This window comes from Sinohyriopsis cumingii, chromosome 13 (genome assembly GCF_028554795.1).
Source record: "Sinohyriopsis cumingii isolate HCF-2022 chromosome 13, ASM2855479v2, whole genome shotgun sequence".
Lineage (NCBI taxonomy): Eukaryota > Metazoa > Mollusca > Bivalvia > Unionida > Unionidae > Sinohyriopsis > Sinohyriopsis cumingii.
In genome coordinates, this window is record NC_142973.1 from 68,133,256 (window position 1) to 68,277,434 (window position 144,179).

At 35.6% G+C, this 144,179-nt stretch overlaps 2 protein-coding genes across 5 annotated transcripts; one reads left to right on the forward strand and one right to left on the reverse strand.

Annotated features, from left to right (window-relative positions):
• The first annotated feature begins 1,342 nt into the window (after positions 1-1,342).
• On the forward strand, positions 1,343-14,915 carry LOC149785782 (uncharacterized). The gene is made up of 4 exons (XM_089979698.1): positions 1,343-1,499; positions 3,432-3,683; positions 4,131-4,223; positions 13,725-14,915. The coding sequence occupies exons 2-4, from the start codon at positions 3,602-3,604 to the stop codon at positions 13,871-13,873; spliced, it is 324 nt and encodes a 107-aa protein (XP_089835824.1). The 5' UTR covers positions 1,343-1,499; positions 3,432-3,601; the 3' UTR covers positions 13,874-14,915.
• A 2,175-nt stretch (positions 14,916-17,090) lies between these two features.
• LOC149785783 (ETS-related transcription factor Elf-3-like) lies at positions 17,091-75,729 on the reverse strand. Of its 4 annotated transcripts, XM_089979700.1 has the most exons (11): positions 75,577-75,709; positions 60,788-60,820; positions 36,112-36,326; positions 29,877-29,998; positions 25,956-26,355; positions 25,267-25,521; positions 24,172-24,351; positions 23,208-23,390; positions 22,067-22,258; positions 19,777-19,969; positions 17,091-19,262 (listed from the first exon to the last, which is right to left on the reverse strand). In XM_089979700.1, exons 3-11 carry the CDS (start codon positions 36,164-36,166, stop codon positions 19,148-19,150), a joined length of 1,695 nt encoding a protein of 564 aa, XP_089835826.1. In that variant the 5' UTR covers positions 36,167-36,326; positions 60,788-60,820; positions 75,577-75,709; the 3' UTR covers positions 17,091-19,147. The 4 variants fall into 4 exon arrangements, with proteins under 4 accessions (XP_089835826.1, XP_089835827.1, XP_089835828.1 ...); XM_089979701.1 differs by lacking the exon at positions 36,112-36,326 and having other exon boundaries at positions 75,577-75,717; XM_089979702.1 differs by lacking the exons at positions 36,112-36,326; positions 60,788-60,820 and having other exon boundaries at positions 75,577-75,729.
• Between the last annotated feature and the right edge of the window lie 68,450 nt (positions 75,730-144,179).

A 144,179-nucleotide genomic window follows, 5' to 3' on the forward strand; every position in this document is an offset into this window, starting at 1 on the left:
TTGGGATGAAGGTCCTTGGTGTCACTTCAGTAACATATTTTGGATGGTGTCCCTCTTCAACGGTTTTCGAAGGAGTTCCTTAATTCAATAATGATAAATGTTTGGGCTGTGATTTAAAATCTAAAATGACCAAGGTTTCCGATTATTTTTTCGTAAGTCATCGCAACATGATGAACGTTTTTAACACACTAAAATAAATAGGGAAATGCATGTCATATTAGTTTGAAAAACTTAAATCCTTAATTGTGATTGCATTATTAACAATGTATAACGAGCACCCAACTGCGACCAGAATAGATCCTGCTCTGACGTTAAGTATTCTGCCCGGGGATCTGGGTCGACGCTGGTCGTTTACTTCTGATTTCAAGCGACCAGCGTAGACCTTGATCTGCCGGCGCACTATTCGACAGCTGATCTGGGTATAAGCTTTTCGTGTTACTCACATACGGGTATATCTGGGTATAGCCTTTTCGCACTACTCATGGTTATAAGTAGGTATACGCTGTTTGTGTTACTCACATTCGGGTATATCTGGGTATAAGCTTTCCGTGTTACTCACATACGGGTATACATGGGTATAAGCTTTACGTGCATCTCACATACGGGTATATCTGGGTATAAGCTATCCGTGTTACTCACATACCGGTATATATAGGTATAAGCTTTTCGTGTTACTCACATACGGGTATATCTGGGTATGAGCTATCCGTGTTACTCACATACCGGTATATATGGGTATTAGCTTTCCGTGTTACTCACATACCGGTATATATGGGTATAAGCTTTCCGTGTTACTCACATACCGGTATATATGGGTAAATATAGCAAGACTAAAACATTGCCATCGTGGCCGCCAGATGAAAAGAAGAGAAACCATATCTGCTACAGGAGACTATATAAATAGTAGTATTAGTAGATGTTGTTGGTAGTGGTGATGATGGTGGTGATATTATTATTATTATTATTATTATTATTATTAAATATATAGACAGGGGAATTTTTGTGTAATGTATGCCTAAGTAGCAACCGCTAAAGCTACAACAACCTCTGCTGCTGCTGCTGCTGCTGCTGCTGCTACTTCTACTATTACTACTACTAATATTACTACTACTACTAGGAAGACGACGACGACAGCAACAATTACAGTTTCTCTAATGACGATTACTACATCTATTAATGGTACTGTTATTACTACTGCAAAACCATATCAGCAAAGTGACGTAACATTCTATAAAACTTTAAAATAAAAAAAACAAAACATCCGGGAATGGTTTTGCCTATTATTAGAGACTTGGATTGGCTTATTCTATGTGCGCGTCACTATTCACATGGTGCTGCGGAATCTCCAGTGCTTCCTGGTAGATGGGTTTTATCAATTGATAATCAAAGTTTTGCTTCATAGCAAATTCAATTCTGGTCAAGCATAGGTACTCATATATCCTTCTGAATATTAATCGCCCAAACCCCTGTTAAGGTAAATCGTTCAAAACTGGATACAGGTATGTCTGTCTTTCTGTATCAATCCGTCGCTGTCTGTCTGTCTGTCTCTCTCTCTCAGAATATTTGTCGTAGGAGTTAGGTTAAGCAAGCATAGCACAAACTGGCACAAACTTGAGAACAGATTTTTTATAGTCAGTACATGAAAGCCAAATATTCCTGAATGATTTGGGAGATTCAAACTGGATGTCGGGTTTATGGGAAATAGATAGGGAGGGTTGTTTTTGGTTGGCTTGTTTTTCTTTACCTTTTTTTAGTGTATTGTTTTCATCGCGACTATAAATATTTCTTATACAATTATTATAGTCCTGAATGTTAAATTATTATTATTATTATTATTATTATTATTATTATTATTACTATTATTACTAATTTTAATTACTAACATCATCGTCATTGTCGTCGTCTTCATCGTCATCAGCAGCAACATATATCTTGTTCTGAAACGTGCGCTGCATATCCGTCATTGAATTTATGTGTTGCTTGTAGGTGTTTATTGTTGTGAGTTTTTTCTCCTCTTCCTGGTATGTTTAAGCACGGTATTTCAATGTGGTCCTGATATTCCAAGTAACTTTTTATTATTATTTTTTAATTATAGTAAACTGAAAACCTAGAAATGACCATTGGATGTCGTCAGTCATTATAGCAAACGACGATTTACCAAATTATGCCTGTCACAACCATAATTAAAAGACTGACAGGTGATTGACAGACGTCCATATAGTTTACAAACGATATTATCTGTTTGGAAATTTAATTAGAGCACTAATGAGTCAGCATTAAAACAGAAATTTACCGAGCCTTTTAAAGATATTGCATGAAAAGTATGGTCACCATTTTTTAAATGAAGAATATTCGGATAAATTGGCTATAAAATAATCGCTCTGAATTATTTATAATAATAATAATAATAATAATAATAATAATAATGACAATAATAATGCGTTTATTTTAAGAGGATACACTTTAGCATGCAAGCTAATCTCCCATATGGTCCTTAAGAATAATGGCCTCTTAAATTTCCCGGAATGCATCACTTATGAGGTGTCGATATAATTATTTATTGCATATTTATTCTTACTGGACACAAGAAGACGAATTTCGATATGCAACCGATATTAGCCATTAGGTCTAACCATACACTCTTAGGGGGTAAAAAAAGTATGTGTGTCATTTGTATTTTTAACGTAGCTTTAACAATTTTTCAGCCATATCGCTACGATGTCTGCATTGTGACAGTTTATAGTGATGTCTAGCACCGGGCATCATGCCGCAGACATGTAGCATGATGTCCCTCCCAGTCACATTATCCTGACACCAGGACGACCAGTCCTAACACTGACCTCTTAATGCTGAGCGCCAAGCGAGGCAGCTGTTAGTACAATTTTTGTAAGTCTTTGGTATGACTCGGCCGGGGATCGAACCCACGACCTCCCGCATCCGAGGCGGACGCACTAACCACTAGACCACCGGAGCGGTCTGAGTATTGGCGGGGGTGTTTTGTAATTTTATAATGTTATGGCCCTGTTGAGCTGGGAGCTGCGGTGGGTGAGTGGTAAGCATGAAAGACTCACGACCAAAGGGGTGCGGGTTCAAATCATACTGCCCGGTTCAGTTACAGTGGTGTGTTAGTGGGCAAGGCACTTGCTCTAAATGCCTCAACACTAAATAACCTACTTAAGTTGCTGTGTTACCAAAGTAAACCATGTAAGCTAACATCGAAAACGTGGCATTGTTTGTACATTTAGACCCACACTTGTACATTTGATTCTCGATTGTGAGTTACGTTGTTCCATAGAGTATGATAAAATCTCTACGTTATGGATATGTGGAACATAGATTTAAAGTAAATTATTTAAAGTAAACTCATGGTGGAACAGTACACTTTCAAACCAAAGTGTTGATAGTCTTTTTTTTTTTTTTTTTTTTTTTAGTAGGTGCAAGTTTCTCAAAACGCTGGGCATCCATCCATCCAGAGCACTGGACAGTGACGGAAGTTTATTGTTGGTTGAACTACGTAGGAAATGAATATGGGTTTTCCAGACCGGAAGTAGAGCGGCTTTTTACTGCCTTTCAGAATGTTTTTGGGCAAGACTTGTTGAGAATGACGAAAACTGAATTTGTCTCGCGAGATTCGATTCTAGGCGAGATCTTGTATGATGTATTTAGAAGAATGTACGAGTCAGGTACAAATAAGTCAAATATTTATGATAACCAAATGACAGAGTACATAGTTAGTCAGATATGTTCATATCACTATCCTGGTTTGCAGAAACAAATCTTTAGTTTGGAAAATAAATAAATCAAAAATTAATTAATCAATGATAAATGATATGTGTCAATCCAACTAAACAATAAGAAACATTAAAAGTTAAATGCCGGGAAAAGAACGATTGCAAGTCAACTCTGATAGATAGATAGATAGATAGATAAAAAGATAGATAGATAGATAGATAGATAGATAGATAGATAGAGATAGAGAGAGAGAGAGAGAGAGATTAAGCAAACCTAGATACTTTGCAAATGAATAAGTTACTTGTTGTGAGATATATACACACGTATTTGGTTATACAGGAACAATATGATTTGTCTATTGTTTTTTATGTAACTTTTTTAAAATCTTTTCTTTAAAGCAAGCATGTCTTGCTCACCGACATCTCTATCATGTTCAACTGCATCACCCGGAAGTACGTCATTGCCATCACTACCGGAAGTTGAGAGTAATGGTTAGTACATTTTTTATTTACCGTTAAATTTATAGCTTTAAAAATATTCATACCCAGCTTTAAGAATCTTGTAGCTCAGGCTGCAATTGCATCACTTCTATATATAGCAACACAAGGACGAAAGATTTATTCTAGCTCGATACATCTATAACAATTGAAATGTCAGCAGATAACATTATTCTTTAATACATCATAAAAAGGATGCGTTTCCCCATTTATTTAACATATTACTTCACAAAAATGGAAAAATAGGTAGTTTATCTGAATAAATATTTTAGATCGCTTAAATGAAGTTGTTGACAAGAAAAATTGTTAAAAAAGTTAGTTAAAAATATATATAACATTTTGCATTCCAAAGTTCCCGATATATAGATCCTTTATCCTTATAGCAATCTCATCCATATGGACATTCGGACATTTTCTTGGCCTCTTCCTGCAACCAGACTATCCGCAACATTTTTCTTTAAAATGGCTGAGTAAATTTTTAAAAGACAAAAAGGGGAAAACGCACGTTGCACGACCGGCCGAAACCCCCATTGGTCAGCTCAAAACGGGCGTTTTTAATTAATGAAAAGGAATAATCAGGGAGGGATGATGGCAAGTGCAAGTGTGCGTGGCTTAAACTAAGGAGTAAAGTGGTCTGTGTGGAAAACTGCCTGAATGAGTATTGTGGAATATATATATATATATATATATATATATATATATATATATATATATATATATATATATATATATATATTAAAAAAGCGATAGAGTCTATCCAATCATAGAAGAGCGGTTCTGGAGCATGGACCGATTGCAACATTTGTTCGAGGTGTGGTGGAGCACATGTGGTAAGAGACAGGGCGAGACAAGATTTTAATCAAGTTCTTTGTAAACAACAAGCAAAACTCATGATAAGTACGGTAGGTTAAATATAACCACCGCTTTAGCTCCAGATCCTGTGCAGTCAGTAGAGTAGACGCCTCAAAGTGCCTCAAATTTAAGGACCACGCCGTCTCTCGCCTTTTCGTTTTAGTAGTGACAGCAGCAGCTACCAAGTGACATGCAACCTAGTATTGATCCCACGGTTACCATCCAGCGGCCAGATCGACACTATAGAGCTTGAGAGTAATCTTGAGGACAGGAAAATGGCTAGGATGAGTATTGGGGTCAGACTTTGCGAATACGTGACATGGTTCTTACACAAAAGGAAGTGAAACACTTTTATAATCTCCCCTTACGTAGAAAGTTCACAACCGATCTAAGATAGACCCTTTTGCAAATAATACCTAATTAATTCTTTTTTGTTTCTTCCCCAGGACAAAAGACCATTGAAAATTGTAACGGTAACTCAGACCTGACATACCAGGATCTGTGGAGGCTTACCCGCCCCAGTCAGATTCTCCCTGGGAAACATGCAGGGCTAATGCAGAGGTTTGGCTGTGCAAGTTGCACCTACGTGGTTTTGCTATTAACATTCACGTCAACGTGGTTTGCCGGTTTGAGCCTGACTGGCGCAGCACAAAATTGAAGATCCATTTGCATTTCTCCTTTGTAACTGTCATGCTTAGTTTGTAAACAAGGACGTCAGGGCTTTCGAATAGCTTTACACCAACAAGCTAGATCGAGTGGGACCTCTCCACCAAAGACCATCGACGAGCTCAGAGACAAGTGGTTCCGATCTAGCATATCCAAAGAATCAGTTTTCCCTTAGATTCTGCCAGCGATATTGTGGAAGCTCTCCGGTTAGCAGAAGCCCTCAGTCTTCGATTGCTGCTGCTGGATAGCGAGAGCAAGATTGCTTAAAGCAGCAAGAAGAAACAAAAGTGGACTGCATTAAAGGTGAAGAGTCTGACGATCTTCCTCTCCAGCTGCACCATGCCCACAATATCGAGCCCGGCGGTTTGGTGTGGCACAAAAACGTAGTCGACGGCTTCTCCCTAAAATGTAGGACAAACATTTGTCTCAGTTTTGCATCAAATGACTGCAAGACCTGAAATGAGATCCTCTACCAATAGATTATGGGATGGGTTTTAAAGCTCTCCAATGAAGTGACACCGTCCCCCTTCCCAGCTTCGCTTTCATACTACAGCCAAGACGCGCTTAACCTTTTTGGCCGGCACCACCGAGTTTTATTACATCACCGCCGTTTGGTTATTGAAACATTATAATGTTTCAACACCATAAACTCCAAAAACCCACAAGACTTTTGCCTAAGAGATCGGCAAGAGTGAAACAGCGGCGCGCTGTATCTGAAAAATACAAGCCCGCAAAAATACATAGTCATTGTTGTGAACAACAGACTCAGAGCTGTGTCTCTTAGCAGATGTGTGGCGGGAAAGGAAATATTGTCAAAAATCATTAATGTTCCCATCCCAATTGCACTTTGAGATCACAGCTTTAAGAAATGTCTGATTTCTGAAGCTGGGAATTTTATCACCCTGCGGATATCCATGAAAACTTAAAAAGCATGATCAAATTCATATCTGGGCCGAATCAAAGCTCCACACAACACAATCGTAGACAACACATCTAAGGTTTGATGCAAAAGCGCCGTCGCTGAAGATGAGTCCAGTGTTATTCTAGATGAAGTTGATAAATATGGAGCTATGAAAATGAAATAGGTGCTGTATAGCACAAATCATACACTTCAGTTGTAATTGAAAAAGTAGTAAAACGATTTAATAGCCTGCGGAACAGACCAAGCTCGCACGAAGATCATGAAAATTTTCACTGGGAGTTCATCATGAACTGTGAGTTGTATGCCAGAATAACAAAAACGGGAACCGTCAGACCGATGGGGTTTAGACTCATGGCCTATACCAAGCACACATCAGCATACGATGCGGTTTTTAGTAACCACTGTCATAATTTCTTGCTATTCAAATAGACATTTTTATTACTAATGGCACTCCATACAGGCCTCTCTCCGCACACGCTCGTAACATTCAGTGTTTCACAACCCGGATCTTACTATATTTCACAATGTTTACACAGATACACGAAGGAAAACAATATTGCTGACGAATGTCCAAATAACTTCCGTGAAGCTCGATATTTAAGGAAAATGTGACCGAGGGTTGATCACTTAATGTCGTGACCGTTTTGTGTTCGTGTGAAAGGCATTGTTTCCTGTTAGGACTAAACAGAGTAAGTTAAGAGTTTCAGCGACAAGTTCAACAACCGTTTCAACATCGTTTAATCCAGAGGTGGGCAAACTTTCCAGTGCAAGGACCGCATACACAAATTTACACCTTGTCGCGGGCCGCATAGTCCATTAAGTAAAATAATTAATATTTCAAATAGCAAAAACAAAAGGTTTTTCTAAATAACATCATAATTAATTTTCAGTTGTTAATATGTTGTTAATATTTGAAAACTTAAACTTCAAAAGAAGCACACTTATTTGATAAACAGAGTAACATAAACAGAGTCAGTGCGAATGATGACTTGTTCCTAGGCCGCATGAAAACCCTTGGCGGGCCGCATGAAAGTCCTTGGCGGGCCGCATGGGGCCCGCGGACCGTAGTTTGCCCACACCTGGTTTAATCTGACCTCAGGGTTTGGGGTATGACTCGGTGGTCCTAATAGCATCTATTTTTCGCTAGCGTTACATTTAAATGTGGATTGTGAACAACAATATTAAAGAAATAAAATAAAAAATTGATCTGGAGCAAAGACGACCGGTGTATAGATAATTACAAATATTTTAATTAAGAAAAATATACGTAGCACTGAGTTGTAAGGGTTTGCAGCTGAAACAAGACCAAACAAAAGGCTAATCTTTTATAAAGTACTAAATCTTAGGCAAAACCTCTGGTATATGCTCACTTAAAAGTCAAGTCCAGCTGCAAACTGCGCATGTCCGGATTTGTCATCGAATATCCGAATTTGTCATCGCATATCTGGATTTGTTCAGTTTGTTAGGAATAATCAGAAGAACAAACAACAATGACCCCGATTAGCAGGCGCATTATACTACTGCAAATCATTATCTTTGGTGTTTGAATCTACAGAGTATATACGGAGAGCATAGGCTTGCAAACGGTTGCAATACATACTGCGCATACTTTCTTTGACATAAGAATCAACTTTGTGTCTTACATATTCAGAGTCCTGTTACTTTTTATGATGCACAATCTGATTTAAATCAGATCCCCACTGTCCTACGCGAAAATCGACCGCTTAGGGATCATGTTCTGGTGACCTTTGAATTAGCCAATAGAAATGTAGCATTCAAACATGTGAAAGTGAATCAAATCATTCGGAACACATTGATGCTCTTCAGCCGTACTGCTCAGTATCCCAAGCAAGAAAGTATAATACTACATCTGAGTGGCTAATAAAATTAGCGAGTATGGTAATAGCATCATCTCGTATAATAAGCACGCATATTTGTACGGCTAAAATTAGGCAAAACATAAGCAGCCTATATTTACATTTTTCTTTTTAACCTGTTTTCCTGTTTATTTCGCTTGTCTCTCTGTCACTTTTAATGTCAAACCTTCTTTCCCATTTTTGTTCCTTTTTCTCAGTGATCAGTGAGTCTCTGGCGCCTTGGTTTTCTATTGTATTATGATTCTTCCTTGTGCGTTTTCTTTTATCCTTCCTGATTGTGCTTTGTTTTATCTCCGTAAGTGTTGCACTCACTTATGATCAAAATAAACAAGTATTGGTTGATTTCATTGTACTGGTCGCTTTGCTTATTGTGTCGGTTTTGTTATGTATAGCTACATTTTATTTTTATTTTTGGTACATGATTGTGTCTATATTATTTGTAATTTTTATTTTCATTACTGTAAATTATAATAATCATCTATATTTAAGGTATTATATAGCTAATTCGTGTACAGTCATAAAATTCTATTTGAAGATATAAAGATTGTAGATTGCGTAAGATTTTTAAATAGTTGTTGACATCTGTGTTTACGATCATTATTAATAATATCAATAATAAAACCCGTTTACAATTTGGGGTAATTTTTTGTTGACTGGTGGCGTCAGGTGGGTTCTTAGAAGAATTATGTTATCTTCCATTGGATGGGTCAGGTGGTTCTTTTACGATGTAGGATATTTGCAAAAAGTGATGTAGCTAATAGTAGCAAAATGCGTATTCACCCCTCTTGCATTTAAATACATGGAGCTGGACAATTTGGTCAGTCTTATTTCTTATGTTCTTGTTGTAGCATCAGTCTTCATGCATATTTAATGCTGTATTTGGTATTATTTGTTTATATTACTCACTGGACTCTTCATATTGCTCACTGGACTGAAATATTATTCTGGGAATATTGTAAATTGTTCAAGGGAGTTCTGGACAATGCCATTGTGATACATCAGGACTGTTGGCAGACCAGTACATTCGAGGAATTTAAATTCCTTCGGAACCTTAGATTTTCTTGGACTTGAATAGAACGTTCTATGATTATTTTGGATTCAGTTCATAATACCGTAAACTCCTCTTAAATTTTCATTTATAACTTTATAACTTTGATAATTAAATTATTTGTTAACTTTTACAAAACTTGTTGGGTTTTCCTCTTTCTGTTACTAAGTTTATGAAAATAGAGTCGGAACAGTACTCTTTACCTTATTACTTACAAACGTTACGATTTCATCTGGTTTTTAATCATTGATGTATATCAAGATTACTTATAATTTTCAGCCTTGTTGTTCTTACACCAGCTAAAACCACAGTAACATTTATTTATGTAACTTTCCGCTAAACCCATCCCAACTGCAGAAGGTCCTACACCGGCTGAAGCTGTAGCGATCCCTATCTTTATCTATTTTGACCAAATCATTTTTAATCTCATTAAGTTTTTTTTTAAAGTCTAAAATATATTTCATTGTGAGTTATGCCCTGCAACGACCCAATCATTGATAATGTAAGATAGGAAAGTACTCTGTACTCGTTCATTCATTTATATATAGGCATGAGACAGCTTAGACGTTTTAGTGGTAACTGATTTGATCTACTTTATAACGTTATGCTATGCACGTGTTTTGCCATGTTATGCTGTAATGTTTTGTGTCTGCCACCATTTTAAAGGTACCGATTTAAAGATATAACTACTTTGAAATGATATCCAAGACACGGCGTTTCACTAATAATAGTTGCCGTGTTTGTAGATAATGCTGTAACAACTTATTGAATTTCCGAGTGTTGTTTCTGCTTCACGTCTTCCACCTACTCTGAGTGAATCATATGTTTGCATTTTTATTTCGGCTAAAATAAAGCAACATAGAAAATACAAATTGGTAAACTGTAAACTAGATCAGCACCGGCAGCTGTTAGGATCAACATATACATTGGAGCCTTGTTAATCCGGAAAGATTCATTCCCAGTGAATATGTCCGTATTAATGAGTTTTCCGGATAATTGAATCACGCGCATTTGTATTTTTTTTAAATCGTATTTTACAACTGTTGTAGATACTAATGAGCAAATAATTGACATTACTTTTTATTCTGAAATGAAGCCCTATACGGTCCAAAGCTTAAATCAATCAACTTCATTTGTACAGCCATTGACAAACTCATTGTTACCTACATTTGGTAAATAACAAACAGACTTCACGACACACACAATTTATTAACCATACCTTATGTCAAAAGTGTGTAAGATTTGATACCAGTGTGTTTATTTAATTATTAACACCCATGTTATAAAATCGCTGGTTACAATATGGTCACGCTACTTTAGGATTATTTTTTTTACCCACGATTACGTGATCTATTTATAACTTAAACGTACCACTAGAATTTGGCCAGTCAGATATTGATAAATTGACACCACTCCAAGTATACGTAGCTGAATCTCTATTATCCGACTACCTGTATTCTTCGAATGTTCTTATTTTTGGACAGATTATTTCAGTATCATCGAGGCACGTTTTATAGTAATTTTCTATTTTTATCCCCATATTTGATTTCCTGATTCGGGACGCGGATTTCTGTATTAACGGAGCAAATTAACTGTCAGGAAGTCCGTTCCCGTTGAAATATGTCTGGATTTCAAGGTTTCCGGATAAATGGAGTCTGGATTAACGATGCTCATTCATTCACACACACACACACACACACACACACACACACATATATATATATATATATATATATATATATATATATATATATATATATATATATATATATATATATATATATATATATATATATATATATATATATTTGAGACTTTCTCTTTATCTCGTATTTGTTAAGTGTTGTTTGAAGGTTTCAGTATCTATTAGTGCTCTACACAGACTCTAACACAGTGGTTCCCAACCTTCAGGACGCGACTCAAATCAGTGTCGCGAGGACGTTCTGAAGGGTCGCCAAGAATGTAGTTTTTTTTGAGGGGGGAGGTGGCAAAACTTTTCAAAACGTGAACACGGAGTCGAGAGGCTCAGAAAAACTGTTTTTTTTTTATGGTCGCAGCCAAAAAAGGTTGAGAAGCATCGCTATAACATTCTGACAGTGAAACTATCGTCATCAGAATCGATCTTCTCTTCATAATATCTCCTCACGTTGTCGTTATATTTTGTCCTTTTCAATTTTTGGTCGTACTGTCACGGACTGTTTCTTAGCCTTTGAAATGTCATTGTTTTCTACATTGGTATTGATGGTAGAGTTTAATCTGAGCCTAACCGTTCTTGGATTTCTGCAAATTTCGTTGCACCAGCGAAAGTAGCCATTTTCATTAAATCGTTTTATCAATCGTATCTGTGCTAAGCCTTTATTTAGAACAAGCAAAGGGCATATGTGAACTTTTGGCACAATTATAAAAATAAAAATATAAGTATATACTGAGCTTCTCTTTGCTCTTTGTCCACATACACAAGTAATTCTTGTTGATTTCTCACTCTCACCCCGTCTGTGTCTCTCTCTAATATAATGCCAGTTTAATCTCGATTCTTCTTGAACACAGTTTCGGCATACCTGTTGTTTGTATTTATTTTCATGCCAGTTCTTTATTAGTGTTATTTTCTGTTGCAATAGAGACATTTTGCAACTCACTGTATCTATGGTGGTAATTAATTTTCTGAGATCAAAGGTTTTATGGATGCATTGGAATCGTAGTTGATTGTGTAATCGGTACCACTGTACGTTGCTATACCTTGTTTTACGTAAGTTTGAGAGACCCTTAAACGTCCTCATCGTTGCCTAAACAATTCGTGCGATATTTATGTTTCTTATTTTTGTTTCAGATTTAATTGATAAGCTTTCTGTCTCTTATACTGTATCGGGGTTTCAACCTTTTTCAGATGTGGTTCGAATCAGCTTCATATTGTATACGTTGTCTCATTTCATTACTACATGTACCATAATGTAATTTATTACGCTGCTAGAAACCCCTTTAAAGTAGTCACTATATAATGTGTTCACGTGTACCATCTTGTTCATTACTGATGATGTTTTGGATGTGCTTTGTTTTTCTCCTGGTTTTTGCAGTCTCAAGCATGCTATAATGCAGTCATATTTTTTGCACCACTTGTTCCACATCTATCATTTTGTAGAAACTCTGTATCATTCAGACACTCAGTTTGCATGCTCCTTGACGCTGATATTTGTTAAGTGTTCTTCCTGTCCTTTATTTTAATGTCATAATATATTCAACTGGTCTCCAGCTGTGAAACCTTTTCCATTTCACGAATAACCGTATTTTACAATTCACCCAATTTTGTGTTGGATCGGTTCTGAAACACTAGTTAAATTTAAAATTGCAAAAACGATTTTGACATAGGCACAGTCCACTCTCATTACAGCTACATAAAAGCAAACAGCAACCCCCATCCAAACCCCCACCCACCTACACACGAGACTATCTCACTCACTAAATTTAAAGTAAAAGAACATGATGTCCCTTTCTTTACTACTGCATAAAAATACCACAAAAATACACCAAAAGACAGCTTCCTTTAGTGCTACATAAAACGTACTCAAAAACCAATAGACCATGAGTAAACAGATTTGCTTGACTGTTTTCACAGATCAGTGTGTAATACAGCACCAATGTATACGATCCATGGATCTGGGGGTATTTATTTAAATATGAGTAATCCAGGAATGTTCTCATATTGGATAAGATAGTGAAAGTTTAAAAAAATATTACCGGTCCATCATTTTAAGACTACTACGACTAGTTTAACTCTGTCAAGGTCACAGTCTGGTTCGGTTGTTAATCTTAAATACAAGTAATTTTTTTTTACAGGGCTCTTCTTTCATACGTTACGCACTCAGTCTAATTTGCTAAAATCTCTATTTTGGGAAAGATCATAAAGAATTGCAATCGACTCAACCGTTGCAGTTTGGCTGATCATTCGAAATTGTGTGATGGGAATGTCTCTAAAATTACCTTTGTGAAACTACCAAGGAGATATATAGCCTGGCATCCATGCCTTCCTAATTTAAATTTGTTTTGGAAATCTGGTGCCTACTGTTAGACCTTGGACATATAAACTGAGTTATTTATTCATTCTTTCACTCATTCTTTCTGTTTTATATTTTCAGGTGCCACTTCGCATTTAGAAGTTTCAACTTTAACCTCAGATAATGTACAATTGGAAGAGGATTCTTCAGCGTCGGCGGTAACAATGGAAACGAAGGAAAAAAATGAAAATGGGTCAGAAGAGACGGGGAATCATATTAGAAGGAAATGAATTACTTTAAACGTTGTCTTGAACGAGAGTCTGCTATTTGTATTATATATTCTGATGATAGTCTCATTTAAAATGTGTATCTGAGCCATATCATACAGACAACCAGACTGCAATGAAAGATACGCTTGAAAATATATGCAACGATTCAATTTTTAGACTACTTTTGGTTGTCGAAATAACTGCTCGGAACACCTCGGCGCTTATAGCACAATTGTTGCACACTTTTTTTCCTAGAATTTCTGAGCATAAACGTGACAGGATGATAAAAGTTCAGAGACAGAGAGAGAGAGACAATTACAAACATACACCATTCAGAACGGAAAGTGTTATCCTCGGATTCTACAGGAGAATGCTTGATAATAATTGGCAGAATGATCAGCAGGTTTTGGAACCCATCGCCATCCTTGCATGCACCAACCTCTATAATACTTCGCCCATGCTTTGACTAATTGAAGCCAATTAGGCGAAAGCACCAACCATTTTCAAGCTTTAATTCCATTAGGAAAAGTGATTTAAACGTATGTAATTTCAAAGCTTTTTATGCTTATTGTTCGCCTTGTCTTTCTTTTATGATTGCCTTTGATAAAGACTCAGTCAGCAGTCAGAGTCTAATGCGCTTAGGCAAGTTGGAAACTAGTTTTACATTGTTCCTGGACAGTTTAATGCATTTATCTTAATAAATCCATGACATATATATGCCAACAAGATTCGATGTTGAATGCCAAATAGGTTTATTTATTTATTTATTTATTTATTTACATTTGACACCACTACTCGGGATGGGCGAACAAGCGGTAAATATATGTGCCCTCTCTCAAGTATATACTATTGTGATGTAGTATTTATACCATATTTGTGTTCACGATTTCGCTGCAGGTTTTGTTTATTATTAGTGTTCAATATATAAATTCTATTTAGTAACACAGTAATCCGGTAAATCATAAATTGTCTACATCAAAAAGTATATATAATAAATGAGTCTGTGATCAGTAAAGTGTCCATTAAATTAATGAAAAAGGTAATAAACACATTCTTTCATAAATTTGTTCTGTGATTGTTTCTTTCTCACATTTTCGTCTTTTTCATTACTATTTTCTGCTTAAACCTGAAAGAAAGGGACCTGTTTTCTACTGTGGTGTACGTTCATAAGGGTAGTTGTTTTGATTCTCGCTTTACTTATCAATACGAAAGCAGTTGTGCCAGTGTGCGTGCGTGTGTGTGTGTGTGTGTGCTGATTCCTGCAACTGCAACAGCTTTAGCGTTATGTACAGCTGAAACCTTTAATATCAACTTTTCTTAAACTTTTGAATAGAGTCGTAAATATAGTACTGTATATAACATACCCTTTATAGAAAATATGTTGGAATACCAATCAAATGAAAGAGTAATTAAAAACATGACCCTTGACCTTGTTGTAAACATGTTTTAACACGTGTCATGTACGGTACTGTTTAACAAAATTTGAACTAACGTCCTGTACAGTTTTGCTTTGAACATAATGTCTTAACAAGCATCCTTTACTGTACAGTTTTGACATTCCTGTGCGGTACTTATTTAGACATTCTAACAGTGTGGCTTTTACAATACGCATTTGCAAGTTACCCATACTTTAGCGCTTCCTATCCTGAATAATCACGATACTTTCTAACATTTGAAGAGTTGGGCGAAAGCATTCAAAGTCTCTCCCGAGTGTGCCTGCAACGTTTGTACACAACTAACCTCGCATGATCGTAGTTCTCGCTGGATCAATCACTAAGTACATGTACATACATTAAAACAAGATACCTTTAAACAAGGAGTTGTTGTAACATAAAAATTTTACTCAAAGAGAACACGCATTTTCAATTTTTGGGTACCGCTCACGTCACAAATCGTACGTATCAAAGAAAGAAAAACTGTTCTAATCATGCGATAATGCGTGAACATATAGGTCATTGTAACCTTGTTTAATGTCTAAGTTTGTCACCAGCTCATGCCTTTCAAACTCATGGACTTCACTCAGCTGTCTTTGACACTAATGTAAATGTATGATAATTTGAGGTATAGTTCTAGAATTCTTTAATTCTAAACATAAATAAATGATGAATAGAAATACGTTACCAGTCTACAAGTTGATTCATGTATCCTAATTGTAATGCTTGGATTGCCTCATTGCTCTTTTTATTGGTGGGTGCTTAACAATATTCTCTTAAAATTCAATGATTTCATTTCAGTCTTTTTACTCCCTATAATCAGTAGTAAAAACTGTGTTCCAATATGTCTGACATTACAGCTGTGTTCCGATATGTCTGACATTACAGCTGTATTCTAACATGTCTGGCATTACATCTGTGTTCCAACATGTCTGACATTACAGCTGTATATCAATATATTTGACAGTACATCTGTATTCACCTCTCCCGTGGCCTAGTGGTTACAGCGTCCGCCTCGGATGCGGGAGGACGCGGGTTCGAATTGAGTCATACCAAACACTTATAAAAATGGTATTAGCAGCTGCCTTGCTTAAGAGGATAGTGCTAGGACTGGCCGACCTGGTGTCAGGATAATGTGACTGGGTGAGACATGATGCTACATGTCTGCGGCATGATGCCCCAGTATTAGACATCATTATAAACTGTCACACTGCAGACATCGGTGATATATGGCTGAACAATTGTTAAAATTACGTTAAAAATCCAAATCACACACACACACACAGAGCTGTATTCCTATATGTCTTACATTACAGCTGTGTTCCAAGCTGTCAGAAATTATACCTGTATTCCAATATGTCCACCTGACGTTTTTCTTACAAGAATCTATACCAGATAGGAAGCTAAAATCTGTCAGAATAACATTTAATAAAACAGGCTTCTACGATGTTTTTTTCTGGTTTTTTTTTTCTTCTTTAAAGCAGTTTTCAAGAAAAAGGAATAAAGGAAGATAAATATTTTGTTACAATATATTCCTACGTGTGTCTTTGATTGCATGTCAGGGAGATTTCAAGCAAATCTATGTTTTCATATTAAAGCATATAAACAAATGCACATCCACATAATCGTCCATTAACTCATACGCCCATTCATCAATACATATCTTACTCACCTACAGACAGACAGACAGACAGACAGACAGACTAACGGACAGACGGCCACATATACATACTGTCAACGTGAGAGAAGCAGACAAGGAAAAGAGTTTGTAGAATGGAGATAAAGAAATACAAGGTACATAACAATATAGATTTAATGTTTAATTTCATAACAGCTCTTAGAACATCTAAATTTTCAACAATTGCAATAATTTAGTTCTATAAATTTTATATACAGACGAAAATTTATAAATTATTTTACAACTGAACTTGAGTAGAACATGACAGAGAAATGCAGGAATGAATGTTTTGGAATGTACATGTTGTAGTTCAACTTTTAGTGAACTATCTATTTATTCCATAAATTAAGCAAATACCATTTTTTTAAAATTAAAAACAAAATAAAAAACATTTTTATTATAATACTTCTTCATATACAGGAATTTCTCTCTACACATTTTTGGCAATATTTCCAATTCCCTCTGTTATGTAAGAGTTTATAAAGTCGGTGGTGCTATCTACTACAGCCCTTTTTCAAATTTCTCCTGTATGGCGAAAGAACGACATTCATCCTCTCAACCAATAATTACAAAACGATGAACAGGCCCGGCCCTACGGCAATGCGAACGAGGCAATCAACTCCGCAATGCAGTTTTTGGTTGGGGCCAAGCGCTCATCGCTTGATGCCTTTGGCCCCGTATGCTGCCTTGGGCCCCGCACATTCTAGGGCCGGGCCTGACGATGAAATATATGTGCACCTCCCTTATTATTGAGGAAGTACATATTCTTGAAAAGCCGACGCAAATAATTTGTGAAAAAGCACAGTAAATGAATATAACATCGCGACAAACATGCCAAAACTCTAAAATTACAATACATGTATATGATATTGCAATAAAAATATCAAATATGCTGCCAGAAAATATACAACGTATGCAAAATTGATTTAAACACTGAAATAAACATCCAGTCTATGGACACCGAAAGCAAATGCACATTTTGAAAAAATAATGTTCTTAACTCCGGACAAATTATTGAATGATGGTGACCAGTACAACTTAAATTTGTCATTTTACGTCACATATTTATCATGTCGACAAACATCTGTTAGAATTCTGATCAACACGAGAGAGAGAGAGAGAGAGAGAGAGAGAGAGTATAAATATCACCCCCAAAATATGATTTCAAAACACTGTAAGGATATTCTTTCTCACAAATCAGACGCAAAGTCTTTGACATGAAAAAGCTGGTCTCAGCATGACCAAGTCAATAATCGCGAACACATTGTATTTGTTATGAGTGTTATAATCCAAGGTTTGTTCCAATGGTCAATAATAATAGGATGCACATCGTGGGACGTTACATTAACTGTTTCCCTTTCGTCTATAATAGTGCTTCAAACTTTAAATATTTGCCAAATATTTGGCTGAAATTAGGAACATGTGCCAGTCCCATGAAATAGCGATGCTCGATATTGTTGCATAACGAGCCGTCAAATCGGAGTCCGTGATGTTTGTTTCAATAATTATTCCTAATCTTCCGGGGCGTTGATGTTTAAATTTCTATAGCCTCGAACTGTTGTTTGCTTGTGTAACAATTAGTGCTGCCATGTCATCGAATCGTTGTGACGTTGTACCTTTTATAATGATGAAGGAATTTTCTGGGAATAAATTCACTAAAATATGCGGAGATATTTGCCAGTCCTGAAAGATTGATATAAAACCATGAAGCAGCCCCTATCTATGCATTCATCCTCGGCTCTCTTGACTTAGAGTTTGGCCACAATTTAGATATATGGTTGCACTCAATCCTATTTCAAGTCTCCACTCCTAGAACCGGATCAGACTTTGTTGGAAACAAGGTTGACGTCATTGCTTTTACTACACTTTTATGAAGTTCTTTTGAATTCCTTCCAGTTCTTTTTTCTTTTTTTCTTTCTTTTTTTTTGTTGTTGTTGATAATTTGAGCTCACTTTTTTGCCATCGTTGCGTATTTAAATTTTGTTTCTTTTAAATAAAATTAACGAAATCATTAAGTGGTACACCCTGTCATCTTTTGGCTGAAAACCTGATTTCTGATTCCTTTAAGTGTACAGAGAAACTATGCCTATCATAAACGGTTTCATTTGTTAAGTGGAGATTGCTTTAAGATACGAAAAATGTCAAAGGCACAATGATCAGTGACGTAATATACATGGATGAGATCTAATGGCCACTGTCTTTTCTGGGATTTTGTAGTTTTTCTAAGGCATACATTGAAAATTTATAGACAAGTCTCCTTCCTTCCACCCGTTCTAGAATTCCTCGTTTGTAATAATGTCTGTAAAAAAGACAAAAATAAAATATTAAATAATGTCATTTCAGTTACCTTTATGTATGCGTGTTTATAATACATACCAACAAAGATCACATGTATATATATATATATATATATATATATATATATATATATATATATATATATATATATATATATATATATATATATATCTGTGTGTGTGTGTGTGTGTGTGGTGTCTTTGTGTGTGGGCGTGTGTATGCGTATGCGTATGGGTAACTTTGCGAAACGCATTAACGTATTAGCATCCATATTAGCTAACAAGTTTTAATTTTAAAACATTGGTGTTCTTTAATATTAATTATCGGCATAAATAAATAAATAAACCTTGCTTTCACTTATGATCGAGGATGATTGCTATGTGCTGTCTTACGAGAACCGGAATGAACGAATATATTATTTTGTGATATCAATCATTGACACTTAAATAATGTATAAGCTAAATGGGGCAAAAATTATAAATCTAAGTTCTAATATCATCGATCAAGATGGTTACCTCATTGCACGGCTGAGTTTCTCATACGTCATATGCTCGTTACATTTCAGTGTTCCCCAGAGATGTGCTACGGCATCTGACTGAACGAAACGGAACACGCCCTCTGTATGGTTCTCCCATTTGACGACCTGAGGATTGTAGACCGGATTCATCAACATTTCATAAATAAACTGCCACAAGTGTAGAGCTTTTGCTGAAAATAAAGAGCAGTACAAGTAAATTAACCAGTCAGTTAAGCAGTACCAGAAGAAGAAAAAAGCAGTACCAGTCAATTAATATGAATCTTAGGTCACCCTGTGCATAAGCTACTCTGCTTTCTGAGGATTTTGGATATTATCCCGACCAACTGTAGCGTCACGTCCGTATGTTAAGAGTAATACATGAGTTGCCCCATTACTTTGTTAATTTGAATGACTTACTGAAGCCAATTAAATAGATTTATTGGAAGTTATTTTAAACTAAGCACAATTCTTTATTTAAAAAAGTGTTAACATGTATTTTTGCAAAGCGTAAAATCACCGATGCTTATTGGAGCACTTCCGTTGTCAAATCTTCATTTTCGGAGGGGCGTAGTTTTGCAAGCTGTAAAGCTCTTCAGTTTCGGAGGTAAGTAAATCTAGCTTGTAGTTCGCAATCCCATAATGCATAAATCGAAGTGATCGGTTTTCAGTATAAACCGGAACTTGTGAAGTTTGATCCCAGCCAAAAATTATCGAGAGTGACATGATTGTTGACTATCTTATTTTAAATGTTGACAAAGTGACTGAGTATGGAGAACAGTGAAAATATGATTGTAATCAGAGTGTACTAGAAGGCTAAAGTTTCGAATGAGGTCGGTCACAAAAAAAAAAAAAACGGTTAGTGGCATTTGTTACATTTGAATGGTCCTGAAGGTGGAATTTAGTTTCTTTTAATGATACTAAACAAGGTGCAACTATAATACCAGTCTCTGGTGTACTGAAAAGTCTGTTAATTTTATTAATTAGATATTAAACTTCACCTAGCAATCAATGTGTCAGGCAGTTTCATGAGCATAATAGCCAATCAAGATAGTGATAACGAGGTTATTCGTGTGTATCGCGAACACAAAGTGAACACCTGGTTTGACTGGCAGAAGCCAGAGTTCAGTTCTGCGTTTGTTTGTTTGTTTTTCAGAATCCCCGATACAGGAGCCCACCTTACTTGGACTGTGATATTAAGAATAGGGATTCATGATAGAGATGTTGTGCGAAGGATGAAGCAACAAGTCTGCCATATATGCTTATTCCTGAGGCACATAGATGATAGTTATGAAATGAAGCACTACTATCAAGGTTTCACACAATTTAAATTGCAATCAAGTTATACATAAATTAATTTTAAAAAATAGCGCGTTATCGAATGTAAAGTAGAGATAATGTCTATACACCATTTAAAGATTCAAAACAATATTTTCATTTTGTTCAGACATCGATTGTAATTAATGGACGCAAAACTTTCAGTGTCTCAAATAGTTTAAGACCGTGTACTAGAAAGTTCGTGCTAAAGCTGCTGATTAGATATGCAGCCATCAAACTCATCTTAATAAATTATAGCATGGCATATACATATTAACTTTCAAAATTTTTTCTCATTGAAATGACACAAGATTTCTAGTCAGGGCTGGACTGTCTCCGTAATGTGTCAACAGGGAAAGCACAATGCTCCAGATGCCTCGACACGACATAGCCTTTTATTGCTGAAATGCCCTTTGCAACGTCAAACAAACAATTCAATTCCAAAATTTAGAATGAACCACAAAAATTAACTTAGTTGCCAAGGCGATGGAAAGATTAAATCCCGGTAAATCATCATAAAATAGTAATAGAAATAAACAAGTTTTTACTGTTTTATTATCCTTTTGATCGGTTATTTTATATCATATCAATATAAACAACAGGGGTTACTGGATATTTGTCAGTATGCAAATTATGTATAAGATCTCAACAGGTCATATTAAACGTCGTGACCATGTGTCTTGATTTAGTTAAACGTTAGGTAACACGAATTGTGTAACGTTCAAAGCGTGCAATGGACTGTTCATACATGGGTCTTGTTATATTTGAGGTGGGGAAGACCGAGGAGACGACGGATCGTCACTTACCCTTGCATATTTCAGAACTGGTGAGCGAAACTATGCTCGCAGACGTGCAAAGCAAATATATTACCGATGTATTATCCGTAGACAATGCATCGACTAAATTTTATTTATAATCATAATTAGTGTAAAGTTTGCTTATTTCTCCTATTTTAATTCATGACACACACGTACCTTTCTTGTCCTTTGCCTCCATTTCCTCCTCGCTTGGAAGACTTTTGACTCGCGGTCTACCGGGGCGACGCTTAGCAAAGTTTTCACATGACCCTGACTCTGTGGGATTCGTGGACGATGTCGACGGAGAATAGGACTTATGGCGCCTGTAATCCGGCCTGTCATATGGATGGGGATAACTTAAAAGATCTTCTGAAATAACAGTGATAATTATTATAAACTTAGTTGTTCTATATAAAAGTCTATCTGTAAATATTTATTATATTTTTTCATGGAAAAATTCCAAAGATAATTAAATTTAAAAAATTCTCACGTAAAATAACAAACAATCGTAAAGCATTTCACATGTGCAAAATGCTGATTACTTACCACGGTACAAGAGTACATTTTGTATTCTTTATGAATGATCGCAATTTCCAATCTGATCAAAATCAGATTTCCACTGTTATACACGAAGATCTGACAGCGACCACCTAGAGGTCACGTTCTGGCAAACCAATGTTATTACCATAATCGCTAAATTTATCAGCAATCAGATGAAATCTAATATCTTCGCGTTTGGAGCCTGAGCAGCGTGGATGAAGAGCATGTATGTGTACCGAACGATTTGATTCACTTTCAGCTGTTTCGAAAGCCGCATTTCCACTGGTCAATTCAAAAGTCACCAGAACATGACCCTTACGTGGTCGTCGTCAATCTTCACGTAGGACAGCGGAGATCTGATTTTAATCAGACTGCGCAATTTCAAGACAAAAAACAAACAAGTTGCGTCCTGCATATCTTGGAAGAAAACACATACTACCCAGAGGGAAAAAGAAATTCGCATTTTAACTTCGATATTCAGTAGACTATCGTATACTTTTTGTTTTAATTTATGAGTCTTATCCAGCAGAAACTAAGGAAAAGGTATATACCTAACCTGTTATGAAAATTATTATTGTTATTATTATTATTATTATTAGTAGTAGTAGTAGTAGTAGCAGCAATATTAGTAGTAGTAATAGCATCATCAGCAGTGAAAAGTCGAACAAAGGTCATGATTCATATTTTGCCGTTACATGGATTCTTATACTCCATGAACACATTAATAAACGTGGATGCAAATATTCTTTCTCGAAGGTAAAAAAAATCCACTACTTGCCTTCCATGCTGGTGGCAGTACTTTCACTGAGAGCTTGTGCTTCATACTCGTACATTGGATTCAAGGGGTATTCATACTCGTTTTGCTGCCTCTGATCTTCTTGAGTATGTTGCGGGTTTTGGTAACGACGTATGCTTTGTGGATTTTGTTGATGTTGCTGGTGTGATTGACTAGACGAGGAAGCTGCAAGATCATAATAATAATAATAATAATAATAATAACGATAATGATTATTATTATTAATAACATTAATAATAATAATACTAATAATAATAATAATTATTATTATCATTATTATTGTTATTATTATTATTATTAGGTCTTTGCCTTCTTCGAATGGCTCCATTTATGTCCAATTCACGCCTATTCCCACCTACCGAGCTACTTAATACATATTTACCTATGTACATGTACCTACCCTCCCCACAATTTCATTTATTATTATATAAATTACAAACAAGTTGGTATTAAAGACTTGATATCTTTTCTAATTTCATCTATTTTTATTTAACATTTTGATTAATGTTCAATAAAACTCATCAGTCACTCAGACTTGACTCTGCGAAATAAGGAACTCTAGAGTAATTGAAACGGTATTGTTGCTGTGGGCCGTGGACCATTGAACGTAAACAGCCTTTATATCATTACCTTGTACGGTCGACTATTATAATGAAAGACCGGGGGAGGGGAGCCTATATCGAATGTTGGAATACTAACTGAATTTGAATAATACAATTATTATGAACAGAGTAAGCTAAAACTATGGAAAAATCTGTCTACCGTGGCGAGAGAAAACAAAATTAATTGGTCAGACGGAAAATTAGGACTGTCTTGCAGAATATATGGGACAGAGAGATGTGAGAAGTAAGGTCTGTTTAACATCACTTTATGGCATAAAATTACAGACACATTTTCAGGCTCAACATAATGTTGCATAACACTGATGCCAACGTTTTGTACTTACCACCGCTTTGATAGGATTGTATATACATATTTCCAAACTGAGAGGACTGCTGCTGCTGCTGCTGTTGTTGATGTTGTTGTAATGTGCCTGAACTGTTGTCATATGTAGGGCTGGTGGAGTTGAACGGGCAGAGTGACGGGTCAAGATCCATTGGATCGGCGGAGGGATGAGAAAAGTTTACTATAAAAAAGATAGTTTGCGTGTTATAAATAACAATCGGGTTTATAGTGTCAAAATATATTTTGTTTGACTGGTCATGTTACAAATGAATTGAATTCTATCACACACGAAAATATGTCGTTTGGGACAACTGGTTACATGTTTCAATATTTTTTTCTCCTGATAAATTTCTCTTTAAACTAAAAAACTAGTAATTCCATAACACTTTTATTCCGTTGTTTAACGGTTTCTTGCGTGCTAATTCACCACATTCCCCTTTAAAAACGGGGTGGTGTGTTGGTTGATTTGGTACTTTACGGCACAACAATACAAATAGATTGTTTAATGCCGTGCTAATTAGACTATCGTGCCTTTCCAGACGAGCACACCACAATAGCTGACCCAGGCAGGTCCGCATGGCAGGATTCGAACCCGTACCCTTTTGTTCGTGAGTCCGGCACGCCAACCACTGAGTCACCGCCTGTTTGGCGAAGAACCAATTAAATTTATGGAATGTTCAATGTACTGTAAAGACTCATTTCAAATGGAATACTTAATGTATGGGTGTACTATAATGACTGATTTAAAACAAATTCAGTCCATTCCCAATTTCACCACGTTTAAGACACTTGGTTGGTCCAATTTAAGATATTTGATTGGTCAGATTTAAGACATTTGATTGGTCAGATTTAAGTCAGACTTTAAGTTTAATCCAGTCAAAGCAATAATTTCACCAACACAAGCCTTACAGTATTTTCCTGACTTAAGACACTTAATTGGTAAATTTTATGCACGACCTACATTTCAGTCAGTCAGACTGCTGGATTATTGATTTAACGTTTACGTCCAGACTGAAGTTTTGTTATATGTTAGCGAATACAATTTTTATTGTTTATATTCCATTTTCGTTAGTTAGAAAACGGGTATATAACTTACACCCAGAGAGGAGCTCCCTAAACAACATATAGAACTGCGGTCCAAAACGAGGTTCCAGCTTTGCGAAGTCGGCAGGGGTCATTTTGCAAAGATCGGCACCTGTTAGTGTTCGAAAGGCTTCGCCTCGGAGTTGTCCACAGTCCAAGCCTTGCCGATCAGCAGTGTAATACACCCAATCCAGAACTTCTGCCGAATTCCAGTTTTCAGGATGTTTCGACGTCCAGCTGAGGAATTCAACATTGGCTGTATCTGAGACTGAAACAAAAATAAATGATATTGGAAACATGTTAAAAACACTTGATATAGTTTAAGTGTTTAACTGTGCAAAGACGCCACCACATTACGAAGTCAATCGAATCTACCAAAAACATCCCCTCTCAAATGAAAACTAATCCAAGCTGCAAGTAAGATCAAGGCCTAATACACCTGACACTCAACAATTGTAGAATTTTCGCTTAGTACTCAACTTGAATAATAACGTTCGATCGATATCAGTATACGAACAAATTTGTAAAGTAATCGAGAAAGAAAAAAAGTACAGTCATCGATTAGAAATTATCACGCAGCCAAGTCTGTCAGACGAAAGATTCCTTCACTTGTAATCCTACATCAACATTTGCCTTTTCCATTACAAATCAGCTGAAATTAAGAAGAAGGAAGAAAAGTAGCAAAATTAAAACAAGACTTACTGGGTGACAAACTCTCTCCTTCAAATGGATCAGCAATTTGGGGGAGCGTAGTGTAATGAGAATGGTGTTCTCTTGGTGGCGGCAAACTTCCGTGAGTCAGCATGTCGGAAAAATATGTTTGATAAATATATCCCTTGTTAGCATCTTGATAAACATAGTCATTTCCATAGTTTCTAATGTCATGTGACAACATCCCAGTCATATCTTTATGACACTCGTTTTGTTGCAGTTGAGATTCCACCACACCCTGGGCATCAGAGTACCACGTACTCGGGTAAAATGGAGCGTTATCCGTGGAATTCTCTACAACAGGAGCATACTCCTTTTTGGAAAAATCAAACGCATCCCTCCCATCATTTGGATTGAAAGGTGAATTCATTTCTTCTATGATATCTGAAATCTGCAAAGAAAATTATTCAATATATTTTGTGAAAAAATTAAAGGGCTGATATATGTAATATGTTCAGGTCAGATAAATGTACAATTGACCGTGATGAAGACTGTAGCTTAAGGCTATTTTCTTCCATCACCTCTCTTATAACCTCAAAAATAGTAAAGCATTCACAAAATTACAAAACCCCAAAGTAAATCTGTAAATGACAGCACATATTACATTTGATGAAGTTATTACATTAAAGCAATCCAGTGTGCCAATTAATCTATCAAAAAAAAAACAATCACTTCTTTTATTGGGTGCATCTCGACATGACATCATCCCTGACATTCAGCCAATCAAACACCGCTGTCTGGCTCATTCGAGTAGGTGATTGACTCAGTTTTTATCCTTTTAGACCTTTGTCTTTGATTAGCGAAGAAAATCTATCAAGCCTGCTACTTTTGTTTTGAAACTAAATATTTCAAACCAATAACATGTTGAAATGTATTCCTAAGATTTTCCAAGATTCATTTTGAGAAATCCTATGATGACGAAATTAGACATTTTAAGGCAAGATGAAAGATAAGACCTGAAAAAATCAAATGTTTTTCCCTACTGGAAAGGGACGTCAAGTCCGTTGTAGCGCGTATGTAGAAATTATAAATTTTGACCCATAATAATACCAGTTTACGCAATATTTCTGTTTACGTTTCCAGGATGTCAACAACACTAGCGCTGATATAATCTGTTTATTTTTTATCCTATATCAACCTTTAAATGGGGGGGGGGACATTACAGTGTGCCCAAATCCCTTAACAAATCAGAATGTTTAAAACAAATTTGGAAAAGTCTTCATGCTTTTAAAACAAACCAGAGAACAACTATAGAAAACCCATAATAGAATCACGCCTTCAAGCAACAGCGACAAGTTATATAGTCCTTAAACATAATTTATAACGGAGCCTGTGCTTCGGCATCTTTAGTTACATAATCACCTAATCTTAAAGGCTGGATCTGGCGTTAAGTACAGATGTTCAATCCGTATTTCTGCAACGCACTCTGATTCGAACTACTTAGGTGCTTTCTTTAACGTCCGCGCGTAGATATTTTAATGAATCGAACTTTCATACATTCACATACTTCAATTAAAATGTGCTCCTTGAGCACATAAATGCCTGGGAGATGTGGCTCCAATTCCTTCCCCGAGGAGCAATTCAATAGCCTACCATGTATGCACAAATCAGAGGTACATGCTCGGAAGAGCGCAAACCTCTATAATCCAACATATATAGATGGATAATTTCAGATTCACATTGACCGAGCTAGAGAGCACAACAGTGATGGACAGCAATACTGCGACGCAAAGCGGGCAAGGCGTGATGCCAAGATGGCTACCAGACATCGCAGTAATTCCCGCTCCAGCACTAAGGGCCATTAAGGCTCTTGGTAAACGGCAAGCTTCAAACTGGAGTTTGAGAGCAGGAGCAAAAAGAACAACATTACTACTTGTCTGTGATTCTAACACTGAGGGTGCAGACCTAACTATCGGAGGAGAGGGAGACTATTGTATAGCCAACAGGTAAAATAGCAATAGGAAACGTAACCAGAGAAGCAGACCTGCCCACACTACGGTGGCTAACCACTCCGTTACTCTGGTTAACAACTTAGGTAGTATACATGGACACCCACACCCGATTAAGGCTCCCCAAATGCTTGGAATTACAACCTCATTCACCCAGACCAGTACTCAGCAGGAAAAAAATGAAGGATGCAGAAACTCAGACGGATATAGCCACAAACAATGCTACCACTGAAACTGAGATACCACCAGAACTAGAAGACCAGAACTCAGAAGAAGTAGCAGTATCGGAAGAAGAAAACTCTAATGAGGGAAATGGAGAGGTGGACACGCTTGGACAACGCTATGAAGAGTTAGGAATACAGGAAACCCTAAGTGACCCCAAAAAGGCAAAGAACTTTATTAGTTCTATCAAGTACAAGGCGTGGATGTCATTTAGAACGAAGAAGAAACCGACCCCCCCCCCCCCCAGCAATGGCTATTTGCACAGCGTATCCTCTCGCAGTACTATCCAAAAGCCTACCAGGAATACCCGCTTACTCTCCTTGTGGACTACGCAGTCGAGTTGTCACAAATGTCCGGGTATGAGGCATTTCCCACAGAAAAATATGAGGAACAGCACACGGCGGCAGAAACATGGGGCTACGAGAACTGCTACAAAGTTGCCTCTTATAAAGGGAAGCCTCTTATAAAGGGAACCATTTTGGCTTGGTATCCCAATTCGATAAAACCTACACACTGATTTGATCCTTTCATCCACCGCTTCAAAATTAAAAAATTATTTTACCTAATAGTGACCAAAACCTTTTTTTTTTATGTCGCTTAGACATATTAGCAATTCTAAATTTGTAGGGCACTTATAATGTATACTATGTACTAAAATTTGTAGGGCACTTATAATGTATACTATGTACTAGAATTATTAGATTTGTTAAGACGTAGGAAATTTTTTAAGACTCGTTCGATTTGATCTAATTGCACAGGTGGCTTAGACATTATTTAGATTTTTATTGTCTATTAAAATAACTGGACTAAATTTGATTAAGTACGGGCTGTCGTTTGAGGGGTCTGTGTCGTTGGCGCTCTTTTTTTCCGGGTACCTCTCCTCCTTTGCCTCTACCGGACTTCTGTACCACGACGGAAATATGGTACCATTACCACCTGTCTAAACCTGGGTGTCCCGATGTGACGTCATAGTGGCGACCGATCGCTACTGGCATCACATACTGCTTTGGTTGACACCCAGCTCAGCTGATGGCAGACTGAATTAATTATTTTTTAAACATGAGTGCGTATGTTGGGTCTATTCCCATTCGTCTACAGTCTTACATTCAGGTCACCAGGGTCTATGAAGCCAGTCATATTGACCCAGATCTGCTGGCTTAATTAAATAATTCTATTTTTGCACAGTAATGCCTGGGGAATGAGTCTCAAATTCCTTCCCCCAGGAATAATTAAATAGTCCGTTTCGGATCTTAACCAGACGCGCATGCCCTATGGGCGAAAGCGTCTATAATGCAAATAGTCAGTCAGTATACATTCAGATTAATTTCAAATATCATTTGTATGGTACAGCTAAAATATTGAGAAAACGTAAATGATGGGTTATGCTAATAAATACAAAATCGCATTCATGTTTTGTTATGAGTCGGTGAAAGAACTCATTTCATACAGCTATGAATACGTTTCATCCTGACGGCCTTGAGGTATCCTTACGCCGTATCAAACTCATTCTTTCCGCTGACTCAGAACAAAACAGGAATATGTATTCATACTCCTTTTTAAAAAATGTAGTAAACATACATACATACATACATACATACATACATACATACATACATACATACGTACGTACGTACGTACGTACGTACATACATACATACATACATACATACATACATACATACATACATACATACATACAAATATACAGACAGGTAGATAGAGAGATAGAACTGTGACTTACGTTACTGTAGGCTGGGCTTGCCGATGGCATACTAAGATTGTCATGGATAAAGTCAACACTGTCGTATAATTCCTCCAGGTCAAAGTCACATCCAGACAGACTAATTTCATCTAAATCTGTGCCTGAAGAAGAAAAAAATATAAGTTGTGAAAAAATATGTCTTTAGCTAAAATGAATTCCGATCATTCATTTAGGAGCTTTGAATTTTGTATAATGGTTTCGTCAAACTCCAGATTCATTTTTTACGCGGTCTTGTACAAGTCTTTAGATCTGCCTTCCACTATGCATCTGCACTTACTAATTCATGGAGCATTATTATCTGGTGCGTAATTTTCATTTCCATTTTTGCTTGCATGATATGATGTTATTTGATTTTGGCCGTTATTACTTTATGAAGGATTGGTTGTACATAGCTTATGACATTTTGATATTTACTTCTTGTGCTTGTTAATTATATTTAATTTTTTAAAACTTATTTTACCTTCTGCTGGTTGGAAATAAGCAGAGGATGTAGGTGTGCAATGAAAGATATGATGAGCCGACGATTAGTACAAAGAAAGGAAATAATTCCCCATTAGTCTAGTTGATTGTTAAATTTTCTATTTTGGCTTTAACATCCATACTTCCAAATAGACACATAATTAGTTCGAGATCCTGTCTGTTGGATTTTTGATACATAGCCTAATAATATGATAATGTATCAAATTTTATTTGATATCGTTACTATTAGGTTCTTCAAACACAGCTTAATAATATCGTAACGTATCAGATTTAGTTCGATCTCTGACTATTATGTTCTTCATACACAGTCTAATAATGTCATAAATTATCAAATTTAGTTCGATATCGTGACTATTAGGTTCTTTTCACACATGGCCTAATAATGTCATAACGTATAAAATGTAGTTCGATATCGTGACTATTAGGCTCTTCATACACAACTAATAATGTCATAACGTATCAAATTTAGTTCGATATCGTGACTATTAGGTTCTTCATACATAGCCTAATATTATCATTATGTATCAAATTTAGTTCGATATCGTGACTATTGGGTTCTTCATACACAGCCTAATAATGTCATAATGTATCAAATTTAGTTCGATATCGTGACTATTAGGTTCTTCATACACAGCCTAATAATATCATAATGTATCAAACTTAGCTTCAGATTGTGTCTTTTAGATTCTTCTTTACCCACTGGTGTACAGTTACAACGCGAGGGTTCGAAACACCTTAGAGCAATGCCTTTAAGCGGCACCCCTACTTTGATACTGTGAACTGTGCTTTGCCAGTTGCCAGTGTCTCTCCTCTACCAGACCCAACCCTCCTAAATATAAGTTGTGTGAAAGATTGCCCCTGTTAACCTAAGGTGAAGGTAAAATACCATATAAAATAAACCTCAAATAACAAAGAAGCTTCCGACAACATCCCTTTCATCTGCAACCCGGGGGCAGCTGCACCCTCATAGCCCCACCCTCCTTCGCGCGGCCACTGACTAATACTCATAACGTATACAATTTTGTTCGAAATTGTGTCTGCTAGATTCTTTAAACACCGCTCTAATAATCATAATATATCAAATCATTTATGGTAAAAAAAATCTTCGAAAATTTATGAACAATATCTTAGTTGACTCTCCCCATCGACCGCTCCGGTGGCCTAAGTAGTTAAAGAGCCCGCCTCAGATGCAGGAGGTCGAGGTTTCGAATCCGGCTGAGACAAGCAGCTGCCTTACTTGACGATCAGCAGTAAGAGATTAGCGTTAGGACTAGTCAGCCTTTTGCCAGGATTATGTGACTTGGTGGGACATAATGATAAATGTCTGCAGTATGATGTCCCAGCGCTAGACATCACTATAAACTGCCATACTGCAGACATCGTAGCGATATGATTAACATTGTTAAAGCTACGTTCATTTTTTTTTTAAAAAAAACATACACACCCTCCTCATTCTTCGAATGTGCTAGATATATTCGTTCCAGTTGTTTGACTAACGCCTATCACGAGCACCGCCTCACTTTCGGAAAGTATGGGGACTAAGCAGCTCAATAAATAGGTGCGGCCGTGCACACGAAAATGTGTTTCATACTGTGCGAAATGGCTTGAATAAGCGTATAAATCTCTAATTATAGCCCTCAAACCTTGGATGTGCACAATGAATATTTGATTGGAGAAGGAGAGTTCAGTAGCCAAGACAAGTGTTAGGACGGTGTAAATACGATTGAAGGGGGAGAATTTAGTAGCCGGGACAAGACTTGGGATAATATAGATAGGATTGAAGGGGAGAGTTCCATAGTTGGGACAAGCGTTGAAACAACGTATATAGTACTGAATTGAGAGAGCCTAGTAGCCGGGACAAGTGTTGGGATAATGGAGATAGGATTGAAGGGGAGAGTTCCATAGTTGGGACAAGCGTTGAAACAACGTATATATTACTGAATGGAGAGAACCTAGTAGCCAGAACAAGTGTTAGGACAAAGTAGATAGGTTTGAAGAGCCAGAGTACAGCAGCAGAACAATTGTTTTGTTATATAAACCTTTGTGACTGTTTTCACGCTTCTGTCATAGAAGAGAGCATTACTATCCATCTGTATTGATATATCTAGGGATATGCCTGTGTTGTGTGTGTGTGTGTGTGTGTGTGTGTATATATATATATATATATATATATATATATATATATATATATATATATATACATGCATACATACATACATATATGGATGTGTGTGTGTGTGTGTGTGCGTGTGCGTGTGGATATACCTGTGTTTATATATCAAAGGATATGTCTATGTTTATATATCTAGGGCTATGTCCGTTTTTATATACATTACTAATAATGAGATGCTGTCCATTTACATATTTATTTATCTAGTGCAAATAATCAAGCAATCACTCTCTCAGTCAGTTCGATAGTCCGTCCGCCAGTATTTCAAGCAATCAATACAAAGACATACTTGTTGACCTGAATGAGAATAATTTTGTCCGTAAAATCTCAATTTTGTACCACCTTTGTGCTTTGGTGTACTTGGTGATGTACATGTACTTCTTAATTTAGATTTCATTTGAATTATTTCTTCCTAATTTATTAGCGTTAGTAACGTGGGTTTAATATAACTATAGATTCAAGAAAGCGCACACTATGTTACTCGGATGCTGTCTATTAGTAAACACGTTATTAATTATTTAAGTGCGTGCATTTTTTTCATGCGCCAGATCTCATTTTATTACCAAAGTTTATAATCGACAACCTGATGTGTTTTAGAAGTAATTTAGTTCAAGAGCAATGATAATAGCGTGTTAAACAAACCGTGCAGATTCGTATGCAGTGTAATGCAAAAGTTTAAACATCTGTAAAATATAGAAACATTGAAACATATCTCTATCTGATATTTATACACGTGAACATATGTCACTCAACTAATATTATTAGTACACGCTGACATTATTCACGTAACAATATATCACTCAGCTATTATCTTTAATACTTGCCGATAATTATACACGCAACAATGTATATGTCGGCTATTACCACGACTTCATGCTGAAACTAATACACGTGACAGGATGTAACGCAGCTAATATTGTTAATACATGATCATATTTATTTCACGATTGGCGAAGGTACGAGTGGAAATACTTAGACTGTTTTTCACCCACGAGATGAAATATATCCATTATTCGCTCGTAGCAAGCAAAATTTCTTTTTATGTTATTGCTCAAACGTATTGGCTAGCAAGATGTACTGAGTAGTCTTTATAACAGATTGAAGAAGCAGTACTGAATTCCACGCAATGTCCACGGTTTACCGTTTATGTTCTGCTATATTTTGTGATTATTCACACATAAAATGTAAACAGGTACAGAATTCTCCTTAAGAATTAGAAGTAAAGTAACATATTAATACGAAATTAATTATTAGAACCTTGTTGGATTTTGAACTGAAGTCGGTTTAACGCAATGCAGCCATTTTTACCACACAGCTATGTAAGCATCTCAGAATAATTTCGAACTTCTTGCTTATCTTGTAATCGACGCGGCAGTGAAATTATTTCACGTAATTCAATTCAATGAATGTATCACTTCTGTTTTACTTGTAAAATCTAGTAATTTTCGGCCTAACAGAAAATAAGTGCTATTTTTACACGTGACAGTGTCACTAACGTAATAACATTATTACATGCTGAAATTTATACACGTGACAAATGTCAGTCAGCTAATATCATTAATACATGCTGAAATTTATACACATGGCAAGATATCACTCAGATACAATCATTAATGCACGCATTAACCCTTTTGCCTATGTTATTATATACAAGGTTGCAGAAACTGTTTACAATCTTCGTTTATTCCACATGCAAAATATTGTCTATTGTGCTAATGGTATTGACCCCCAAAAGAATAAATTTAACTGAATTTAAATAACTATATCAAATATATGTAGTTAGCTGAAAATTTTATAAATCTGAAAGAATAAATATAAAGAAAACTTTGTGTTTATAAAGACTGAGAGAAGCAAACAAGAATATCAGTTTTCCATATTTTTCTTCAAAACTATCCTTCGATTCCATGCGTGATTTGTCCCCAAAAGACAAATTAAACGATCTGATGTTTTAGATATTACACTATATTATTACGATTCAATATTACACTGTATTTATATGATCCATTATTACACTATATTAATACGATTCAATATTATACTGTATTAATACGATTCAATATTACACTGTATTAATACGATTCAATATTACACTGTATTTATATGATTCAAATTTACACTATATTAATACGATTCAATATTATACAATATCAATAGGACTCAATATACAATATCAATACGACTCAATATTATACAATATCAATACGATTAAATATTACACTGTATTAATACGATTCAATATTACACTATATTAATACGATTCAATATTACACTATATTGATGCGATTCAGTTTTACACTGTATTAATACGATTCAATGTTATACTATATTGATGCGATTCAGTATTACTACGACACATCATCTCGTCCTTATTTTTCTTCTGTAAAACTTCTTGCGTTATTTCATGTTTTTGCGGACGGAAACACAACTAATAAAAAAAAACTTTACAGGTTTCGTTTTAGATACAATTTGAGGATTAATATTGTTGAAATCTAGCGGTATTTACATGTAATGTCAATTTCATAGTAATATTGACGTTTCATGTCACTTTCATCATACATGCCACATTTTAAATTATTTACTTTCGTATGTCAGGACTATCGCGTGCAGTTCGTCAGGTGTTCTTTAACTAGGTTAGTGGTTTTGCATCTTTTTTTTTTTTTTCTTTTCGCGACGGAGGAGGAATTTCGACGTTGGCCATTTATAGTCGTGTGTGTTTTTTAACATTTAAAGTCCATAATAAAGCATACAGTTACTGAAAAATCACAATGGGGAGGGAAAGGGATTGAATATGATAACACATTCAATTGCTAATAATAACTAATAAAAAAATCGTACAAAATAAAGAAGTAACACTTTTTTAAAAAAAAATCCAATAAAGAGTATTCTGTCTAATATATCACATTGTTACAGAACTGTTTTTTTTTTCGATAATGGGAATGAAATATTGGTATAAACTATGAGATGGCGTACCTGCAAAGCAATTATCAATATCTGAAATGACCAGACCTGGCAAGTTTAGTATTACCAAAATGTTCTTACAAACTTTGCAAGGGAATTGCTATTCTCTGTCACTTAATTTTGAAATTGTTCGATACCTGTACTTGGAACGTTTTTCCGAATCCGAGATACAATTGTTCAAATGATTTTGGCAATTAGTTTCAACCATCCAAGAAGTCTATATGATCTTTCTAGACCCAGTTTGTACTGTGTGCTAGTAAGCGAGCACATGACACGAAAATTAACAGTCCCGAAGAATATTGCAGTTATAGCAGACATATTTACAAAATTAAGATCGTCTACTATTTTTAATTTGAAAAAATAAAATGTTACTGGGGATTAAGATACGTGATACTTATGACACTAGAAAGTACGTCAAAGACCAAAGATCTGCAATCTAATTAAATCAACTAAAGGCGTTACTAAAGTCTAATCGAAACTATATGCAAAGGGACAACTTTTCTTCTATATGTGTATAAGTACTGACAGTATTTACTAACTATGTTAAAACTATGAATAACGATATTGCAACAATCAGGTAAAGTTAGATTTAAAATATTCACATACCAGGAACTATTCCGTCTGATGGATAAATTTCCGTTTCCTCTGCCGTATGAACCATCGGGTCAGACTTTTAAGGAAATACACAAGGGCAATGACTTTTACCGCTGACCCTCAAACACACTCGCTTCCGTCTTCGGTAAGAACGACTTTAAAATGTACTATTCAGCAGTAAGGCGCAATATATGCATGACGTTTATGTCGCAGGCCTTTGCTAAAAGCTACGAAAGTAAATTTCAACCATTAAAATTAATTCATATGAGAAAGACCATAAATTTGGACGTTTAATACATCAAGATTGACAACTCGTGTCAAAAGATTCATGTAGACGGACCCTTGGGGTAAAGCTAAACGACGGACCCTTTCACCTGCCTTTCGGCCATGGTCGCTCCCCCCAATTTCGTCAGGTAGTACATGCATAGCTGTCAAACTAATCAATACTAGTGCAATAAAATTCAATGGACCATAACGGTAATTTTAAATCTGTGAGAGAAAATGTACTTAACTGTTGGATGATTATTCAAAATAGACAAATTATTCCCCGTTATTGGTAGTTTAAAGACCTGTTCTCATGATATCGTTTAATGCCTCAGGTACCAAAGGACAGTTACAAGACGAAACTAGCGAAACAACTTTAAACTCGTGGACATATTAATTTTGATGCTATAATAAAGTAATTTATTTGTAAAGATACGGTCAACTAATAAATTATTGAAAGCCAAAATCATATTAAACAAAATATAAAGTAATTTATTTGTAAAGATACGGTCAACTAATAAATTATTGAAAGCCAAAATCATATTAAACAAAATATAAAGATCTAAGCCCATTACATCATTTAATTTGAAAACAAAAGAAAACTGACAGAAATTTGTTCATTGATTAATTTTTATTCATGCCGAATTTACAATATCGTCAGGTGTGTAGCAAGGTGAAAATATATGATCGTATATGTTTATAGTGTTTTAATATTTATAAAATCTTGTAAATTACGAGCAAGGTTGATATCTCATAATTCTTGGGGTACTTTTTAATTTATGAACAAAAGTATCATATGAAAGTTTTGGAACATAAGAATTTTATTTCAGTTTCCAACTTTGACTTGTTATCAGCCGCCTCAGTGATTCAATCATTGTAATGTTTTAGTGCGTTTTCTGAAGATGCTTCACATAAACTGTATACATTATGATGAATGTATAGGTAAAACATATTTAAAAAAAAAAAAAACAAATGTCCAAGGTGAACATGAAAGATATTGGTTTTAATTTCACAGAATTTAAATTTTATGATTTTCTTTTATTAGTACGTAAAAAACTAAATGAAAATTAAAAATTATGATGACATGTAAATATAAGGTATATGGACAACGTTATAGTGTGTAAAACACGCGAAAATATCTTCCAAAAGTTTTGGTTTATTACGTTGTATATAACAAGAATGATTAACAACAAGTTTTCGGAAAATAAAATGTAATGTGCAATGTATTTTTCTTATAAAGCAAAACGTTATAAAGTGACATTCAACATTTTCAAACTATTTGTTTTTGAAAGGTTTTGTATAGAGTGGCTTGTTTTATTTTTTATCTTTTTTTTGGAGGGGGTGGGTGGGTTTGTTATTTGCTTTTGTGTGTGCACATTTATCAATATATACATATAGAAATGATACTAATTTCTCTCTCAATATGACATTTATTTGGGGAACCTAATACGCTACGAAATCAATGTTCAACGAATTTATACCAAACTGTGTGAAAAATGTTAAACGGATCTTTCTCAGTTATGAAGAACCATGATTCAACAGAAAACGAAAAGTACAGATTTAACTATGTTGTTTGCAAACAAACTTGCGAAATAGCCAACGAATTAAATACAGGCAAACACACACACACACACACACACACACGATAAATGATGACGCAAAGAAAGAAAAAAATATGCAAAATCAATTTAAGTGTTGAATCTAAAGAGAAAAGAAAAAACTGAGATACATATTTGTTCAAAACGATATTCTTTCTCCATATGTAAAATTCACTTTATATTATCACACATCCTCTTTCAAGATCCAAGAATAGCGCTTTCCGCTATAATATATAATATTTCTCTATAATAACCTCTAGATGCCTTGATTTTTATTGTAGGAATTCAAAGTGAGTGTGAACTCGGATTAGAATTAGGTATAGTGGATCGATATGCGAGTGTTTGTGCTGCGCGCGAATGCTTTCATCGGGGACTTTTTTTGATCCCGATTAGGGGATATGTGCTCGGTCGGGGGGAAATTGGTGTTGATGTATGCGATTGGTGCGTTTGTTTAATCGCTCTTAATCTGTATTTAGATATGAATATTTTAGTAAGCAATTGATGCAAGTACAGAGAATCTGCTCTTGTGAGATGTCAAAGTATTCATTTAACGATTAACATAATTTTAATCTCGGGTGAGACAGAAACAGTTTTCCCGCGTTTTTGTTTTCTCTGTCATTGAGTTATGTAAAAAAAAATATTCGTGTGCAAAATTTAAAAGTTCTTAAAATGTTGCACATCATAGTTAAAGAGTAACATGGCGAAATTCAAGGAGAGTAGAAACTCATTCTGTTTAAACGCACATATAATGTTGTCGAATCAGTTATCTTTAACTCCACTGTGATGAAGTACTTCTTTCTGTCATTAATAATACTAATAATAATACTAATAATAATAATTATAACGTGGGACAGCTGAAATTCATAAACTAACAGAATATATCTTGGCCACATATATAAATTCTTAATATCACAACCCACCAAACAATGACCTTAAATGGGCATTTTACATCCGTAGCACGTGAGGGCCTAAAGTGACTACTGATTTTAAATGATCGACGATAAGTTTATGTGTGTGCCTCAGGCTATTGCTTGTACATAAACCTATACACCAACCCACGGTTAATCGGTTAATTTTAATTGCCCTTTGACAGGAAATATAATCTCTCTCCCTCCCTCTTAGTTTAAGAACTTAAAATATTAACCTTTATCTTTATTTACTATTCCTGTCACAAAATTTCGACTCTATTAGATTTTAACTTTTATTTTGAAGGGTTGCACGTACCATTTAGCAGTTTTTACCCTTGCATTTATACACATAATCTTTACTCCGAAATCTATCTCTGAATTTGTGATGATGTGCTGTTAAACCCTAGTCAAATATACGTACATTCATACATAAATATACATAAATATATACTCTGTGTGTCTGTCTGTCTGCCTGTCTGTCTGTTTCTGTGCAAGTACATGACCGGAATAACAGCCAATCCCGCACGAAGGACAGTCTCTCCTAAAAGAACACTTATCTTAAGAGATCACAATATCTGATTCCATATTTGATACAGCATATGTTGGAGAAATCTGCATTTAAGGGCCACTTGTCTTCAGAGGACACATTTATATGTTCCTCTTGGTGATATGTTAAGACAGTTCCTGCGTATCCCATCAATGTTTTATTGGCACAACATGTAGTTTCCAAACGAGCTTCTTAACTTGACCACTTCAAGTTGATCACCTCTGCTAGAATACGTGAACTTACAATAAATACTGCATCTAGGAGAGCCATTACAAAGAATCGATACAGGATACTTTGAATATCATTGAACTGATACAGAATACTATTGGAATATCATTGAATTGATGCAGAATACTATTAGAATATCATTGAACTGATACAGAATACTATTAGAATATCATTGAATTGATGCAGATTGCTATTGGAATATCATTAAATTGATACATAATACTATTGGAATCTCATTTAATTGATACGGAATACTATTGGAATATTGTTGAATACAGAATGCTATTAGAGTATCATTGAATTGATACAAAATGCTATTGGAATGTAACTGAGTTGATATAGAATACTACTGGAATATAACTGAGCTGATACAGAATGCTATTGGACTATAATTGATTTGATACAGAATGCTATTGGACTATAATTGAGCTGATGCAGAATGCTATTGTAATATAATTGATTTGATACAGAATGCTGTTGGAATATAATTGAGTTGATATAGAATACTACTGGAATATAACTGAGCTGATGCAGAATGCTGTTGGACTATAATTGAGCTGGTGCAGAATGCTGTTGGAGTACAATTGATTTTATACAGAATGCTGTTGGAGTACAATTGATTTTATACAGAATGCTATTGGAATATAATTGATTTTATACAGAATGCTATTGGAATATAATTGAGTTGATACATAATGCTATTGGAATATTACTTCTGATACGATTTCTTTATCAGTAATTTTGAGAAGATAAAAGCTTGTAACAACAAAAACTTTATTTCCTCCAATAAATTATTATAACTGACGCAGTCACGTAGAGCACTAACAAAATATGTTAAAAGTGATTTTAGATCTATATTTGGATTTCAGAAAAAGAATTTATTATGCAGATTTCATATTATGAATGTTTTTTTCTTTCTAAATTAAATCTTTTTAAGAAAGATCACATCTTCCAAATGGAATGTAGATTGATATAAAAAAATATATAAAAATTAAAGCGTGTAGGCTGTGAAAAGTAACAATGGTTATTTACTAGTACATGTATATGAATGTGAATTTATTTAAGCAAACACTTGGTATCTATGATTTTAATATAAATTTGATTAAAATTTTATGTTCATTCCTTCAAGGCTTACGAGCATATGAGAGGAAGTAGCGTCAGTACAATCACTGCGTATATAGAAAGATAAAATACATTTCCCGTTAGAATGTCCGGCTGATTGGAGAGGTAAATAATTTTCTAAAAGCACGAGAAAGCGTGTAATTTACTCGCACAAGTGAAGACTAAGGTATGGTTGTTCTTGTCAATATCGTGAGTAACCTGAAATCGAAATGCGAGGAATAAAATCCATTGATCATTATGCAAATCATCTTGATATTAATCTTGACATTATCTTGATATTAGTCTTGATATTTATCTTGATATTAATTTTGATATTATCTTGTTATTAATCTTGGTATTAATCTTGATATTATCTTGATATTAATCTTCATATTAATCTGGACATTATCTTGAGATAGATTCATCTTGATGTTATCTTGGTATTAATCTTGATATTAATCGTTATATTATCTTGATATTAATCTTGATATTAAACTTGACATTATCTTTGTAATAATCTTGCTATTAATCTTCATGTTAATCTTGATTTCATCTTGATATTAATCTTGATATTATCTTGATATTAATTTTGATATTAATATTGATATTATCTTGATATAAATCTTGATATTAATCTTGATATTATCTTGATATTAATCTTGATATTATCTTTGTATTAATCTTGATATTAATTTTGAAATTATCTTTATATTATCTTGATATTAATTTTGATATTAATATTGATATGATATTTATATTAATCTTAATATTATCTTGATATTAATCTTGATATCAATCTTGATATAATTTTTGTATTAATCTTGATATTAATATTGATATTATCTTTATATTAATCTTCATATTAATCGTGATATTAATCTTCATAATAATCTTGACATTATCTTGATATCAATCTTGATATTATCTTTATATTAATATTGACATTATCTTTGTATTAATCTTGATATTAATCTTGATATTACCTTGACATTGTCTTGATACTAATCTAGATATTAATCTTGACATTATCTTGATATTATCTTGGTATTAATCTTGATATTAATCTTGACATAATTTTTGTATTAATCTTGATATTAATATTGATATTATCTTTATATTAATCTTCATATTAATCGTGATATTAATCTTCATATTAATATTGATATTATCTTGATATTAATCTTGACATTATCTTTGTATTAATCTTGATATTAATCTTGATATTACCTTGACATTATCTTGATATTAATCTAGATATTAATATTGATATTATCTTGATATTAATCTTGACATTATCTTTGTATTAATCTTGATATTAATCTTGATATTACCTTGACATTATCTTGATATTAATCTAGATATTAATATTGATATTATCTTGATATTAATTTTGATATTATCTTGATATTAATCTTGACATTATCTTTGTATTAATCTTGATATTAATCTTGATATTACCTTGACATTATCTTGATATTATTCTAGACATTAATATTGATATTATCTTGATATCAATCTTGATATTATCTTGATATTAATCTTGACATTATCTTTGTATTAATCTTGATATTAATCTTGATATTACCTTGACATTATCTTGATATTAATCTAGATATTAATATTGATATTATCTTGATATTAATCTTGATATTACCTTGATATTAATATTAATATATATATTTTTTCATCTTGATATGATCTTGATATTAATGATGATATTCATCTTGGTTCATGAAAGAAATTTCGACAATTGAAAACGAAGTAAAAAGCCGTGCAACGTTCTGAGATCACGTGGGATTTGTACTGAAATACTGAGAATTTAACTTAGCAGTAGAATGGGAAGCAGCCGTAAATGAGGCTAACAATTAACAGGGCTGTGCACAAAATAGTAAGGAAATGGGGTAAAAGCATCACTGCTGCTACTTCATATCACGCCAATGAATTCCTAGCTGTTATGATAATTATGATCGCTTCAGTGGCAGAGAGTGGCAATGTTCTTTAGTAGCACCCATACCGATGCGCCCGAGCAATGTTCTTCAATGGCGACCCTTTTTTGTCACAGAGAACAGATTTTGTTAGCTGACAACCACATTCCGTCCCCCTTCTAATTATACGTTTTGTCACGAATTGTCCCCCTTACACGAAGGTGAGGTGAAAAACTATAAAAATTTCAGTTTTTTAAAAAAAATCCCTACAGCGCGCCCCTTCGCCAAGCACGAATGGAGGGAAATTTTTACACACCTTACGATCCACTCCCGTCTCCTCCCCCACGCTCTCATGAAAGAAAAAAAGAAGATAGACTGCCCCACTTTATGTGAGAAGGGGAAAGAAGAGGTGAAGAGGTAGAGGGTTGGACTCAACAAGGGCAACAACCTTTAATACTGGAACTGAGTGGAAGTTGATGGATGATACACGGTACTAATGATTTGTAAAAATAGGAACCAGCCTGGAAATTGGTGAACATAAAAGAGAGTATATATGGGTTTGGCATACCAGGATTGGTTAATAATGTAAGTTATGTTTTAGGAAAAAGAATCTTTTGAGAGCTTATCCTAGTTGTAAGTGAACAAAAATAGAGACATTGTTTTATTGATGTAATTTCAGTCCTTTAACAGTCTTGAGTAACATCAAAACGCTAGATCAGGCCATAACGAATCACTCCAAAACTATAGATCAGACCATAACGAATCATTTCAAAACGATAGACCAGACCATAACGAATCACTTCAAAACGATAGATCAGACCATAACGAATCACTCCAAAACGATAGATCAGACCATAACGAATCATTTCAAAACGCTAAATCAGACCGTAACGAATCACTTCAAAACGAAAGATCAGACCATAACGAATCACTTCAAAACGATAGATCAGACCATAACGAATCACTTCAAAACGATAGATCAGACCATAACGAATCATTTCAAAACGATAGATCAGACCATAACGAATCACTCCAAAACGATAGATCAGACCATAACGAATCACTCCAAAACGATAGATCAGACCATAACGAATCACTCCAAAACGATAGATCAGACCATAACGAATCACTCCAAAACGATAGATCAGACCATAACGAATCACTCCAAAACGATAGATCAGACCATAACGAATCACTTCAAAACGATAGATCAGACCATAACGAATCACTTCAAAACGATAGATTAGACCATAACGAATCACTTCAAAACGCTAAATCAGACCACAACGAATCACTTCAAAACGCTAAATCAGACCATAACGGATCACTCCAAAACGATAGATCAGACCATAACGAATCACTTCAAAACGATAGATCAGACCATAACGAATCACTTCAAAACGATAGATCAGACGATAACGAATCACTTCAAAACTATAGATCAGACCATAACGAATCATTTCAAAACGCTAAATCAGACCATAACGAATCATTTCAAAACGCTAAATCAGACCATAACGAATCACTCCAAAACGATAGATCAGACCATAACGAATCACTTCAAAACGATAGATCAGACCATAACGAAACACTTCAAAACGATAGATCAGACCATAACGAATCACTTCAAAACGCTAAATCAGACCACAAAGAATCACTTCAAAACGCTAAATCAGACCATAACGAATCACTCCAAAACGATAGATCAGACCATAACGAATCACTTCAAAACGATAGATCAGACAATAACAAATCACTTCAAAACTATAGATCAGACCATAACGAATCATTTCAAAACGCTAAATCAGACCACAACGAATCACTTCAAAACGCTAAATCAGACCATAACGAATCACTCCAAAACGATAGATCAGACCATAACGAATCATTTCAAACCGATAGATCAGACCATAACGAATCACTTCAAAACGATAGATCAGACCATAACGAATCACTCCAAAACGATAGATCAGACCATAACGAATCACTTCAAAACGATAGATCAGACCATAACGAATCACTTCAAAACGATAGATGAGACCATAACGAATCACTTCAAAACGCTAAATCAGACCACAACGAATCACTTCAAAACGCTAAATCAGACCATAACGAATCACTCCAAAACGATAGATCAGACCATAACGAATCACTATAAAACGATAGATCAGACCATAACGAATCACTTCAAAACGATAGATCAGACAATAACGAATCACTTCAAAACTATAGATCAGACCATAACGAATCATTTCAAAACGCTAAATCAGACCATAACGAATCACTTCAAAACGATAGATCAGACCATAACGAATCACTCCAAAACGATAGATCAGACCATAACGAATCATTTCAAAACGATAGATCAGACCATAACGAATCACTCCAAAGCGATAGATCAGACCATAACGAATCACTTCAAAACGATAGATCAGACCATAACGAATCACTTCAAAACGATAGATCAGACCATAACGAATCACTTCAAAACGCTAAATCAGACCACAACGAATCACTTCAAAACGCTAAATCAGACCATAACGAATCACTCCAAAACGATAGATCAGACCATAACGAATCACTTCAAAACGATAGATCAGACCATAACGAATCACTTCAAAACGCTAAATCAGACCACAACGAATCACTTCAAAACGCTAAATCAGACCATAACGAATCACTCCAAAACGATAGATCAGACCATAACGAATCACTTCAAAACGATAGATCAGACCATAACGAATCACTCCAAAACGATAGATCAGACCATAACGAATCACTTCAAAACGATAGATCAGACCATAACGAATCATTTCAAAACGATAGATCAGACCATAACGAATCACTCCAAAACGATAGATCAGACCATAACGAATCACTTCAAAACGATAGATCAGACCATAACGAATCATTTCAAAACGATAGATCAGACCATAACGAATCACTCCAAAACGATAGATCAGACCATAACGAATCACTTCAAAACGATAGATCAGACCATAACGAATCACTCCAAAACGATAGATCAGACCATAACGAATCACTTCAAAACGATAGATCAGACCATAACGAATCACTTCAAAACGCTAAATCAGACCACAACGAATCACTCCAAAACGATAGATCAGACCATAACGAATCACTTCAAAACGCTAAGTCAGACCACAACGAATCACTCCAAAACGATAGATCAGACCATAACAAATCACTCCAAAACGATAGATCAGACCATAACGAATCACTCCAAAACGATAGATCAGACCATAACGAATCACTTCAAAACGCTAAATCAGACCATAACGAATCACTCCAAAACGATAGATCAGACCATAACGAATCACTCCAAAACGATAGATCAGACCATAACGAATCACTTTAAAACGATAGATCAGACCATAACGAATCACTTCAAAACGATAGATCAGACCATAACGAATCACTTCAAAACGCTAAATCAGACCATAACGAATCACTCCAAAACGATAGATCAGACCATAACGAATCACTTCAAAACGCTAAATCAGACCATAACGAATCACTCCAAAACGATAGATCAGACCATAACGAATCACTCCAAAACGATAGATCAGACCATAACGAATCACTTCAAAACGATAGATCAGACCACAACGAATCACTCCAAAACGATAGATCAGACCATAACAAATCACTCCAAAACGATAGATCAGACCATAACGAATCACTCCAAAACGATAGATCAGACCATAACGAATCACTTCAAAACGCTAAATCAGACCATAACGAATCACTCCAAAACGATAGATCAGACCATAACGAATCACTCCAAAACGATAGATCAGACCATAACGAATCACTTCAAAACGATAGATCAGACCATAACGAATCACTTCAAAACGCTAAATCAGACCATAACGAATCACTCCAAAACGATAGATCAGACCATAACGAATCACTTCAAAACGCTAAATCAGACCATAACGAATCACTCCAAAACGATAGATCAGACCATAACGAATCACTCCAAAACGATAGATCAGACCATAACGAATCACTTCAAAACGATAGATCAGACCATAACGAATCACTTCAAAACGATAGATCAGACCATAACGAATCACTTCAAAACGATAGATCAGACCATAACGAATCACTTCAAAACGCTAAATCAGACCATAACAAATCACTCCAAAACGATAGATCAGACCATAACGAATCACTTCAAAACGCTAAATCAGACCATAACGAATCACTCCAAAACGATAGATCAGACCATAACGAATCACTCCAAAACGATAGATCAGACCATAACGAATCACTTCAAAACGATAGATCAGACCACAACGAATCACTCCAAAACGATAGATCAGACCATAACGAATCACTCCAAAACGATAGATCAGACCATAACAAATCACTTCAAAACGATAGTTCAGACCATAAGGAATCATTTCAAAACGCTAAATCAGACAAAACGAATCACTTCAAAACGATAGATCAGACAATAACGAATCGCTTCAAAACGCTAAATCAGACCATAACGAATCACTTCAAAACGATAGATCAGACCATAATTTGTGATGGAAGCATGGGTGATATGAAAGTCTAGAGTCTGCAAAGTCCCTTCGGGGGTGGGGGATGGGGGGTCAGTTCAAATATACAAACATGGGAAAATTCGTAGAATTAGACAATGACCTTATTTTCCCAAAATGAGAGTATCAAAAAAGTGGAAGCATCAACAGCAGTGGGGCATGACAGGAAACGAGAGTATATTGTGAATTAAATGAATGTTGATCTTCGCTCTGTTCCAGAGAGAGAGAAAATTGTTTTATTAAAACTATATAATTGATTTTCAGGAGGTTATTTCAACATGCTCTTATAATTTAGGCTCTTCTTCAATAATACAAATAAGATTTATGCAGGAAACGCTGAGCCCATTAAAGAGAGAGACAGACAGACAGACAGACAGGTAGAGAGACATACAGACAGACAGACAGAAAAGAGAGAGAGAGAGAGAGGAATGTAACTTAAAAAAATCAGGAGTATGTCAATCACAAGTTAATCAAGGAATTAATAAAAATTTTAATCCTTGGCCGCCCAAGTGTTCTTAATCTTTTTGATACAAAATTCTGTGTAAATTACTGGAAGCTGAAATATATAAACAAGAAAGATGCACATGCTTTGCTTGGAATTCGTACAACTTGTATGCTTTGGCTGCATCAAAAATTAAAACTTGTATGCTTTGGCTACATCAAAAATTAAAACTTGTATGCTTTGGCTGCATCAAAAATTAAAACTTGTATGCTTTGGCTACATCAAAAATTAAAACTTGTATGCTTTGGCTGCATCAAAAATATTTTAAATGATTTACCTGATCAGTGGATATTGGGGCAAATACAAATGGACATTTATGGTACAAAATAAACAGTTTTCGTTACCGATTGAAGATAATGCCATTTTTGATGTGTCACTTCTGAAAAGGCGTCTGCAACATTTTTAGTTACTTTAAAATGGAACATTTGTCTCGTTTATCTAGACGAGTGTATTGTGCTTATTAATACACACGAAGAATACACTGTAGTGACTTATATCCATATTGGAAAAACTTAAAGAGACAAATCCGGATATTGATTCTAGATCAAGAGTCTAAGGCATTTCATTTCATACAAAGGGATAGAAAACTAATCCATCCTAATTCGTGTGCGTAAAAAAAATTGTCCAACATTCCAAAATTTGGCAGAAGTTCAAAAAATTTCTTGGTTTTACTTCATACTGTAGAAAATTTATTAAAAGCCTTTCAAAACGCGCTGCACATGTGTTCAAATCGACACAAAAAATAAGTCCCATTTGTGTGGAGTCTGTTCAAATTTGTACAAAAATAGGTCCCATTTGTGTGGATTCTTTTCAGATTGACGCACAAAACAGGTCCCATTTGTGTTGAGTCTGTTAAAATTTACACAAAAATAAGTCCCATTTGTGTGGAGTCTGTTCAAACTGACACACAAAATAAGTACCATTTGTGAGGAGTCTGTTCACATTTACACAAAAATAGGTCCCATTTGTGAGGAGTCTGTTCAAATTTGCACAAAAATAGGTCCCATTTGTGTGAATTCTGTTCAGATTGACGCACAAAACAGGTCCCATTTGTGTTGAGTCTGTTCAAACTTACACAAAATAAGTCCCATTTGTGTGGAGTCTGTTCAAACTGACACACAAAATAAGTACCATTTGTGAGGAGTCTGTTCACATTTACACAAAAATAGGTCCTATTTGTGAGGAGTCTGTTCAAATTTGCACAAAAATAGGTCCCATTTGTGTGGATTCTGTTCAGATTGACGCACAAAACAGGTCCCATTTGTGTTGAGTCTGTTCAAACTTACACAAAAATAAGTCCCATTTGTGTGGAGTCTGTTCAAAATGACACACAAAATAAGTACCATTTGTGAGGAGTCTGTTCAAATTGACACAAAAATAGGTCCCATTTGTGTGGAGTATTCAGTGCAAGACTGCACTTTGTGAGTTAAAGCATACATTATTAACAAATTCAGTTTTAGCATATTCTCTTTCAACTTAAATATTTATTCTATATTCAGATCAGTATGACACAGGAATTGGCAGTCGTAAACTGTAAACTGACAAAAGCAGAGAAAATTTACTGCATACCAAGGAAATAACTTTTGACATTATTTTAGTTAATGAAATATTTTCGACACAATTCATACAGACAAAATGTCTGTACGGCTTAGGACAGCTAGATGAGTTGAAATTAAGTTAGATTTTTCAATTTTGGCACAGCGTCTGTCACGGCACTAGAAAGCAAGATTACCATGGTTGCCAACATTCACATTTGAATCCAGAAATAAAATATATAAAAAATCTCTTCCAAGTAAACCCACAGTCATTAACATCTTTTGTTTATAGATGTTACGATCTGAAAATCTGTCGGATGCGACATCACTATGACGTTTCTACAGTTTCTACCCCAGTCGTGTTCGTTATATCAATTCAGGCAAGAAATGTGTTAAAGAACACACAAATCTCCTTCATTTTTGGAACTGTTATTTGTAAACAGTCGAGGTCGTACAATTATAGTAAAATTTCCCAAATTCTGTTTGTCGATGTTGTAATGTAGCCTATAATTGCACTGGCACAAAATATAGGAAATACATGTAGATTTACTACATTTTTTTTGTCTTTAAAAATATTTAATAAAAAGAAAACGTACGTTTGAGTTAGATATAGGTAAATATTTACTCGCAAAGTGGAAATGCGAAGACATCCTACTTCAATAGTGAAACATTTCCTTGTATCTAATCAAAAAAGTAAACATCCTCTGGTGACCCGCGAGCTCCATTCAGGCTTCAAAAACTACCAAATGGTATAATAAGTATTAGGCAAGACCTTTACGTGGTCTGCAAAGACCCTGAGCAATGTTCAAGTGATCCACGAAATAAAGTTTGAGAACCAGTCCTCTATAAATTACATGACGGTGGTAAGATTTGTCACTATAGACACAGAAGTGGTAAAGAAATTTGCCATATAATGGGTTTTCGTTTAAAAACTTGGTATATGGGTTGTATACACCATCGACTATGTCCCAGATGAAGACAAACGGACACACAGCAAAGGATTGAAGCCCGTAAATAAAACATTTCACCTTCGTATGACACTGGAACATGACCCAGACATAAACTTGGATGAAAACCCAGCAGTGCAAGAAAACTCTACATAAGAGGACAAATTTATAGAACGCTATTGAAATAGAAGACGCTATTGAAATAGAATACGCTATTGAAATAGAAGAAGCTGACACTTTCATGATGTAGGGGCTGCATTAGACAAACTTGGACAAGTACAATCATGTTTACGATCATCAAAACCCCAAAATAAGACCACAACTTGAACTAAAGAAAGAATTACAAAACCAAGTAAAAACTAACAATAAACCAAGACAAGCTTGGAAAAACAATAATAACACTATAACAATACAGTGAGACGAAACGGCACTACCAAAACAACAGCAACAACAAATAATGCTGAGACTATAAAAAGAAAAACAGTCACAAAGACGAACCAACATTGGACGAAATAAACTCTTTCTCTTTGAACAAAGCAACTATGTTGAATAAACACTAACATTTATCAAACATCACTAAAGAATGAAAAAATACATGACATCACTAAAGAATGAAAAAATACATAACATCACTAAAGAATGAAATAATACATGACATCACTAAAGAATGAAAAAATACATAACATCACTAAAGAATGAAAAAATACATGACATCACGGGATGATACTCTGAATTAAATGAAACATTTCCACATCAGTTCAAATAAATGACTTTGATCGCCTACGACGGAGGATGAACGAAATACAGTCACTTGAAGTTAAGATGATGGGTATTCATTCCCGTTAGGAGGGTGGATGGTAGGGTCTAATCTCCACCATCACATGCTGGAAACAAAACCCCACCTCCAAAGAAGAGGCGAGCAATTCCTCTCATACAGTAACAAAATAAAAGTAACATCTAACAAAAATAGAAAACTTGCATACTAACGCAAGCCTAACCCTATCAGGCAACAAGATTGTAAACACACACACACACACACACCAGCAAACAATAGGTTATGCTCCTTAAGTAATGGGTGAAGAAGATAGGAGGCTAAGCTATCAATGCGTTATGGTGTTATGTTCCTTTAGTAAGGGGTTAGGACCATAGGAGGCCAAGTTATCACGGCTAGGTAGAACGGCTCACGTAGAAGGTGAGGGCGGTAGGAGCCTAGGTTATCACGGAGAGGTAGAAAGGCTTTAAAAAGAGGATCGGAAATTAAGGACATAACGAAATCATCTACAACCTTGAAAAATAAAATTGGAAAACATGCTAATATTAACAAATATAAGTCAAAAACACTTAGCCTATCATACAGACATTCAATACAAGAAGCAACATTCTTCCCGTACAATGCAACATGTAAATCGTTCTGTATTATGCACATATATAAGAGGGGAGGGGAGGTGGGGAAGGGGTGGGGGCTCACAATGAGCATATAGCCGGGATCATGTTCTGGCTGGCGCTCACTGCAAGGACAAACAATATATAAATAATCCAATAGCTATACAATTTTATTACATGCTTTCTTCAGTGAGCGCGTGCCGGGATTAGCCTTTTTTTTTTTTTTTGTTGTTGGCCCTAGCCAGTGCTACGTACAAGATAACAAATAACTTTTCACATCAAATTTTTAACTGGGTACATTAGACCTATTTCCTATTTATTGATAAATAAAGATACCTATAACATATTTTGATCAAAGGAAATGCCAGTCCTGACATACATATGCACGTATCAAAATCATGAAGGCACTTTTTGACAATAGCTATAGCACAAGTTTCACACAATGCAAGGACACAAAATATCGATCATTGGCAAAGATCCTATCAAACTTTCCAAATGGGTGAGGAAACCAGCCATACGGTGAAATGCCTGAAGACCGGAGTTCAAATCGGTTTCGGAACGAATGGAGACCTGACAACGGTAATCTAAACAATTACATTCCTATCAGAAAGAAAAAATGTCCTTTATTGTTAATTTTATTAAAGAACGACAAAAAGAAAAACACAGTACAAAACCGGGGGGGGGGGGGGCGGGGAGAGAAGATTCAAACACAATTTTAGCATTAGAATATTACATTCGGGTGGAAAGGAGGTCACCTCTAGGGCCTGTTCGTTTATCATAGCTGGATCTCTGGAGTTATCAAAAACAACATTAAAAATTTAAATACATTGAAACTGGAGGGTTTTATCAGTCATTTTTATATAAATCTCAAATATCCATTTTTGCCTTCAAAGCTAAATAATAATTTCTAATTTTGACAATGTATACAATACCAAATATTTCTTAATTTACTAATGTAATGAGTAATTTACTAATTTATTTACTTATTTACTAATGAGTTTTTTACCCATGTACTAAAGTATTTATCACAAGATGAATATATTTATATCCATGTTTTGAAAGTAAAGAAAAATAAAGAGTGATGTGTACTGTTATACAAAGTCTAAGTTACTCATCATCTGCTGTGTATAAAAATCAGTAAATGGTAATCAAATTGTGAGGTATAGAAATAGCACATATATGTGACCATCTCACCGTCTTTCTCTCTTTTTATTTATCTATATCTCTTTTTTCATTTTTTTACAGTTGTACAATGCTAAAAGAATATTTTCAATGAGGCGCGAGTTCTAAAGCAATTCGCCAGGTAAACACCAGAATAAAACTGATGGTCTAGTGCCATTGTAGAGCAAAGTAAGGTCCCTAAATGGCAAGGTACCATTTCAGGCTCGAGTAAGGTGTCTAAGCGACACAGTCCCATTTTATGACCAAGTAAAGTCCCTAAGCGACACTGCGCCATTTTATGACCAAGTAAGATTCTTAAATGAAATGGTGCCATTTCAGGACCAAGCAAAGGTCCCTAAACGGCATGTTGTCATTGTGTTTATGTTGACATGTCTATGACCAGTTTCATATGTTCATGTTAAATAATCATATTTAAAGATCACTTAGAATGCAGATCACAGTGACAAACTGTTTTCATACGTAAAGTGAAAACTGTTTTCACACGTAAATCACAGTGACAAACTGTTTTCATACGTAAAGTGAAAACTGTTTTCATACGTAAATCACAGTGACAAACTGTTTTCATACGTAAATCACAGTGACAAACTGTTTTCATAAATATATGAAGGTACATTTAAAACGAATGCGCTCTTCTAACAGCAAATATTGATTTAATTTTAGCTATAGGTTTCCAAATTTAGTACTGATGTTGGGCCAAATCAGTGTGTAAGAGATACAATTTATATGAATGAAAACAAAAGATTTGCTGATGATTTTGTACACGACTGAAAACCAGACAGATAGTGTAGACATCTATGGCGTAATATACACGCATATTTCTGAGTTCTGTTCTTAACCCTTCCCGAGAATATAACCGTTTTTAAATGCAGTGTTAAATATGGAGTGAGTGAATAGATCAATAACAAAGGGATGAAGGAGAATAGGACTAGGTGGAGTAATGCAAAGATAAACATCACGATAACAAAGATAACTACTATTTGAATGAAATAGTACTGATGGTAGTGACAAAAAAGGGTCGATATATCAAATAATTGACATCAGTAAATGTGTAGATGTGAAAATACTAGACTGCTGCTGCTGATTATATCAATTCATTATTAGTAAAATACAAAAATTCACAATATCACACGTTTAAATCTTGTGTGTTTTTGTGTGTCTACTTTTTGTCTGTTTTGCAGGTAGAAATTGTATATAAGTTTATTTTGCTTTGTATATGATTAATGACTTTCTTGCATGGTCACTTTAGAAGATTTAGAGTACAATGAGACAAAATACGATAAAGTTAACAAAATATTCAATAAGCGGTTAAAATAATTCAGTAAGCGGTTAAAATAATTCAGTAAGCGGTTGAAATAATTAAATTTAGGAGACTAAAGGCAGTATTTACCAGCTGAGTCTACTTATTTCTATTTACATTTTAATTTCACATTTTAAATTTAATTTCGTTAATCACTTAAATGGAACTATACTCTGCAGATAAAATGTACAGTGTTACACTGAAGACTAAACTCTTGCAAAATATATCTCTTCTTTAAATAGAAAAATAAAGAAATAAGTACACAAATAAATAAATAAATAAATAAATAAATAAATAAATAAATAAATAAATAAATAAATAAACAAATAAATTTTAAAGTTGTTAGAAGTTGCGCCAATATAACTTACCTACCACTCAAGGGCAGAAGGGCAGTATCACACATTGATCTCTCCAAATGTTTTGATGGCACTTGCAAAGTATCACATCGTTATCAAGTCATCAACCTAACCACTTAAATGTAACTTGCAGACAAAAACAAAAATATAAATCCCATCTTGTACATGCACTTTTGCAAATGAATTATTTACTGCCACATTTTAAAAACAATTTTTTTGCATAATCCCAGAATGAAAAACTTTCAAACGTGGAGATTGCCAGTAAATTTTGACCATAATTTAACATGCACACAACAACCACTTGCAGCAAAGAAGAATGCATATCCGATAATTTTGGGGATTCTTGAATATTCTTTTTTTCCTTCTTAAATTTCCAAGCTTGATCTCGGGATAACATCTCAGTTCTCGTAAGCTGGAACTAATGCCACTTTAGTCATACCTTTCCTGAATCTAGCAATTCCCAAAACTGCCACCATCAAGGTGGTATGTAGTCTGTAGATGTCCATGGCAAATTTAAGACGATTTTCAATTCCAATGCTCGTTGAAATTGGTAGCCATAAATGAGAAACAAACTACACATCATATTATCGGCTTATAAATTCAACACTGAAGCAAAACAAGCTGTTTGAATTGTCCCACCAATTGTGCAAAGAGATGACATAACGCTCAGTTTGTTTTGTGTGTTTTGTTTGTTTTATAATAAACTATACAAGTTTGTATTATCGACCATTGTCATTACATATAGACGTACATATGCATTCATCCCACATGCTCTCCATTGAATGCTAATTTACAGGCCTTACCGACAAGTATTTATTTTGAAGAAATACACGGATCAAGGAAGTTTGGCCATGTTATTTCATCGTCCAATCTGAATTTATCGCCAAGTCTTTCCTGCTTCCGAATGTTACCACTCCTAGTGGTTTATATGTACATCAAGTCGTTACACGAAGTAGGGGCATTTTACGACGGATGACAACATTAATTACTGAATATGACTTTCTTGTGTTACCCATTGTACAAGTACTTTTCAAACCAAAACATCAACAACAAAAAAAAAAGCAACAAAAAAACAAACAAACAACAAAGTGAAAGTTTTTCAGAATGACCGAACAAGATGGCCGTGAAAGTTGACAGCTTTAGATGCAAATGTCTGACACATTATTTTGTCCATGTCATTTTGGTGTCTTTTGGCGTTTTAGACTAAGATTTCGAGTCGACAATTATGTAACGCTAACTTATAAATTACTTCCAGGTTTACTCGTCAACAGTAACAAAATGGAGTTAGACATGACTCGTAGAAATTGCGCAGAATTAATGACAGTCAATCAGTTGCTACGGCAAAGGGATTATTTATACCAACTATACAGGAGATGGCTTGCAAAGTATGTCGAATATGCAAAGATTACAGTACCTACCCATTTTTGTTGACGAAACTTGAACTGTGTCACCACAGCGTACGGCCATTTTCTTTTCAAAATTACACCATCGAATCATGTACGCGATAGAAAGATAAACAAAATTGCTTTCAAATTTTAAAGAAATGCACATTGTAGCCAAAAAAATATCGTTTAGCATTGATAGTTTTCATGACACATTAAATGATCGATCAACCAGGTAAGAAACTTTCACGTTCTCTCAATAGTTGAAACTCTTGTTACTTGACAACTGTTGCTTCGTCCCAGTTCATCACACCACGAAAGGAACAATTGAAGTTATCAAAGACCAGTAACTCCAGAAGAGTCCGTGTTGGGGCAATGGACTGTCTACTGACATGCCTATACAATCCAAGTTTGCAGTTCACAATAAACAGAATGAATATTTATTTTTATTTAAAGGAGATCATGTGATAATTTATATTGTTTTATATTTGTCCACACAATCTGAATATTTAAAGTAATTTTTAATGTGGCAGAAAATTAAATGCCTTGTAAATTATTTCTATCCAAATCGTTGAGCTAATTTTCTCGCTAATATAGCCGTAATTAGCATGGCTGTATGTATGTTTCGCTTTCATGTTTCTGATTATGTATCTGTCGTGTGCTTAAAATGTTGCTTTTATGTATGTGTGTATACTGTGTATGTGTACAGTTTGTGTGTATAAGTGTGTGTGTTTTTTATACTAAAGAAATATGATTGGTCTGTATGGTCAAATGGTGCACTGAATGCATTATAATGCTTATTCATCGCTGTTATTATGCATATGCAAATAGGTTGAAGACCACATGGTAACCAACATAAATGGCTTCTATAAATATAAATTAAATAAATAGACATCAAGCAATGTAATAGATACACAGGATATGTTCGTGAAAGAAAAGCAGATGATCCGAGATATTAATATTACATACGTTCATGCCATTGCAATAATTTTCCAGATTGTGAAATATGCACATTTGTTTCTTCAAGTTAAAATTGCTTTTGAAATAAGCCGTGTTAAATACTGTTTTGAAAGTCCAAGAAAATGTCATGTAAGGGTACAGTTTCCTAAAACTAATTAAATTCATGCGCGCTATGTCCGAAATACGGGAACACTGTTGCAAAAATATGGATGTTTGTTACAAATAATTTTGACAAACTTTTTCAACGACTCATGACACGCAAATAGTGGATTGTACAAAATCCATACCGTCATGCCATACAAGTGTAATCAGAGATGTTGCAAGAGATGGTATGGACATTGTTTAAAGAGAGCTAATAAGCTTTCTTCATTTGTAATATATATATATATATATATATATATATATATATATATATATATATATATATATATATATATATATATATATATATATATATATATATATATATATATATATATATATATATATATATATATATATATATGCGTGTACTTTTAATTAGCAAACGTAATTTTATTTCTAATGAGGTTGTCTTTTCAAAGAAAATATTTCAGTGTCCTTGAGCGAGTCTCCGTCTGGTAGTGTGTCAATGGCACCAAAGTCAGTCATCGAACATCAAATTATCTAAAATGACTCCAGATTGTCTGCAAATCCGACAAAGAATGTACACTCAGGAATCATCCATTTCGTTAGTAATTTAAGCGATTTTTTTCCCCACATTTTTATAACGTAAATGCACTATCTTTTAAAGTCTAAACGTTGTATATAAGAACTCTGAAACCTTCAATATATACTAATATACCTTGAGAAATATTCTTTGTCAAAGACGTGTTTTATAATGCGTGTATATTTAGCCATTACTTTATGGTTAAGTCTGTGTCAAAGGCGTGATGTATAATTAAACTATGTTTATCAGTTGGTTCTAATATTACTTGGTGATTTAGATTGGTCTGCGAGAAAAGCGCGCACAACCATTTATATTTCAATACAGATTTGATCCCAAAATTTAAATGCAGTCATAATTTTATTACTCATTAGCGCGCGTGTGTCCGTTTGAGAGAGAGAGAGAGAGAGAGAGAGACAGAGAGACAGAGAGAAAGCACGCATATTTCAGAATTGCCCATTTAAAAATTAGCGAGGCACAAAGTTAGCATTTATCATAGGATGCAAACGTAAGAGGCAAGGTTAGTACTATAAAAATATTCTGTTTGCTTAGATACAATTTATCCAGTAATGGTATATGCAAGATGCATTTCAACAGAAGCTCGGACAAATTAAAGCATGCAACAGACCGTCTCCAAAAGTTTAAAATGACATGTATCAGATTAATGCAATACGAAGAGACATATAACCAGTCTATCTGAAATATTTTGTACTCTGTACGAACGTCAACGTAGTGACGTATTTGTATACTCTGTACTAACGTCCGTTTAGTGACGTATTTGTGTACTCTGTACGAGCGTCAGTGTAGTGGCAATTATCGCTAGAAAGTATTTCGTATTATTTTTAAAAAAAATTCGATACGAAGTACCAATTGGAACACAGTGTTTCGTGTAAAAAGTTTGCATGCCGTGTATACTCGCTTATAAGTCGAACAAACTTCAAACAACAAAAGTCCTGATCTTCCGTACCATAATGCAATGCTGTCTATTCTATATATTACTACTAACAAACAGCACAGACTCCCATTATGCGACGGTAGATCTGTGTGTGTTAAGTTCGCATTTGGACTCGTCTCATAAGCCAGTATATAATATAACTTGATACAAAAAGTTTTACTTTGAAATGCAGTTTGCTCCGAGAAATTTTTCGTGAGGCGCATGCTGTTTTATTCGTGAAATAAATACAATTAAACTTGGCAAGTACGTAACGGATACAACGAATTTACGATTAGCATGAAATTAGTTTTAGTGTTTTGTATAATAGTAATGAATATAATAAATGTCTTAATAATAACCAAGATATTGTAATTATGACTGAATATGTGCTGCAGTCATCAGATATTCCAGAGCTCTGCTGACTACTTGATTTCGATGAAACTTAATAAACAGCTGAAGTTTAACTTATGTGCATAGAATACTTCTAAAAGATTGTGTTGGAATTTATTATTGAAGGTTTGTGTTGACAAACAAATAAGTAAGTGATCAAAATTCTTACTGGATCTAACATATTTGCTGATGTTAGTGACGTACAAGCCTGACACTATGGATAATTTCTACATACGAGCTACAACAGGCTTGACACCCATATCTGGAAGGTGAAAACATTTGGTTTACTCAGATCTTATCATTCATATTGCTTTAAAAGAGTCAAATTTCGCCATCATAGAATTTCTCAAAAGGGAAAATCTTGGAAATACATTTCAACATGTTAATGGTTATTCATATATATTTTTAAAACAAAAATAGCAGACCAGAAGGATTTTCTTCGGTATCAAAGACAAAGGGTTTATAAGGTCTAAAGGGGAACAATAAGTAAATCACCTACTCGAATGATTCAGATAGCGGTGTTTGATTGGTTGAATGCCAGCAATCCCCGTACTACTACAGATCCATACGATATCGGATATTTATATAAATATAAAAAAAATCGTGTCAACAGGGGTAGGAGATGACGTTAATTAAAAATAATTTCTCATGGATAAACGTGTCAACATATACATGTTATCACACTAGCAACTGATTTTGTTTAACATATTTACAATAATACACAGAAAGGATTATTACAAGTGTGTTGTTGGGCCAACGTAAACCCCTAATTTAAAATGGACTAATCAAAAATTATCTTCGTAGATATGCCTTGAAATACAATGTGCTTATTCATGATCTCATTTCACACAGTCTAATATGTTTTAAGTAGCCACTCTGGGAGTGGTGACTAAGTGGAATATTTGGACAGGTAACCGTTTAACACATGTGTTCATTTCACACAGTTTAACATGTTTTAAGTAGCCACTCTGGGAGTGGTGACTAAGTGGAATATTTGGACAGGTAACCGTTTAACACATATATTCATTTCACACAGTTTAACATGTTTTAAGTAGCCACTCTGGGAGTGGTGACTAAGTGGAATATTTGGACAGGTAACCGTTTAACACATATGTTCATTTCACACAGTTTAACATGTTTTAAGTAGCCACTCTGGGAGTGGTGACTAAGTGGAATATTTGGACAGGTAACCGTTTAACACATATGTTCATTTCTCCTCAAGTCTTCCGGACCTTACGAGACAAGGTATTGTATTGCTCTGATTGCAATCAATGAAGTATAATGTATATATATTAGTAATAATAGGAATCATTTGATGAGATTAAAATGAAAACACCCTTTACACGAATTATATAGTTCTGAATACAATATCTTGGAACCTGCACCTATTTATTAATAATGTAATTTTAATTGTATTTTATTGGAGGGCTATTACTTGAGGGGTTGATTCTATCTTACATAAATACCCATAATCCATCAAAACCAGACTGCATATATAGAAAACTGTCTCTATTACTGGAAGGTTTGATTTTAATTGTTATTTAAAAAGATGCAACAAATAATAAGAAACACGTTATCCCTATAATTTACTAATGGGCACAAACCTATAAATAGTAACGATCCCTACGTCGTTACAATATTTTGATCGAATTTACAGATATTTGCAGCAGATGTATGTATAATTACGTGGTAAAAATACATTTTATTATTTTGAATGCTCGAACGTAATAATGGATGACAAAACTTATCTATTATTTTATTGTGAATGGTGTAATAATGTTAAAAATTTAAAATTTGTTTTCAAATTATAAATTTGTATCTTGAAATTTGGTCTCCATATCAGCTACGCATATCGGAATACAATACTGAAGGTCACCTATATTAACAATAGCATGTCTTAAACAGCCAATATGTGAAGGTCCCATGCTTTGAATAAATGAAGTAATAAACCTTCATTAAGCAAGCATTTGTCTTGCAAAGCCAGTTTACTTACTTCTCAGAGGTGAAATCAGCGTCTCCATGTTTTCTGTAAGCAAAAGTAGTCCTAAGTAACAAGGTAAAAAAGTAACACGGTTAAAACGGTAAGTGCAAAAGTTCGACTACACTAGGATCATACCTACGCTCAATATGGACACATTATTGAATTAGAAATTCAATGCAAAAACCAAAGTGGCTTTGTTTAAAGAACACCGGAATAAAGATCCATATATCTTATATATTATATTTGTTTGTATATATTAGTTCGAGAACACCATTGGTCCACCCATCGTGACCAAAACAAGTATTCAAAATTGTATCAAAAAGATACATAAAGGTTTATAAAACTTATTAATACATATTTTAATATATGAAAGTTCATTTCAGTACGGTCTAATAAGTATCAAATCCCGTATTTCGGAACAAATTATCACGACAAACTTTAACAACATAAAAACTCAATTATTTTGAGCGATTAAATGAGTGTCGGTTTCAAGCAGAAGTATAGTTTATAGCAGACGATAGTAAACGCGGAATTTCCTGTACAAATCAATCATCTTTGCAAGTCATTGTGGGTAAAACATAGAACAAAATTATAATTTTACGAGTTAACTCCTTATAGCAATGAACATTTTTGCAAAGAAAGTATCTAGTATCAGTCATATTTATAATACTTTGCATAAAATTACCACAATGACTTGCAAAAGATGACCGATTTGAAATGGAATTTCCGCATCTATCGTCGTTTTCTTTAAAAATATTCCAAAATGAAATTGTCATTCATTTACCAGCTACCGATTTGCTGAGGTCTCGTGTTATCAAGGTTTGTAGTTGCCATTTTCAACTTGGTGAAGTATAATTCTTTTCAGGAAAAGTATTTGGTACGCTTATTTGACCGTGTTATAAAGGTAAACATACCTGACAGTGTTGTAATAGACTTTAATTAAGTTTGATATCCCGTTAAGCTGGATTATTTGCGTTTTAAAGTTCGAATAACATCAAATATATCATCAGCTGTACTTTGGACATGCAGACATAAATTGTCGACGTCAGCAGTTTCAACTGTTTCAGGATTACCGTTCTCATCTCTGTCCATGTCTCGTGTGTGCTAATCTTTAAATCTCACTAACGGTAAACAAACGAAAAAACTATCCTATATTACGTATCTGAGACTATTGCAGGATTATAGTAATGGTCTAGGCAGAAACAGATGGGTTAAGAACATTCAAAACATCCAATCGGAAACTGGGTTTCAATTTTATTTGCGTTAATCAAAACATTCCCAACAAATGCAGGTTAGATACAATATATAAGGAAAAAGTTAATGATCCTATTTTTATAAATATGGGAATCATCCATTACTAACTCGACAAAAGCTAATACACAGAGAATATTTAAAACGGAAATAAAATTGGAACATTATTTGCTAAAAGATCTATAAAAAATATATGGCAAACGTATTACAATTTCGAATATATAATCACTGTTTACCGCTAGAGAAGGGAAGATGGGAAAATTTGACTATATATGAAAGACTGTGTACGCTTTGGATGCAGAACTGTGTGGGTAACGAATTTCTTTATCTCCGTGAATGTAGCTTTTTCAGAGAACAAAGAAAGCAACCATCCAAACACTTCTTTATACGAGACCAAGGTTTAAAGAATTATTGTTTTCTGATAAACTTGGTATTTTAAGAAATCTGTATAAAATGATTGATATTATTTTATAAAAATTTCGTTAATTTCAAATCATCTTTACTTGATGTTCTTTTTATTATTCTTTCATTGTGATTTTTATTTTATTTTTTTCATTTTAAAAAAAAGATGAGAAAAGCACCATATGTTCATCATTGTAAAGTAATGAGTTTGCTAGAGATTAATTAGTGTTCCATAATTAGCAATTTACATACTGTATTCCCGAATGTATCAATATCTCTGAAATTAATTTTCAGTTTGATATTTATTTATTTATTTTTTTATTCACAAATTCCTTTTTTTCTTCTTCGAGGCCCCAAATCGTTGTGCTCTACTTCAAACATAAACTGACTAGCTGCTGTCTGATGATTTTCGTTGTGACTATTAAAGCACAGACAGTTTGGTTTAATCATATTTTATTGGTAAATTAATTAAACAGAGAGAGAGACAGACAGACAGACAGAGAGACAGAGAGAGGTGGTATCAGCGATACAGACTGTGGTTATCAAATTTGTATTACGGATTTAAATTAATTCATTTTCAAAGAAATCTCCCAATTTCACTTATGTATTTTTTAACATGCTGAAGAATAATAAAACTTTCTTAAACATTTCTATTACCCTTGGGTAATAGATCTGTAGTCACGGGGTATTAGTACATCTGAATACCATATTTTACATGAACTCATTTCGCTGTGTGATATATTTTGGGCAGTACACGAAAATAAGTGTAAACTTATTTCAGGCCGCTACAAGATCAAAACTAGTTATCAGTAATTTGAACCCGATTAGTATTCCGAGTATTCACCTTATGAAGTACTTTGAACTCGAGCATTATTCCGTTTACTCACCTTATCAAGTAATTTGATATAAAGTATATATAACATTCTATTTTCAACTTTAAGCGTTATAGTGGACACTAAAAATGGGCAAAATCCGACGTTCAGGTAACATTTAGTATCGATTATTTTAGATTATAAATTGCATAATTCTCTTTCATTTCCGCGTCAAATTTATTACTATGGACTAAACTTAAACTGCCAGTTCAGAATAGTTGTTCTCTAAATGCTTTAAAATGCTTGTGTCCGAACACAGTGTCCACTATAACGCTCAAAGTTGAAAATAGAAAGTTGAAAGAATAAATAACGTTTTTTATTTAGTCTGATTTGCAAAGCATGTTTCAAAGTAAAGTGATAGCATACTAATCCGCAAACAGGCACCCATCCCAAACTACCCTTGAATTTCCTAATACGGGTGTAATAATGTCGCATGTACAAATATTATGATTTGCTTGTTTAGCTTATGTTTCTATTTTCGCACATTAGCAGTTCGAATAAATGCTGACCTTAGCAGTTCGAATAAATGCTGACCTTAGCAATTGAAGTATATGCTTACCTTATAATAGCAACAATTCAATTATTTAGTGTTTGTTAAAAATGGAAAACCATGATGATAGTAAGATTGTTCATACTGAAGGTCAGGAGTTAAAAAATACAGTTCTGACATGATTTAAAGATAATTGGTTGTAAAAGTCATAAGAACAGATTTCTCAGGCTTAAACGTTCGAAGCCATTGCTTTTATCAATTCTGCAGTTTGAGATCATTGTTTATGACTAGTTCTTTTTAGGGCAGTACATGGATACATATTGTAAGGAAGGATTTTCTTTACAAATAAAAGAACTCATGCGGTCTATAACATCGTTAACGCAGATTAGGAACAATAAAGGGACAAATTCAGAACCTTGACAAACTCCAACATTTATTATACTTTCTTATAAATAAATGCCATTTAGCAACACGTTTTGTTATAGTGTTATATAATTTCGAAGCCAAGTTAGCGGATCACCAGATATTCCATATTTCTTTTAAATATCAAACATCTATCTCAAACTCTATCAAAAGTTCGAAAAAGATCATAAATATACAATTCGAGTCACACACACATTATATATATATATATATATATATATATATATATATATATATATATATATATATATATATATATATATATATATATATATATATATATTACGATTCAATTGATGAAGCTAATAAACATTCGAATGATCACAAAGTAACCCTGACTTGTACTAGTAACAAAGTAACCCTGACTTGTACTAGTAACAAAGTAACCCTGACTTGTACTAGTAACAAAGTAACCTGACTTAACAAAGTAACCCTGAATTGTACTAGTAACAAAGTAACCCTGACTTGTACTAGTAACAAAGTAACCCTGACTTGTACTAGTAACAAAGTAACCCTGACTTGTACTAGTAACAAAGTAACCCTGACTTGTACTAGTAACAAAGTAACCCTGACTTGTACTAGTAACAAAGTAACCTGACTTGTACTAATAACAACGACAGTTTTTATAAAAACAGTTGTAAACATTTCTAAAGACGCATCTTCCAAATATCTTCTTAATGTAACTTACGAGAGATATAGGTCTTTAGTTAGAAACTTGATGTGAATTAAGTTTCTTATTCAAATGAAGAACTTGGGCAAATTTCTAACTATCTGGAAATATTTTGTCTTTGAAAACATATTAAAAACGACTTTCAGTGATACACCTGCCGACTGAGAACACCTAAGGAATTATCTGATTAAACCTATTAGGTCCATATGTATTATAAATTATTTTTCAGGAAGAATGATTTCGCTGCAATTATTCCTTTTTCGTAACCTTTCACGTCTACATTACTATCGTTAATGTAAGAAATGGATTTGAAATAATTGTTAAGTAAATTTGCCTTGTTTCTTTCTTCATAAACATACGTGGAACCATTATTATTTGCAACTCTGAGCGAAGGCATATGAATTTAAGGACTTGTACAGCGACTTTGTTTTTCCCCTCTGAATTAGAAAAATATACATCAAGATTATATTGAAAGTTGTTTAGCGTACTTTTTCATTTTCTTCGTTTGATTCACTAGTTGTTTATACCCCAGTATAACGATTTGCCCCTTCCGGGTGCAATTTTACACAATTTTATAAATCATAAATATCATAACTGGGAATCGAACCGAGTATTACCATTTGGACTGACAATATTAATATTTTTGAGAGAATATGTAAACGGGTAAATTCGAGAAATTTAGAAGCAAATATTTATAATGTTGCATTTAGACCATTTGTAGGCTGACGTTTTCAGACAGGGGATATTAACAGTATCATGGTCACTAAGTGATGGATCTATCTTTATTAGATAGCCTTGTGAAAGGTTTAGAATATGACTACACATACAAGTAGGATCGAGTCAAGTTTTTGTAGTGGTAGTCATTTGTTTTGTATGAAATATCAGTTTTCGTAACTTGATCTAGTCGAAATATCACTCAGCTTTAAAGAAATAAAAGTCTGTATTGAATTACTAACAATAAAAATGCGCTTGCATTTCTCGTTAATTGGTATGTTTCATTTCAAAGTAATTTTGGTTTCTCACTAATTAATTATTTTAAAGTAATTGGGTCTGTACCCCGATTGTCACTAATTAATCAGTTTCAAAGTAATTGTGTCCGTACCCCAATTCTCTCTTATTAGTCAATTTCAAAGTAATTTGTTCTGTACCACAATTCTCACAAATTAGTAAATATATATTTAATATGTACTGTAAGAGAAACTATATGCTTTTGAGAATGAAGTATCAAACTGGCTTGAGTATATCGAAGTAATTCGACCTCATCCACCATGAAAAGTCCCGTAAAAAACAACAGAGACGAAACTGAGATAAAGGACAATTAGATGTGTACTAATCATTTTGTCAGAAACATCTACCAGACCTCCTCCTCCACGACAATCATTTACCAGACCTCCTCCTCCACGACAATCATTTACCAGACCTCCTCCTTCACGACAATTTCTGTATGTTCTAAAATGTTTACTGAATTCGTCAAGTCCTAAGTTATACATACAACGTTAGGTTTATGGTGCATTTCGGTGTTACATAACACGGGAAAACAAAATATATTAGGTGGGTGGGTAAATACTTCGTTTTGTCTCGAATATTGAGATGTAGTCGAGAAGGATTAAATTCAATATCCCCACTTAGACCCAGTGGAAGAAAAAGGAAGAAAGTTTAATTGGATAACTGTAGTAAACAAATTGCATCTTCCGATACGTGCATAACAAACCGTATGACTCTTTTGGCGTCTCATGCAACATGCCAGTCCACAGTTATTAAAGATCACGATGCTGACTATATACTGTATCATGGAATTACCCCATCATCAAAAATACTATTCTGCATCATAGAAATCCACGATATCAAAAGGCATAGTACATGCTGCATCGTGGAATTCCTCATTTTTAAAGGGCATACTATATACTTCATCATGTAATTACCCATTATCAAAATACGTACTAAATACTGCATCATGGTATTACCCAGTTATCAAACGGCATACTATATTGTATCATGGAAATGACAGCATCTACAGGCATACTATATTGCATCATGGAAATGACAGCATCAACGGGCATACTATATTGCATCATGGAAATGACAGTATCAACGGGCATACTATATTGCATCATGGAAATGACAGTATCAACGGGCATACTATATTGGATCATAGAAATTACAGCATCAACAGGCATACTATATTGCATCATGGAAATGACAACATCAACGGGCATACTATATTGCATCATGGAAATGACAACATCAACGGGCATACTACATTGCATCATGTAATTACCCATTATCAAAACACATACTATACACTGCATCATGGTATTACACTTTATCAAATGGCATACCATACTGCATCATGGAAATGCCAGCATCAAAAGGCATACAATACTGCATCATGGAATTAAGCATTATCAAACGGCATACTATATTGCATCATGTGATTACCATCACCAAAAGGCATACTACATACTACATCATGGAATCAAACATCATCTAAACGCGTACTGTATACTTCATCATGGAATTTACCATTATCTTAAGGCATAATATATATATTGCATCATGGATCAGCATCATGGAATAAACAATCACAAAAAGGCATACTATATATTGCATAAGGGATTTGCATCATGGAATAAACCATCATAATAAGTTATACCATATTGCACCATGGAATTATCATCATGAAAATGCATACTATATTGCATCATGAAATTATAATCATGAAAATGCATACCATATTACATCGTGGAACTACCATCATTAAAATGCATACTATATTCCATCATGGAATTACCATCGTCAAATTGCATACTATATAGAGTCATGGAATTACCCGGCATCAAAATGCATACTATTTTGCATAACGGAATCACCCATCATCAAAAGGCATACTGTATAATGCATCATGGAATACCCATCCTCAAAAGGCATACTGTATAATGCATCATGGAATTACCCATCATCAAAATGCATACTATATAATGCATCATGGAATAACGCATCATCAAAAGGCATACTATATAATGCAACATGGAATAACCCATCATCAAAAGGCATACTGTATACTGCATCATGAAATTACCCATCCTCAAAAGGCATACTGTATAATGCATCATGGAATTACCCATCATCAAAATGCATACTATATAATGCATCATGGAATAATCCATCATCAAAAGGCATACTATATAATGCATCATGGAATAACCCATCATCAAAAGGCATACTATTTTTCTCTAGATCAAATTCTGCTCAGGTGATATTCATAGAGAATTCCACAGGGAAGAATGCATATTGCAAAGTAGACATACAGCTGTTTGACAGTATTGATTTTCAGGGAAGAGGAAGGGAGAATAAATGTATATCGAGAAAAAGAATCTCAAGGAAAATCAGCATATTTGCACGATATACAATATTTGTAAAAGTTAATTATGACATCTCGGACTTCTGAGTAGTTGTTTTGGCATGGTATTCGTCCCATTATATAATGGGAAAGGAGTTCAAACTGGTTTTCGTCCCATTATAAATTGGGTAACCCCAAAAACTAAAACTGGCATTCGTCCTCAATTTCTTGTTTAATGCAAATTCACTTCCTGTTAATCTCTTATTTGCCTGTAGTCTCCTGAGACCGAAGAGCTTGTCGTTAGTCTGGTACCTGATGTTGATTCCAGTGTCATAGTTACGTGAGGCGCCAGTAAGCATGGCAGAGAACACCATAATGAAGACGGTTCCGTCCAACACACATCCTTGCTCGACTCCATTGGTGACTGTGATGGTTCAGATGATTCGCCAGGACACGAGCGAGCAAGCCATGATGCAATTGTCTAATCCTCATAATGAATTTCTATGGGCAACTCAGTTTTGCCATTATCTTCCAAAGACCTCACGGCTGACTGCTTCAAAGGCTTTTTCCGGTTTATGAATATTGTATACAGGTTAGAGTTATGTTCCTGTCATTTCTCCTGTCATTGACGAGCTGCAAACACCATATCTATGGCCCCTCGTCCTTTCCTGTAGCCAAACTGATTCTCTGTCAGGAATTTGATCGACGTGATGCACAAGTCAGTTCAGCAGAATTCTAGCGAAAATTGTGTCGGTTGTTGACAGCTAGGGGCTGCCCCTATGATTATCGCAGGATTTTATGTTCCTTTCCGCCAAGGAAGTGGACAATCGATTCATCCTTCTACTCTTGGGGTATAGTTCGATCAGCCCATATTGACTGGAAGAGTTCAGTCAGTTTCTATACCGTATGCGAGCCTCCGGATGTGTATCCTTCTGTTGATCCATGTGCTTTGACATTCAATAGTGGGTCTATTGCTTTAGCGTCAGGTAGGCTGGGTATTTTTATGGGGTAATTCCAGTAACCATGACCTAGATCCTAATAAATATGTTTACTTCTGTTGATAATGATCCTAATAACAAACCTACACTCCTATAAAATACTCGCCATGTATTATTTAACAAAATAGAAATATCATCAGTGTCTCGGTCAAGAACACAGCTAACTTGATGTTGGACAAGGTCATGTACAAAACACAGTTATTACCTTTAATCATGGAGAAAAAGCCAGGAAATACAAATTAAACATCCATCCATCCATACGCACGTACGCACACACATACATACATATATACATACATACATACATACACACGCACATATACACACACACACACACACACACACACACATACATACATACATACCTGCATGCATATATAATTTGTAACATCTGTATAATTTTGTATATCTTTCAAGAGACTAGCATCAGAGAAAACAATGTAATTAATAAAATAATAAAAGTATTATCATCGAAAAACAAATATTATCTTACCTTATTTTAAATTAATTTTTAATACGTCTACTGGTGGATAGCCCTCGTCTCGTTTCCATTTATGAGTGTATTGAATACAATCTTGGGATAGAACTATGTATGTATCGTAAGGTTCAATAGCTCCACTTGGCACAATTTCTCTTAGGTACATTTCCGAGCCGCTCAAGGGCATAATTCAGAATTAAAATTTTTACACCACATGTGAAACCCAACCATACGGAAATTAATCACATTGTCGTTTTTAAAATATTTTAAATCTTACAGACATGAATGTATGAGAGAGAGAGAGAGAGAATCACGGACAGACAAACACAGAGAAATAAAAGAGACAGACAGACAGACGGACAGAAATAATTAAAGGCGATTCCCAAGACAAAGGAAAGTCAAAGTAGTTTCAAGCATTCTTAGCAAGCCTGAATTAGATCCTTCCACATTCGTTCCTTAAAAAAAATATTGCCGTCCACAATGTCATGTAGGAAAGAGATCTTCGTCATGACAATTTATTTTACATATCGCCTTTCCCTTCGTTTCTAAGGAAATTATCAGTGAGAGCTCAAAAACTAAAAGGACTGCAGGTGCCCAATTTTTTTCTTCACTCGAGTTTTCAGTCGTATCGAGACAAGATAACGCTTTACTCAGGGGCCATGTGACTCATTCGAGTAAATCAAAGTATTCAACATATGAAGTGTGTAGACAAGTATTTCTTTTTAATTAAAAAAAAAACAGTTAAAAGAGCATGATTTTCTTTAATATCCATGTCATGTTCTTTTTTTTTTAAGTCTCGAGCACTATTATTATTTATTTCAGAAAAAGATTTCCTTGTTTTTTCCTCCTCCAAGCATTATATATATATATATATATATATATATATATATATATATATATATATATATATATATATATATATATATATATATATATATATATATATATACATATATGTTGTTTAATGTTATGTATAAAGACGTCTAATTAGGTACCAATATTTATCTACAACATTGTTTGAGTAATACCTGTTACACCATCTTTCTTTCAAATCTAAATCTCACCATTGTCGACCATTCAAAGGCATTCCATGGTCATTAGTCCTACAATATATGAAAATGTTGTTTTTTCGCTCGGAAATTTGTAAATTAGTTTCAATTCGCTTTCAAAACTTAATCCTGTTAAAAAAATACCATACAGTACGTATTTAGATAACATGCCTTCATCAGAAGACCATGTTTGACAAAGGTGAATTCCATTCTAGCTTTAATTTCACTCTAAAAATGTTCAGAATTATTAAAACGTTGATAATTCCACATTTATATGTTTTTGACATGACGACAACAACTGCAAAGATCAAAGTATCGGTGAAGAAAAGCATAGGACTGTAAATATGCAGAAGGACTTCCTTCTATTCTATTTTTTAAATTTTGATGTTTAGTTAATTTACCCCCCATCAAATTCATCCCGGACAAAGGCTGACCACACTCGAGGATGTTTCCGCAATGTAAGAAAGGATTGTTTCTAATATTGGTTTGCGACGGAAATGGCATTTTACGGAGAAGTCGGAAAATGCTGACACTATTGCCCCCCCCAAAAAAAAAACCAAAAAAAAAAAACAAACGTTTTCCTGTACAAAAATATATATTATTCCATTAGAGAATATTTCATCATTAAAAAGCAACCTTTTTTTTAAAATAAAAGTAGAGAAAATTGTCAAAAAGATTCATTTTAAAGAAACTGAACCTGACAGGTCTGAAACAGTTTTTCGCACATTGAACCGGTATCCTCCTCTCCCTTATTATCTAACTGTTTGTGCTCCGAATTATGTGTTGTCATTCTACGCAAATCATATTGGTTATGATGTGGCTAGTTATAGTGTAATATCTGGTCATCTTGTGTTGTCATTCTACGCAAACCATACTGGTTATGATGTGGCTAGTTTATAGTGTTACATCTGGTCATCTTGTGGTACTTATATTGTTTATAATTTAAAAAATAGTGTGGTCTGATTTGGACTGAGCTTCCTCTATCTCGAAACTTGATTTGGATTGCTTGGTAATTACTGTGCTAAATTTAAAAACAGAGCCGTACATTTAAGTTTGTATGTATTGAAATTTCACACATGAAAACAAATCAAAAAGCGAATTTCCAGACAGGGAAAACTAGATTTAGATTCTAAATTAAAATCAGATGTTTGGAAATTTATTCAAAAACTGTTGCCTTTGTTTGCAATTATTTTGTTTGATCAGTGTCTTATCCCCCACCCCCTAAAAATTTAATGTAGACATAAACTAAAGCTTAGACTTTGTGATTTGATTGGCTAAAATTGACCCCGTCTTACTAAAAATTGACTGATCAAGTCTTAAGCCTCGTCTTAACTTAAAAACACCCATGTTGGTGAAATTAGGCCAGGTACACTTTTGAAGCATGGAGATTTTTGTTGTTGCAGATTTCATTCTTTTTCTATTTGAAAGAAATGTAATATTTTATTTTATTTTGTGAACATGTAGGTAACCAGTCGCTAATATTTGTCGAGTGACATGAACATTATTTAACCTAATAAACAGTCACTTACAACTGTTACTATTAAGGAGAGAGAAAGTGAGAGAAAACACAAAAAATAGAAATCAGATATAAAACAACCAGACTTTCCAAAACAAAAACGTTTCAATGGATCTTACACACACACACACACACACACAATCGCACACACACACACGGCCGCGCGTACAAACACACCGCGTTCGCGCGATATAGTATATAAATCTGATAATAGATATATTTAAATGGACGATGAAATCAGTATCGAAATATTAAAAGGCGGTACGTGCGTTTCACGGGACAGAACTAGAACAGAATTGCGAGACAGATAATCACAGAGTAATTTCCCTTGCATGTAGCCCTTCGTAATGTGACCGAGGTCGTGAAGTATGCCCGAGTCGGCTGTCATTCGATTGCCGACATGTTTGTTCAACGTTTCTGCGTCCATCTTCTTTCTCGTCGATGTCCTCGTCATATTTTATCAAACGTCTGTCAGTCTGTTTCATTTTTTTACTTCATCAAACTTTGTTGTTTAAATAAAATGTAATTACGAGATGCAAAATCTCTCGAACTACGCTCAGCTGAAAAACAAGTTCGTTGTCCATATAAGCTGAAAAACAAGTTGGTTGTCTATATAAGCTGACATAAGTTGGTTGTCTATTTAAGTTTACATATAAGTTGGTTGTCTATATAAGCTGACATATAAGTTGGTTGTCTATTTAAGTTTACATATAAGTTGTCTATTTAAGTACGCAAATAAATCGGCTACCTAATTAAGCTGTCTATATAAAAACGGACATACTCATAATCTTCTTAGTTAAAATAAGCAGACGAAAACTTTTTCAATGACTATTCGGCGACATTTTCTTTTTGTATGAACTTTTATAATGGGCTTTATTTTTTTAATAAATGTATTCATTCTGTCGTCCTTTGATTCGTTTGTTGGTGTAATCCAGAGGTCGGCAACCTACTGCACGCATGCCACAAGATGGCACGTCAAGATATTTTGTGTGGCACGCGAAGGGCAGCCAAAAATATCGATTTTAACAGTGTTACACTTACTGGTTGCACGCGCTCTTTCATTTTGTAATTAATCCAGAAAAAGTGACACGCTATGTAAAATAGGTTGCTGACCCCTAATCTTTGGGAATAATGATTTGATTCTTTTCTTTCTTCATTTCCTCCTTATCCATTATGCTATCACAAGAAGGGTTCTTTCCTTAACATAGTTATTGTTTTCGCGGAGATACTCTCTGTCTGTCTGTCTCTGTGTCTATCTCTCTGTATGTATATGTCTGTCTGTCTGTCTGTCTGTCTGTCTCTCTCTCTCTCTCTCTCTCTCTCTCTCTCTCTCTCACACACGCGCACGCACACATTTACTCTGGTAGAATTTAGTCTTTAGGATATGTAAAACAAACAAAACATGACAATTGGGCGAATCTCTAAAAGGGATCGTAATCAATAAGAAAAAAGGCGAGAGTTGCAATTCTAAAATTATCTACATTAAACTGCCAGTGTAGGAAAATTGCGTTTTTGTAACAACGTTTCTACACGCTTCCATTATATGAACAAAGAGTACGATTGGAACATGAAAAAAAAGAGCAGAAAACAGCGGCAATGAGAACACTTGCAAGGATGATGTACCCGCCAACACTTCGAAACACAGCTGAATCGATTTATCTATAACAATTATTTATTTATTTTTAAAACGGACTCAAAGAATGGAAATTGACATATATTGACAACTTTAACACATCTGACTGTGATGGATACATTGACCCTAATGAGGACAAATATTATCCTCTCCTACCACGTTAGCATATTAAATTTTATATTAGTGTAACATAGAAATTTAATAAAAATCTGTGGTTCAATTTTTTTTCAATAGTGACGTTCAAAGTTATTACATAATTTAACCACAGGTAGCGTCTGATGTTTCAGTGTCTAAGACGCGTGCGTTTAATTCGGCCTTATCAATAATCTCCTCTGGCATATGATTGGTCAGTTCTCAGGTGTGGCAGACATGTGGATGGAGTAACGATAGGGTCCTTAGCACATCCTACATTGATCAGGCAAACGCAAGCAAATGTGTGCCACAGACAGTTCAGAGCACGAATTGGCCGTTATCAGCCATTCAATACTCACAGAAACAAAACCGTTTAGTGCTGTCATAGTCATTTTCGAACTCGAAGGACGAACACCAAGGAACAAACAACAGGATATATGGGAGATGGGAGGGTGCGTGTGTGTATGTTGTTTCTGCTTGTGGGTTGCAATGATATGACATTCACACATGACATTATTTATATGCAAGTGTGGGAAAATCGTACTACAAGGCAGAAGAAAGAACTATTCATTCAGAATGAAAAAATACTATGTTGTTTTGTATAGACTTTAAAATATTCCATTAGATAGATGCGGAAACAGTCAGAGATTATATCAAATAGTTTAAACTGTAACTAATTTCTGCTTTCAATGTGTAATGAGTAATTATTTTAAACTACCTGTTTTATTTTTAAAGTTATTCCATGGATTAACGCTTCTATACGTATGCATGTAGATACAATAATGCCCACACACTTACGTAAATTGTTCATAATTGTTATGTTGGGGAGTGTTTAACTGATCCAGCTATTATGTCATAAAGAGGCACTGGATGTTAAAAGCTATAGCTTTTTCCCCCAACAGTAATACAAATCTTAAGGGTTGGTTGAAGACTCATTTACTCGTTGATATTAGGATAATAAATAATGTACTCTTACAGCAACAACAATAAACAACAACACAGCTACTACTACTACTCCTACCACTAATACTAGTACTACTACTATATTTACGTAGCTGACATAAATGTAAAAGTAAAGTTCGCAAAGTGCCGGATAAACTATACAGTAACAATTTTAATTTTGAATAGAACTGAAATTCAAACATACAAATATTATTATATTATGTACATTGATACAAACAAAGATTGTTTAAAAATGTTGTGACTTTCAGTCATAGTAAGATAGAGGGGTACCATACCCAATGTTTTAGCTTAGCATATATTTCCTTTAAATTTTTCATACTTCAAATTACAACTCAAATCCAGGGAAATGCAGAAAATGAAATCAAAATTCGATGAATAATAATAATAATAACAATAATAATAAACTACCCTCACCATCATATTAAAATATGAAAATATGCTATTTTACCCAAACAGTGATAAATATTGTGATGTGCAAAAACTGCAAATTTACAATTTTTCATATAAATAGCTTCTTTTTTTTATTTTAGGACTAATAAATAAAATAAGGTTTAGTAATTTAATAAGTACAAGCGGGAACTCACCGTTCGTCAATCTTGTCTCAAGGGCCTGAACTCTGCATGTGTTAATACATATCCATTGAACGACATGCACACGATGTTACTACATAACTTTATTAGCAAATTATGCCAAGATCATGAACCGCTTTTTCTTTTTGTTTGGGCACACGAATGATTTGTCGCCTGTACCAAATAAGTCAATAACTGCAACGAAATCATGACGACATACATTGTGGGTACAGCTGGCAAATTTACTTCCGGGTTTATTCATTGGACACTACGTAACACCGTATCAGCCAATCATACTGGCCTTTACGTTGCGTAAAGGTCTGTCAAGGTGTAGGTGATAAAGCACCATTATTTTAATATCATGGATATTAGAAGCAGACTGATTCGAAACGAAGCTAAATTTGTGAGAACCAAGCAAGAACAACATCAAAACAGTCATGACAGAAAACAAGGTTCAAGCAGTGACTAACTGTAGTGGCACTGACCTTGGGGAGATCAAAAAATTGAGACAGTTTCGACTTGTTATCGTATCATGTACTTGATCGGTATAAATGTACATGGTTTTGTTACAGAACATGAGTGTATGAGATTAAGGCGATCCTCCACCTTTCTGTTGTTGTTGTTGTTGTTGTAGGGTTTAACGCCATTTTCCAGCACACGATAGGCAATACATGGCGGCCAGTATTAATGGTGTAGGAAGAACCCAGAAAACCCCGGAAAGAACCACCGACCCACGAGAAACTACTGGCAAGCTTTCTCACATACCCACATTGGCTGAATCCGAGACTCGAACCCACGTAGACAGAGGTGAGATGGCAATGATCCGTAACGGAGAGCGCTTTAGACCACTCGGCCACTCGGCCCCCCCCCCCCAACCTTTCTGTATCTAATTGCCAATTACGAATATATAATTTGTTGTCAGCTCAAATTATTTCACGCACTTATCCCAAAAACTCCTCGCCCCTGGGTCCCGAAAGAATCGTAAACATTATTCCAATGCCCCTGGGAAGATGTGACGTGTGTGACTGCAACACATCACCCACTTACTACCGTCAGTCTGACCAAACCGTGATGAATAGGCCGCAGATTGTTACACTAATCATCTTGATTATATCTATTTTTTCTGCTTATGCTTCTTTATTTACATATCTTTAAAAAAATTTATATGGACGTAATTTCTTATTTGAAGGAGTCACACCCGTGAATATCAAAGTATGAGAATGAGGGCGACATTACCGCTACCCTCCCTTAACCCACTAAATAGTATATTATAGACTGAGGATCGCGCGATATATTTAATAATTCTCCCCCAGATCTCTCTCTCTCTCTCTCTCTCTCTCTCTCTCTCATTTATCTTAATTATGGACAGATCATGGATTTATTACTACTACTGAACATACCCATTTGCGCCCTAGCCCCCCCCCCCCCCGCCGTCCGCCACTGTAATTGAGCCATTTTTGCGTTCAGGTATGTATATGCAATTGAACTGCGTGGTACGAATTCGTTGCCCGAGATACACTCGTTATTTAATTGCTTCCATAGTATCTCACATTAGCACCAAATAATTAAGTATGCCAAGAGATTTTAGAATTTCCTAATTGCCTTAAAACACTTTGCTATATGGATACATGTTTGAATAAATTTAACAAATCGTAAATTCATACCACACACCTTTAGAATGTATCCTATATTAGATACAATAATATAGGATACATTCATGAGCACACGATTTCACTTCTAAACATGTTTGTCCTAAATTCGCAAAACTTAATAGCTGACCACTACCTGTTTGCCTCCCCCTACTATGAAAATAATTCAGCGGATGCCCCTGGATACATTCAAAACCATTAGATGGACTGATAAGCTACTACTTATATAAATATACAGGTGACATTTTTGTGCAAGATAAGTATATAGATAATCGGGATTATTAATATCTCAAAAATATACTCGACTTTGTCACACGTATGAAATTGTAGTTATGAAATATAATAACAATTACAATTATTAGCAAATATTTAAGATGAATGACTTTAACAGTATTTGTTCAGTGTATCCATGCTAGCTGTACGTGAATTCATTTATTAAGTCGTTTATTTCAATGACAAAGTAGTCGCAGGAAGAAACAATTATCACCAATATCCGGGACTATAAACTTTTCCATTAACTTTACGTTTATATAAACATTGCGTAAACATCCGTTTGATTTGCAGATTTATTATTAAAAAAGAATGTTAATCTCCGGGAAGTGCAGTTGTGTAATTTTTCTTTAAAATACGGACACACACACACACACACACACACACACACACACACACAGAGGGAGGGGTGTTAAGTGAATAGAGGTATGATGCAGAGCGTATGATTTAAAGAATCATCGTCTGGACAACATGGGCGGAAATAGATCAAAATACGGACACAGCGACACCTGCTGAAGCCATCATCTCACTCACTTCAATGTAGTAGCCACCTGTTTATAAGAACAATGTTAAAAAGGTACAATATGAACAGGACATTGTGCACATGTACTTGAATGAAGGTTCCCTGTTTCTAAAAGGTTGTTCTTTCAGCCTCAAGAGTGACCCTTGAAGGTTCCCTGTGTCTAAAAGGTTGTTCTGTCAGTCTCACGAGTGACACTTGAAGGTCCGCTGCTTCTAAAAGGCTGCTCTATCAGTCTCACGAGTGACACCTGAAGGTCACCGGCTTCTTCAAAGTTGTTTTGTCGGTCTCATGAGTAACCCTTGAAGGTCCCCGGCTTCTAAAAGACTGTCCTGTCAGTCTCATGAGTGACCCTTGAAAGTCATCTGCTTCCAAAAGGCTTGTCTGTCAGTCTCACGAGCAATCCTTGAAGGTCCCCGGCTTTTAAAAGGATGTTCTGTCAGCCTCACAAGTGACCCTGAAGGGTTTGCCTGCAATATACACTTGATGCTTTCACACATAAAAGCAGTATTCGAAATTTACAACTGGTGACAAAACCATGCACAACACTGGCTTTAATCGATGGAGCTTTAGAAACAGTATATGCAAACGCGTATATCAATGAATCATTTTCAAAACTGCTACAGCAATGATCGTCGGTGATGTCAGACCTCATCCATCCCCCCCAACTCCGTTGCGTGCACACCTGTGTTGCAAACTGTAACACAGGAATATAATGTCACCAATAACAACACAGGAATATAGTGTAAACAATAATAACACAGGAATACAATGTAACCAATAATAACACAGGAATACAATGACAAGGTTATTAGAAAATCAACAGTAATTGGTGTAACAAATACTAACGATTTGTTTGGCCGACATTCGTAAAAGGTGTACCGAATCGCGGCCATCTGAGAAGTCTTGGAAACGTTATCTCTCATTGTGCTGGTATTTGTTTATTTCAATCAAAATATAATAATGACAACATCCATGTAAGCGTCACTGAGCTTATTAAGGTATTATACGACAATAAAATGAAAATCTAAATATTTTTGTATCAATGCGGTTGATGAAAATGGGATTTGTTCCTATAAGCGGTGGAGATACATATTTGCGCTTAATTTACTTCATATTAAATGATGGCATTTAAACATTATAAGCCAATGGTTAGAATGAGAGATGCAAACCATTAACAAACATCATCAGATTCTTTCTCGATTATCACGTCACTATTCTATTTTTGGAGACATCATGATCGTGATGATGGAGTGTCGCTTATATTCCGCTAATTTATTATCATGTCATTCTTATTCTTTCTTCCTTTTCTCCATCTTTTTTTTAATTTATGAGGATGATGACGATGGAGGCAGTGGTTCTCATTATCAATATTATTATTATTATTATTATTATTATTATTATTATTATTATTATATGCAACAGTAATCAGCACACAAGTCAATCATCAGTCTTGCGGAAGGAAAATTCCAACAATTTGATGGGGAAGAAAGAAAATAAATTTTCTATACCTGTCAGCATACTCGCACAAAGTCACTTGTTGATACTTAAGTTGTACCCACAGAGTCAACACTTGAAGCTGTTAATATGAAGAAAGGAAACATATATGATACTAATTTCTATTTTAATCCTTTTTGTCCATATTCCGTTAGACCGGAAACAACAAAGATAACGACCTCTGCACTAAATGTTTTCCCACATATCGTAGCTTAACATCTACCTCACCTTTGACTAGTTTCTTGCGCTCTCATTGGTCAAAAATAGTCAGATGAAAACTATACTATGCTTTACTTATCTCCTCCATCTGAAGATTTCGAGTACTAAATGTTAATCCAGACTCAGGGCCGTAGAGAGCGATCACGGACCCTGGGGTAAGAAATAACATGGGCTGTCTTAGTTCTTGTTAAAACAAAAATTTCTTGTATAAAATCAAAAAAAGTGTTGTTAGGCCCGGTCCCCATTACGGGCCCGGGCCTCTGGAATATATTTGCGGCTGCCCCCGACCACTCTTGTCGACCTTGTCCAGATTCGGAAATCTTAAACTAAAGCACAAAATTTAACTCTTTAAATGGTTAGAATATTTTCTTAAGATTTAAAGTCGAACAATGTTTTATGACAGAGTACATTTGTCATAAAACTTTATTCTGCTCCAAACCTTAACTGAAAATATTGTTTATTCGAAAATGTTGAAAAAGTTTTGGATCAGAAAAATTTGCAGAAAAAATACCCAGACATGTCATAAAGTCGCCAAACTTTTTTTCAACCATGTTACCATGTGAAGATGACCAATCTCACCATCCTATATTACAAACATGCGGAATACTTTGGGATTTTTTAGGTTGGTGGGGTGGGGTGGGGGTGGCTATGACTTTGTGTCCACCAATGGCAACAATTGGGCAATCTGTTTGGAGATGTCAATCCAGTCGAGATGAATAGTTTGTACTTTAATATATTTGGTGCGTTACATTCTTATCTAGAAAAATTTAATCAGATACCACCATGTTGACAAGCACGACCGATTCAAAGTTAGTTTTTGCCTTTCATTTTGTTTTTACTCAGTGGCGTCACGGGGGGGGGGGGCGGGAGGTGCGGACCGCATTGGGTGACACCATTAGAGGGTGTGACACCAAAATGACTGTCTATAACTTTTTTTAAAGTTTTGTGCAGGAAGGAGCTCAATGGGAGTGACACCATGAGTTACTGCACATGACTGTCTATAAAAGAAATAGAATGTTTGTGCAGGAAGGAGGTCGATGAGGGTGACACAATGAGTTACTGCATATGATGTCTATAAAATGTTTGAATTTTTGTGCAGGAAGGAGGTCCACGGGGGCGACACCATGATTTACCGCACTGAGTGACACCAACCTTAGTGACGCCACTGTCTGACGTGATAATGTGTTAATAAAAATGTACAGTCTTGAAAACACTCTTGATCTGGGCAATGCCGGACCAGACGAAAGTCATACAATTTTGACAGTCTATGTCTCTTAACTTCTTCCATATCTCATTCGTAAAGATGCGTGATAGCTTACTAAAATGGAAAATTGTGACACCTAGAATACTGAAATGTTTCAATGAAAACGCTAACACCACTAAGGAACCAGGTGCTACGTGCATACTATGTTTAAGATACGCTTATATGCTTATCTTAGGAGCCATGTATTACAACCTGAAACTTTCATGAGTTTGACCTACTTTAATATTAAGATTACATCAGTTACCTGTGGTTCTTGGAAATTTATATATTTGTAACAAATACATTATTAAAACAAAATCATTCATTGGTATATATAATATATACCGATTCGTACTTGTCGCAAAATCTAATCCGTTGGTTATAAATAATAACGTTCTAAAACCAAAGAGTACACACTGATTAATGATTCTTGTCAGTAACTCTGCTTTATTTACTACACCCACCCCCCAAAAATAGTTGTAATTATAGTGCATTCTTCCTTTTGACTAGCAATATTCTGACAAAAATATATCCTAATAAGGACTGTTTTAAGGTTAATTTTTGTCAACGACAAGATTTTGGCGATGGTTGCAAAGCGTCGAAGAGACTTGAATGAAGGATGATTCATGAAAACAACGAAAGAGGGGGAAAATAATATGGCCTGAAAAATCGTCATAAAAATGTCAATCGCAAAATTGATGAAAGCGAAGTCAATCGCCTATTCCATCTACGTTGTGCCTTTCCACAACGACAAAAAATGACAGTGCATTTCAGCAGGAAAACGAGTGAATATTTCTGCCCATAATGACGATCAGACTCAAAGTTAAATTGACTAAGTAGCAAGTGGTTGTACTAACTTAACTAGTTCCAGTTATTGGATCAGTAACAGTAATTAAGTTAGATGAATTATGAACGTAAATATACCAAGCCTTTCTCGGACCTCGCCCCTACCACCATGATAGAGATGAAAATAAAATATTCTCAGATGAAAGCAATGAGAATATTTACCTCCAATTGTAAGTCAAACAAGGGCGATAGCTATTACAAAAATCATGAGAGCAATTTATTGATCAGGATGCACATATTTATATGAGGACTATGATACGTCCTTAGTATCCCTAAAATCCATCAGTAACTGTGACGATAATTGCAGTTAAAAGATAGCGTCATATATTGCACCCTTCTGTAAATATAATTGGGCAAAACTGTTACAAAGTTTTGCAAGAATAGTCATTGGTCAGTATGCAGATTTTAAGATAACCAGAGATATTAGCGGTTGTGAATCGCGAAAGGTCCAGCTCACGAAAATTTGACATGATCTTAACGAGAGAAACGTGTTGGGAAGCCATAGTTACAAAATGGAAAATTCAGGGGCCATAACTCACCTAAGTTTTGCTGTGAAATGCTGAAAATGCAACATTCGCTAGGTTTCATCAAAATAGAATCACTTGAAAAAAATCGTTCAAATCCAACAATTCCCATTTAAATAATATGGTGGAAACCAAAGTGTTGGGACCGGGAAATCAGAGGGCATACATTAAATTGTGGAACGCTGGATATCGAAACAATTCAGCGTCATCAATGTAAACTTACATACCGACTCTGACCAAAGTCATCCAAACTTTGATAAAGCAATGCTGTGGAAAATAAATCCAGACGGCTATACAGTCTGGTAGCATGACTCATGGAAATCAAATTTCTTTAAGAGTTCATCAGTATAAACGCACATATCAAATCCGGCTGAAATGCAACAAACCTTTGTAAAGTCATTGTCGGGTAATTCACAGCACTGGCCGTAGAAAACGCGGGGCCCGATATGGATCATTTTGGCCCCCACCCCCAGCCCCCTTGATTTACGCGCAGGACCCTGTGAGCACGGCATTTGGAAATACACTTTTTAACAAGTTTTATATTAAACTGAACTTAAAATTTACTTCCAATTCTTTAAAACTGCGTTCTCTTTTGAGATATATGTTTTTAAATTACTAACGCGCAGAGCCCCTGTGTGCGCGGAGCCCAATTGGGCCAAATCGGTTCAATCGGCCAAGGCCAGCCCTGGTAATACGAGAGACATAACTACTGCAAATGAAGTTGTGGAATGTTAGATATCAAAATTCGTCAAGATCTCAAAACTGCAGTCAAAATTTGGTTGAAATCCAACAATTTTCAGTAAAATTATTTTGTGGAAAACCGATGTCAGGATGCCAGAAAGTCACGAGTACACGACGACAATGAAGGCTGAAAATTTTACTTATTCGACGTGTTATCAAGATACAGCTGCATCTCAAAATTCGGTTTTAATCAAAAAATTCCCCTTAAAGTCCTCCTGAAGAAACTAAATTGTTGGCCAACGGACAGGAAGACAAGCGAATGGAGAGATGGACAACATAACTACAGCAATCTTCAAAACGCACTCAATCTTTGTACCGTCCATGTTGAGGCAATAGCTTGCAGGAAAGGGAGGTAATTTATATGCAAATGGAGATTTTGTGCAACTGGTTATCTCTTAATTTGAAATGGATGGTTAAGTGTAACATGACTTGTTCATCACATGTGTTTTTGTAATTATCAAGCTATTAAGATGATATACATGTACTTGAAATAAGGTAAAAGTCACACCAAGTTTGATTTCGGGATTTTAAGGATATCTATTGCAAGAACGGCAACTGATACAAAAAACATAATATGTATATACAAATGTAAACATAATGTAAGTTCATATATTACGGAGAGAGAGAGAGAGAGAGAGAGAGAGAGAGAGAGAGAGAGAGAGAGAGAGAGAGGGAGGGAGGGAGGGAGGGAGAGAGAGAGAGCATTATTGATTCATTGAAAGATTTTTCCCTACGAAAAAGAAAACACGACCCCTTGCAAAAAAAAGTGAAACTAAACATAAAACCGTTAACAAGGAGCCAATATCACATCAAGCGTTATGTGGGGCAACATGATCGTGTTCGTAGCATCCAGGAAGAACTTCCAAAGCTGTACTTTTTATTTTTGTTGATAGGCTTCTTATGATTGTACCGTTTGATATGTTGGTTTATGCAGAATTATCCAATATATTGTCTTTTACTCAGCGATCCTTTCGCTCGAAAGTGCCTTACAGTATTTATATCCCACAATGCTTCAGTAATTTATTACATTTACTTGTTTTCACTAGTGTCCAATCGTATTTTCAAAGATTATATAAATTCTGCAACATGAGTAGTATTGCGTCATACGTAGTGACATCAAGGCAAACACGAGAAATGGAATATTACATATAGACTGCTCCACTGATTTTGCCACGCTGTTCATCCTTCTCTTTTTTCAATCCATATCATGAACCGATTAATCGACCAGGAAGGAGTACGGGAACCAGACAATATTTGTATATAGGGAATTCAAACGAAGTACATTTTTAAATGACTGAAGTAGGACATCGACGGTCTTGTGTGTATCGTATACTGGAGTACGACTGGTTTGCTTTGGTTTAGGTATTTTACCGCACAGCAACACCAGTAGGTTATTTAGTACCCATGCATGTAGCTGACACAAACTTATCCGATCGTAGGATGTGAACACGGACCCTTTCTGTCGCGAATCCGGCATCCTTTAACTAAACCACCGCGGGTCCTTCCTTCCTTATCTCAGCTTATGACATGCTTCAGTGCGCATTGTGTCTATTCAATATCATCGAGCCCGCAAGGGCATTATGCAGAACGAGGTGTATGTAATTTCACGTCTCGAACACGCTATTGCGTGAAAACAGTGTCAGCAAAATTAAGCTACGTTGGTTTCAATCGCAGTAGCGAATAAATCGCAATAGTGAACTGAGACAACGCATTGGAAGATGTTTTGGCCAGGATAGCTTAATATAATCTTATTTATGTTAAATTTTCATATATAAATCGGCCACAGTTATTGTCTCAGGGTCTTCTCTGTGTTTACCTGTAACTCACCACCTGCTGTAACTAACATAGCATTCTCTGTTTCTGACTCTTTTTGTGGTTCAGCGTAAAATGAATTCAGGCGGTTAATTGACGTGTTTTGTAAGCAAGCACAGTTATCAATATGGTTTGGAAACTGGGACAAATTTTGTACGATATGAAACATAGAGGAACTGCATCATGTTTCAATTAACCTTGGATATACTTGATAAAATATGTGTCTCGTATCACATCCTTATGTTAACGTATAGGTCGTTCAATACACATTTTTATGCCTGTCTAAATCGAGACGGAAGCAGGAAAATTTTGATGTTTTTTGACATTTATTTGCTCGAGTGGACTGATATATCTCCAATGAAAAGTTGTTAAGACACATGTATGAAAAATATTATACCGTACGTATACACATAATATAAAGATACTTGTTCATGAGTGCTCATTTCAAATTAAATTCACGATGACGAGTTTCTCAAATTTTAAATGAGCACAGCTATAAGATTATATTTATCGCACGACGAAAATGCTGATTTGATTAGTCCAAACCGCAGAACAGACGTGTGAAAAAGCTTTAGAATACGTTCGGGGTCCTCGTTCGTTACTTCTTTCCTTAGCATAACGTTATGACACCATTTGTGACGTCATGAGGATTATTACACATGTTACGTATTTTACAATTTTTACAGGGGTATATTAACGTAAATAGCATAGCAGGCATGTGATAAATCTACGAATATAATAATTCTTTTCTATATACACTGTATACATTCACTTGCTGCCACTTGCGCGTCCTGTCCTTATTTTTCATATTTTTTAATTTTCTGAGTTTACGACCATAAAATTCTTCTAATTTATCATCTCAGTCATGCATTATCAAATGACAGCTGCTTTAAAACCCTTATCCTGTTTTTCCAACAGTACACATCATGATGTCACAAATGACGTAATTACATAATAATGGAATTATCTAATGTCTAAGGAAACCGAATGTAATTCAGGGTCATCTCTGTACATTTTTTATTGACTAAGATCAGTAGCGTCTCTATTATGATTAATAAATCTTACATTTGTGCTCCAGAGAAATTTATATGAAGTTCTTTAAACCATTTAAAGGATTTGCTCGTCAAAAGCTTACTAATGACAGAAACTATTCCACTCGTTTTTTTTTTAATTATTATTTGAGAGGAGCATTCATTTAAAGTCCTACGCTCTACCATCCGAGCTGCCGACATGTATTTAACCTTTTGTTCCGAAGGTCTAGTGGTTATTTAGGCTGTGCTTCCTGTCAGATGGGAAACGCAAAACCTTCATATGCAGATAATCTGGATCAATGTAACTCCTCTACTCTGTTTTGCCTTTTTTTTCCCAGGTCCTTTCATTTTATCTGTTTGTGTTTTATTTCCGGCTAAAACTGTTGCTGGTTTGTTTGTCTACGAATTCTAATTCTGCTTCTATCTGTGTCATACAATATATTGTGTTGTCATTAATTACAAAATAATTTATCAGAAACTGATATTGTTGATAAGCCATGATGGTGTTTTGTTTGAACCTACTCATTATTTCAACCTGAAGCTGTTTAAGGAGTTATTAAATCTTTTGTCAATAGATTATATTAAAATCTTTCAATACAGTCAAACAATGAATGGATTCATGTGTTCCTAGTCATCTCTAGTGTGTCAATAGAGTACATTCGTATTATTCAATCCTGTCAAGCAAAGAATGCTTTCATGTATTCATTGTCATCTCTAGTGTGTCAATATATTAGATTCGTATGATTAAATATTGTCTAAGCAATTAATGGATTCATAGTTATCTCTAATTTGTCAATAGATTAGATTCGTATCATTCAATATTGTCAAGCAATGAATGAATTTAAGTATTCATAGTCATATATTGTGTAGTTTTTAGCACTTGTATACTCTTCAAAAATTTTAAAAGGCTCAGCACTATCAGCCGTATTGCTAGGTCATCAGAGCAGCAAAAAATTGGCAGAGCTCAGTTAGAAAAAGAATTTTGGAATTCTTAAATACACAAATAACAATAACTCCATTGTACAAAATATGAAGACCTTAAACAGGAATTGAAAAAAAATATTGTAAATATAGCATATAAACAAATAATTGGTAAAAACGTTAATAGAAAATGACTTAGATAAAATGGACTAGAAACAAATCAAGAAGATCACCAGCATTAGTGATGCTGAACTTTCAAAGTCATTGTCAAATTTTGTAATGTGTTGTGCGACGGCATTAATTAGGAGGTGTCTTTCAATCAACTACATGGAAAATCTACAGAATGAACTGAAAGATGCCTACTTCACTCAAACCTGACCTTTCCGGTTGTCTAGTGGTTAGAGCATCCACGTCGGATGATGGAGGTGGTGGGTTCGAATCCCAGTCGAGTCATACCAAATACTTAGAAAAATGGTACTTACAGCTGCGTCGCTTGGCGCTCAGCATTAAGAGGTTAGTGTTAGGACTGGTCGGCCTGATGTCAGGATAATGAGACTGGGTGGGACATGATGCTATATGTCTGCGGCATGATGCCCCAATGCTAGACACCACTATAAACTGTCACACTGCAGACATACTAGCGATTTGACTGACAATTTCTAAAGCTACGTTAAAAAACCAAATCACACACACACACACACACACACACTTCACTCAAACCAAATAAAATATTTTACTGGACTTTTTCTCCATTGAAGTTGGAAATTGCCTTTATTTATATTAATCATCAGTCTAATAACATCCAACAAGTCGGCTTTAAAAGACCAAAAGAAATTAAAGTTTAAACAAAAAATGTTGAAACAATGCATTAGCAAAATAATACGAACACAAATAAATAAATAAATAAATAAGTAAATAAATAAATAAGTAAATAAATAAATAAATATCGTACCATCAAAGCATAATGTGTACTGGTTGCTTTGTTGATGTATTTGTATATTTGTATAATTGTCGGGATAGTTGGCATCAAAGAAGTAGTTGCTTACTGTATAATAAAGCGTCCAAGGGAATATCCATTGGACGATGGTGTTGAAATCATCAACAATGATGAAGTTTAATTATCTATCTTTAATGATTATGCTTCTTTAATTTGCTATCCACTCTATTTCCGCGATGCATCTTCACATTTTTCCACCTGTTTTCATTGGTTTTCTTGTAATTTAGTATTTGACCAGTGAAAGCATGTTCTCTGAAGTTCGGGGCCAGAATAGGCTAAAGTAAGTATGACACAATCTATGTGATATTCATCTCACTAACACCTTCCTGACATTTTTTGCCATCTACGATAAAGCCAGTTGGTGGAATTCCTTGTATACTGAACATCGTATCTGATTCAGTATTCTACTGCACATAGCATTATATTTCTTTCCAATTATGAAATATGATTGTCATCATTACGGTAGTTTAGTTTTATACCTACATTCAGCTATTTTCTTTTTCTATACGGTTTTCTTTTAGATGTTCTCCATTTTATTGTCTCGACATTTTGAGATATTATTTTTAACAAGGTATGCAATACGTACAATTTCTGTTGAAATTTTAGTTATGTTTGTCGTTTCCTCTTCACAGATAATACATGTCTTAAAATCCGTTTTGTTCGCAATGAGATTTCATGTTACTTGTTCACTACTAAATGTAACATTAATACTTGACTTGCCATTAGCTTTTGCTGCTATTTACACTTATATTAATACTTGACTTGCCATTAGCTTTTGCTGCTATTTACACTTATATTAATACTTGACTTGCCATTAGCTTTTGCTGCTATTTACACTTATATTGATCTGACCCATAAATTTCCATCTAAATTAAATGGAATATAACTAAAACAGAAAATGCAAACCAAGGTTAGCAACAAATCTTAAAAGGGAAATTCACAAAAGCTAGGGGACCCTCTTCCGGTTGAATTTAGTAGACAACTTGGAAAACATTGACATGAATTTAAAAAAACAAAATAATTCCAAACCTATTTCGAAAAGAATAACATGAGTCTACAAAACCACCACTTTAAATGAACAATACAAATTCAGTGAGCTCTAACACACAGCTGATAGTGGGGGGGGGGTACCAACTTTAGAAATCGCCTTCATTATATTGAAACAACGCAAGTTATTTCCTACCACGAGCATCAATAGCACACTAAAGAATAACATCACAAGAAACAAATAACCAAACTAAATGGGTCACACGACAGACTGCCGTGATGGCTATAATTCGTGCTTGCGGGATTACTTCGTGTTAGGTAAATAACTAAATGATAAAAAACGTTGCGATATATTAAATATATCATTGTGAGTTGTGTCAAGGTGTGACCGCTCGTTCTGCTTTAACTATCGATACAACATAATAGCGAGATGAAGTACTCGGTCAAACAATGTACATTGGTTTAACCTGAACAATAATATTACCAATTTAGCAGAAGATAATATATAAACATTTGATGCTTCTAATAATAATTTTGTATTTTAAACAAATCTATACTCAGTACGAAAGTCGTTTGAGGATAACAATTTAAAACGAGATCAAGGTACGAAGAGAACAAAATGACAATACATTAACTGCTACTGAATACAGTGGCAGATAGGAGCTTAGAAAATCTCATATTTACAAAAAAAAAAAAAAAAGATTGGTGAGAACAAAAACACAATTTTAGATGTACCAACATTTGTATGCAGAGATTCCGAGCCTTATTTTGTGCCGTACAAATAACAGTGAGATATAGGCTTTGGAAAGTGACACAGAGAAAATTGGGAGGTCTCTAAGGGACTATAGCACTTTATAACAAGTGTTTAAGCAATTACTGAGTGATTTTGAATAATAAAACCCAACATAACGACGAGCAATTAATAAATGATTTTAGTACAAAAATTACCTACTTCAACATGATCATTGGTAACATTAATGCACCGTGTTGCATGAAAAGAATAATTGAACAGAGATAAACTAAAACACAGAGGACGTCAAAATTAAAATGTGAAAATGGATGTTAATGAAGTACAATTAAAATGAAAACAACTTGCCATTTATATGTTGCAGATTTTAGTTAGAAGATTACAAGATTTTAAAAAATGTTGCATTAACTGAATTTTAGAACAAAATTATATGCTGAGGTTGAACAATAAAAATGATACGAAATAATACGTTGGCTGATTAAATCCTCCTTCCACCCTTGACCTTCGAAGCCACGGCTTGCTAGTGGTATAAAACTTTTCTAATACAATCTGTTTTGTGATGACATGAGTTTTTAAATTATTATTATTATTATTATTATTATTATTATTATTATTATTATGTATTGTTAACTTCTATCTTTATGGTCATTACGGCCATTACATACTGAAATGTAAATAGCATGTTAGCAGGAATTGACTTTTAGTTATTTTAACTGGATTATGCAGTTACTGTCTAGACCACTGTCGGGAATCTTTAAACCAATCAGTGTATGTCACTAAATGTCTACCTTCATGACCACTTGATGTAATTAAAAAAAGATCCAGGGAATAAAAGAACGACTACTGTCTTTACTTTCTAAATGTATAGAAACACTTTTATTTTTAACTCATTCAGACAAATATATGCACCATCTTCTCCTAAGCGGCCTATAGCTATCAAAGAGCAATGCTAAATCTAATATCTTTTCAAACTTAAATTTTTTACTTTCGCTTTTCCGTCCAAAAGTAATATAGCACATACATGTTTTAAAGTTTACCCCATTCAAAATGTGTTCGATTTAAAAAGTTTTGCATTGTCATGAAAGTTGCACACTTTACTCACTTTACTCAATGTCTAACTCTGAGTGTTAAGGTTTGGTGCACCTTTTCGAACCATATTGTTCCATTTTTCTACTGATGATTTGTTCAGTATGCTTCTGTTTCAGTAAATTATGTAAATCTTGATTTGTATGACTATAAAATCTATACGAAGTGAACTTTGTCATAAATTAATCTCTAAATCATTAGTGATAATTCTTTTTCATACTCTATCCATACGCCTAACTTCTTCACTATTTGGAAAACTTATTAAATAGGATTGTAATGTTTTCTAACTTCTTTTGGTATTCGTTCATCGATCACTGGTTTCTTTCTTTTTTATTTATTCAAGTTTTAGAGCCATTTTAATGTATTTAACTAGAAGTATCTCAAAACATATGATCTTTTATCGTCATCATAATATTTGCAAGATGCAATCCTCTCTATCTATCAACTTCTTCTCTCTGTTATATTTATATCTGAAACTTCTTGAAATTGCTTGAACTGAAAGGAAAGTGTAATGGAAAAATTTGAATTTAGAGATGGTAACCCCAATAATGTCAGCAGCTCAACATCTACTCATGATGCTTATGTATACGAAGTTTTATCTCTTAGTCTTAAACGGCTTGAAATGTATAGAGGTGAAGGGAAAGTGTGATGGAAAATGTACAAATCAGAGCTTTGACTTTGACCTTAAAGACACGACTTATGTTACGGTGTGTGTGCGTGTGATTTGGATTTATAACTTAAACTTTAAAAAATAATTCAGTCATATCGCTACGATGTATGCAGTGTGGAGTTTATAGTGATGACTAGCAATGGGGCATCATGCCGCTGACAGCTGCTAGTACCACTTTTATAAGTATTTGGTATGACTCGGCCAAGGTTCGAACCCACGACCTCCCGCATCCGAAGCGGACGCTCTAACCGCTAGTCCACTGGAGCGGTCATTTCTATTATGGTAAGCGACACACCTTCTAATGATGCTGTACACGTCTTCTGTGCTTAATCCAATGACCTTGAACGGCTTGAAAGTTATAAAGCGGAAACGAAAGAATGAAGGGCAGACAGAAACGCAAATATACTGTATTCCGCTCTTCTCGAAAAAAATGTACGATAACAAAAACAAATTTCATTCCAATATTCTATACTTTCAAAAGGTAACCGAATTTATTATCTCCCATGCCATGACCTTGATTTTGAGGCAGGGTGTGGCTATAGTGTGATATATAATCAAGTTGCTAAGTACAAATTTAAGTTTTTATTAAAATATCTCCATAAGCTTGAAAGCTGTACTCCGGACAAAGATACAAATCAGAGTTACATTTCCCTACCTGTAACCTCTATTTTCAGGAAAAGTGTGTGTCATTGAATTCTGACACCGTCTTAACACGATAAATGTTATCCTTTAAATATCTTCACTGATTTAAAAGGTATGCTCTGAACATGTCTCATAGTTACATCTTTCTTTTCCTGTGACCATAAACTTTGAGGTAAGTGACGTGACTACAGCATATCATACCGTCTAGTCATGATGAATACAAGGGCAAAGTTTCCATAAAATCTCTAATCAGTATAAAGTGGCTGACCGGACAAGCTAATGTTAACAATTGGATCTACGGACAGCGCCCTGACATAATACCCCCCGTTTAAGACAAGCCTATAAAATAAAAATGAGTTCGCAAAACTAAATTGAAACTCAATTATGTATGGTAAGTTTCTTTTTAAACATATTTGCTATTCAATTTAGTAAATCAAATTTTAATGAAAATCTGGTACGAATAATTTAATAATTTATAATTGTTTTCAATAATGCAAGCGTTTAATAAGGAATATCATATAATTTAAAAACAAACACAAAGCAACGACATATATTCCCTGACTTGTTTATTAATAAATCACTATATCGCCATTCTTTCCTTTTCGCAGTGTTCATGCCTTATACACAGGACATACATTTCTTAAAAGCATCGTGCTGAAAGCACTACATTGTGTCACTGTAGTGAATATATTAACATGGAGCAAATTGTATGCATCACCCACCGGGCGCACACACGTAAACACACACACACACACACACACACACACACACGTGTGTGTGTGTGTGTGTGTGTGTGTGGTTATTGTTAGGCCTTAGAAGGAACGTTGTTCGTTCTGGTAAAACTATTATGCATGTTTCTTTTTCACCATTATTTCATTATTTATTGCTAAATCAATATGTTTAAGTATTGTATCAATAATTACTTAATGCCTCTAACGACATCAAAGAGGCTATATTTTGGTTGCATATTTCTCGATCAATCGTCCCTGGTATGCAATGAATCACGAAAAGGTAAATTTTGGTCATCTGTGCGAACATTTATCCACTCCCACCTGCAAGAAAAACCATCAAGATACTATTTCCGCTAAGTATCCGCACAGTAAGAAAAAAAATCTTAATTTGCTGCTGGAAAGAAACGTGTGTACGTGGTCGGCGTAAAGCGCTATGTACATAACGTTTATAGGAAGAAAAATTACGGATCTAGATTCTCTTTTATATTACCTTGGTAGCGGAAAATGACTGTCGCTATTTAGATCCGTGCTGTGCTCATCGTCTGATATATGTTTTCATATGTTTTTTTCTCCATGATTGCGGAAGTAGGAACATTTTCAATCCTACTTCAATTACGTACATTTTTTAAAACGTTATGGGTATTTTTCAGTAGAAGTAAGGTCTCAGGCCAAAAGCCAAGGTTTATCAGCGCATGCTGAAATTATATTATCGGGTATGAAAGTTTTCTTTATCTAGCGAAGGACCAAACGTTACTCATTCCGGTGTTTACAAACCAATAACTCTCATTTAAGAATTATATGATTACGGACTACATGCAAGAACTACTTGCCTCCAAAATTGAGGAGTTTAATAACATGCCATTCGGAAGTACCTCTGCTATTTCTGCATGCCTAAAATATCCCTCGGATACAGAAAATATAATAAAAACCTTCTCTGGAAATTCCTCCGCAAAGAAAGAAACACTGATCAATTAGGACTATATAGGTTATTTCTGTCATTAGATTGACTATATAATTGACCGAGATGTTACGAAGGAAAAAATAGTGCCATCATTCGTAAATTCTCGGTCAATCCTGGTTTGGTAAATAGCCAAAGTAGTCCAAATGGGAACTATCGACATACATTTGAGCTATAATCCGTAGGATTGACTTTGAAATTAAGAATGGATGACATGCGTGTGTGTGTGTGTGTGTGTGTGTGTGTGTGTGTAGATTTTTAACGTGGCTTTAACAATCTGAGTCATATTGCTACGATGACTGCAATGTGGCAGTTTATATTGATGTCTAGAACTGGGGCATCGTGCCGCAGACATGTGGCATCATTTCGCACCCAGTCACATTATCCTGATACCAGGCCGACCAGTCCTAACACTAACTTCTTAATGCTGAGCGCCAAGCGAGGCAGCTGCTAGTACCATTATTAAAATTCTTTGGTTCGATCCCGCGACCTCCCGCATACGAGGAGGGCGCTCTAATCTTTTAGGGCACCTGAGCGGTCGGGATAGCATGCAAGAACTACTCACCTTTGAAGCTGACGACTCAAGTGCTCCAATGTGCATGGGCAATTTTATATTTTTCACCAAAAAAAACCCGTAAACCCATTTTGTTACACTGTTAATTTGCTTATTGAATTACCAGATGGCAGTAGTACTTACTTCACGGTTAAGGCTTATAGAAGCGAACGACACGAGTGATGGGTGAGTTGTGTTGTTTTAAGCATTCGATTTAATATTGTCTCGGTTTAGTTCATACCAACACACATTTTCTTTTGACATGTGTTATTCGTCTTTATAGCTGTCACTGTAAGTAAACCTTCGCGACTGGCTATGAGCTAACTAATTCTTGACGGACGCTGTACCCGATTAACTATTTGAGCCCCTTACACACGACTCGCTCCCCACTGCTTTCCAAAACACTTCTTCGTGTCTTAATAATCTTTGATCACACAAACCTACCAAAGCTAAATGTAAACTCTTGACGAGTTTGATAAATCTTTATGTGTGTGAACCTCACTATGCCCACCAAATATCACAGGGGTAACATCAGCGCTCGAACCTGGAACTTCCCTAACTCTAGACCGGCGCCCTAACATCTGGGTCATCTGAGCTGAAGAACGCACGCCATTATTGCCTTTAACATCACTATACTTACGTTGATGTATACATTAAGGTGTGGCCCCAAGACAAGTAATCAGCATTGTACCAATCAATTTATATTTGAATTATCATCAGACTTCTCATTCTCCGTGGGCCGTTTGCGTTTTCACCCCAATGTTTTCGATATTCATTACATTTGTATCATCTTATTTTTTTTACCTGGATGGACGTGTCCCTACTTTATTAATGTGTAAATATCAGGAAAATTGTATTTGGTATAACTACAACTACACCATGAAATAACGTCGCGATGAGTCATGTAAGTCACAGTCGTTATGTTAAGGAACAATGATAATGACCTTGGCCACGGATGAGAAAATTAGACCCATATGTTTTCGTAATATTATACCACAAGGTATTTTAAAAACCTATATACTTGCACATGGCGAAGAAAAAAGGATTGTTTCCTTTTATGATAATTCAAATATAAACCGGATACTTGAATGGCGAGTACCAGCCTGCTTTCATCAACAATCACTCTTCTGTCACCATCTGAAAGGAAAATAGAACAAACTTTAGCTTTCCAAAAGGCTTGAAGTTTGTTGATAGTAATCAGAAGAACAAACAACATAGACCCTGACCTGCAGGCACATTACGCTACTGTTGATCAGGATATTTGTTGTTTGCAGTTTGATTCGACTTATAAGCAAGTAAATGTGGTACTTATTTTATTGTTTTGTTCGGAATAAAATATTTATTTTTAAATTAATGCATGGCGGATAGGGGAAGGCACGAGAAGTAGATCAGGTAATATATTTTAGGTAGTAATGGTTAATTGTAAGTTGATTTAGTAAGATTACTAAAAAAGGAGACACAATTTTCAGACTCAGGTGCATACCCATGATGGGCAAGGTTGTATAATACAATAGTCAAGTTCCTTACACGTTTTTGAACATATAGATCAGACTGAAGCGAAGCCTATACATGCCTAATGACACGCGACTGACGTTATTTTCAAAAATCCCCCAGGGTAGATCATGTGACTTTATTCCTACTAAGATTGTTGCTATATTAGACTTTCTAAAATACCTAAATGCAACCTCAAATAACATCACATGGACCCGTAAATATGCATTCGGTTTTACTCGGACTGTATCCAGTTTATTGTGTAATGTTAAATTCATACATTATAATAACAAGAATATTATTGATACATTGCTAGAAAGGACGTGAGTGAAATATTGCATGAAATAAAAATTCATACTAAATGAAACCCTTTTCTCACGCTTATAATTAGATAACTGTATAGATGTGTGCTAACAACGAACCAACAGGAAATTTTGTTGAATGATTTAGAGCCTACTTCGCGTGTATATTACAAAATTTGGCATAATCAATCTAGAAAAAAACTAGGTCACTTCAAACACACTTTTTACAGGTGTTTACATAATTGATGAAACTGCACACATGTCCATACATGCAACACTTTCTATGAAACTGAGCTACAATCGATATTTTCTGACATACTTTTTCAAAGCAATAATGAAATTACGATCTCTCTGTTTATATCCTTCTACAGCACGAGAGAGAGAAAGAGAGAGAGAGAGAGAGAGAGAGAGAGAGAGAGATTTAGTGTGAACGTTCACTGGGTACTACTTAAAAGTCACCGGCCATACGCCAACATTTTCCTATTTATATCAGATTTTCATTACATGATTAAAAATAGTTATACTCGCACAAAAGTAATAAAAAATTATCAAGGGTAAGGAAGAAATAATAATTTAATTACTCGAAATATAAGTATACAACGCTGTTACTTCCCCTTAGTTACGATTTCCCACCTATAGAGGACGCAACCGGAAATGACGTACATTTATCCCTACAAGACGAAGTACATGCTTCTTGTTGTTGAAAAATAAAACACTATAAACTACGGATAGGGAATATTTTAGATGAAACTAATGAAAACTAATTTACTGTTCAGCCTTATATTGGTATGCGTGCAAGACGCACTAGACTGTGTCGCTTTCAAAACTGTTCCATGTTTCAATTTATTTCGAAAATTCCTGTTAATACAGGTAAAAAGAATCAATCCTAGCTTCCCTGTGTCGGCAGACTTTATAAAAAAAAGAAGATGAAAGAAATCGGCACACTTAAAGAATCCAAAGGAACCAAATTTGACTTCCTTTTGTTGGCCAAATTCAGAAGAAAAAATCGGTACACTAAAAGATACCAAAGTGAATTTTCCGGGGTTGGTTTGCATTGTAATAAAATTACCTATGAATTTGATATCCTGTCGGTAAGTTCAAACAATGAGTTTATTGCTCCATGCCAGCTGTGTTTATCACCCGGGCTTCTATTTGTTTGCCATATGTAATCGTAATTCATGTTTTGCAGGGCAAATATTATACACAATAATAACTTGCTTTAATAATACTTTATCATTTGCACTCACATTGAATGTATTTTAAAATAATGATTCCTTTTTGGTGGTTTGTTTGCGAGATACGGACTTACAGTTAACCTGGATAGAATACAATCTGGGTCAGTTTGCAATAAGTAACTTGTCATGCGTAAATGGCAGGTACCTTCAAACAATCGGGTGATACTTTCGTCTCATTTGCGATTTTGTTTTTTGACATAAGCGATACACACTACACTAAGGATGCATACGCAAGCCGGCACCCGCTACAAATACGGAGTTCGTGGACATATATTTTTAAAAAATAATTTTCGCATAATGAAAACAGAAGGAATATATGATAACAATGCAATATTAATTTCTTTCATTTTATTTTCAAACAAGTGTATGTTTATCAATTTATTTTGTACCGTCAGTGTGTATGTGTGTTGGGGGGGGGGGGGCAAATTAAACACAAAATTGTTTCCTTTCTAATTTGTACGGAATGATGGAGGAAATATGATTGACAATATTGACAAGTAATGACAAGCTTTCAATTTACTCGCGCAAACACTAAGACACCTTGAAAAACAAAAACAATAAAATTAACTGGTAAGAGCTTCATATTGCAGCAACTAAATACTGACAAAATGCTCAACATTATTCTTCCCCTCTCTCTCTCTCTCTCTCTCTCTCATGTATAATCTAGTATGTATTGTATGCAGCTGTGTTACAACGTGAAGCCTAAACTTAAGTATATTTGTTATAATATCTCTTGTACAATACCCTTTGCAAAATCTATACGCATTATGTAGAATATTATCTGTTACGTATTTTTGTTTTATAAATGATTATTGATAATTTGACAGGAAGACTTAAACTGAGAACGTCGTTGTGCAGATGCACCATATTTGCAGTACAAAAGCACGAGCGTACGCTATATCACATAGACATTTACGTGGGGAAATGAAGCACTTGAACGGCTAGGTTGAATAGAAGGGATAAATGTACGTCATATCCGGTTTTGGCACGCGGAAACTACCGATTGTTTACGGAGATTGCCGAATCATTTTTTATTTTATAAAACGGAGTTTTAAGTCTAATTAAACATTTTTATGATGTGCTTACATAACGAATGCGTTTTGTTTATAATTATAATAATATCACACGTTTGTACAATATAGGTGGCAGGTGACCTTTAAATGAACTCCACGATCCCATTACACAACATATCACTTAATTTATTATTTGCTTCAAAATGTCCGAAGAAAACTGCTTAGCAGCTTGAACAACACGTTAATGTACATTAAAACGAGTTCATGTCATCGACCACATCATCAAATAATCTTTAATTACTGCAGAAATTAACGTGAAAGCATGTCGAGATCCACCCTTTATTTGCGTTTCATACTTCGCATCGAGTCCTGTGACTCAATGTTCTATTTTTAGACGAGGAAACTCCGCATGACCTGTCAACGCCCAATTTTGGTCCTTATACATCACAAGAAGCTGGGGTTCGTTACCATGGATTGTAGACCGAATTTGCTCAGTCTTGGAATAGGTTTTACTATACTATTTCAATTAATAAACAATCATAAAAATAGAATTTAAAAAAAAACGAACGTATTTAGAGACAATGTCGCTCTGTATCAATCATTGCTGTTCTGCTGTGTTTGTTCCTAGCTATGCTTATCTTTGTACTGGGAATCGTGATATTTTCCTTGCAAAATACTCAAGTTTGTGAAAAGCCTTTTGAATCTTTTTTTAAAAGTCCAAATTCATTTTCAATACAGAAAATTGAGAAAATAAATGCTATAATATTATGTAAGTGTTTTATTTCTTCCCAAGGAAAAGGTAAAGTTATATTTATCCATAACTGAAATTACTACAAGTCAATCACCTTTTAAAACTAACAGATCGATTTCTGACTGATTTACTACTCAGAGACGATGTCGATGGCAGGGACGATGTCGATGTGTGTGTGTGTGTGTGTGTGTGTGTGTGTGTAGTGGTCACGATGGCGGTCCTAAAATGCGTCAGAGACGAACAACAGAAGATGAAAGAAGAGAAAAAAATGACTGAAAAATATTAGTTCATTTCAAATGAGCACTCCTGTAAACGGGAAAGTAAATTCCAAGTTACATCATCGTCTCAAGTCACAAAACTATTTGTTACGAAAGATAGCTCAGACTGAGATACTGTTCTATAACGATGGGAAATGAAATGTTTCAGGTCAATGTATGCTAGTTCAAACGAGTTCATGAACAGGCTTAAATATACCTCGAATGTCTGTCTGTCTTTATATATATATATATATATATATATATATATATATATATATATATATATATATATATATATATATATAGCTTTGGTGATACGTATTTTTTTTATTATTATCCTGCCTGGCTTCTTCTACCCCAACAACCCTTAGACGAGGATCACGTAAACTCAGGTAGATAATATGCAACTGTATCAATCTACAGGACGAACTTACCATGCTGCAAAACTTTTAAAAACTGCATTTAGTAGCTTCTATATTACATGCAACCATGCCAAACAACAACAACAACAACAACAACAACAATAATAATAATAATAATAATAATTATTATTATTATTATTATTATTATTATTATTATTATTATTATTATTATTTGGACTTAGAACAACGCCTGATCTTTAAAAGCTGTACACTTTTCAATATCGACAAGATTACAAAACAAACACCATGAAATTACAAAACACAAACATGCTGACAATTATTAAGGAGGTAGATATTATTTAAGTACCGCTCCGGTGTCCTAGTGGTTAGAGTGTCCGCCTCGGATGCGGGAGGTCGTAGGTTCGATCCCCGGCCGAGTCATACCAAAGACTTACAAAAATGGTACTAACAGCTGCCTCGCTTGGCGCTCAGCATTAAGAGGTTAGTGTTAGGACTGGTCGGCCTGGTGTCAGGATAATGTGACTGGGTGGGACATCATGCTACATGTCTGCGACATGATGCCCCAGTGCTAGACTTCACTATCAACTGCCACATTGCAGACATCGTTGTGATATGACTGAAATTTTTTTAAAGCTACGTTAAAAGTCCAAATCACATCACAACACACATTATTTAAGTCTTTAAGTCTGTTCTTGTAGTAGAAAAATGTGAGTTTTAAGAGCACTCTTGAATGAGATCAGTGTCCTTGTGTCTAAGATATATGGACACTTTGTTCCGCGTAGATGGGCCCTGATACGCAAATGATGGTTGTCGGTATGAATTGGTGTTAACAGTGGGAACAACGAAAATACTAGTGTCGGAAGAGGAACGCAAATTTCTAGATGGAGTGGACACGTGTGAGGTCGGATATTTATATTGGACTGGAGTCATTCAACGAAATGTAGCATAGTGAACACATAAAGTATTTTATTCCGGATGGAACAGTCAGCCAGTGAAGGTTCCAGGGCCGGGAAGATGTGAGCTCAGTTCTACGTGCTCATAGGATGATCAGACTAGCCATATTTTGAACTCTGAAGTAGAAACTGTGACGAACAAGATAGAAGTGAATTACAATAGCTTATTCTTGAAGGTACTAAGGAACACGTAACAAATGTGTGTGTGTGTGTGTGTGTGTGTGTGTGTGTGTGTGTGGTATCAGCCGAAAGAAATTGAAGCGTCTCAGCTCCAGATATATGGCCTTGCAAATGTTCATGACATGTTGGTATAAGGAAAGAGTACTGTTAAGAGTGACACCTAGGTTTTTTACTTTGTGAATTTGATGTTGGTATTGCTGATGGGTATTGTTTGAGGTAAAAGATGTGAATGAGAAAGTCTTTGCGTTTTGATCATAATGGCTTCAGCTTTATCATCATTCATTTGCAGCTTTATCATCATTCATATGCAGCTTGTTACGTAATTCATGACTACAGATACAGGCACGATTAATTAACTTTATTATACTTTATTATATCTAGTTATTTAATTATCTTATTTAACGATTTTAACAAGTACATTTAAAAATATTCCGGAAGAAATAATAATAATAATACAAATTTGAAGCAAAACATAATTGCCTATGGCATATATATAGAGTGCCACGATTGCTACAGGAATATTTAGACGTCACGTCACGTGCATACGACACATCACGTACATCTGCCGTTGTGACGATAGTCTCTTATGCACAGATAGAGGAAGGATGTGTGTTGTCTTATGAACTTTATATTTACCAATCAAACTGAACGTATTTGTATTCTGCGTTGTGATGTATATAATGTCCGATTTTCATGAAAGTTCTACGTATACCATCAGCTGCTATAATTTGCCCTTCTAACTGTAATAGATTATAGATTGTCTTTTACTTGCTACAAATAATTTAGATCTCGTGCCCTCAAGATTTGTCGTTTCTGCGTTTAATTTGGTGAAGCATTTTTCTTTCTTCAGACAGCTGAAAGGGTACAACTGTGTCACAATGCTGACACGGAATATGAAATATTAGTATCTATAATCATTTGGACTATTTAAATAGTTTAAAATATGTATCTGACTAAATATTCAGTGAACTGTTTTGCAGAATGGCACATAGCAGTACATGTACCTAAAAATTTCGATCTGTAGTTTGGATGGTGGTTAGTTCCAGGTCACGTGCTAATTACCCTGTCCGCGTGACGTTGATGGATGTCAATGTTGAGGTTAGAGTGTCATGGACATGAAGCAATATTGAAGCGTAAGAAAACTTGCGAACATGTTGTACGGTAATACTAGAATTTTGACAGGCAGCATTTCAGTTTTTAATTGATAACAGATGAGCGTATCAGTATGTTAATGCAGACACGCTAGAGTGTGAAATTTAAGATATCATGATGTAAATGCAGCATTCAGAAATCTGAAAGTGAATCAGATCGTTCGGTAGACATTCATGCTCTTCAGGACACACGGTACTAATTATACGGAAGAACTGTGAACCAGTCTAGAAATGGGTGAAGAAATGATAGAGTATTTACAGGTTTGGTGGTCCATAATTGGTTAATAATGAAAATTAAAATTTTAGGAAAAATATCTTTTGAGAGCTTGTCCTATATGTAATGTAAAAAAAATATTGACAAATTTCTACTGATGCAATTTTAGCATTTTTACAGGCTTGACTCAGGAGTACTCAATACTGAAAGTAGCACCTGATTCATTTGGTGCAGAATCAATAACACGTGTTTCATGCACATGTATGTAAACAAATTGCCGCGGGTCATATGGTGTTCTCCACACATAAGCTTGCACCAAGGTTAGATGTGCACGAAAAATTATAGGTGTCATTATCAGCACCCATAAATTTTAAGTTATTGAATTTTGAATATGACAGTGTTTCCATATGTTTACCATTGGAGTGGAATTAGTACCGTGAGTCCTTCATCGACACTACTCAGTCTCCAAACGCGAAGATGTAAGACTTCATCTGATTGGTTGATAAAATTACCGCTTTTGGTTAATAGCATAGGTTACCAAACATGAATACCTAAACGGTCGCTGTCAGATCTTCATGTATAACAGTGGATATCTGATTTCATTCAGTCTGATTGAATTTTCACACTAGGCTAAGTCCCAACGTAATCTGCGTGGAACACGTGAATTGTATATTTTATTTCTACAGCGATAGCGTCTGTGGTACGTGTATTGATTGGATTATATCATATGGATACAGTACAAAAAAGTACATAAGCCAAAGCTAACAGGGATGAGTTTGCAAAACGCATACAACTATTGTTTCTTAAAAGACGACATAACGAATCATATTTAACCGTTGTATTTAAACCTTGAAACATATCTACCTGAGAAAAATCAATGAAAGAAACTGACAGTCCTTTAAATTAATGCATCGAATTAATGAAATATAGACAGAGAGTGTATTAATATGTTGGATATAACAGGTGAAAAGCGAGTCAGGTGACAATCTTGATGTTGTTGTTGTAGGGTTTAACGCCACTTTTCAGCACACGGTAGGCTAAACATGGCGGCCAGTATTAATGGTGGAGGAAGAACCCGGGAAATCCTACGAATATGTGTATTCCTCAAAATTTTTCCAGTTGAGTTCAAGAGCAAAAGTTTCTCATATATACACCATTGGAAGAGAATATAAAACGTGATGCACAGTACCATTATTCGGTATTCGGGCAAATTTTAATGGGGGGGGGGGGGCGGGTCAAGACCATATATTTTTTCCAGTTACAAATAATATTGAATAAATTTCACTTTGCTTATGATGTTTATGTCAATGGTGTTACTAGGGTTGATATCGCCCAGTGCCTTAACTCATTGTGACTCATGTTGTCACCCCCATGTACACCCATCCTGCAAAAAATTTACTTTTTTATAGACAGTCATGTGTGTTAACTCATGGTATCACTCCCATGGACACTAACTTGTTAGGCCATGCTGTGTACAATTTTATGGTGCGTGGTATACTTATTGCTAACTTGCTGGGCTATACTGTGTATAGTTTTATGGCGTGTCGTATACTTATTGCTGACTTGTTGGGCTATACTGTGAATAATTGTATGGTGTACCGTATACTTATTGCTGACTTGTTGGGCTATACTGTGAATATTTGTATGGTGTGCCGTATACTTATTGCTGACTTGTTGGGCTATACTGTGAATAATTGTATGGTGTACCGTATACTTAATGCTGACTTGTTGGGCTATACTGTGAATAATTGTTTGGTGTACCGTATACTTATTGCTGACTTGTTGGGCTATACTGTGAATAACTTTATGGTGTACCGTATACTTATTGCTGACTTGTCGGGCTATACTGTAAATAATTTTATGGTGTACCGTATACTTATTGCTGACTTGTTGGGCTATACTGTGTATAATTTTATGGTGTACCGTATATTTATAGCTGACTTGTTGGGCTATACTGTGAATAATTTTATGGTGTACCGTATACTTATTGACACCTTGCTGCATGCTCTGAAGAGGGCCTTTTTGTTTTCAAAATGAGCCGTATCTTAACGTATTTCCCGTGCCGTACATACTGTATCTCTCATAAATTAAACAGTAAGAAAATATAATCTTAACGCGTAGGTATAATGACAATCGTTATAACTTTATATGTTTATTGACATAATTAGTCTAGTGGCAAGCATTGTAATTTATTGTGTATTGACGTGATTAGTGTGCTGTATAGTCATTAATGTAACCTAGGTTTTCTGTTCCTATTATGTAATAATGGAAATTGCCCAATGTAATCTCTTTTAAAGAGAAAATAAAGTCACTCAGTCATACATCCAAACCAAAGCATAGCATACCATACCATACCAAACAAGGATGCATATCAATGTAGGTAGGTAGGTAGACGAATGGATGGATAGACGTACGGACGGACGGACACACAGAGAGACATATATATAGATATGAAGCGCAATGTGAATAGGAATATCGTGGTCTGCTCGCATTCTGTGACACTTTCACTTCTTCCAAAACAAAGAACTAGGTAAGGTTTTTATAAATATGCCGCAATTATTAGATTCGTGTCAATATGAATAATTATAAAAAAACACTCCAGTAAAAAAGTTGAATTTTATTTTTTGTTTTATTTTTTGTTTTATTTTTTAAATTCTTGGCATGCGACTCGCCTTGTTTCAAAGCCACAAACAGGTAAAGCAAGCAAGGATTGTTAGGAAAAAACTAATGATAAATCCCTTGCGACCAAAATAAAAATGTAGCCGACAGATATATGCTATATGTACCGACCTATTACAATGAAAGCTATATTTTCGGTTTTGACTTGGGTCATTTACCGGGGATCCTGGTGAAAGACAGGTCTAAAAGAGCTCGTCTTTAACGACCACTGCCATCTCACCTCTATCCGCGTTGGTTCTAGTCTCGGGCTCAGACAATGTTGGTATGTGAGAATGTTTTCAATTAGCTTTCCGCGGGTCTGTGGTTCTTACTCGGGTTTTCCAGTGTCCTTCCTTCACCAGTTACTCTGGCCGCGATATACAGCCCATCATCACTGAACCAATGGTGTTAAACCCCAAAACAACAAAACAACAACAACAACAACGTGTCATTACCTGCCGTTTCTCTTTACGGTATAGGTCAGTTCTAAATATGAATGTAAACCTCAACACTGTTTGCATAAGCTATACTTTATCCGGGTCACTTTTAACATTTGTATCCATGAAGCCTGGGGAATAAACAAAAACACAACAACAAACAAACAAGCAAAGATAAACAAATGGAAAGATAATCAAAGCGCTCCAAATGTTGTGGCGCTAGAAGGCGCAGTAAGTATTGAATACAATAATTAATACAAAATGGAAAAATTTTGTCTGTATGCTAACCCATGGGCAGACCCAGTGCGTCGGTTATGTATTTATGTAGCCGTTACTCTGATCAGAAGTTTGCCTAAACGTTTTAATCTGAGACACCGCAATTTTTACAAATATGTCTTACACCGAGCACTTCCATTTAGTCATTTTACGATTGCGGACTGCATACAATATTTACTTACCTCCGAAACTGAAGAGCTGGACAGCATGCAAAGATTACGCGCATCCTGTGCTTAAGACTTAACAACGGAAGTGCTCCAAAAAGCATAGGCATTATTAGATTTTGCGAAAATATATGTTAAAACACTTTTACAAAGAATGAAACTTACTTATTTCAATCAAAACTTATATCAAACTGATTTTAGCCCGCCATTAAAACAAACAAAATAAAAAAATACAAATGGCTGGAACTACTCAGATTATTAACATACATACATTTTCGTGAAGTTGGTCGGCGTAAGGATAAATAAAAAATTGCTTAGGAAATCACGATGATGGTGTGGAGTGCGCACTTCAAAGAGATAGGGAAAAACCTAGTATTAATCAAAACCAGATAGCAACAGTGGGCGATGTTAAATTAATTTTAACACAGATAAATCACTATATCGAAGCACAATAAAATGAGGTTAAACATCCTTTCATAGTAATTTTAAAAAATCATTGACAGCAATATGTTTTTATACAAGAAAGTTGTATCTCTTTAATAAGGTTTCCAAGGGGAATAAATCTTGCTGGAATAATTTTATTTGAGAATTATTAGAAAAACAAAGCACGAAGGAAAAAAAATAAATAGAAACAAACAAACAAAAGACCCAAACAAACAAACAGTATACCTGAAGGCGCTGAATGGTCTTACTCCGTCTGCGATAATGAAATGTGTAAAGTCTAATGAAAACAAACGTGCCGAGTAACATTTACAGAGAATTAAAAGTATTGTTTATACATGAATTTAATGACATAATTAGACCGAAAAATGAGTAAACATCCAAAGTATGAGCTTAAATACAGATTGCAGGTATTTATTAGTGAGAATATATTTATTTTAGACACAATTTCATGTTATGCCAACTTCTTTATTACGACTCTCTTCATGCAAAAGAACAATGTATGACAGAGCAAATGGCAAAATATGCGATTATAATCTGACTGACCATCCACTTGACGCACAGAAGGATGCGTTGAAAATCAGAAAGCAACTGGTCTCCCTTAATGTGGCAATGGCACACTTGCCATAGAGTAATTAAAAACCCGAACTGGCAATGGACAATAATAAAGATATTAAGTTGGCATTTAGGTCCTTATATATATATAACGTCTCCCAGGACAAGCTCAAATTCGGTTCGGAAAACTTCAGATTTGTAAGTTACCAGCTCGCGGGTAAGTCCACAAAATTTTGATTCATGTCGCCGATTTTGAGGCGAGTAGGTGTTGATGGCTAAAAATACATCTGATTATATTTCTTTGACAGGTGTGCGTTTGGAAATGAAAGGCACTCGTCTCTAACGGTTAAATACCAGAATAATCTCATTCAAAGCGTGATTCAATTTAGGAAAATGTAGCACCCACAGCTGGCGCTTATGATATGTTTATTACGTAATAATTACAGGAGATTAGATATATATTACTTGGTAAAGAATTAAAGGATAAATTAAACAATTAAATAGACAAAAATATTTGCTCTCAAATTAATAACAAAAGTCGGATTCTCAAATACTTTGATGCATGCCGCCGATTTGAAGACGACCACGTGATAATTGTAAAGTAAATGGATACAGTAAGTGTTCACAACTGTATTTGTTCTGATCTCTCTCTCTCTCTTTCCCTCTCTCTCTCTCTCCGACCTTTAGCTATTTCCAAAATCTTTCTACATATTCCTGTATTTATCTACATACATGTATATGTCTGCTTTTGCTCTTCCAAATAAATGTTTATTCTAACTCATTTAGTCTATAAATCTCTCTACGTGTACTATTTACATATATATTGTTAGATAACTTTATCTAATGGCATATGCTTTTAAGGTGCCGCCAAAGATAAAAAGAACACGAAAGTATCAATAAATATAACGCGATTTCCTTAAAATATAGGCCTACCATATTTGACCTTATTGTTTTACTCATGTTGGGATATTATGTATGGGGTAATGCGCAAATTTTCAAAGTGCAAGATCAATTTTCCAGCATCAATATATACCGAACGATTTGATCCACTTTCAGATTTTGTAAAGATGCATTTCTATTGGCTAATTCAAAGGTCACCAGAACATGACCTTTAAGAGGTCGTCGTCAAATCTTCACGTAGAACAGCGGAGATCTGATTTTAATCAGATTGATTATTTATTATCGTAAAAGTTCACTTCAATTTATTAATTGCACTCTCAGATCAATAGTAAAATCATAAAGAGTTCTAGCCTCCTTTGGAGGCATCATTACTTACGATGGCTGTGTTATTTCTCATCTTTGGAGTATGTAGAGAGAGAGAGAGAGAGGGAGAGAGAGAGAGAGAGAGGCACTGGGTTCGAGCTTTAAAGAAGACGAACACTCTCGTCATGTTAGTCTGACAAAAAAACTTTACTGAAAATATAGAATACTTGAGTTATATTAAATTACATTCCGACAAAGAAATACATATACATAAAGTGTTATACTTTATATATAAAAAATTACATATAAAATGACCATTTTCGTTCAAAATTACCAAACTCATACAATTCCAGTATTTCCGACTTCTAGAATATAATGTAGATAATTCAATATCCAATGACTTAATGTTGTACAGAATTGCTTAAGAATTTCTATATTTGGACAGATACCAAAAGCTCGCTATTAGCAATTGTGAATTATTAAAAGTTTGACTTTAAATACCAAAATATTATGTTCTGTAGCTTTAAGGTAATGAAAAGTATACAAAAATGTTCCAAATCCTTCGATATAGAATTAAATTGTTTCCAAAATAAATCAAACCTGACGTCTTAAAACATTAAAATTATTCCACTGCGGCTATAAAAGAAACTTTCTAAAATCTTGTACGTAATTTCTCTGATCTGTGAGGAAGGAGAACTCTCATCGTGAATGTCTGAAAGAAACTAGTCGTGCACTGGTCGGTGCGCTGTTTATATATGATTCTGGAGGGCAGAGGATCGTAACTCGCATCCACATAAAGTCAACACCTTCGAGTAATGATCATAACTTATACTTAAGTGTTAGAAAAATTACAAGGTTTGTTTCCTGGAGTTTTTCGAAAATTTAAAAATCGTAAAATAATATCTTCGTTTTTCAAATATGCCTGTGCACTTTTTAGTTTCCGTCTGACTTCGGAGTTCGCAACCTTCCTTATACATGTTCTTCGGTTTTACAGGCGTCATTACAGAAAAACTCGCTGCAGCAGCACTTTCCATTAAGTATTTATAGGCTACTGCATGTGCATTGGAAAATACGAATTAGTTTCTTTCTGAGTAATACTTTACAACGCTTGTGAGTGCAGTATTAGTTCGAAAACACACACGCACACACACGACTTCCGGGGCAAGCTCAAATCTGGCTTGGGCAAGCTCAAGTTTCCATGCCACTTGCCTACTGGCAAGTCCCCCCAAAATGAGTTAGGGAATGTTAGCGTTCCATTTGTAATGCAACAATACATATTTCCATCTTATAGTCAATATCAAGGTCACTCGCATTTTCTCGCACATGCATGATAATGTGAATATTTACTAACTGAAGTCAGTTTTGACAAATAAAGAATACATATTGATACTTTGACTTATCAGTTACATTTGAATCATAAGATTAGTATGTATCCGGGGTTAGATGACGTTAAGGTCTCTAACCTAGCCTTGGATAGTTTGTTAGCTGGTCGAGTCTAAAGATTGTTTTGATACATGTCGCCGTCTTTAGATGAGAAAGGCGTTAATTGTTATAACTATAACTTACGAAAGTTCATTGAAAGGTGTGTATGGAAATAGAAGGTAGACGTCACTAACGATTAACTACCAATGATTTAATTCAAAGCATGATCGTTGAACCGAAACTGTAACACCCACATGCGGTGTTTATGATCTGTTGTTTCCATGTTAATTAACAGGATATATATATATATATATATATATATATATATATATATATATATATATATATATATATATATACTTCCAGGCAGATTGCATCACAATATCCCCTACGTTGAAACGTACGAATAATGTGTGTGTGTGTTCAATATTTGCATTTTCAACTTCGCTTTTATAATGTTTCAGTCATATCGCTAAGATGTCTGCAGTGTGGCAGTTTATAGTGATGTCTAGTATTGGGGCATCATGCCGCAGACGTGTAACATGATGTTCCACATAGTCACATTACCCTGACACCAGGCCGACCAGTCATAACATTAACCTCTTAATGCTGAGCGCCTAGCAAGTACCATTTTTATGTATGACTCTGCCAGAAATCGAACCCGCTACCTCCCGCATCCGAAGAGGACGCTTTAACACAGGGGTCTCAAACAAGCCGTATCATGTGTCCCGCAAAATGATTGGTTTGACAAGGTGTCATAAGGGATAGCAAATGTTGTGCGGCCCTTGAGCCATCGAAAATGCCCTCATGCGGCCCTCAGGGTGATTTGAGTTTGAGACCTCTGCTCTAACTACTTTGGCCAACTGTGCGGTCGCGGGAACCATATAAAGCCATACAAAAATAACAGAGTTACAACCATACTGGAACGCCTGATATCGCACAATTACAATATGGCTGAACTCTAATACGAAATTTATATTCATTGACGGTTTTTGAGAGCAAATATTGATTTTACCGCTCATATGGCTTGATGGGAAATTTCCGAAACTTTACGATTGTGGTTAAGGAAGTGAATGGCTTGACTTAATGTAGGAATTTTTTTTTATATATTTATCCACATTATTACATTTTAGTGGGGGGGGGGCGAGTGGTCTAAAGCGCTCACTGTTACGGATCACTGCCATCTCATCTCTGTCTGTATGGGTTTGAGTCTCGGATTCGGCCATTGTGGGTATGTGAGAAAGCTTGCCAGTAGCTTCTCGTGGGTCGGTGGTTCTTCCTGGGTTCTTCCTCTACCATTTATACTGGCCGCCATGTATAGACTATATTGTGCTGAAAAATGGCGTTAAACCCTACAACTAACAACATTTTAGTTTTTTTTTCGCCCTCCGGAAAAAAAGTATGCAGCAGTTACCGTAAGACAGATGATACTTCTGCTGTTTTGTTGAGATGTAGGTATTTTGAGTTGATATTATTTCGATATTAAGTCCCAGTAAATATATTCCTATTTTCAACCCATACTGTTGCCGAGAAAGTTGCATCGTATTATTTTGCCCTAAATTCCTACCTTGTATGCTGTTTTATTACATATTGCTGTCTTCCTGTATTTATAGTCTGACAATATATTTTGATGTTCTTTATATTAAATGTCCTAAAAGACCGGATAGAGCAATCTAATGTTCTCAAATAGAATCAAACGCTCGCCCACGAGTACTACTATGAAGTATGATTTTGTTTCGCCATCAGTCGACCAATGAAATTCGTTTAATGCATGCCTTGACTCCTCTGCATCTCTTCCTCGTTTGCTCTGGAAAGTAACTGACTGAAGCAGTCGACTTGGCAGTAACTATTACCCTAGCAACCGACAAGCGGCAATCAATAACAGTTTCCATTGAGATTGAAACCGTTTTATGACGGAGATAAATTGTGTTGTACGAACAATGTCGTTGCAATCGATTTACACAATGTGTTCCTTGTGAGATAATTTTTCCAGCATGTTTCTTCAGAAACCTGGTTTACATCCAAGATTCAGGTTCCGACTCTGACCTGAAAAAAAGCCCTTATCGTGGTACTTGCCCTTGAACTGGGAATTATATAACAACTAAATAGAACCTTAATACTGACATGGAAATCTTCCAAAAAGGATTATATATTTTGGCGAGGAAAAACAAAAAAAAAAAGAGAGAGGATGCCAGTGAAATATTCAATGAAACAGAGTTGTTGCTGTGGTTCCCGTGTATGAAATCAATCCAATCAATCGTTCTCGTCTTTCACGCCATTGGTTGATACAAACTGTAACGTGTGTACTAAGAATGAACTAACAGGATATTATATAATGCTATATCTCGCCTGCTTCGCCGGTGCATAACCCCAAACATAGCATATAAAGTTTGGAAAGAAAAGTGGGTCATTACAACCACAGTTTACATGTTAGGGATTCTACTAAAAGTGATAACGGTGAATGCACACCCAAAGTTTCATGATTACACATGCAACAGTAATTGGGAATCTGGGTTACGTGTAGATGCCCAAAAATAATAATAATCAATAGTGCATGAAAACCTCATGGATTCATCCCTACCGAAACAGAATGTACGTTCTGAATGTGGTGATCTCAAATGTGAACACGCCAGTCAGATGTCACAACTATGTACAAAGTTGTCTTTACTCACGTGACCTTCAAAAAGTGGTAAATAAGACCTACTTTGATGATTTCAGTGTCATCTAAGATGAACGTACTATTTAGCGATGACTCAATAACATCGGTCAGAGGTAACTAGGTATTTCGTACACGAAAAACAATGTATCTATGCACTTAAGAGTTTGGGCATACTTTTACAAACAATCATGGCTAATTACAATATGTTTAAAAACTCTATTAACACGTATCGTCTCATCTTCGCTAACCAAGGTTCCGCTTTGTTAATTCTATCTACACCTTGAAGGATGGATCAGATATGTATGTGCTTCGGGTCTGTACATTTCATTGGATGCGGCGGCAAGCCACCACATCCAGTCAAAATCAGGTTGTTCAAATTTTCAACACTGTTCCTACATTCTCGAGACAAGGGAGTGGGTGGGGCGTACAACTGAAATGGATTCATAAATAAGACGGTTCGTTTTTGTACAAATACACCCTTTCAATCAAATACACATGTAATGGCTTCTCTCTGGTGTGTAGTCATACTTTCGATGTTAAACTCACAAAGTATCCCACTGAAGTCAATTGCCTCCACCATTTTCGGCCGGTGTACAATTCGCATCTGTTACACGCTGTTGGTTAGCTGACAGTTCATACTAAGGGAATCAACTAGTGAAATTCAATAGAATAGGACAAGCATATCTGATCGATCCGCCAAGGTGTAGATAGGGTTAACATATCAGAACCTTGGCTAGCGATGATGATATTGCCATTAATTTTAGCTGTTAACATTAATAATGAAAATTTCACAAATCCGTTTTTTAGTCGACCCACCTTCCATACCACTCTTTCTCGGTCCCCCCTCCAGTAAAGTCGAATGTTTGATGACTATGTAGGCACTTTACAACCCATGTCTGACATAAGTAGGAAGTCCAAGAACCAGATTAGATCAGTTACTTGAAGCAAATTATTCTTATTTTCTTAGATGACGCATTTTGTTTAGAAATTTGCGTTTTGAACGATCACGTCTACCAACTTACCCACTGACTTAACAATGCATGCAAAAGAAGCGGAAATTGAACATTACATTATCAATAAAATAAGTTTTTGTCGTGAACACTGTTTTCTTTATATCGTAATTTCCGGGTTCACCATTTTTCTATTATAGTAAACCTTGCTTTAGATATGGTTAAAAAAAATCAGTCCATTATTGTCAGGTACACTTCTTTTTTCATCGTGCCTGCTGGGAACACCATTCTTCTATTACATTCATCCTTTTTTGGGTCAAGTTGTGAAAGATAAACCAACAAAGAAGTACTTTTTTTGTTTCATGAGATATAAATAGCCCAAAATATCTATACATAACAAGCTAAATCCAACAAAGAGGACACTCTGACATCCAATCTGATTAAAATTAGATCTCCGCTGTCCTAACAGTGGAGATCTGATTTTAATTAGATTACTCTGATGTCATTTAATAACCATTAGAGTATTTCTAGGAATGATGCTGTCGGGACACCCATGCATTTTTTACACTTATCTGCCCCATTCATGGTCTCACTTCATAATACGTGATACTTAATGGACATATTGTGTTAGTTGAATCTTTGATAGAGACTGAGTAGAAAATTAATGTATTGTATGAAGTAATGTGCATGATGTGAACAACGTTAAAAGTTTACTAAATTTTCTATATCAGCATATTATTATAATTTGATATTGTGAGGAATAAATTAATAATAATGCTTGTTATTTTAAATCATAGGACTAGATTTTGTGATTGTATGCTCTTTTCAAAAGAATACAATGTTTAAGAAATGTGCGGGATTTTCGGAGACAGTGTGAAATTAATTATAACACGAAACTCTCTCTGTCAGTTTGTATGTCTCTCTGGATTTTTTTACGGTGCCACATGAGTTGGTCCATCAACCCTTATAACTCTACCTTCGTGCTTTCTGGAACGTGAATGTGTAGAAAGGAAACGTGCTGGGTCAGAAAGAATAAAAGTGGGAAACCTGTGTTTTCTCCATGTTTTCCTCCAGCAATTGACACAAATTTAGAGACATAGGGAACGGACCAACATATGTATGGTACATAAGGTTGGACCAACACTCTTGTGTGCTACATCCAGGCTTTACATGTTGTTGTTGTTGTTGTAGGGTTTAACGAAATTTTCAGCACAATATAGGATATACATGGCGGCCAGTATAAATAGTGGAGGAAAAACCCAGGAAAACCCCGGAAAAAACCACCGACCCACGAGATGGCCGAATCCGAGACTCGAACCCAGGCAGACAGAGGTGAGATGGCAGTGATCCGTAAGAGTGAGCGCTTTAGACCACGTAATAGTAGTAGTAGTAGACATAGACGTAGTAGTAGTAATAGACGTAGTAGTAGTAGTAATAGTAGTAGTAGTAGTAATAGTAGTAGTAGTAGCAGTAGTAGTAGTAGTAAAAATACTAGTAGTAATAATAATAGTAGTAGTAATAGTAGTAGTAGCAGTAGTAATAGTAATAGTAGTAGTAGTAATAGTAGTACAAATAGACGTTGTAGTAAATAGTAGTAGTAGTAATAATAGTAGACGTAGCAGTAGTAGTAATAGCAGTAGTAGTAATAATAGTTGTAGTACGCGTAGTAGTAGTAGTAATAATACTAGTAGTAGATTTCGTAGTAGTAGTAGTAGTAGCTGTAGTAGGAGCAGAAGAAGAAATATTGATGCTGTTGTTGTTGCTACTAATACCAATACTACTGTTCCTACCACCAGAACACTTCTACTATTGTTACTACTACTATTGTCACTGTCGATGCGACTTTAAACCCAATAAGCATTAACAGGCCTAGGAAAAGGTTCGCAAACGGAATCAATACTTCTGTTGTTCTTTTTGGTGTAGAAAATGCTTAATTTAAATTATCGCGCTATCCACCCACTATCTCCACTGAAACAGAAGCTACTGTTTTCACTGACTCGAAGCACTTCAAGTCAGACGCAAAATAAGGAAGTATAACAAAGATTTTCCCCCATCTGTCCATGTAGTTGATTGAAGTGCTACTTAATTTCAAATGTATCCACGATATCACATTTCATCTTGACTAACTCAATGATTTAAATTCCCCTTGCAATGTCAAAAGAACGTTTGAGGGCTACTAAATGGAGAGGAAAAGTAAAATTAGCATTATAAACGGGAAAGGATAATTTTGGGGATTATTTACCTTGCAATCAACATAAACACAATCCAGAATTTATGGTGTAAGATGATTGACAGCTAAAATGACTGGATGAAATTATAGGATGAAGACACATAGCAATGTAACAAGTCTGACGGGTATTAAAGAGCGCTGTTAATTCCCTTCCAGTTTTAAAAGCAACAAAACGCATTTTTTTATAAAAAAAATTAGATGTCAACTAAATGAAATACGGCATCTATTTATTGAAAGTGTGAGTTAATCACAGAGTTGTGGTCTGTTGAGCGTTCTATGGGGTGGGGGTGAAAATTTTGGCAGAATTGATCGCTATAACGATCTTCGATTCCTCCAACTATACTAAATATATTTACTCGCAATTTTCAAGGCGATGAGTTTTTCCTTACAAGTATACTAGAAATATTCAACACCGTACTCACGCTTTTGCTACTGGTTCATTTCCACTTCCACCCCCTACCCAGCATCCCCCACTAGGTCAGGTTATAACATGGTAATAATCCTCCACAACCTCTATTGCATCCGTGCGTGTGTTTGTAGGTGTGTGTATGGTGAAAAATTTGGTGGAATGATTTCTGTATTATAATTTTAGAGTGCTTTATTTCGTGGTCAGCGTGACACGTAAACATTAAGATTCATGTATTGACTAGGTCAACCAGAACTTGGCAGCTTGTAATAATTCACCTCTCCTGCTTGGAGGCATGAACTGAATTTTAATTCGAGTCCTTTCGATACCGGTCTGACAGATGTGTCAGTGTAAGGTCATGGTGGTAAAATGTTATTTTAGGAAGTTGTGGGACGTCTGGAATAGGTGTCATAACCTTATATTTTCCAGAGTAGTTGTCAATAAAAACGGACTAGAGAGGATTATATTAACTTCTATGGGAACGATAAACACTTTTGGCGGTTAATGTAGCAATCTTGATTGGTTAAGCTGAACGAGTGTGTGTGTATGCGCGTGTGTGTGCGTGTGTGCGTGTGTGTGTGTGTGTGTGTGTGTGTGTGACCTGAAGAGGCTAGATTGAGGGGGAGAAGGAAAGAAATACGGAAACACCGACTGATCGCCAGTAGTGATTTGGAAAAGACTGGAAAAACTAGATAATGATGTCATGCCGGCAATCTTAGTTCGATCAGTCGCTTGAGCATGTGACGAAAATTGTTCCATCAGTATAGCAGAACGGCTAAATAAATTTTGCTTAATTCTGTAACTCTATGGAAAGTCATTCACGTATCATGTTCGATTGTATTCTGTTTATGTAATTGATTAAATTGTTGTATTTCATTTACGGGGGCTTGTGTTATTCTATTCTTTAACTCTGCTCAGTTCTCTGTTATTTCATCCATTAATTTTGTATTTTAATGTATTGTTTACTCAGTCCGGGCAATAACACCGTGGTCTATCCTCTCCTAGCTAGCGATAACAAAAAAATATAAGGAAAGGGGAAGATCAACTATCATTTCCACCACCTCCAGACAGTTTGTGGGTGTGGGTAGGTGGGTGGGTGTAATTATGATCAAGAATCTTAATGAATTCCTGTCTCAGTTATTCATTTTGAATACAATGCAGAATTATCATATCAAAACAGTATTCTTTTTTCTTCCTGGCGTTATCTGATAAATGTAATTTTCGTGCAATTTATCTAAGATTCTTGTAATCTCTTATGCAAACCACTGAGGGGCCCCGAGTTACCTAGTGGTCTAAAGCGCTCACATTTACGGATCACTGTCATCTCACTTATGGCGGGACATAGACATATATAACACATACAACATACATATATTGATCAACATCAAAACACATATATGTCAAAGAGAATCAATATACTTTTGAGGCATTTGAGTGGCCATGAAAAGGGCCTTTGGGTTTCTCCTTCTTGTTCTTCTAGTTTCTTTTTTTTTTTCCTCCACCATCTTATGTGTTGTTATCGCATTTGTCTTCTTCTTTTGTAATTTTTTCCTCCTTCTGTTCTTCTTCACCTCCTCTTTCTTCCTCTTCTCATTCTCCCTTTCCTTTTCTATTTTTATCATTCCATCCTCTTTTTGTCCTCTTCATCATCCTTCTCCTCCTTTTCTTCTTTAAGGACATCTCTTATAATTTCCTTTGACTTTCTTAAGTTGTTTATTTTCATCTTCACTCGATGGGGACTATAAGAATAGCAGCAGGAGAAGCGAACAGACCACTTGGTCGAAATATAATTTGCTTAAAACAAAACATCATACGAAGAAGAAAAAATAAGGTCACAAACATTTTAGGGTTATTTTGTTTTTTTCTTCGTATGTACTTTGTTTATATATACGAGGTCGCGCCTCTCCTGCTGCTGTAATTAAATCATTATGTTATTTCAAAATAATGGTACATTCGGAATCTCATATTGCAAGAATAGCTCTAGAACGATTGGAAGCAGTTAAGAAATTTCTTCCTGTTAGAGACTCATTTAGAAAAACCTTACGAGCGCAGCAGGAAGCACAAGTTGAATACGAAGACACTAAAAAGTTATTTAAACCCGTCACTGCAGCTACTGAGACAGATACAACTGTCATCAAAGAAGATCTTCTTCCGGTATCAAAACAAACTGCAGAACAAACTGAAAAAACAGCAAGAAGAACTAAACAAACAAAAAAGATTTTACGAGATCTTCCAAATGATATAGCTGCGGCTCAACCTCCACCCGTCGATGAAGAAATACTTGAAGGTATTGGTAAAATTCGTACTGAAGTCGCCGACATAAAAAATGAACTTGCACTTAAACCTAAAGCAGGAAGAGGAAATGTTAAATTGATTGCAAAATTTAGAAAGGAGTTTATCGAAGATATTAGAAATACTGAAGAAGCTGATTTACCCGAAAAAATATTATTTGGTATATATAGTAAATCTAAAAAATTAAAACCCGGCCATGAAAAAACAAACAATGAAAATTTTATTAAATGGGTATATCGTATATATTACAACATTAAACAAGTAAAAAATAATGATTATAGATACGATGCACTTGTTAAAGAAATAAAAAGACTTGCAACAAATAGAACAACAACAATCACCACAGCAAAAGTTGATGTCAGAGCTTGAAAGGTCTGAAAAGCTACTTAAAAAGCAAGTATGGAAAGATCACCCTTAAGACTCTTTGAGAAAAGGGCAGAAACAAGTGAGAAGAAAGGAGCAACGGGAAGTGGTCTGGGAAATAATCTTATTTGTCCTGATAATATCCTCAATGACGTGTCGCGGTTAGAAGTTCTCATAGGAGGAAAACGTGCCGGAAATAATTCACCAGAAATAATTAATGAAGCAGCTGATATTTGTCAACGATTATTCCAGGGTGGTATTATGGATATCGGTGTTTACCGAGAACTTACCGATGAACTCGTTGATGATTACAGTGACTAGTTGTTACCATGATTAGATAAATGGTAATTAAAATAAGATGATTGTGTACAATAATCATCGTAAATCTGTATCTGTCAGAGTAGTGATCTCACGATTACCAGTCTACGAGGTATTTTACTGAGATGGACTTGGTGATGTTGTACGGGGATTATTTACAAGGATGGCTCCAAAAGCAGCGCCTATTGCAAAACAATTATCGATGAAGGCTATTGATATTGTTCGTGAAAAAAGTCCTGTTGCAATCGTCAATGTTGCTGGTAAGGCGTTCTCAGCAATCAAAGATAGACTAGCATGATTAATAAGATGAAAATCACAATCAGTAAAACTACCAAGTACTGAAATTATGCCCGCAGACATTAGTAAAATAATAAATCAAGCTGCAAATCAGAGACTAGCAGCACTAGCAGATCAAGGACTCGGTGAACCAGGAAATGGAATTTCAAGCTTAATATCAGGGAGCGGAATTTCCCGAACACGATGATTCTCGTGTTAGACGAAAATATTTATAATAAGATGTTCAAGCATGTATCCGACGAAGCATTTGACATGGAAGCACCTGTCCGTAAGGATGAATCAATACGGGATTATCAATTTTATTCCTATGACGCACGAATACCAGATCAACGTGGAAGAATTAAACTACAAGTTCATGACACAAGTAGATATTTTCTACCCGTTGAGGCTTTTATTGAGGTAGAAGGTACAATTGTAAAGACGGATGGCACTGCAGTACAAGTTGGTTTTGTCAACAATGATATTATGGCACTGTTTGATAGCGCCACATATATGATTGATGGAAAAAATATTGAATCGATTCAGAAAGATGTTGATGTTGCTACAACAATAATTGGTCTAGCAAGATATTCTGATGATTATACAAGATCAGCAGGTCCTACAATGATGTTTGTAAAAGATAATACTGGTCATCCCGATGATAGTCCGTATAATATAAGACGACCAAGAAATTTTGCAGGAAACGCTGACGCTGATGTGGCGCCGGTGGTTCATGGTTCTAATCCAAATTTCAACTTGGGATTTGCAGCACGTAGAAAAATGTTGCTAGGAGCCAACAGAAGTTTTTCATGTACAATTCCACTATCGCATATTTTTGGATTTTGTAGGAATGTTAGAAAAGTTATTTTTGGAGCTAGACACACGGTTGTTTTTGTAAGAAAGGGTGATGATAACGATGCTCTGTGGAGACCTGCTGGTGATGCTGGTAAAGTAGTACTAAAAAAAAAACTATCGTTGTGGATGCCGGTGATGACTCCAACGATCGCAGAAGAACAAAAATTACTTTCTTTCATGGACACAGGTGGTAAATTCTTGTTGTCATGGTTAACAACAAGCATAGACAGTATGCAAAATGCTGGTGACACTGATTTCACATGGCATATAGCATCACAACAGGGTGTTTCTGCACCACGGCATATTTTTATTGCGTTTCAGAACTATGATCGTTTAAATTCACAAGAACGTACTCATATGATATTCGACAATCTAAGATGTTAATGATATTTCTCTGCAAATAAACGGACAACAAGAACCAGTAGAAAATGTACGACTTAATTATGAAAATAATCAAATAGGACGTGTATATCACCGTTTGATGTCATTCATGGGACGTGATCAAAATGTGGATACCGGTTTATAAATTTCACAGTATGATTTCAGAACTTTGTATCCAATTTATTATTTTTCATTGCAGCATCTTGATCTATCAAAACAATATGTTGTTGATATACATCTCAAAACAAAATTAGACCCAGGTGGTGCTAATTACAGAGCAATCGCGGTCATACTTAGTGACAAAGCAATGTTACTTGAAGGTGGTAGCGGTCGAACGAGAGTCGTTGATGCACCATTGGAGAATCTATAATCATTATTTGGAGCGTGGCAAGTATTTATCATAAAATGTCATACAGTTATGTTAACGTAACTCTGACTCCCGGTCAGGTCAAGAAACTTCAATCAAATTCAACAAAAAACTGCGGAACAAAAATAACGTTAAAACAAGATCAGATTTCTAGTGGTGGTCCAAATAAACTGTCATTAGCCAAGAATCAGATTAAACACTTCAATAAAGCACTGAAATCAAAAACTGGAGTTCAACTTCATCTTTCTCCGAGTGCCATTAAAGATATGGTTAAAACAGGTGGTATTTTTCCACTTCTTGCAGCAATACCAGCGTTAATAGCTGCTGACGCTCCAGCTGTAGCAAAGGCAGCCGCGTTAGGTGCTGTTGGAACCGCTGATGGAATGGCTCTAAAGAAAGCAAAAGGAAAAGGATATAAAAAAGGGATCTGGTCTAAGATTACCGGGATCTCGTTGGGGAAGAGGTCTGAGGTTTCCAGGATCACTTCGTTAGACGCTCCAGCATCAAATTTTGATTTACTTGATGCTGCTAAACAACTAAAAATAAAAAACTTCAGAGGTGTTTTTATGCGAGATCAATTACCACAACGACCAAATGGTGTTGAAGCAGGTATTATTAATCTCGACTCGAATTCAGGACCCGGTACTCATTGGGTATCATACGCAATTGATCCACGAGGAATCGTTTATTTCGATTCGTACGGGTTAGCTCCACCGCGTGAGTTTATCAAGTATGTCGCGCCACTTCACGCGTAAGTTTGGTATTCAACGCTACCCACACAAACAATGACAGATCCGCCAATATGCAGTCGTGAAGCAATTAATGTACTCGACGTTATATCAAAATAATCCAAACCACCACATAAAGTCGTGCATGATTATACAAGTAACCGCTTCGTTTTAAACAGATCTTAGATTTTATATAATGGTTGATATTTACGGAAGAAGATCTTCTTCTACCGGCGTTAAAAAAAGAAAGATGACATTGATCTGTCGAAGTACGCGACTAAAGATGAACTCACTGATATTATGAACCTGGCTGAAGTTGACCCAGATGAGGTTGTTATTTTTCAGGATCGATATGGTAAACTAAAAACTAGCAATATCAGGTGGAATGATATAGTTCGACGAGTACTCGGTGCGGTCACGGATAACATCCCTGTGCTTACTGACAGCGGAAAAATCAGGGATTCAAGTATATCTTTTGCAACTATCAGAGATGAAATTACAAGAAGCGTTGCTAATCGCTTAAAAAATACCGGTGACACAATGACGGGAGAACTCAGCATGAACGGAAATAAAACAGTGGTTTTAAGAGATCCAACATCCGACGAAGATGCTGCAACGTTAAAATATGTTGACGTTAACTACAGCACCGTAGATGGTAAACTATCCACGTTGCGGATTGAGTATGACGTTCACGTAAACGCGTTTACAAATCTTCATAGAAATTTTAGAAAACTTAACGAAACCGCAGATGAATTTTTTGGTAATCCGTTGACCGTTGACGCAAAACTATCTGATATAAAAAAAACATTAGATACGATTAAAAAAAAACACAAGAAGACATCGTAGCGGGGATTCCTGAGATCGTTGATAAAACTAGTTTGATTGAAATTCCACCCGGAGTAACTCCCGGGCATATTACCAACATCGTATACACGGTATCATCTGGATTCGCAACATGGTCACAGAAAAATAAAACTATTAAGTATACCGCAACAGTCACTGGCGTGTACAGGCTATCTGTGTTCAGTGCTGCAAAATTTGAGATATTCACAACATATCCCTGGCGACATTCCACCGATAGGTTTTCCGGGGTGTGACTATCATATTAAATAAAGGAACCGAAGAAGAATTTAAACTAGAAGCAGCTGATGAGAAATTAAACGCAGCATCTTACTGGTGGTGTTTGTAATTTGTAGCTGAAACACCTCAATTGTTTACTGTGTAAAATAATAATGAGTACCCCAATCGACGATGCATCTCAATACAGGTACAATCAAGCATGTGAATGGCAAACATCGCTGAAAAATATCATCGAACAATACACGATAAAAATAAAAAATGACGACGACTAGTTATCGTCGACGTGATTGTTTATTCAGCATCCGCCGTTGTTGCTGGAACCGGCGTGTTATTATCAGCAATGACAATGATGGCAACAGTAGCCGTGACAATCTGTATTTCAGCTACAACAACGATTGCAGGTGTTCTTAATATTATTGCAAAAAAATAAATGTACTTGCACGAATGAAAAATTATCCGATTACATGATAAAATTACATACGGCGACAACAGCATATTCCAAGTTATCTTCGTAGTTATCAGCGAGTCTCAGTGAAGGAATTATCTCTGATTTCGAGTTTTCAGAGATGATTAAAATATACAACTACGCTGGTATTAAAGGTACGAGTATTAATAATGACATCAGTAGAGCTACACCAGCAGATCGTGACAAACACAACTCTACCAAACACAACGATGATATCAGTAAGTTCGACTAATCCTGAATTTAGGATCACTTTTCCAACTGCAATTCCAGTAAAAGAAATCGCACTAGCACAATTACAGGTATATCATCGTTGGCCAAACATCAGATCGAAATCATCTAATGGTACACCAGCAAATAATTCGCTTGTATTTGCTAATAAAAACAAACCCGATGAAACTCCCGACTGGAACGTTGTTGGAATACCAACTGGTAGTTATGAGATTGAAGAGATTAATGAAGAATTTCAGCGCAGAATAAAATCAATAACGGGAAAAGACTCAAAAATAGCAATAACAGTCCATGAACCAACGCTGTCTTCTGCAATCGAAATAAACTCTCCCGACTACGCCGTGGATATATAGCAGAGTTCGATCAGAACAGTGTTAGGTTGGCCTGAAATTCAACTACCGGCACCACCACCGTTACCAGAGCCGAAAAAGTCCGATTATGTCACGGATAAGCAATCATATCACGAAATTGAACCATCATACAAACAAAATCTACTTTATATAAAAAGTGCAACGGTGATCAGTAATTTTTACTTCATCAACAATGATTATATATGGTGGGATTTTGTTGAGCTACTCCCCGAAGGAGGAGGAGTAATAGAAAAAGGTAAAACTATCAGACTAAGTGATATTATTGAATACTTTAATGAAATTAATAAAGAACATAAAATACATCTACAGCTACTACGACAAAGTTTCCAAGAACATATTTTTGATTTGTCATCACCAAGTAGTGAAATCATCAAATATATTGAAATATTAAATCAACTTGTATCCGACATGGAATATATTAACCAGCGAGTAATCCTGGCAACAATTGATACTAAAAAGTTAGACCACAAACAAAAATTTTTAAACGCGTATTTGTTGACAGAAGCTACAGTGGTAAATTATAAATTTCCCTCATATAACACACCCGAATTAAGAAAATCAGTCAATGATATCATTGATAACTATTTTCCTGAAATACTCGCACGGTACAAAAAAAAACATTACCACCGGCAACTATTCTCCGGTACAATAACGATCTATACGGAGGCGGACGACATGTATCTCCGGGAATAGTCAATATAACATCGACAATCGTGGTTAATCTAGTTTGTGATGTGATCAATGGTAGCTATCAATCAAATCAGGCTCAACAAGGATATATCTTATATACGTTCACTCCACAAATTCCCCCTGGTGATTTGATCGTGCAGGAACCAACCAATCCTGTTTATCTGCGGTGTCATAATAATATGTTAACACGAATAAATTTCAAACTCACTGACCACCTCGGACACTTAATTGACCTGCGTGGGGAAGAATTAATTGTGAATCTGTATGTAAAATCGTAAATTTTTATCGTAATGATTTTTTATCAGAAATATTTTATTATTATTCTGAAATATTTTATTTTATTAAAAAATATTTTTCTATTATTCTGAAATATTTTATTTATTCTGAAATTGATGGGGTGGTTGGTACTTAAAATCGTGTAAATCGATCAGATTGTTAATTCTGATATGTAATTAGGTACTCAAAATTATGCAAATCGATCAGTTTGTTAATTCTGATATGTAGTTAGATACTCAAAATTATGCAAATCGATCAGTTTTGCAAAAAATACTACAAAAGTTATCTTATTACTATTCTAAAATATTGTTTTATTATTCTGAAATATCTAATTATTCTGAAATATTTTTTATTCTGAAATTGATGGGGTGGTTGGTACTCAAAATTAACAAAATCAATCAATTTTGTAATTCTGATGGGGTGGGTGGTACTCAAAATTATGCAAGTCGATCAGATTTTATGATAAATAAAATATTTCAGAATAAATAAAAATATTTCAGAATAAAAATATATTTCAGAATAATAAAATATTACAGAATAATAATAAAATATTACATGTGTTCATGCTCGGTCGTTTCATCAGTAACGAAGTTACTCGCTGTCATAATTTTTCTTAATTGTCTTACACGAGCATTAATTGTTTTCTTTGCCTCGTATTCACGAGATAACTCCAATCTAATTTTTTCTACTGCGGCAGAGAGAGAGGGACGAATTCCTTGACCTGATCATATTTTACTGCAGCTAATGACTGGAACATCGCCGCCTGAATTCGTTTTATAAACTTGTATTCAGACGGCAGTGTATAACCGCCATCATTTTTACGTTCTTCTAAAAGTTCAAAATCAGAAATGATTTTTTCAGGATTCAGTTCATCGGATATATTAATTCCATTTTTTTCTAATTTTTTAATAGCAACAATTACATCATTGACATTTTCGTGATTCATTATTTAGTATATTATATATACCGAATATTATATTTTTAAAAGAAAAATAGGAGGGTCATTGCTGACACTTTTTGTTTTGAAGCATATTTACAGCATTGTAGCAGCATATAGACAGCATTGTAGAAGCTTATTTACAGCATTGTAGAAGCATATTTACAGCATTGTATTTACATATTTACAGTAGGACGGCACAACAGGTAGTATTATTATAATATTTACATATTTACAATAAGGACGGCACAACAAGTAGTATTTATAATATTTATATATTTACAATAACGACGGCACAACATATACGGGGGCCTTCTCTACACTCAACAGATTTTCACACCACCATCCCCAGTAATCAGCCCGTGGGTGATACAAAACATGTATCCACCACTTGGTGACGTGGTTTGAGGGTGTTTTTTCTGTTGAGTTTCGAGGCTTTAAGCGGAGCCCCAATTAATTATAAAAACGCAAATAAGCGTAACCACCCACAGTTGTCAGTTGTGGGACTTGATCGCCAGACCTAGAGTTTCATAGTTCGACGCTCTAGCAATGAGCTACTGAAGCATCTGATATATATACGTTTCAGAAATTATTATATAGTTACCTATATTTACCAATAGTTACGGTTTCTGAATAGATCGTAAATATTTCTGCATTAAAACAGCGGTTTCTGAATAGATTGTAAAATATCTGCACTAAAACAGCGGTTTCTGAATAGATCGTACATTATCTGCACTAAAACAGCGGTTTCATGATTAGATTGTAAAATATCTGCTCTAAACTAGCGTGTTCTGAACAGATCTAAAAATAACTTGCTATATTGTACGATGAAACCACGTTTATTTTTCTATTTTGTATGTTAGAAACCATAAATATCCTTCTACTTGCAACATTATTGATATTAATTACGACGTAGATGGTTAATTAACTAATTACGACCATAAAATCCCAATCTACGGAGAAATATATGTTTACAGAATTATCTCCTTTCGCTCAAGTCGAAAAACTCAGTAGTATCTGAGTACAATACAGACCCAAAAATAAAAAAAATAAAGAAATAGTTAATAAATATATTTCGAGGTAATTACTTTCTAAAGATGATAGTTTATCTCCATTATTGATATTGGAAGATAATTCTTTGTTTGTATTTATTTAGAATGCAGATTTGCATATATTTTCCGCGACTTTTTTTATACTGAATACGGGTGAATATCAAAATATTTGCCAGCTGAATTTATTGATTGAAAAATTCTCTCTTCGCTAGTCTCTGTATTGAAGGATTTAATAATCCTCCTCTTAATTGTCCTATATTTACCAGTCCCTCCTCGTGTAGAATTCTCGCTCTGTATAACAGCCTGAAGATTGGATAAATTGTTATTAAGTTTATTTCCATCAATATGATCAAGACCATTTTTAATCATCCCAAAGAAACATTCGAAAATAAATCTATGACAATGATATCTTTTCTTCCCAAAACTAAATCTAAGATAAACGGCATTATCAACGGAACCAACTGGCACTTTCCTCTGACAATGTCTGATTACACCATCATGATTTGCTTCGTAGTTTGTCATTATAGGATACTTTATAAACTCGTGGTTCATATTTTGCTCCATTTATATAATAATATTATTTGTTTAAATTATAATTTGTCTGAAACTTAGATAATCCTCCACGGATTTTATAGCGTTGTTACTGTTATTATGTTTTTATCATAGTATCTTTTAAGCTCGCGATATTGGTTTCCACCACATTTGCGCACAACTGTGTTTTTTTCTCGGACTCCGACACCACATCGCAGACATGGCATTGGTCCTAAGCTTCCACTACGAACGCTCTGCAAGTGTTGTCCGCAGAATTCCTTTTTACAGGATTTATTAAAAGGAGTCAATGAATCGATCATCAACCATTTGCATCGAGACATTGTATATATATTTTAATTTAAATATTTGTTTGAAATATAATATGAAAGAATTCGATATATTATCTAGAATCAAGCCCCGGAAAGCAGATAAATTTAATCTCGACACAATATCTCCTGACCTACCGATGCGAGATCTGGTTGATCCGAAAAATAAAAGTTTGATTAATAAAATTCACGACGCCAAAAAAGAATTTCACGCAGATGGCGCATCTCATGTCTGGTCAACGTTCAAAATTATACGCAACAAAGATATCATCGACGCTATGATGAACGACAAACGAGCAGCAACTATCATTAAATACCTTGACAATCGCAAATATCTTTTCAGAATAAAATTTGACGTGCTAACAGAAACATACGATTGGATTATCCGTGACAAATATGATCCTGTTCATGCTGATAAAAAGAATTGTCATGCTAAGTAAAGATTCCAAAACCAGGTCTATTGACTGGTATTGACGAACCGTATTATGAGCAAGCGTATCCTGTAACAGCAGTTATTTATGGAATCTATCCGATAAATGAAAAACCTAGTGTTGATAATCTGAAGCCGATGAAATTTTCAAAAATAAGCTGTGTAGCTGAACGAGTAACAGAACATTTTACCATTTCGACTCGTGGAAACGGTTTAACAGATAAAAGACGTAAAATAATAAACGAGTGGGGAGAAATGGTTAAAGATACCGGGACGTCTATCAAGGATGTCTCTGAGTTAGGAAAAAAATTAAAATTCCCAATAACCGTAGCGACGATAATAGGAGAGATTTTGTATGAATCAAAATATAAATCAAAAGGAGATCGATTGAAATTATTGATCACAATGCGCACGCATGGACTAGCGCAGTAACAATATTTCCACGAAATCGAACTGTTAAATATTATCGCGGAGATATGTTTGATTTTATTAACGAAATAAGGAAAAACGATTCTGTGTCAGTATGGTTGTTTCAAAGTTCTGAAAACGACGAATCAGATATGGAAGAAAAAAGTAAATTTGGTCAGTTTGTAAGATCGAATGATGTTATTTATCGAACAGATCTTTTCCACGAGAAAATGAAAAATCTTGCGATACAATATACTGATGATACTGACGAACTATTGAGCTTCTGTTTTACTGTTCCGTCAGTTGCGGCTCATTTTGCTAGAAAGAAAAATTCGTGGAAACCATCTAGATCTGATTTTCTCAATGATATAATATCGAGTTGTGTCGAATACGGGCACGGTGGACTATGGAATACTAAATACGATCATAAAGATGTTATTTCGGTTGATATAGCAGCATGTTATCCGGGAAGTTTTCTCGGATACGAAGATTGTTCTGTATATTTTAAGAGATTCGGTCATCCGACACACGAAATGACGCGAGTATCGATAAATGGAACTATTCCCGGATTTTGACTTAACTGGATTTGCTTGTATTGAATCATTCGAGTTTGCTAAAGATCTTCATACGATTTGTTATGTTTATTTCGGTAGGCATTTTTCAGAAAAACGCTGGGTACCGATAGTACTATTACGATATATGCTTGATTGTAAAATAATAATATCGCTGACGATCAACGAAGCAATAATATCATACCGGAAACAAACCGAAGTTTGGTTACAACAACAAAAGGAATATTCCGATGATGAAAACCCGGATAAAACAGATTACGAGAATAAAATCGCAAAAGATCTTGGCAGAAAAATAATTGGCAAGTTCAGCCAAGGAGGATCATATGATCATAAACGACATTGTACAAGACTGATCATAGACGATGCTGAGTTAGATTTTATAATCACTGATACAACGAATAGAAACACGTTTATAAATCGAGAAATAGCCTTCTTGCCAAATGGAAATAAACTTGGTACAATTGTGAGCTATATGGACGGTGAGTCACCTCAATATACTCATTTAAGATCATCAATGTTAGCTTACGTTTTGATAAATCTATTATTGATAATAAATAAGGTTTCTGAGTTTGCTGTCAGAGTCGCTACGGATTCGTTTTATATCAATGAAAGATATTCAGGACTGTTAAGAAAAATTAAATATAGACACTTGTGCATCGTGGGGTTCGTGGAGAATGAAATAGGAAAATATACTTAATTATTCCGAATCCGCTGATGTTGCGGTTAAAATATTTATTGTAAGAAACATCAAACATTAATGCTATCGTCTGCACCATCATTATACGATCCAATAACCAGAAATAAAACGGTTTATTTAAACGGACCTGGAAGTTCTGGTAAAACCACGATCGAACTATTTCAGAATTCAGATATGTTCGTGCTAACACCTACACACAGGCTGGCGCAAGAGATGAAACAACGAGGAGTACAATCGTGTACTTATCACAGCTTCTTCCGATGGAAGGGTGATGCATGGACTCCTGATCGAATGGGAGAAAAATATATTCCAAAAATTATAATCTGGGATGAAATATGTACAATATCATCAGAAACATTAAAAACATTTCTTGATTGGTTATTAACAAGAAATACTGCTGTAATAATGTGTGGCGATCACGGTCAACCACCACCCGTAGTTGGAACATCTCCACATAATTGGCTGAAAAATTTCGTTGATTACTATGAAGAAATAACTGATGATCATAGAGCACTTGCTGCAGAATTAAGTGAGTTAAAAAAATTAATCAGACTACAACCGAATAAAATTCAGTGTGAAGTAATGCGTAAAATAATTTCAGAAACCTCAATGAACGACTTTCTGCAAACGCGGAGACCAAATGATTTGATAGTTGCAAGTAGAAAGATAGTTCGTGATACACTTCAACGGGAGTTGTTTCAGTTACAACGAGAAAAGTTTCCAATATTGCCACTTACGTTATGTTATCGACCAGCAGATACGCGACGGCAAAATATTGACGTTGATATACCAGGACAGGGGAAACATAATCTTGTGTTGAATGATATTGTCGCAGTTGATGTCAATGTTGTTGAAGATGCTCTACGCGCTGATAAATCCCCGTGGAAGCTTGGGTACGCGATGACGATTCACTCATCTCAAGGATTAACTATTACCGATCCAGTTGTTTGGATCGTTGATGATCGTATCGAATGGTCAAATTTAGTTTATCTTGCAGTGTCTCGAGTTAGAAAAATATCTCAGCTGCGGAGAATCGTCATGGACTCGTCAGTGATCAATGATGATATTGACAATGATATAATAAGAAAAAAATTGGCTGGTTATAAACAAAGTGACAAAAAAATAATCGAGAATTTGATCTTGACGTTGAATTTATTAATGCGCTGAAACAACAACAGAATAATCATTGTGCTAGTTGTAATTGTATAATGTTATGGCGGTATCTGAAAAATGATCCAAGACAATTTAATTTAGATAGAAAAAATAATCATATTGGTCATACACGAGAAAATACTATTTTGACCTGTCTTGAATGTAATCGACGTAGAGGTGCTAGTTAAGTGATTTGGGCGGTAATTGCGTATCTTCAGGAATTATTTGTAATTGTTCACGTACAAATCCACGTTGAGGACCAGTTGAATCCAGTATGTAGATTGCTGGTCTACCAGTGGATCTTGTTACGCTAGCTATCTTGTGCGTCGTAATACTCCAAATAGGATCAGTCGCTCTTTTTTACCACCTTCAAGTTCACCGGGCTCATATAAATATCTTACAGTGGTATTACCTAATACTGGCTGTGTTGAAAAATCACATCGTTGTGTAGGTATATGTTTTTTGTGATTGCATGAATAGGTTTCATGTTGGTTGTTCGAGTTACTTCATTATTTAACGCAGTTATCACACTTGGTAATCTTGCAACCCATTCACGAGATCTTTTATCTTGAATAAATTCCTTCGCGTATTGATATCCAAATAACCGCTCAGCGAGTGTTCGATTAAATCGTTCAACAATTGCCTGATCACGACGAATTGCAGTATGTCCTCGTCGTATTTTGACATTATGTCGCTTCATCAACGATGATACTGGACCAAGAAATTCTTTGCTAGGATCAACCTGTAGCAGCTGTGGCCATCGTAGACCACCTCGTTGATAAATTCGTTCAAACGCATTGGCTACTTCAGATGATGTTTTAGTTGATAATGGTTCTGCATCTTTATATCTACTTGCAACATCAACAACTGTTAGCGCGTATTTTTATGTTATTTGACGTCTTTGGATTTTAACGGTATCATGAGGTAGAAATAATATATCAGCTTGATGAACTTCATTAGGAACACTAACATCAAAATGTGCAAATCGAATTTGCTTAGGTGTTGGTAAGTAAATTTGCCATATTGCTTGTTTGGATAACCACGCTTTAGCAGTAGAATGTTTAAACGCTGCTACATCAGCGAGTTTATTAATTGCTGCTTTACCCCTATCCTCTTGGGGAATAATAAATCGATTCCATTTATACATTACCAGTCCCTAGCGCTAATTTACCTTTCATCGCGGATCTTACCAACCAATTAGCTAACGATTCTCTTATATTTTTATTTTTTTTTATAGAATTTAGCGCATGAATCAACTTCACATCTGCATTATGTCTGTCTTGTAGGTTTTTGCTTTTATAAGCCACATCATGAACATGACAAGCTTTATCAACAGCGTTTATAGGATATTCACCTGGTTTTGGTTGATCCTGATTATTAAGCCTGATATCGAGTCGAGTACCAGGACCGCAATAATTATATCCTGGTAGATGTTTTTCTCTTGGGTATTTAGCCCAGGGAGTGCCTGGGAACTTTGATATTAATTTAGCAATATCACCACTATCATTTTTAGGTAAAAAAGAAAACTTTTTTTCTGTTACATACTGCACATTTTCCATCATATGCTATTCTCGCATTTTTTGTTGTAACCGTGGATAGATCATTAGTTGGGGTTTTAGTTCTACAGCGTAAACAATATAGATTCATGTATTTATATAATATGGATATAATTGATTTCTCAGCGACTCGAAAACGAGAACCTGTCAAACACCATCCTGCGTTACCGAACTCGATTAGGATGATTTAGTAGCACCATCAGTTGATGATCAACGATGTTATGATGTACTTATAGATTTTAATGAAAACGCAAGGTTATTATATAACGATGTTATCGAGTTTATAACCGATATTGATGGAGCACCGTCCGTAGATTCCATAGATGGATTTATTATTAATTTAGTTGTATACGATGATGTGATGCTGGACAAACAATCAAATCCAGCTAGGAACTTTTCTCGAGGTAGACATAAAAACACTGATGTGATTTATGTTACTCAGCGATACACACAAATACCAAAAGAGATCAGAAACAACTGTAATATTTTAGTTGTGTTTAATGGAGTTGATACTCATACGTTGCGAAATATTCATCAAACTTGGTGTGGCGGTGACATGGATATAAATAAATTCAGAAACTTCTTTTCACGAGCGCAAGCTACTCCGCATGGATTTATAACGATAAACTTACATGATCCTAGAACACGATATCGAGTCGGACTTGATAAAATTTTTGGATAAATTAATAGCAGCAGGAGAGGCGCGACCTCATATATATAAACAAAGTACATACGAAGAAAAAACAAAATAACCCTAAAATGTTTGTGACCTTATTTTTTCTTCTTCGTATGATGTTTTGTTTTAAGCAAATTATATTTCAACCAAGTGGTCTGTTCGCCTCTCCTGCTGCTAGAATACAAATCTTCATCCACTTTAACCAACATCTCATCTCTCATCCCCAAAGTGTCGAGGACGTCTTGCGAATTCTTCATCTTGTCAACGTGGTTTGAAGCCATCTTGGTTTATTCAATTGAATGGCACGAATAATTGAACTGATACAAATTTAGATCGTCTATGCAACTAGTGCTTTCACGACCGGTTAAGTCATGAAGGTCAGGATTCTTAGTTGGTCGAGGCTGTGTGTATGATGCCACCACAGCCCCATTTTTATTTGCAAATGTCGCACTTCTTAATTTTTGGACTAGGCGATGCAAGGAGGAAAAGCACCCCCGGGACACGAAACGCCACAGGAAAGTAGTACGCCCTAAAACGGCAAAGCACGTATGATCAAATTTTAGTCCAGTTTTGCTAGTGGACAATTACTTTTCCAATAGTGTGTGTGCCACCTGTGCAATTTTCCAATTACATTGAGTTGTATAATTTTCTTTACTTTTTTGACAAAAAGTTAGAATTTTGTGTACATGGTATACCTTTAATTATCTAATTAGCACGACTCAGCTGGGTGTCAGACACCCTATGTACTTTTGTGTCATTCTCTGTTTACTGCTTGAGTTGGCAAAGTGTTGTGCTAGTTGTTCTGCTTTTGCTTGGTTGGTGTCAGGTCCTGTTAGTTTTGGTGTTGTTATTGGTACGTTTCCTATCTTGGCTTTAATTTGTGTCCAGACCTTTTTGGAGTTGGTGTGGTGGTTGAGTGTGGAGCAGTACGCGCACCATGAGTTAGTTTTTGCTTCCTTTAATACAGTTTTGGTGTTGACTTCCTTTTGTTTGTAGATCAGGAAGTCCGAAGCCAGTTTTGTGTGTTTAAATCGGTTGAGGTTTTTTCTTTCTTTCGTTATTGGCTATTCGACAGTACTCGGTCCACCACGGTATATGTTTTCTTTCTAGTTTCCCCGCTTGTTTTGGGTATGCTGTTTTGTGCTGCTCCATTTATTGTTTGGATTATATTGTTGTGCTATTGGTTGGTGTCGTCATTATGAAGATCTTCTAGTTGTATTTTGCTCAAGTGATGTTGGAACATTTCCCAGTTGGCTTTCTCTGTTTTCCATCTTGGTATGGTTTGTTGTTGCTCTTTGAGGCCTTGTTGATATATAGTGATATATACTGGGAGGTGGTCACTGCCCAATGTGCTTTGCTGTAGACTTCCCAGTCCTTGATCAGTGCAATATTTTGGTGTTGCAAGTGTGAGGTCTATTGGAGCTAGTTTTCCGCTGATAGGGTCAAGTCTGCTAGGTGTGCCTGTAGTAAGAATTATAAGCTGGTTTTCCCTGGGATATTTTTCAATGCTTTTTCCTCTTGTATCTATATGGTCACCAGACCATTCTGTGTTGTGTGCATTGAAGTCCCCACCGATAATGCTATCAGTGCCATTGTCTTTAAATAAATCTATGTAGCTTTGAGTGGGGATCAATTTGTTTGGTCCTATGTAAACAGTGATTGTTCGATATTCTATATGGTTTAACTTTAAGTTTATGTTTGGGTTTATTTATATCACATCTGAGATGGAGTTATGGATGTAGATGGTTAGTCCTCCTCCTTTTTTCCCCATTGTTCCTGTGTTTGAGGAATTTTGTGTCATAATCGGTTATTTTAGGTATGGTTTTACTTGTTTCAGTTAAGTGTATTTCTTGGAGACACAGGATATGAGGCTTGTTGTTCGTGGTGTTGATGGCTGATATCATTTCACCATGGTTTGGTAATAAGCCTCTGCAATTCCATTGCTATATGATGAATTGATTTGTATAGGTTTTATCATTATGTATATCCACTGTTATAGGTTGTTTTTTTTGTATTAAATGAGTTGTGGAGAACTTTGTAAGTGTTAGTTACACTTTGGGATTTTTTTCTTCTAACATCCTGCTTTTTAATTTGTTCATGCTCTGTGCTTTGTTAGATTCCCTCTCGTAGTTCCTTGAAGTATTGTGTTTTTTGAGCGGGGTTGAGATAATCATCGTTTGCATTTGTAACCCCTTTTCCAAAGTTGTGGGTGTTATTATCCCTGTTTGTGGGTTGATTATACCCTGATTGTTGCAGTTTGCTTTGCAGTGAGTTGTCTCCTTTTTGTTTATTATATACCTTATTCGTTGATTGCTGTATATTGTGTTCGTAAGGAGAATTTTATTGAATCTTGTCGTTTCCATTGGGTGTTCGGGGTAGTTTGCTTGTGGCTTGCGTCCCTTCATGAGGAGTTGCTGCTGGTTGAGTAGGTGTCTTTAGATTTGTTGGGGTCGTTGTCTGTATTGTGTTTGAGCTTTGTTAAGTTTTTGGGCATGGTTGTATGAAATTTCTTTGTCTTCCATTGTTAGGATAATTTTATCTCCGCTGTAGTGTGGGGACACTCTTTAGAGTAAAGAGTGCGCTTTCATCTGCAATGGGCACATTTGAGAGTTTTAGCAATACATTTTCCTTTGTGTTTGCCGCCACATTCAGAACATCGTGTGTAATATCGGCATCTTGAAGTAAAGTGCCTCCAGCGTTGGCAATTGTTACCAGAAAAAAGCGAGGTTTGTTTATGTACTTTTGTAATTTGAAGGATTGTCCTTGGGGTCCTAGCTTGATTGTTTTTGGTGGTGACTCTGCAAATTCTAGCAACACCGTAGGAGTTTCCCTTCCCTGGTGATTTCTGAGCTTCGTTATTCGCCTGTATTTGATGTGGTTGTAGGTGAGATCGTATGCTATTTATTGAGTAGTTTTCCATTGGAATGTGCCATTATATTTGAGGATGGTTGTTGGGTTTGTAACCAACATTGAGTTATCCTCTTTGTTGCAGGAGAGGTTAGGTAAGTTCCCATTAGTGTTTCCTTGGGGAGTTCTCGTGTTGTTGGACATGTTTCATCTATTTTGTGGTTGTTTTGAGGTTGATTGTTTTTTTTTCTCCATTTTTTGTTTCATTTTGCTTTTGTTTGACTGCTTCTCTCCTGGCTTGGCTTAGGAGAGCAATTTTTTTTCTTTCTGGTACCTTGTGACATACTGATTTACTTTAACTGGTCTGTTTTATATGTTTTATGTATTGGATCTAGTGATTAGACTTATTTACTTATATTGGACAGAATATTTGATATAGTTGTCAGATGGGATAGTTATTATTTTATGTTATCCTTGTTCTTAATCTATTAGGTAAATATAAATATTAAAAATATAAATATGCTTAATTATATGATTTTATTAGGTCTTGTTTTGTTATGTCATTATCCTCTGTTATGAACAGAATTTTTGTGAAAAATCTTATAACAACACTGGTTTGTTGTTTTTGTTTGTAAAGATGTCACACAGGTTTTACTAGTATGTTTTGCCTAGCACCTGTTTGGGGTCTGTTCGAGTCAGTATAGTAGTGTTGTAGTCAAGAAGTCCAAATGAGTGTGGTAATTTCTAACTTATTTGTATCAGTTATATAAAGTCAAATCTGGTTGGTGGTTGAATTTCTTATGCGTGTTATTTTTATAAGGTCAAATTTGATTAGTAGTTTAAACCATTGGGTGGTTTGCTATTGTGACGGTTTAGTTTTTATAAGGCTATTGTGATTGGTAGTTAAATAGTTTGGATGAAATTTAGAGTGTTCGTGTATCATTGTATGATATAAAAGGTCAAATCTTATTGGTGGTTGAATCGAGTATAGACTTACATTTAGGTCGCTAGGGTATATGAAGCCAGTCATATTGACCCAAGACCTGATGGCTCAATTAAATAGTGCCTTTTTATGCGCAGTAATGCCTTGGGGATGAGGCTCTAATTCCTTCCCCCGGGATCAGTTAAAGAGTCCGCTTATGGACATTAACCAGATGTACATGCCCGTATGGGCGAAAACGTCTATAATTTAAATGACGATGAAGGTGGTTGAATTGTTCGTTTTTGATGTTGTTTTTTCTTATTCTAATTTGCCCGTGGTAGATATGCAAGGTCGATTCTGATTGGTTGTTGGTTACTAGTTGTATTCTACTGTAGTGGCTTAGTATATTCAACAATATAAGTGTTTAGTGTGGATCTTTAGTATTTTATTTCCCTAGTAGCATTCGTAAATTATTTTGGTGTTATTATTATTAAATTACGGTTGTTAGTAATGGTATTATTAGTGGGTTTAGAGGCACGAGTAAGAAATCTATTTATCTAGGTAATTAATGTAGTTAGTTGTAAAAGTTAATGGAATTAAATTTAAAATTAAAATTGAAGGAAAGCGGCACAATGTATATTTTCTGCGGATTTTAAACCTAAATAGTGGAGGAATATTTATTCCTTACCTTTCTGTTGTAATAGCAGGGCGAGGTGTTAATTAATTGGGACCAGTCGAAGAAGAAGAAAACACAATCACAAATCTACTATCCACACATGGGAAGAAGAAGAAAAAACAAACACAAATCTACTATCCGCAAACTGGAAGAAGAAAAAACTATTATATACTATTCACAAACCCCAAAATCTACAGTCCACGCACGGGAAGAGGAAAAGATCTAAAATATACACAAACGTACGCTAACCCGTACAAACATAATATCTACCATCCACACAAACATAAGGTCACACATACAAACATACACAGACACACACACACACATTAGGAAAGGAGTGAGTGTTTGTAATTACACTACTCCACATTCACACAAATTGGCAACTTGAATAGTCTCTTTTCTAAAGTATTGAGGAAATCCTGAGAAGAGCTCTTGTTTTGAACTCCAGATGCACCTAGTTAATGGTGACACCTCCCAGGCCGGGCACCGCAGACACATCGACGATTCAAATCTTTGTTCCAATTGATCTGAGTGGTTGGAAGCTCAGAAGGGGGATGAGTGGCCTCATCATCCTAGTTTTCACTTTGAAGGATAGTGAATACTTCCCTCCTTCTCCTATTCTGCACCCGTGGATGATGAGGTTGTGGTGCTGGTAGAGGCTGAGGTACCGGTACTGGTTGTAGTGATTGTTGTCGCTGTAGCTGTAGCTGACGTAGTGCTGGTTGTGGAGGCGTCCTCACTTCAGACTTGACCTCACACAGAGGCCTTAGCATTAAATGAGGTAAGATTCTTTCTACCTTCTCTTTCTTCTTTTTCCTCTCCTCTTCCTCGTCAATTCTTACATTTTCCTAGATTGTCTCCATGGCCAGCTTGTTCAGGAGGCGCCTGGCATATTCCAGGTGCATCTGAGTTCAAGAAGTTTGGTGTGTCTGCTCATCTTTCAGTTGATGAATCAACGACGGGTAGCCAAACTGACGAACGCTTTCGCGTTATATGTGTGAGTCGCTGACGTGAAGAAAAATATCCCGTTACCAAAACGTACAAGACCCATATTATCACAAAAAAATATGGAACGCGAGGACCTAAAAGAATCACTCACTCAGTTTTTACTTACAAACACAAATACATACATTTTTTTGACAAGCCACCGAAAGGAAGTGCTTATTGACATATTTCTATTTATTTTGGACATAAAACAAAGAAACGAAGGGCTTAATGACACACTTGTATTTTTTTAAACTTACTAAGATACAATTGGCAATTGACCCAGTATTGGGGTAGCCCTGAAAATATCTGTTTTTGTGGACGGGGAGTTATGGCAATTTTTTATCGTCTAAGATTGCGTCCCCGTCTGGTGGCAGGCTTTCCCACAGAATAGGGCCTGCTTCTTCGGAAAGAGAAGGAGAACTCTTTCGTGTCTACACGACAGTCGACAAATCCTTTGTCTGGTTCCTGCTGCTGCTGCTGCTGTTCTCTCTGCTTCTAAAGTCTGTACTTCAATGTCCACTCTTCTTGCTCCTTGATGTCTGCTCTGAAGAGCTCTTCTATCATTTCTTCGATCACTTTCAACAGTCTGACATTCTCTATCATTTCAGGTTTGGGTATCAGGCTTTGCCTGACACGATATAAATTCACGTAAGCTTCGGTCAGCTTGGCTAGTCTTGAACACATCTTCATAGGAGGATGAGTCAAAAACGGATGGTCAGACTGGAGACTGCCTCGCTTTATATGGTTCAAGCGCGGATTCGATAGAAAACATTCCTTTTTTGTTGGGCCGGAAACGCTATGAGAGTCTGATTTAGGGTGAGAGATAGAGAGAAGTCAAAGAGCATGTATAATGATAAAAATGGAAAACAATCGACAGACAATTGTTTTCAAAACACATTTTTATTCAAATAATTAGCAACCAACAATTAACAATAAAGCAAACATTTCTCATATAACAATCTATTTTTGACAAGGTTGGCAACGTTGTGAAGTTAATCTAGGCTTCCACTGATGGAAGTCATTGGGCCATTGATGAACACTACGTTTCCTAGCTAAAGACAAAAGATAACCATAATGGTCACAAAACCATCGATCTACTTTGTCATCGTTTCTAGAAGAGTGACGATCAAAATAAGTCACTAAATGTTCTAAAGAATATCCAAGACTGCGTTGATGAAGAAAATACACACAATATTGTCCACACACCATGGAATTTGTGCCTTGTAATTTCACATTATTATATCGTGTAGTCTGGACATATCTTCTCATAAAGTCGATGATGTCGTATTCCAGAGGTGGTAATCAATACGAATCAAATTACTCCACACAACCCTCTTTAGGAAAGTAGACGGCTATCCAGTGGGTTCCAGGGAGATGACTGTCGTCCATGTTGATGACATAAGCCTGATGGTCGTGAGGTTTGCGATGAGGAAGTTCATCTTTAGCACACATGATGCCAAGAAGCAGTGCACGAACTGTGGTTCAAAAGGTAATAAAGTTCCCAGGTATCCATTTTTCTTGTTTTTCTTTTTCTTCACAGGTAATGATAAGTCATCAATTCAATCCGAACTTTTTACTTGAAAATCTCTGAGAAGTAACAGTTTCTTTGCTTCGTCTCCTCACTCTGAGCCAAAAGAGCTTCGAAGTGATGGATCTCTTGAGTCATCAGTGGGGACAGGAATAATCACGCAAGTCTATATAACAGTGACGCAACACGGCTTCTTCCGAGATGAGACTCCAAGCTTCGTCCAGATACTCGTCCATTTCTTCTTCTTGACTCATCATCGGACATTTATCCTTTTGAATTTAACTGGGATGATCGTTTTGACATCCATATCAATCTTTCTTGATTAATTCCCTAATTTTTTGCCAGGTGTTTGGCAAAACAGGACACTAAATGTTGTTCTTGTTTTGGCCATCTGGACTTCATCACTATGTTCTCTTCGCCTTTATCTTGGGGTTCTGCTTCCACGGTATCCTCCCATTCCATTTCCATAGATTCGCCACCATTTAAAGAAGGATAAAAGTGGCTGGTTTTGGTCCCTAACTGTCCGGTAGCTTGGTACAGCTATACGTACGATCTCAAGTAATTCTTTTCGTTACCAAACTCAGGTTGGAAAGGTCTGGTACACAAGGTCTTGCCATCGCGACTGAATTCGATTTTGGACATTTTTAATGCTGAAACTGGAATGGAGTTTCATTGTATGCTCCGTTGAAGGTTGAATTCTTGACGATGCCAACGAATTAACGCTTGGGTAACTGCCCATGGAACAGATAGTCTTTGATCATGGATCGCTGCCCAGCGGAAATGGTGAAAGTTTTCACTTCCACGCGTCGTATTGTATGCTTGGCAGTCGTTCTGCTCAAAGTGTAACTGGTGTGGTTTCCCACTTTAGCTAACACTTCCACACGTCGTACATAGAGTCTGGCTTCTTCGATTTCAGTTCTGTAAGAGTTACCAGTCGTAGCCATCAAATGGAAAGCGGCACTCATTCTCAGGTATACATCCACGAGTTCAGCAAATACTTCTCTTGTAACCACATGTCCAAAAGCAAGCGATCCATCAGTTCTAAACTACGGATTCCAACAATTTTCTTTCGTCGTTCGACAAATCCCGATAACTTTTGGTCGGCCCCAGCAATCGCAACGCTGTTGAACTTGGTCGCTGTGTCAGTTTTCCATAGCATGCAAACATCCAAATGGGTGTTCTTGGCTTTTGTTCCGTATGTCAAGAGATTTTAAAGGTATGCACGGTAAGGGAAGTATCCATGCTGCTATGACCAGTTTGTCATTCAAGTACAAATCTACCTCGCTGTGCAAGTCGTCCATGAAATTGTTGACCTGAGCTACTGGATCATCGTCGCCTAGGTTAGTGTTGGGCGGTTCGATCATTTTCACTTTCAAGTACAAATAACTGCTATTCAGATCGATGTATCTTCGGGCTGTCCTTTGATTTCAAACTCGATAGGAGCAGAATCTGTCAAAGAAGAGACGGGATGAAATTCTACCCATTGGGATTCTTGCATCGTCAGCATGGTGGATGGCAGGGCAAACAGATCCAGTTCCGACTTCGAACAGGCGCAAGACTCTCGGTGAGTCATTTTCTTTCTTTTTCTCTCTGTTGTTTAATAATCAAAAACGTCAAAGTCTAGGGCGATTCTTCTTTTCTTTGTCTTTCTAGCTTTACGAGTATGATGGCCTCTGAAGGGGTGTTTTCGTCATCTCATTCTGCCTTGTCCTTGCTGTGGCAGTAGGCAAGCAGGAATGCCTGACTCAGCAGTGTCCAGGACATTTATAGGCGTTTCTCATGGGCCCAAAATTTCTTTGCCCGTTTGAAGCAAGATATTTGTGCCTGCTCTCAAGAAAGCTTCTTTGGGGTTTTGTTTGTCGATGCTGACATTTTGGAGAAATTCTTTGCCTTGCGTCAACGCTGCATCTTTCAAGGCGTGCAATCCTCGTGTCACCATCGGTTTCAACACGGGTGCCACAGAATGAAACGCTGATTTCAACATATCTCCTGAACCATGTCCTTGCTGTCGAGCGACTCCTCGGTACACTGGATACATGACTTACGAGTCGTTAGAGAATTGTTTTCTAAAATGGAGTTTCACCGTGACTTTCCCTTTGGTGAATGGAATATTTTGTCCTAGATATCCCTTTATAGCAATGTTCACACTGTCGAAATACGACTTAATGACGGGAAAATAGTGAGGATGTACAAATTCGCGGTGAAAGTGATAGGTGTTTCCATCTTCCTCGTCAGCGTTCGTTGCAGAATTCACTTTGAAAGGAATGACACACAGTAACGGTACGGAGGTGTTCCCACCACGTTGTACTCCATCAATTTGAATCCTTGGTTCTTTTCTACTGGGCATCTACACAAGTCGCAAAACTCAAGTTGTCGGAAACGACTGGTAATTCGCCTTTTTTTCTCCATATTCGTCCTTTACTTAGTATCCACACCCAAAATCTCGAACAATTCAGAACAAAAATAAAACGGACACCATTTTGATTTTCATCAGTAGGCATCGAGCCACTTTATGGTACTCGATGGTGACACTTTGTCCTTTATTTTCCCCAAGGTTTTAATAAACACGGCATTGAACTTAGCAGCAATCGTGTTCACCTAATGTTAACCACTAAAATAATAACCTGGGTGAGTAACCAAACCATTGGTGGCCAATTTAGTATTGGAGTTCTCTTTTAGTAAAGAGCTGTATGCAATTAGGCTTGAACTCAAGAATTTTTGTAAATCGTTTTCATGAACTTCGACCTCAATAGTGTTTTGATTTTCGACAATAATTTTTATTTGTGTTGGGTGAATCATTTCCACCAAAGCCACTTCCCGATGGGCTTCTTGGTCTAATTGGATCGCCCAAGGTAATTTAGCCGTGTAACACAAAGTATTGTTGGGAAACACCTCCATGGAACTGTAACTGGGTAAGGTTAAGTAAAATTGGTTGTTCATAATTCCAGAGTTCTGCTGTCAGAGGCTCACTCGAAGTCAGAGGAATATCTAAAACAGAATTATTTTGGGTGTTGTTGTTGGGGTGGTGAACGATGTTGGGCACAAGGCTCCTGTTGTTCCCATTCAAGAAGTATTTAAGGGAAATGAATGGGAAGAAGGTAACCGATGCAACTGTTCAGTAAATGGTCCACAATTGTTTGTCTCCTTATTGCAAACTCAAAATGACAGCACCGATGACACAATACATGACACAATACACCACAAAAATGTGGCAAACAAAGACGATTTGCGTTTTCGGCACATGTTATCTACACCACACCCACAAGGGTTGCTTTTGTAGATCTTGCAGAGAAGAACTCGGTAATGGAGTGGTCACTGCAGTGGTAGCGGTAGCTGGGGATATATGGAAGGGCATGATGGTCACTGCTTTTTATAGTCGATGACTTGCGAAGCGTCGATCCAAGAATCAAAACTTGGAGGATATCCTTTCCAACGCACTTTCACTTCTTTGACACGGCGTTTTCCCACTTTGCGGGTTCTTTGTTTGATAATGCTTTCGATGTCGTACACTGCGTCTTCGTTTTTTGGTCACGCGTTGTAACTCGGGCAGGTAAAACGTTCCTTTTCATACTTACCCGTTCATGTATTCCAATTTATAGAAGGCAGGATGATGGCCACGCATTCGACCAGTGACACGAAACAATTCGGTGGTCCAGTTGGGTAAGTAACCTTTGTCGAAATTGCATTTGGTTTTGCCAATGCGCACCCAATCTCCTGCTGCCAACACTCCACTTTTCTTGGGGACAGCCACCGCCAGGGACGTACCAAACAGGCGCTCAAACACGGTCACTTCGTTGTCGGGGGTCACTTCTTGGGGGAATGGGGGCACGTCTGATTCTTCGATGGTAAGATTGGTTGTACGCTTGAACCAGGTGAATGTCACGTTTTTTAAATTCTTTTTGGAAAGCTTGGTTCAGAAATTCGGTGCATCTGTCGGTTTGCCATCGAAGAGGGTGACGACCACTTTGTTTCAACACCAGTTTGAGGGCACGCAGTAACTCACTGTACGATTTGGAAGTCAATGGCACGACCCAGGCAAATTTGGAAAAGACGTCGATGACACAAAACAAATATTTGTAGCCACGATTGTAGTTGGCCAAATGAGAGACATCGGTTAAATTGGCTTGCCATTGATGATCGATGCCCTCCACTCGGGTACGCCTTATGGAAAATTTTCGTCGAATCGGTTTGTGTAAAGTGTACGTGGCTTGTTCTTGTAACCATTGTTGCACTTGAGATAAGCGGAAACTTTTCAGACGGGATTAGGCAGCACGATACAATTTCTGAACTCCTCCGTAACCTGCAGGATGGGATGGATGGTAGCAAATGCTGGCTAACACCTTCCCCATTTTTTAAATAAGTCACCCACTCTTCGCTGATGCTACTTTGGATGGGGCGAAATGGTGGCTTGGAAGCGGCTTTACGTGCCTGATGTGACACGGGAGTGGAAGTCGAGGGTAGTTGTGGTGGTGGTGGGTGGTCATGGGATGGCTTTGGTCTTCTTTTCGTTTTTCACTTCTGGTTTCTCTTCTTTCTTTATCACTTCTGTCGAAGGAGGAGTAGACATCATCTTTTGAACCCAAGCTTTAAGTTCTTCTCGTTGGGGAGTGGAGGAAGGGGTCGACAAGGATGCTGCAATCTTACTAGGAATGAA

What these genes read in the sequence shown, in the direction of transcription:
- LOC149785782 (XM_089979698.1), top strand. Translation starts at nt 3,602, where the DNA reads ATGACGAAAACTGAATTTGTCTCGCGAGATTCGATTCTAGGCGAGATC. An exon ending in TAGAAGAATGTACGAGTCAG is followed by an intron (nt 3,684 to 4,130) that starts GTACAAATAAGT and finishes TTTTCTTTAAAG; the next exon opens with CAAGCATGTCTTGCTCACCG. An exon ending in ACCGGAAGTTGAGAGTAATG is followed by an intron (nt 4,224 to 13,724) that starts GTTAGTACATTT and finishes TTATATTTTCAG; the next exon opens with GTGCCACTTCGCATTTAGAA.
- LOC149785783 (XM_089979700.1), bottom strand. Translation starts at nt 36,166, where the DNA reads ATGGTTCATACGGCAGAGGAAACGGAAATTTATCCATCAGACGGAATA. An exon ending in GGAGGCAAAGGACAAGAAAG is followed by an intron (nt 19,970 to 22,066) that starts GTACGTGTGTGT and finishes CTTTATTTTCAG; the next exon opens with CAAAAGCTCTACACTTGTGG. An exon ending in AAACTCAGCCGTGCAATGAG is followed by an intron (nt 19,263 to 19,776) that starts GTAACCATCTTG and finishes TCTTTTTTACAG; the next exon opens with ACATTATTACAAACGAGGAA.